Raw genomic sequence first — 123,058 nt, forward strand, 5'->3', positions numbered from 1 at the left:
GCACCTAATATAACAGATCCATGCTGTAGCACCTAATATAACAGATCCATGCTGTAGCACCTAATATAACCGATCCATGCTGTAGCACCTAATATAAAAGATCCATGCTGTAGCACCTAATATAACAGATCCATGCTGTAGCACCTAATATAACAGATCCATGCTGTAGCCCCTAATATAACAGATCCATGCTGTAGCACCTAATATAACAGATCCATGCTGTAGCCCCTAATATAACAGATCCATGCTGTAGCACCTAATATAACAGATCCATGCTGTAGCACCTAATATAACAGATCCATGCTGTAGCCCCTAATATAACAGATCCATGCTGTAGCACCTAATATAACAGATCCATGCTGTAGCCCCTAATATAACAGATCCATGCTGTAGCACCTAATATAACAGATCCATGCTGTAGCACCTAATATAACAGATCCATGCTGTAGCCCCTAATATAACAGATCCATGCTGTAGCACCTAATATAACAGATCCATGCTGTAGCACCTAATATAACAGATCCATGCTGTAGCACCTAATATAACAGATCCATGCTGCTGTAGCCCCTAATATAACAGATCCATGCTGTAGCACCTAATATAACAGATCCATGCTGTAGCACCTAATATAACAGATCCATGCTGTAGCACCTAATATAACAGATCCATGCTGTATCACCTAATATAACACATCCATGCTGTGGCCCCTATTATAACAGATCCATGCTGTAGCACCTAACATAAAAGATCCATGCTGTGGCCCCTAATATAACAGATCCATGCTGTGGCCCCTAATATAACAGATCCATGCTGTAGCACCTAATATAACAGATCCATGCTGTAGCCCCTAATATAACAGATCCATGCTGCTGTAGCCCCTAATATAACAGATCCATGCTGTGGCCCCTAATATAACAGATCCATGCTGTAGCACTTATATTATAACAGATCCATGCTGTAGCCCCTAATATAACAGATCCATGCTGCTGTAGCCCCTATTATAACAGATCCATGCTGTGGCCCCTAATATAACAGATCCATGCTGTAGCCCCTAATATAACAGATCCATGCTGTAGCCCCTAATATGACAGATCCATGCTATAGCACCTAATATAACGGATCCATGCAGTGGCCCCTAATATAACAGATCCATGCTGTAGCCCCTAATATAACAGATCCATGCTGTAGCACCTAATATAACAGATCCATGCTGTGGCCCCTAATATAACAGATCCATGATGTAGCCCCTAATATAACAGATCCATGCTGTAGCCCCTAATATAACAGATCCATGCTGTGGCCCCTAATATAACAGATCCATGCTGTAGCACCTATATTATAACAGATCCATGCTGTAGCCCCTAATATAACAGATCCATGCTGTAGCACCTCATATAACAGATCCATGCTGCTGTAGCCCCTAATATAACAGATCCCTGCTGTGGCCCCTAATATAACAGATCCATGCTGTAGCCCCTAATATAACAGATCCATGCTGTAGCCCCTAATATGACAGATCCATGCTGTAGCACCTAATATAACAGATCCATGCTGTAGCCCCTAATATAACAGATCCATGCTGTAGCACCTATTATAACAGATCCATGCTGTAGCCCCTAATATAACAGATCCATGCTGTAGCACCTAATATAACAGATCCATGCTGTAGCACCTATTATAACAGATCCATGCTGCAGCACCTAATATAACAAATCCATGCTGTAGCACCTAATATAACAGATCCATGCTGTAGCACCTATTATAACAGATCCATGCTGTAGCACCTATTATAACAGATCCATGCTGTAGCACCTAATATAACAGATCCATGCTGTAGCACCTAATATAACAAATCCATGCTGTAGCACCTAATATAACAGATCCATGCTGTAGCACCTAATATAACAAATCCATGCTGTAGCACCTAACATAACAGATCCATGCTGTAGCACCTAATATAACAGATCCATGCTGTGGCCCCTAATATAACAGATCCATGCTGCTGTAGCCCTTAATATAACAGATCCATGCTGTGGCCCCTAATATAACAGATCCATGCTATAGCACCTATATTATAACAGATCCATGCTGTGGCCCCCAATATAACAGATCCATGCTGTGGCCCCTAATATAACAGATCCATGCTGTAGCACCTATATTATAACAGATCCATGCTGTGGCCCCTAATATAACAGATCCATGCTTAGCCCCTAATATAACAGATCCATGCTGTAGCCCCTAATATAACAGATCCATGCTGTAGCACCTAATATAACCGATCCATGCTGTAGCACCTAATATAACAGATCCATGCTGTGGCCCCTAATATAACAGATCCATGCTGTAGCACCTAATATAACCGATCCATGCTGTAGCACCTAATATGGGAGTTTTTATTTATTTATAGGAGATCTTCTACTGAAAGTGTTTTTCAGACTTCCTATAAGTGATCTGTTCTTCTGGATCTACCTCTGGATCTACCTGCGTTGCACCAATGAAATTTCCCCATGTGGGACAATAAAGGAATATCTTATCTTATCTTAATATAACTGATCCATGCTGTAGCACCTAATATAAAAGATCCATGCTGTAGCACCTAATATAACAGATCCATGCTGTAGCACCTAATATAACAGATCCATGCTGTAGCACCTATTATAACAGATCCATGCTGTAGCACCTAATATAACCGATCCATGCTGTAGCACCTAATATAACAGATCCATGCTGTAGCCCCTAATATAACAGATCCATGCTGTAGCACCTAATATAACAGATCCATGCTGTAGCACCTAATATAACAGATCCATGCTGTAGCACCTAATATAACAGATTCATGCTGTAGCACCTAATATGGGAGTTTTTATTTATTTGTAGGAGATCTTCTACTGAAAGTGTTTTTCAGACTTCCTATAAGTGATCTGTTCTTCTGGATCTACCTCTGGATCTACCTGCGTTGCACCAATGAAATTTCCCCATGTGGGACAATAAAGGAATATCTTATCTTATCTTAATATAACCGATCCATGCTGTAGCACCTAATATAAAAGATCCATGCTGTAGCACCTAATATAACAGATCCATGCTGTAGCACCTAATATAACAGATCCATGCTGTAGCCCCTAATATAACAGATCCATGCTGTAGCACCTAATATAACAGATCCATGCTGTAGCACCTAATATAACAGATCCATGCTGTAGCACCTAATATAACAGATCCATGCTGTAGCACCTAATATAACAGATCCATGCTGTAGCACCTAATATAACAAATCCATGCTGTAGCACCTAATATAACAGATCCATGCTGTAGCACCTAATATAACAAATCCATGCTGTATCACCTAACATAACAGATCCATGCTGTAGCACCTAATATAACCGATCCATGCTGCTGTAGCCCCTAATATAACAGATCCATGCTGTGGCCCCTAATATAACAGATCCATGCTGTAGCACCTAATATAACAGATCCATGCTGGAGCCCCTAATATAACCGATCCATGCTGCTGTAGCACCTAATATAACAGATCCATGCTGCTGTAGCACCTAATATAACAGATCCATGCTGTAGCACCTAATATAACCGATCCATGCTGTAGCACCTAATATAACAGATCCATACTGTAGCCCCTAATATAACAGATCCATGCTGTAGCACCTAATATAACAGATCCATGCTGCTGTAGCACCTAATATAACAGATCCATGCTGTAGCACCTAATATAACAGATCCATGCTGTAGCACCTAATATAACCGATCCATGCTGTAGCACCTAATATAAAAGATCAATGCTGTAGCACCTAATATAACAGATCCATGCTGTAGCACCTAATATAACAGATCCATGCTGTAGCCCCTAATATAACAGATCCATGCTGTAGCACCTAATATAACAGATCCATGCTGTAGCCCCTAATATAACAGATCCATGCTGTAGCACCTAATATAACAGATCCATGCTGTAGCACCTAATATAACAGATCCATGCTGTAGCCCCTAATATAACAGATCCATGCTGTAGCCCCTAATATAACAGATCCATGCTGTAGCACCTAATATAACAGATCCATGCTGTAGCACCTAATATAACAGATCCATGCTGTATCACCTAATATAACACATCCATGCTGTGGCCCCTATTATAACAGATCCATGCTGTAGCACCTAACATAACAGATCCATGCTGTGGCCCCTAATATAACAGATCCATGCTGTGGCCCCTAATATAACAGATCCGTGCTGTAGCACCTAATATAACAGATCCATGCTGTAGCCCCTAATATAACAGATCCATGCTGTGGCCCCTAATATAACAGATCCATGCTGTAGCACCTATATTATAACAGATCCATGCTGTAGCCCCTAATATAACAGATCCATGCTGTAGCACCTAATATAACAGATCCATGCTGTAGCACCTAATATAACAGATCCATGCTGTAGCACCTAATATAACAGATCCATGCTGTAGCACCTAATATAACAAATCCATGCTGTAGCACCTAATATAACAGATCCATGCTGTAGCACCTAATATAACAAATCCATGCTGTATCACCTAACATAACAGATCCATGCTGTAGCACCTAATATAACCGATCCATGCTGTAGCACCTAATATAACAGATCCATGTTGGAGCCCCTAATATAACAGATCCATGCTGTAGCACCTAATATAACCGATCCATGCTGTAGCACCTAATATAACAGATCCATGCTGTAGCCCCTAATATAACAGATCCATGCTGTAGCACCTAATATAACAGATCCATGTTGGAGCCCCTAATATAACAAATCCATGCTGTAGCACCTAATATAACCGATCCATGCTGTAGCACCTAATATAACAGATCCATGCTGTAGCCCCTAATATAACAGATCCATGCTGTAGCACCTAATATAACAGATCCATGCTGTAGCACCTAATATAACAGATCCATGCTGCTGTAGCACCTAATATAACAGATCCATGCTGTAGCACCTAATATAACAGATCCATGCTGTAGCACCTAATATAACCGATCCATGCTGTAGCACCTAATATAAAAGATCCATGCTGTAGCACCTAATATAACAGATCCATGCTGTAGCACCTAATATAACAGATCCATGCTGTAGCCCCTAATATAACAGATCCATGCTGTAGCACCTAATATAACAGATCCATGCTGTAGCCCCTAATATAACAGATCCATGCTGTAGCACCTAATATAACAGATCCATGCTGTAGCACCTAATATAACAGATCCATGCTGTAGCCCCTAATATAACAGATCCATGCTGTAGCACCTAATATAACAGATCCATGCTGTAGCCCCTAATATAACAGATCCATGCTGTAGCACCTAATATAACAGATCCATGCTGTAGCACCTAATATAACAGATCCATGCTGTAGCCCCTAATATAACAGATCCATGCTCTAGCACCTAATATAACAGATCCATGCTGTAGCACCTAATATAACAGATCCATGCTGCTGTAGCCCCTAATATAACAGATCCATGCTGTAGCACCTAATATAACAGATCCATGCTGTAGCACCTAATATAACAGATCCATGCTGTAGCACCTAATATAACAGATCCATGCTGTATCACCTAATATAACACATCCATGCTGTGGCCCCTATTATAACAGATCCATGCTGTAGCACCTAAGATAAAAGATCCATGCTGTGGCCCCTAATATAACAGATCCATGCTGTGGCCCCTAATATAACAGATCCATGCTGTAGCACCTAATATAACAGATCCATGCTGTAGCCCCTAATATAACAGATCCATGCTGCTGTAGCCCCTAATATAACAGATCCATGCTGTGGCCCCTAATATAACAGATCCATGCTGTAGCACTTATATTATAACAGATCCATGCTGTAGCCCCTAATATAACAGATCCATGCTGCTGTAGCCCCTATTATAACAGATCCATGCTGTGGCCCCTAATATAACAGATCCATGCTGTAGCCCCTAATATAACAGATCCATGCTGTAGCCCCTAATATGACAGATCCATGCTATAGCACCTAATATAACGGATCCATGCAGTGGCCCCTAATATAACAGATCCATGCTGTAGCCCCTAATATAACAGATCCATGCTGTAGCACCTAATATAACAGATCCATGCTGTGGCCCCTAATATAACAGATCCATGATGTAGCCCCTAATATAACAGATCCATGCTGTAGCCCCTAATATAACAGATCCATGCTGTGGCCCCTAATATAACAGATCCATGCTGTAGCACCTATATTATAACAGATCCATGCTGTAGCCCCTAATATAACAGATCCATGCTGTAGCACCTCATATAACAGATCCATGCTGTAGCCCCTAATATAACAGATCCATGCTGTAGCCCCTAATATAACAGATCCATGCTGTAGCCCCTAATATGACAGATCCATGCTGTAGCACCTAATATAACAGATCCATGCTGTAGCCCCTAATATAACAGATCCATGCTGTAGCACCTATTATAACAGATCCATGCTGTAGCCCCTAATATAACAGATCCATGCTGTAGCACCTAATATAACAGATCCATGCTGTAGCACCTATTATAACAGATCCATGCTGCAGCACCTAATATAACAAATCCATGCTGTAGCACCTAATATAACAGATCCATGCTGTAGCACCTATTATAACAGATCCATGCTGTAGCACCTATTATAACAGATCCATGCTGTAGCACCTAATATAACAGATCCATGCTGTAGCACCTAATATAACAAATCCATGCTGTAGCACCTAATATAACAGATCCATGCTGTAGCACCTAATATAACAAATCCATGCTGTAGCACCTATTATAACAGATCCATGCTGTAGCACCTATTATAACAGATCCATGCTGTAGCACCTAATATAACAGATCCATGCTGTAGCACCTAATATAACAAATCCATGCTGTAGCACCTAACATAACAGATCCATGCTGTAGCACCTAATATAACAGATCCATGCTGTGGCCCCTAATATAACAGATCCATGCTGCTGTAGCCCTTAATATAACAGATCCATGCTGTGGCCCCTAATATAACAGATCCATGCTATAGCACCTATATTATAACAGATCCATGCTGTGGCCCCCAATATAACAGATCCATGCTGTGGCCCCTAATATAACAGATCCATGCTGTAGCACCTATATTATAACAGATCCATGCTGTGGCCCCTAATATAACAGATCCATGCTTAGCCCCTAATATAACAGATCCATGCTGTAGCCCCTAATATAACAGATCCATGCTGTAGCACCTAATATAACCGATCCATGCTGTAGCACCTAATATAACAGATCCATGCTGTGGCCCCTAATATAACAGATCCATGCTGTAGCCCCTAATATAACAGATCCATGCTGTAGCACCTAATATAACAGATCCATGCTGTAGCACCTAATATAACAGATCCATGCTGTAGCACCTAATATAACAGATTCATGCTGTAGCACCTAATATGGGAGTTTTTATTTATTTATAGGAGATCTTCTACTGAAAGTGTTTTTCAGACTTCCTATAAGTGATCTGTTCTTCTGGATCTACCTCTGGATCTACCTGCGTTGCACCAATGAAATTTCCCCATGTGGGACAATAAAGGAATATCTTATCTTATCTTAATATAACCGATCCATGCTGTAGCACCTAATATAAAAGATCCATGCTGTAGCACCTAATATAACAGATCCATGCTGTAGCACCTAATATAACAGATCCATGCTGTAGCCCCTAATATAACAGATCCATGCTGTAGCACCTAATATAACAGATCCATGCTGTAGCCCCTAATATAACAGATCCATGCTGTAGCACCTAATATAACAGATCCATGCTGTAGCACCTATTATAACAGATCCATGCTGTAGCACCTAATATAACAGATCCATGCTGTAGCACCTAATATAACAGATCCATGCTGTAGCACCTAATATAACAAATCCATGCTGTAGCACCTAATATAACAGATCCATGCTGTAGCACCTAATATAACAAATCCATGCTGTATCACCTAACATAACAGATCCATGCTGTAGCACCTAATATAACCGATCCATGCTGCTGTAGCCCCTAATATAACAGATCCATGCTGTGGCCCCTAATATAACAGATCCATGCTGTAGCACCTAATATAACAGATCCATGCTGGAGCCCCTAATATAACCGATCCATGCTGCTGTAGCACCTAATATAACAGATCCATGCTGCTGTAGCCCCTAATATAACAGATCCATGCTGTAGCACCTAATATAACAGATCCATGTTGGAGCCCCTAATATAACAGATCCATGCTGTAGCACCTAATATAACCGATCCATGCTGTAGCACCTAATATAACAGATCCATACTGTAGCCCCTAATATAACAGATCCATGCTGTAGCACCTAATATAACAGATCCATGCTGTAGCACCTAATATAACAGATCCATGCTGCTGTAGCACCTAATATAACAGATCCATGCTGTAGCACCTAATATAACAGATCCATGCTGTAGCACCTAATATAACCGATCCATGCTGTAGCACCTAATATAAAAGATCAATGCTGTAGCACCTAATATAACAGATCCATGCTGTAGCACCTAATATAACAGATCCATGCTGTAGCCCCTAATATAACAGATCCATGCTGCTGTAGCACCTAATATAACAGATCCATGCTGTAGCACCTAATATAACAGATCCATGCTGTAGCCCCTAATATAACAGATCCATGCTGTAGCACCTAATATAACAGATCCATGCTGTAGCACCTAATATAACAGATCCATGCTGCTGTAGCACCTAATATAACAGATCCATGCTGTAGCACCTAATATAACAGATCCATGCTGTAGCACCTAATATAACAGATCCATGCTGTAGCACCTAATATAACCGATCCATGCTGTAGCACCTAATATAAAAGATCCATGCTGTAGCACCTAATATAACAGATCCATGCTGTAGCACCTAATATAACAGATCCATGCTGTAGCCCCTAATATAACAGATCCATGCTGTAGCACCTAATATAACAGATCCATGCTGTAGCCCCTAATATAACAGATCCATGCTGTAGCACCTAATATAACAGATCCATGCTGTAGCACCTAATATAACAGATCGATGCTGTAGCCCCTAATATAACAGATCCATGCTGTAGCCCCTAATATAACAGATCCATGCTGTAGCACCTAATATAACAGATCCATGCTGTAGCCCCTAATATAACAGATCCATGCTGTAGCACCTAATATAACAGATCCATGCTGTAGCACCTAATATAACAGATCGATGCTGTAGCCCCTAATATAACAGATCCATGCTGTAGCCCCTAATATAACAGATCCATGCTGTAGCCCCTAATATAACAGATCTATGCTGTAGCCCCTAATATGACAGATCCATGCTATAGCACCTAATATAACAGATCCATGCAGTGGCCCCTAATATAACAGATCCATGCTGTAGCCCCTAATATAACAGATCCATGCTGTAGCACCTAATATAACAGATCCATGCTGTGGCCCCTAATATAACAGATCCATGATGTAGCCCCTAATATAACAGATCCATGCTGTAGCCCCTAATATAACAGATCCATGCTGTGGCCCCTAATATAACAGATCCATGCTGTAGCACCTATATTATAACAGATCCATGCTGTAGCCCCTAATATAACAGATCCATGCTGTAGCACCTCATATAACAGATCCATGCTGCTGTAGCACCTAATATAACAGATCCCTGCTGTGGCCCCTAATATAACAGATCCATGCTGTAGCCCCTAATATAACAGATCCATGCTGTAGCCCCTAATATGACAGATCCATGCTATAGCACCTAATATAACAGATCCATGCTGTAGCACCTATTATAACAGATCCATGCTGTAGCCCCTAATATAACAGATCCATGCTGTAGCACCTATTATAACAGATCCATGCTGTAGCCCCTAATATAACAGATCCATGCTGTAGCACCTAATATAACAGATCCATGCTGTAGCACCTATTATAACAGATCCATGCTGCAGCACCTAATATAACAAATCCATGCTGTAGCACCTAATATAACAGATCCATGCTGTAGCACCTATTATAACAGATCCATGCTGTAGCACCTATTATAACAGATCCATGCTGTAGCACCTAATATAACAGATCCATGCTGTAGCACCTAATATAACAAATCCATGCTGTAGCACCTAATATAACAGATCCATGCTGTAGCACCTAATATAACAAATCCATGCTGTAGCACCTAACATAACAGATCCATGCTGTAGCACCTAATATAACAGATCCATGCTGTGGCCCCTAATATAACAGATCCATGCTGCTGTAGCCCCTAATATAACAGATCCATGCTGTGGCCCCTAATATAACAGATCCATGCTATAGCACCTATATTATAACAGATCCATGCTGTGGCCCCTAATATAACAGATCCATGCTGTGGCCACTAATATAACAGATCCATGCTGTAGCACCTATATTATAACAGATCCATGCTGTGGCCCCTAATATAACAGATCCATGCTTAGCCCCTAATATAACAGATCCATGCTGTAGCCCCTAATATGACAGATCCATGCTATAGCACCTAATATAACAGATCCATGCTGTGGCCCCTAATATAACAGATCCATGCTGTAGCACCTAATATAACCGATCCATGCTGTAGCACCTAATATAACAGATCCATGCTGTAGCCCCTAATATAACAGATCCATGCTGTAGCACCTAATATAACAGATCCATGCTGTAGCACCTAATATAACAGATCCATGCTGTAGCACCTAATATAACAGATTCATGCTGTAGCACCTAATATGGGAGTTTTTATTTATTTATAGGAGATCTTCTACTGAAAGTGTTTTTCAGACTTCCTATAAGTGATCTGTTCTTCTGGATCTACCTCTGGATCTACCTGTGTTGCACCAATGAAATTTCCCCATGTGGGACAATAAAGGAATATCTTATCTTATCTTAATATAACCGATCCATGCTGTAGCACCTAATATAAAAGATCCATGCTGTAGCACCTAATATAACAGATCCATGCTGTAGCACCTAATATAACAGATCCATGCTGTAGCCCCTAATATAGCAGATCCATGCTGTAGCACCTAATATAACAGATCCATGCTGTAGCCCCTAATATAACAGATCCATGCTGTAGCACCTAATATAACAGATCCATGCTGTAGCACCTATTATAACAGATCCATGCTGTAGCACCTAATATAACCGATCCATGCTGTAGCACCTAATATAACAGATCCATGCTGTAGCCCCTAATATAACAGATCCATGCTGTAGCACCTAATATAACAGATCCATGCTGTAGCACCTAATATAACAGATCCATGCTGTAGCACCTAATATAACAGATTCATGCTGTAGCACCTAATATGGGAGTTTTTATTTATTTATAGGAGATCTTCTACTGAAAGTGTTTTTCAGACTTCCTATAAGTGATCTGTTCTTCTGGATCTACCTCTGGATCTACCTGCGTTGCACCAATGAAATTTCCCCATGTGGGACAATAAAGGAATATCTTATCTTATCTTAATATAACCGATCCATGCTGTAGCACCTAATATAAAAGATCCATGCTGTAGCACCTAATATAACAGATCCATGCTGTAGCACCTAATATAACAGATCCATGCTGTAGCCCCTAATATAACAGATCCATGCTGTAGCACCTAATATAACAGATCCATGCTGTAGCCCCTAATATAACAGATCCATGCTGTAGCACCTAATATAACAGATCCATGCTGTAGCACCTATTATAACAGATCCATGCTGTAGCACCTAATATAACAGATCCATGCTGTAGCACCTAATATAACAGATCCATGCTGTAGCACCTAATATAACAAATCCATGCTGTAGCACCTAATATAACAGATCCATGCTGTAGCACCTAATATAACAAATCCATGCTGTAGCACCTAACATAACAGATCCATGCTGTAGCACCTAATATAACCGATCCATGCTGCTGTAGCCCCTAATATAACAGATCCATGCTGTGGCCCCTAATATAACAGATCCATGCTGTAGCACCTAATATAACAGATCCATGCTGGAGCCCCTAATATAACCGATCCATGCTGCTGTAGCACCTAATATAACAGATCCATGCTGTGGCCCCTAATATAACAGATCCATGCTGCTGTAGCACCTAATATAACAGATCCATGCTGCTGTAGCCCCTAATATAACAGATCCATGCTGTAGCACCTATTATAACAGATCCATGCTGTAGCACCTAATATAACAGATCCATGCTGGAGCCCCTAATATAACCGATCCATGCTGCTGTAGCACCTAATATAACAGATCCATGCTGCTGTAGCCCCTAATATAACAGATCCATGCTGTAGCACCTATATTATAACAGATCCATGCTGTAGCCCCTAATATAACAGATCCATGCTGTAGCACCTAATATAACAGATCAATGCTGTGGCCCCTAATATAACAGATCCATGCTGTAGCCCCTAATATAACAGATCCATGCTGTAGCACCTAATATAACAGATCAATGCTGTGGCCCCTAATATAACAGATCCATGCTGTAGCCCCTAATATAACAGATCCATGCTGTGGCCCCTAATATAACAGATCCATGCTGTAGCACCTAATATAACCGATCCATGCTGTAGCACCTAATATAACAGATCCATGCTGCAGCACCTAATATAACAGATCCATGCTGTAGCACCTAATATAACAGATCCATGCTGTAGCCCCTAATATAACAGATCCATGCTGTAGCAACTAATATAACAGATCCATGCTGCAGCACCTAATATAACAGATCCATGCTGTAGCCCCTAATATAACAGATCCATGCTGTAGCCCCTAATATGACAGATCCATGCTATAGCACCTAATATAACAGATCCATGCTGTGGCCCCTAATATAACAGATCCATGCTGTAGCACCTAATATAACAGATCCATGTTGGAGCCCCTAATATAACAGATCCATGCTGTAGCACCTAATATAACCGATCCATGCTGTAGCACCTAATATAACAGATCCATGCTGTAGCCCCTAATATAACAGATCCATGCTGTAGCACCTAATATAACAGATCCATGCTGTAGCACCTAATATAACAGATCCATGCTGCTGTAGCACCTAATATAACATATCCATGCTGTAGTACCTAATATAACAGATCCATGCTGTAGCACCTAATATAACCGATCCATGCTGTAGCACCTAATATAAAAGATCCATGCTGTAGCACCTAATATAACAGATCCATGCTGTAGCACCTAATATAACAGATCCATGCTGTAGCCCCTAATATAACAGATCCATGCTGTAGCACCTAATATAACAGATCCATGCTGTAGCCCCTAATATAACAGATCCATGCTGTAGCACCTAATATAACAGATCCATGCTGTAGCACCTAATATAACAGATCGATGCTGTAGCCCCTAATATAACAGATCCATGCTGTAGCCCCTAATATAACAGATCCATGCTCTAGCACCTAATATAACAGATCCATGCTGTAGCACCTAATATAACAGATCCATGCTGCTGTAGCCCCTAATATAACAGATCCATGCTGTAGCACCTAATATAACAGATCCATGCTGTAGCACCTAATATAACAGATCCATGCTTTAGCACCTAATATAACAGATCCATGCTGTATCACCTAATATAACACATCCATGCTGTGGCCCCTATTATAACAGATCCATGCTGTAGCACCTAACATAACAGATCCATGCTGTGGCCCCTAATATAACAGATCCATGCTGTGGCCCCTAATATAACAGATCCATGCTGTAGCACCTAATATAACAGATCCATGCTGTAGCCCCTAATATAACAGATCCATGCTGCTGTAGCCCCTAATATAACAGATCCATGCTGTGGCCCCTAATATAACAGATCCATGCTGTAGCACCTATATTATAACAGATCCATGCTGTAGCCCCTAATATAACAGATCCATGCTGCTGTAGCCCCTATTATAACAGATCCATGCTGTGGCCCCTAATATAACAGATCCATGCTGTAGCCCCTAATATAACAGATCCATGCTGTAGCCCCTAATATGACAGATCGATGCTATAGCACCTAATATAACAGATCCATGCAGTGGCCCCTAATATAACAGATCCATGCTGTAGCACCTAATATAACAGATCCATGCTGTGGCCCCTAATATAACAGATCCATGATGTAGCCCCTAATATAACAGATCCATGCTGTAGCCCCTAATATAACAGATCCATGCTGTGGCCCCTAATATAACAGATCCATGCTGTAGCACCTATATTATAACAGATCCATGCTGTGGCCCCTAATATAACAGATCCATGCTGTAGCACCTAATATAACAGATCCATGCTGTAGCCCCTAATATAACAGATCCATGCTGCTGTAGCACCTAATATAACAGATCCATGCTGTTGCACCTAATATAACAGATCCATGCTGTAGCACCTAATATAACCGATCCATGCTGTAGCACCTAATATAACAGATCCATGCTGTAGCCCCTAATATAACAGATCCATGCTGTAGCACCTAATATAACAGATCCATGCTGTGGCCCCTAATATAACAGATCCATGATGTAGCCCCTAATATAACAGATCCATGCTGTAGCCCCTAATATAACAGATCCATGCTGTGGCCCCTAATATAACAGATCCATGCTATAGCACCTAATATAACAGATCCATGCTGTAGCACCTAATATAACAGATCCATGCTGTAGCACCTATATAACAGATCCATGCTGTAGCACCTAATATAACAGATCCATGCTGTAGCACCTAATATAACAGATCCATGCTGTAGCACCTAATATAACAGATCTATGCTGTGGCCCCTAATATAAGAGATCCATGCTGTGGCCCCTAATATAACAGATCCATGCTGCTGTAGCACCTAATATAACAGATCCATGCTGTAGCACCTAATATAACAGATCCATGCTGTAGCACCTAATATAACAGATCCATGCTGTGGCCCCTAATATAACAGATCCATGCTGTAGCAACTAATATAACAGATCCATGCTGCTGTAGCACCTAATATAACAGATCCATGCTGTAGCCCCTAATATGACAGATCCATGCTATAGCACCTAATATAACAGATCCATGCTGTAGCACCTATATAACAGATCCATGCTGTAGCACCTAATATAACAGATCCATGCTGTAGCACCTAATATAACAGATCCATGCTGTAGCACCTAATATAACAGATCTATGCTGTGGCCCCTAATATAAGAGATCCATGCTGTGGCCCCTAATATAACAGATCCATGCTGCAGCACCTATATAACAGATCCATGCTGTAGCACCTAATATAACAGATCCATGCTGTAGCACCTAATATAACAGATCCATGCTGTAGCACCTAATATAACAGATCTATTATGTGGCCCCTAATATAAGAGATCCATGCTGTGGCCCCTAATATAACAGATCCATGCTGCTGTAGCACCTAATATAACAGATCCATGCTGTAGCACCTAATATAACAGATCCATGCTGTAGCACCTAATATAACAGATCCATGCTGTAGCACCTAATATAACAGATCCATGCTGTGGCCCCTAATATAACAGATCCATGCTGTAGCACCTAATATAACAGATCCATGCTGGAGCCCCTAATATAACCGATCCATGCTGCTGTAGCCCCTAATATAACAGATCCATGCTGTGGCCCCTAATATAACAGATCCATGCTGTAGCACCTAATATAACAGATCCATGCTGGAGCCCCTAATATAACCGATCCATGCTGCTGTAGCCCCTAATATAACAGATCCCTGCTGTGGCCCCTAATATAACAGATCCCTGCTGTGGCCCCTAATATAACAGATCCATGCTGTAGCACCTAATATAACAGATCCATGCTGTAGCACCTAATATAACAGATTCATGCTGTAGCCCCTAATATAACAGATCCATGCTGTAGCACCTCATATAACAGATCCATGCTGCTGTAGCCCCTAATATAACAGATCCCTGCTGTGGCCCCTAATATAACAGATCCATGCTGTAGCCCCTAATATAACAGATCCATGCTGTAGCCCCTAATATGACAGATCCATGCTATAGCACCTAATATAACAGATCCATGCTGTAGCACCTATTATAACAGATCCATGCTGTAGCCCCTAATATAACAGATCCATGCTGTAGCACCTATTATAACAGATCCATGCTGTAGCCCCTAATATAACAGATCCATGCTGTAGCACCTAATATAACAGATCCATGCTGTAGCACCTATTATAACAGATCCATGCTGCAGCACCTAATATAACAAATCCATGCTGTAGCACCTAATATAACAGATCCATGCTGTAGCACCTATTATAACAGATCCATGCTGTAGCACCTATTATAACAGATCCATGCTGTAGCACCTAATATAACAGATCCATGCTGTAGCACCTAATATAACAAATCCATGCTGTAGCACCTAATATAACAGATCCATGCTGTAGCACCTAATATAACAAATCCATGCTGTAGCACCTAACATAACGATCCATGCTGTGGCCCCTAATATAACAGATCCATGCTGCTGTAGCCCCTAATATAACAGATCCATGCTGTGGCCCCTAATATAACAGATCCATGCTATAGCACCTATATTATAACAGATCCATGCTGTGGCCCCTAATATAACAGATCCATGCTGTGGCCCCTAATATAACAGATCCATGCTGTAGCACCTATATTATAACAGATCCATGCTGTGGCCCCTAATATAACAGATCCATGCTGTAGCACCTAATATAACAGATCCATGCTGTAGCCCCTAATATAACAGATCCATGCTGTAGCACCTAATATAACAGATCCATGCTGTAGCACCTAATATAACAGATCCATGCTGTAGCACCTAATATAACAGATTCATGCTGTAGCACCTAATATGGGAGTTTTTATTTATTTATAGGAGATCTTCTACTGAAAGTGTTTTTCAGACTTCCTATAAGTGATCTGTTCTTCTGGATCTACCTCTGGATCTACCTGCGTTGCACCAATGAAATTTCCCCATGTGGGACAATAAAGGAATATCTTATCTTATCTTAATATAACCGATCCATGCTGTAGCACCTAATATAAAAGATCCATGCTGTAGCACCTAATATAACAGATCCATGCTGTAGCACCTAATATAACAGATCCATGCTGTAGCCCCTAATATAACAGATCCATGCTGTAGCACCTAATATAACAGATCCATGCTGTAGTCCCTAATATAACAGATCCATGCTGTAGCACCTAATATAACAGATCCATGCTGTAGCACCTATTATAACAGATCCATGCTGTAGCACCTAATATAACAGATCCATGCTGTAGCCCCTAATATAACAGATCCATGCTGCTGTAGCACCTATTATAACAGATCCATGCTGTAGCACCTAATATAACAGATCCATGCTGTAGCACCTAATATAACAGATCCATGCTGTAGCACCTAATATGGGAGTTTTTATTTATTTATAGGAGATCTTCTACTGAAAGTGTTTTTCAGACTTCCTATAAGTGATCTGTTCTTCTGGATCTACCTCTGGATCTACCTGCGTTGCACCAATGAAATTTCCCCATGTGGGACAATAAAGGAATATCTTATCTTATCTTAATATAACCGATCCATGCTGTAGCACCTAATATAAAAGATCCATGCTGTAGCACCTAATATAACAGATCCATGCTGTAGCACCTAATATAACAGATCCATGCTGTAGCCCCTAATATACCAGATCCATGCTGTAGCACCTAATATAACAGATCCATGCTGTAGCCCCTAATATAACAGATCCATGCTGTAGCACCTAATATAACAGATCCATGCTGTAGCACCTATTATAACAGATCCATGCTGTAGCACCTAATATAACAGATCCATGCTGTAGCACCTAATATAACAGATCCATGCTGTAGCACCTAATATAACAAATCCATGCTGTAGCACCTAATATAACAGATCCATGCTGTAGCACCTAATATAACAAATCCATGCTGTAGCACCTAACATAACAGATCCATGCTGTAGCACCTAATATAACCGATCCATGCTGCTGTAGCCCCTAATATAACAGATCCATGCTGTGGCCCCTAATATAACAGATCCATGCTGTAGCACCTAATATAACAGATCCATGCTGGAGCCCCTAATATAACCGATCCATGCTGCTGTAGCACCTAATATAACAGATCCATGCTGCTGTAGCCCCTAATATAACAGATCCATGCTGTAGCACCTATATTATAACAGATCCATGCTGTAGCCCCTAATATAACAGATCCATGCTGTAGCACCTAATATAACAGATCCATGCTGTGGCCCCTAATATAACAGATCCATGCTGTAGCCCCTAATATAACAGATCCATGCTGTAGCCCCTAATATGACAGATCCATGCTATAGCACCTAATATAACAGATCCATGCTGTGGCCCCTAATATAACAGATCCATGCTGTAGCACCTAATATAACCGATCCATGCTGTAGCACCTAATATAACAGATCCATGCTGCAGCACCTAATATAACAGATCCATGCTGTAGCACCTAATATAACAGATCCATGCTGTAGCCCCTAATATAACAGATCCATGCTGTAGCACCTAATATAACAGATCCATGCTGCAGCACCTAATATAACAGATCCATGCTGTAGCCCCTAATATAACAGATCCATGCTGTAGCCCCTAATATGACAGATCCATGCTATAGCACCTAATATAACAGATCCATGCTGTGGCCCCTAATATAACAGATCCATGCTGTAGCACCTAATATAACAGATCCATGTTGGAGCCCCTAATATAACAGATCCATGCTGTAGCACCTAATATAACAGATCCATGCTGTAGCACCTAATATAACCGATCCATGCTGTAGCACCTAATATAACAGATCCATGCTGTAGCCCCTAATATAACAGATCCATGCTGTAGCACCTAATATAACAGATCCATGCTGTAGCACCTAATATAACAGATCCATGCTGCTGTAGCACCTAATATAACAGATCCATGCTGTAGCACCTAATATAACAGATCCATGCTGTAGCACCTAATATAACCGATCCATGCTGTAGCACCTAATATAAAAGATCCATGCTGTAGCACCTAATATAACAGATCCATGCTGTAGCACCTAATATAACAGATCCATGCTGTAGCCCCTAATATAACAGATCCATGCTGTAGCACCTAATATAACAGATCCATGCTGTAGCCCCTAATATAACAGATCCATGCTGTAGCACCTAATATAACAGATCCATGCTGTAGCACTTAATATAACAGATCGATGCTGTAGCCCCTAATATAACAGATCCATGCTGTAGCCCCTAATATAACAGATCCATGCTGTAGCACCTAATATAACAGATCCATGCTGTAGCCCCTAATATAACAGATCCATGCTCTAGCACCTAATATAACAGATCCATGCTGTAGCACCTAATATAACAGATCCATGCTGCTGTAGCCCCTAATATAACAGATCCATGCTGTAGCACCTAATATAACAGATCCATGCTGTAGCACCTAATATAACAGATCCATGCTGTATCACCTAATATAACACATCCATGCTGTGGCCCCTATTATAACAGATCCATGCTGTAGCACCTAACATAACAGATCCATGCTGTGGCCCCTAATATAACAGATCCATGCTGTGGCCCCTAATATAACAGATCCATGCTGTAGCACCTAATATAACAGATCCATGCTGTAGCCCCTAATATAACAGATCCATGCTGCTGTAGCCCCTAATATAACAGATCCATGCTGTGGCCCCTAATATAACAGATCCATGCTGCTGTAGCCCCTATTATAACAGATCCATGCTGTGGCCCCTAATATAACAGATCCATGCTGTAGCCCCTAATATGACAGATCCATGCTATAGCACCTAATATAACAGATCCATGCAGTGGCCCCTAATATAACAGATCCATGCTGTAGCCCCTAATATAACAGATCCATGCTGTAGCACCTAATATAACAGATCCATGCTGTGGCCCCTAATATAACAGATCCATGCTGTGGCCCCTAATATAACAGATCCATGCTGTAGCACCTATATTATAACAGATCCATGCTGTAGCCCCTAATATAACAGATCCATGCTGTAGCACCTCATATAACAGATCCATGCTGCTGTAGCCCCTAATATAACAGATCCCTGCTGTGGCCCCTAATATAACAGATCCATGCTGCTGTAGCACCTAATATAACAGATCCATGCTGTTGCACCTAATATAACAGATCCATGCTGTAGCACCTAATATAACCGATCCATGCTGTAGCACCTAATATAACAGATCCATGCTGTGGCCCCTAATATAACAGATCCATGCTGTAGCACCTAATATAACAGATCCATGCTGCTGTAGCACCTAATATAACAGATCCATGCTGTAGCCCCTAATATGACAGATCCATGCTATAGCACCTAATATAACAGATCCATGCTGTAGCACCTAATATAACAGATCCATGCTGTAGCACCTATATAACAGATCCATGCTGTAGCACCTAATATAACAGATCCATGCTGTAGCACCTAATATAACAGATCCATGCTGTAGCCCCTAATATAACAGATCCATGCTGTAGCACCTAATATAACAGATCTATGCTGTGGCCCCTAATATAAGAGATCCATGCTGTGGCCCCTAATATAACAGATCCATGCTGCTGTAGCACCTAATATAACAGATCCATGCTGTAGCACCTAATATAACAGATCCATGCTGTAGCACCTAATATAACAGATCCATGCTGTGGCCCCTAATATAACAGATCCATGCTGTAGCACCTAATATAACAGATCCATGCTGCTGTAGCCCCTAATATGACAGATCCATGCTATAGCACCTAATATAACAGATCCATGCTGTAGCACCTAATATAACAGATCCATGCTGTAGCACCTATATAACAGATCCATGCTGTAGCACCTAATATAACAGATCCATGCTGTAGCACCTAATATAACAGATCCATGCTGTAGCCCCTAATATAACAGATCCATGCTGTAGCACCTAATATAACAGATCTATGCTGTGGCCCCTAATATAAGAGATCCATGCTGTGGCCCCTAATATAACAGATCCATGCTGCTGTAGCACCTAATATAACAGATCCATGCTGTAGCACCTAATATAATAGATCCATGCTGTAGCACCTAATATAACAGATCCATGCTGTAGCACCTAATATAACAGATCCATGCTGTGGCCCCTAATATAACAGATCCATGCTGTAGCACCTAATATAACAGATCCATGCTGGAGCCCCTAATATAACCGATCCATGCTGCTGTAGCCCCTAATATAACAGATCCATGCTGTGGCCCCTAATATAACAGATCCATGCTGTAGCACCTAATATAACAGATCCATGCTGGAGCCCCTAATATAACCGATCCATGCTGCTGTAGCCCCTAATATAACAGATCCCTGCTGTGGCCCCTAATATAACAGATCCATGCTGTAGCACCTAATATAACAGATCCATGCTGGAGCCCCTAATATAACCGATCCATGCTGCTGTAGCCCCTAATATAACAGATCCCTGCTGTGGCCCCTAATATAACAGATCCCTGCTGTGGCCCCTAATATAACAGATCCATGCTGTAGCACCTAATATAACAGATCCATGCTGTAGCACCTAATATAACAGATTCATGCTGTAGCCCCTAATATAACAGATCCATGCTGTAGCACCTAATATAACAGATCCATGCTGTAGCACCTAATATAACAGATCCATGCTGTAGCACCTAATATAACAGATCCATGCTCTAGCACCTAATATAACAGATCCATGCTGTAGCACCTAATATAACAGATCCATGCTGTAGCACCTAATATAACAGATTCATGCTGTAGCCCCTAATATAACAGATCCATGCTGTAGCACCTAATATAACAGATCCATGCTGTAGCACCTAATATAACAGATCCATGCTGTAGCACCTAATATAACAGATCCATGCTGTAGCCCCTAATATAACAGATCCATGCTGTAGCACCTAATATAACAGATTCATTCTGTAGCCCCTAATATAACAGATCCATGCTAAAGCCAGGAAGCCAAAGTTCTGGAATAAGTTTTTGGTTTTTTGTCATCTAAAGGCAATTGTCAAGGTTGTTTGTATCTTGATACACACTGACCTCACGTGACCACTTGGGGAACTCCATGAAGGTCTTACATTTTCTTTCCATTGTTGACAGACTGTAAATATAAATTATGTGCAGTAAATTGGAGCGATTGGAAATTTAGATCTTCATTTTCTTATAATTCAGGAAACAAATACATAATGAAATATTCAAAATATACAATTTATAAATATTGCAATTCAAATCAAACATGCACCATGTTTCAATTAGAGCGCGGTTTAAGGCTGCAACAATTAAATCAGAATAACCGTGACAGCTCGATTAAAATTGTAGTCGTATTTAATATTTGCACCGACTATTTGCACAAAATATTCGCTATTCCTACAGTCAATGGTTTGACAGTCGACTAATCGAAAAGATAATCGCTGTCTATTACTCCAATAATACAATTGCAGTCGTGGAAGTATAGATCCATGGTTGCAGTTCGTTTGAGTCGTTTAATAAATCCATATTTGAGTCTGACTCGCAGCCAACCGCGCGGACTACAAAGACCAGAATGCATTGCGTTATGTCATGATCATCATGACACATCTTCAACATTGGAAAAGCTTCCCTTACGGAGGCATTTTATTTGCGTACCTCGAAAAGCTCCGTTCCTTCTCTGGATTATAAAATGAGAAGCTCTCGCACCGATTTTGACGTTTTCTGCTTCCGTTGTAGTTCGAATCGTTGTGACACAGTAGTTTGATGAAGAGCTGCTCAGGCTAGTGCTAACGCTAGCCTCAGAAGTGAGAGGCTCGGATCCGTCACATTGGACCGCACTCGGCTCACTAGAGGAGCTCATTTTGTCACGGATCCACTGCTTCGTGCATCTTTAGGTTCATGGGACGCACGTCAAGGAAAAGCACAGGTAACGACAACATGTTCTCATAATCCCGCAGTTTTAGTGAGAGTTTTGACAAGCTAATATTGACTTGACAGCTAGAGTGGAGTTGACCTCAGCGCGGTTACTGCTAAATGATGCATGGACTGTAAAGTTGTAGTTTATTACAGTTTTCATGTATTTAGTGGGTCAAGTGTCCTCTGGCTGGTTTCATGTGATGCTGAGCTTATGTGTGAAACTCTATCACGTGTGCTTCTGCTACAGGAAACACGAGTATGAAACAATAACATGGAATAATGTTACAAAATGAATCTATGATGAATGTGGACGATCCAAACAAGCGCCACATTATCTGTACAATAAGTTAATAAGTTATCGATGGAAATGTTTTCATAATTTGTTCAACCATCTATCAATATATTATTATTAACATTGCAGTGCCTTATAGGAGTTCTAAGGTTATATCAATATTGCAACTATTGTTTTGGAGATAGGCCTATACTAAAATATACTAGTGGATATAGTGTTACTCAATCATATTAAGTTAAATTAAATCAAACTATTAGAATGGCCTTGATAAGACAACAAAGTGTCTAGTATCAAACAAAGGTTTAAGGTGATATTTCTGGCCTTTGTGATTCATTTTATGATCCGTTCATGTTTTATGCAGTACTTGAATCTCAACCAAGACATTTTAGCACATTTCTGATACATAGTGAAAATATTGTTTGAATATCATGATCGAGCTACTGCATAGACTCATCCAGATATTTATTTTTCTCAATTTTGCCCACTAATAGTTACTTGTATAGAATATTACTAAATTAATACAATAATTCCTATCATATCATCGTAATATCAGTATTTCTAAATGGGATTTCATAATCGAATAATCTGGCCTTGCATTGTTTTAAATTTAAAGTAACAAACTGGTAAATAGAGCATTGATCTTCACATTGATTACGTCACAACCCAAGCATTTCATTATGGCTGGTACTTCCTTTGGGGTTTGATCATTGTGCCATTCATCTGTGTGATTCTGCATTGTGCTCACTGTTCTTCTGTATTCACAGTGGGACTGTGAAGCTGAAACCCATGTAACTGGAATTACAGAAGACCACCACCATGACCTTTATAAGGTTTCAGTGCAGAGTCTCCTAGAGCAGTAGTTTGTGAAACCGTGAAGACCGAGATCAGCCATGAATCTTCATCAGGTCCTCACTGGTGCCGTCAACCCTGGAGACAACTGCTTCTCCGTGGGCAGTGTCAACAATTTCCCCTTCACGGTAGGACTCAGAATAGAAGCCATTCAATCAATCAAGCACAGTATTGAATTGCCACAATAATAATAATGATAATAATAATGATGATAAAAATAATAATAATGTTTGTGTTCCATTGTGGCTTGCTAACTTTAGACTGCTTCAGGTTTTGAAATGCATGCAATTTTCCAAACGGTGAACAATTTCAGTCTTCTCTTAAGCATTTCTCACCATGAAAATGTGTCAAATAACATTTATTTGACACAAGGTGTGCGTTGTGAACTGAATCGAGATTTGAACTCATGACTAGACAGAAAATTCTTCATTTTGAATATTTTACAAAATGCAATCGCAACTTATTTTCTTTGCGCTGCTCTTTGTAATGTTAAGCTAGAACACACGGAGGCATAGTTGTTTTCTTCAAACAGGGCAGATGGCACTAAATTATACTAAATGTGATGCCTCTTAATTATTGCATTACCCTGCTGGAATAGATTTTGTACACGGCCTACTCCAAACTATTTACACCCACTTTCTCCTTGGAAACAGCACTGCTGAAAACGCATTGCCATCTTAAAACATCTACGCCCTTTGTTCATTAAAGATGATTAAGTCCTATACAAATTCTGCTGCGATTTGGAATGTTCGTGGTAGATGATGATTGTTGTATATAAAACTTTAAAAAAAAAGGATAGTAAATAAGTGATTTATGGTGATTACAACACAGGTTCGCTATGAAAACTCCATCATCCATGTTCTACCGCTTGGTCCCTTTCGGGGTCGCGGGTGACTGGAGCCTATCCCAGTGACTTCGGGCCTTAGGCGGGGTACACCCTGGACAGTGGCCAACTTGTCGCAGGGCCAACACAGAGACATAGACATTACTTTTTTTTTTTTTTTTTTTTTTTTTTTCATTAATTTCTACAGAAAATATCACAATAAACACTACCGGTAATATTTGTATAAGTTATCTGTATTTTTATTATTATACTTCTGTGCCTAATCTGTTTCTGTACCTAATTTGTGTTGCAACATTATAATTTCCCCATTGTGGGACAAATAAAGGTTAACTTATCTTAATATTGAAACAATGCATAATAATCCAAAAGCAAGATAATCGCCCTTTCCTACACTTACAAAATTAACATACATCCTATTTTGTAATTCCAAAAGTAAGCTAAATGTAGAACAGTAAATTACACAGACGATCTTGCACCAACAAATCCTATTTTTGTTAACTTATACATCACTACAGCTGTGCTCATATTGACAAGATCAAAGGACTTTATTATGTCTAAGTATATAATCACTCGCTCCCTCCCTGTTTACAGCCGTTATTTGAACACAGAGAGAGTCAATACAACCTTAGAACAGGTATGTTCAAACAAATTAAAACGAGAAATATAAAAAAGTAACTGTATTTCTGTCAAAGGGGTTAGTTTATGGAACAAGCTGACAACTAAAATGTCCTTTACAATAGATGCCTTCAAAAGGAAGTATAAAACACTATAGAACTCGGGAATGATCTATGTATATTGTCTGTATAGCGTGTATTGTGTTCTGTTGAGGATTATTCTTCTCACCATAATCATAACATCCCCGATCTGTTCGTTTTGTCATTATTGATCACTTTTTTAGATTTAGATTTATTTTAATTTAGCCACAAAAACATATAAAGCAAAAGTATTAAAGGTACAGTGGTAGACACTAAATGACTGCTGCTCCTCTTGTGTTTTGAAGACCTACGCGTCCGGATGTGACGTGGTGATTCTGGGCAGTGACTTTGAGCGGCTCCAGATCATCCCAGGGGCCAAACATGGGAACATCCAGGTGGGCTGTGTGGACTGCTCTCTGCGGGGGGGCCAGGTAAGAGCCGCTACCAACACATACGTTTGACCACACGCTGTAGTGTAAAGTGTTTATTAGCAAGATGATTACCAAAGTTTAGAACTGAAAAGCTTAATTCATGTATTATGTTCTACGGGTTTCAAAAAATCACTCACTACTTTTAACTTTAACTTTTAACGATTAAAACTAGTATTGAAACTAGACACTCATTTCAACAAGTGTCACTGAAGTGTAAAACTAAATTAAAATAGTTTGTACTTTTAACACCTACAACACAAGTTATGTGGTTCTGTTATGTTTGTTTTGCTTTAACTTGAATTGACTGGTTTTATTGTTTTAGGACCAGTAAGATAAAATGGAGCATTTATTATACCTTTTGTTGTCTTTTATAGTTTTGTGTCTGCAGAACTTTGAAATGTGTTTTGTTTATAAAATGTGCTATGCAAAAAAGTGGATTTGGATTTAAAATTGGACTCTTAATCTACATCAGAACTAGTATAAAACCACATGTAAATATTCAAGAAACCTCTATTTATTGTATTGATTTGATTTAATTACTCTATTGTAGACAAAGAGAATGTTTTTGTACAAAGAATTTGGTATTGGTTATTGAGCCTTTTTCTTAATATATTATTTATATATATATATATATATATATATATATATATATATATATATATATATATATATATATATATATATATATATATATATATATATATATATATATATATATATATATATATATATATATATATATATATATATATGCCAAGTTAAGTCCACCATAATCCCCACTGTTAAATAAAGCTGTTGTAGTAATGATGAATGTGAGCATGACCTCAAAAATGGGCGTTCAGTTTCTCACTGCTCAAATCATGTGACGTTTAATCCAATTGACCAGAGCAGAACAAAACTCACATGCCTGCTCCCTCAGTCAAAGGGCTGTTTAAGAGTGCGCCTCACTTTTACCTTTTTAAAACTGCTCGAGTTCATGCTGTGGCTGTTGTCTTTGTATGGCTGCTCTACAATCCAAACACCTTTTTAAACTTGAGTTTGTGAGATATGCAGAACAATCTTTCTCTTACCTTTTTTTGAGAGAAATCTGAAGAAAGAGAAAATGTGACCATATATTTTTTATTTCACTGATGCATATTATGACATGACCAATTGTCTGCTGCCTTGGAGCTGGCTTGTGTTTGTGTGCATGTGATTTGTTTCCATTCCTACTCCGCGGACATGAGCACATGTGTCGTGTGTGACTCACTTCACTCTGACATGTTCCCATGCGTTTGACCTGGATACAAACACCCCATGTGCATCTGCCTCTGGATTTCATCCCCTCTAGTCGACCTGAGCTGGTGTTAAGTGTCCAGTCTGAAGTCCACTCCTGTGAATAATGTGTCACAGAGAAGCTGCATCTTAAGCATTTTCACTGTGTTTACTCTGCTGCAACTGACCTCTGTTACCGTTAGAAACAAGGAAATGAGGAAATGTTAGTATTACTATGAACTATACTTGGCTGTTGGCATAATACAAACCATATGAATACAAAATGTGTCCATGGAAACTCCTTACTTAAAGGTGCATTTTGTAACTTTTCTGGTGGAGGTTCCACCAATTTGTCTCCATGGAGCTATTGTTTTCCCCTGAATGCTTGTATGAATGTATGGTATTAACCAGCTCTCTCTCCATGGAAACAAGCAGGTAATGCTACCAGGCCTAGATACAAGTCAGATCTGTGGAGAGGCGAACCTACTCACAATAAGAATCCATATTTTTCTATGTGCTTTTTAGCAGTAAAACATCTGTGATTGAATAAAGGCAAAAAGAGATTAATTTAATTCCATACTGTGGAGCATTTCAGGCAAAGCCATAACATCTCCATGGAGACGAGCAGGTGGCGGACCCTCGACCACAAAAGTTACATGATATATACTTGAATTATTCTCAACATTTATGTACATTGGTCATTGTGTCTTTCTCAGATTGCAGCTTCCTATGGAAGTATTGTCTGCATCTTTGAGCCAGTTTATCAGCCCGAGCACAAAGACACTCTGCTGACTGTGAGTACAATCTTGATTGTTTAATTTTTTTGCTTCATGATATTCTAATACAATTGTATGTGTTTTTCTACACAGAAGCTAAATTGCCAGTGGCACAAGAAGGGTCAATTTGTTTTAGATTCCATTGTACGCAACTTGGCCTGGCACCCCACAGGTACATGCAGGCAAATAGTTATTGTAATAGTATTATTATAATGACTTATTATTTGTTTAACTTGCCTTTCTGTTTGTTCAGGTGCCAGTCTCTTAACAGGCTCGAGCTGTCTTCAGTTGTGGTCTAATTATAAAGGATCCAGTGAAGAAAGTGAAAAAGTAACTTTGAAGGAGTCTGGATGGAGGTGCATTTGGCAGAACAGGTACAGTTTATTTAACACTGTAACCAAGGTGTAGTTTTACAGAGTTCTTCATAATGTCTGTTTTTGCTTTTGTAGAACTGCTTCACCGGTCTATTTAATGAAGTTCTCCCCTGATGGAATCTTTTTTGCTACTGCTGGGCAGGTGAGAAGCACAAGTATTTATTTTACCCGTATTGCACAAAAATGGAAGGCTGCATTTATATCCCCATGATATTCAGTTTATTATTCCTTTGGCAACCTTTGAAATGTCTCCTACAAAGATGAACTCCACACTCTTCCTTTTGTTTGCTTGCACATTCAGGACGACTGCCTGGTAAAGGTTTGGTACAGCACCAGTAAGTGGAAGTTTGGAGTGTCTTGTTTCTTCACACCTCCAGATCCGGACCTCAGTTTGGAGGGAGAGCTGGCCTTTTCCTTCATCTACCTGGCCCATCCCCGCTCAGTCACAGGCTTCTCGTGGAGGAAAACCAGCAAATATATGCCACGGTATGAACTATATAAACTGCAATCCCATATTTTTGGGCGACACTTGGCACTGGGCTCATAGAAAAAACTCTGAAACATGTTTATCAGGGTTATTGAAATCAGTTACTTTTATTTATGTAGCATCGTAACCAGTAAAGGCAATATAAATATAATTACATTTATTTGAAGTGCACTGCGTAACCCAGTCACTGTAAGAATGCATGTTTTTCAAGGCATTTCTCAAGCTCTAAAAACCCTGTAATTGAAGAAAGGTTTGATGCCATACTGTGAAACTTTGTAGGTAACAACATATTTATAAAGACAAGCATGTAGCAAACCCTCCCCCAGATATGTTAGTACAGAACATAAGACATTGTAATAATGTTTTATGATTCATGTTTAAAGCCCCTGTGGAGTGGCTTTGGAAATGTACTCAACGAATAAAATGCAATTAAATGAACCAGCTTTACTTGACCTGAGACTGCACTTTATTTAGGAAGCCTCAGGCGCAGTCGGTATCTGTGGTCCCTTTTATGGTTATTTGATTTTACATAGGTCTCAACAGCAAATACCCTCCATACAGACTACAAAATTGGTTTCTAGTTGGGAAATACTGACAAACATGTACCGGTATATCTATTTATTTATTATCTCAATGATATTCAGACAACAACAATGGTGTTATCCAACCTCTAAAATTACTTTATATAATAATATTTTTTGCGGCAAGACCTTTCTCTTAGATTTCCGTTGGAATTAATTGAATTCCAGCTAAATCGAAATTTTGACAATGTAATTGAACAAAACTGTGGGTCAACCGCCGTAAAAGTGGGCGGGGCAGAATACAGTGAATAAAGAATGCGGGCTGGGCAGGTCATGGTAAAACAACCTACATTCATTTTCTTACTTTCAATGCTTACTATACCAGACAAACAGGTCTGGTAAACGAGTCAACACTCTTTACATGTTAAAGCTTATTAACCTCCTTTAATTGAAAACTGTTTAGAATAGGCTGTCATCAAATGCCATTATTTTGCTTGTAGATTCTCAGATTTTTATAGCACGAGTTTTATACAATGGTGCAACGGTTAACCAATCGCATTGAAACAAAGCTTAAAGTCATCTTCAGAAAATCCACACTTTTTAGAATTCAAACCTATGGATATTTATTCAAACATCTGAAAAGAAAACAAACTAGATACAGAACTAGACGAAAAAAACAGACCAGACTTATAAATAATGCAGGACCTCTCTCTTTGATCGAATTGCTGTTTAGAGTCAAACTTGTGTGTGAGCATATATTTTAGTTAAATTAGTTTACTACATAAAGGAAAACTGTTATTTTTATATTTTTTTTTAATCACAGTTTCTAATAGAACTCGTATTGTCAAACTCAAACTAATTCCCAGTTAGCCTGATTGTAAGCCAAGATGCTACTGAAGTTAACACTCACAAAGGTTTAATCTGAGCTATAGTGTGTATGTTATCACCTTTCCCCTATCCCCGCCCACAGCCCGCTACTTACTTTTCCATAGACCGTATGTATCAGTGGACAAAGTGTCCACATACCCTTTGGGCATCAGACCACGCCTCTGGTTTCCCATGTCAATGAAACCTGTTTCTCTCATAAGCTGCGCTGGACCGTTTGAAAAGGCGGCACCTGATTCAATTATTATTGTTCATATCTTGAGTTACAAAGACGATAGTGACACCCAGGATCAGGTAGAGAACATTTTAAGACCAGAATGACGAGCCTCAGCAGCAGCAGTTACAGAGAAAGGGGCAGATTCTATTCCGTTTCAATAGACAGTGAATGGCAGCCAGACATGGAGCTGAATCGGCACCGCACCCGCAGTCCACTCCTACATACTGTCTCTGGGTCATACAAGCAGAGTTAAAAAATGTTGCTTAATTTAGAAACTAAAAATCTGCTGCTTGCGATGGTGCAATGCCACAGTGAGTGGGTGAGGCCTGCAGTTTTGAACAGGAAGTTCAAGATCAATATTGTAGTTACTTTAAGTATGAGGAAAAAGTCTAATGATTCTTTTTAATGGGGTTGGTCAATGAGTTATTATATAGACTGTTCTGTTATGTCTGTTTATATTGACACTTGCTTCTTTGTTGTTCCGACAGTGGTTCTGTCTGTAATGTCTTGCTGACTTGCTGTAAGGACAGTGTATGTCGACAATGGGCTGAGACACTGTTACCAGGCGACACTCTTCCGTCTGATCCCTATAACAACCACAAAGGCGCCCAACACAGGGACACGCCGAGTTCTCGGAAAAACGATGGCAATGGGACGGCACAAGGAAGATCAGCACAGGAAGTAAGTGTGCTAAATGCGTCACACTGCAAGATTCAAATATCCTCCAAGCTTTGTTTTATATGCTGATTATCCCCTAACTACTAAGCATGTAAATCCGTTTACTATAGTAGTATAGCCCCAATTATATGTTCTTATTTTGTATACAATCCTTAAGCTGCTTCCATTACCTGTTCATTCATTCTTCAAAAACAATAACTACTTCATGAAGACCAGCAGGTGGCGGAACTTCCACCAGTAAAGTTACATAGTGCGCCTTTAAGTAACATATGTAATTACTGCGATAGTGACACGTTTATTACAGAGACTGAGGCACATTAAACTACAAAAAAGCTTGATATGCTCTTTTTCCCTGGTGGCCTCCGAGAGCTGCAGTCTGTGTGATACACTTGGAATTATTCATAAGAAATCACAGCCACTGTTGTGTTTATTTCCCCTCTAAAACTGGATGAATGACACAGAGTAAGTCTTGGTTCTGCCTTGCTTGTCATCAAATGGAATCAATGTAGGTTGTATGTTCTGTGGTTAGCACCCGCACCACAAAGCAAGAAGGTCCCGGGTTCAATTCTCAAACTTTCTACTTTAAAGGATAGGTCAAATGCAGAGGAATCATTTCCCTACAGGGACATTTAAGCATACATTATGACTGCACTATAAATTGTGATAAATAATTGTATTGTAATTGTATTAGTTACTTCTACTATTAGTTTGCTCTGCAGGGCTCCCAACTGTGGATTGCCCGTTCAATTCCAGTTCCGGACAGCACTTGCATGTCTCAACTCAGATTTAATGTGTTATATTATGGATCAATCCTGTTTATATTCCTTAATTCTCTGCTGATAGTTTGAAATAAACTAGTTGTACGACCTTAGGGGTTTTCGTGTTGTCGGAATTTTTTTAGTAAATGCTCAAAACTGCCTTTTGTAGGGAAAAATGTTGCTACTTTTTCTTTATATGCACCCAAACAAACGTACAAAAAAATACATTGATCACATGTTGATATATGTTAACAGCCAAATCTCCAGGAGTCTTTGCATTCAAGTGTTTACCGGGATGTGATCCACCCTTCCATAACTGGCTGCCTGCCCCACGACCAGAACCGGCACTGCAACCACCGCAAGGGCAAAAACGGGACGCCCCACGCCAACGCACTGTGCCACTTTCACATCGCCGCCAGCATCAACCCTGCCACAGGTTTGTACACTTATTTACAGATAATCATGTAATACCAACAAACCACACCAACAAAATATAATATCCTGATATTGTTTTACATCGATTACACAGCATGTTTCTGTTCTGTTTGTTCGTGTCAGATCTTTATGCAGCTTTTTTCATAGACAATGTAGATTCTCTATCTGTGGGAGATGCATTAACATTGAGCTGCATATTTCCAAAGCAGCATTTTATCATTTCGAGCAACAAGAAGTGAGAGGAGCGAACGCACGTCGCTACTGGGGCTCGCTCCTCTCACTTTGGCCCTGTGCTCAGAGAGGACAGAAATAGTCCAGAGTGTGATGTTCTGAGTCAGTGCAAAACCACGGCTGGGGAACTTTATATTCAAACCTCAAATCTACTTCTATAAGAGCAATACAATCTTTCTATCAATTTTAAAACCATCATTATAAGATACAACTATTATAATACGTTTTATGATAATAATAATGATTGGACTTGTGAAAGTTCATTTGTGACCCCTGCTCCACAGTGATAGAGATTCTTCCTTTGTCCATTTCTGACCATTCCAGAAATCAAGCCTTCTTAATTCACATTGGGAAATATTTTTTGTGAAGCTGTAACCGATGCATTTAATTGTAGTTCAAGCGAAACCCTTTTGACACACACATTGGATATTGGATATTTTACATATTTACTAATGCTTAGTGCAGGGAGTGTATATTTATTTTGTTTCAAGTTTAGTTGAGACAGCGCAAATATTTGATTCTCTGAGCCTGGAGGCTGAAGCTGACATAATGCATTTAAAGAAGTGTCTACAACCACAAAGTCAAAATCAAATAATCAGGACAAAAAGATGCTTGGTGCCAGCTTGGAACACAAATGGAACAAAAAAAAAATCCTTTCTGTAATTCCTGGATCTTATACAGCTCAGTCACTAAATAGGAACTTTTTCTTCTGGGATTTAGCATTAAACTATAACATCCATCACTATTGTGTATTTCACGTTTAACATGATATACTTATGTTTCGTAGACATTCCCTTGCTTCCGTCAATCTCGTCCTTATCCTCTGATGATGAGGAACCTGGAGGTCCTTTTACCGTCCACTGGTTAAACAACAAAGAGCTTCAATTCACTTTAGCAATGGAAGTCTTCCTTCAGCAGCACCGGGGCAGCCTGGAGCAACAGCAAGAGTTGTCCAATGAAGGTACTTGATATATAGGTACTTAATATATTTATATAACCACATTTCAAATGGTCCAAATCCGGTTTCAGTTTCATTATTTATGATGAATAAAGAATCAAAATATGAAATCCAGACCTTTTTTAGTAAGAATTGTTCAAAGAAATGGATAGGTCCTAATGCTCATGCTCTTATCTAGGTAATACTGTATATGCCAATTAATCCACATGCATTAATATTTGTTTGGCTAGAGTTTAGCTTTTCCACAGGGTTTTCCAAATATAAAATGCTATGTCAATAAATTTGTTGCAGATCCTGAAGATGAGGAAAATTTTGAAGAAAGTGGAGGGAAATCTTGTGATCCAGAGCCAGAGTCCACAGAGCTGCCTTTAGCGTCAGTGGAGCATCAGGTGGAGGTGCTGTTGGAGGAGTGGAACAAAGCAGCTGACATGTTGTATAGCATCCACCCCATGGATGGCTCTCTGTTGGTCTGGCATGTGGACTGGTTAGATGAATACCAGCCAGGCATGTTCAGGCAAGCTCAGGTACCACCTCCCACTGTGTTCATACTGAGAAGCCATTCAGCTGAGACTCCATCTAAGCATCACTGTGGTTATTTTGTGTTTCAGGTGTCTTTTGTATCTCGTATTCCAGTAGCATTCCCTGCAGGTGATGCCATCTCATTGAGCCATAGCATGGTCATGTATGCCTCCAATAAAAATGTGGACTTAGCTCTCCAGCACGATAGGCAACGCCCTCCTGGCAGCTCTCTGCCTCAGGCCAAATCTGCTCTCATTAGTTATGCAGGACAAAGTAAAGCTGCCCCCAGCAGCAGCCTCCGCTTCAGCATATTCACCCCCAACGTCCTGATGATCTCCAAACATGACGATGGCTCCTTGAACCAGTGGGCAGTGAGCTTTGCAGAGGACTCTGCCTTTTCCACTGTCCTCAGTGTGTCCCATAAATCACGGTACTGTGGCCACCGCTTCCATCTCAATGACCTGGCCTGTCACTCAGTGCTGCCTCTGCTCCTCACCACCTCACACCACAACGCCTTGAGAACTCCAGATGTGGATAGCATTCTGGCCCCTCCAGAACGCGGCCTGCGACCAAACCGCCTATCACTGGGAGCCATTTCCCAGGATCCTAATGCCATCTACAGTGAGCTCATCTTATGGAGAGTGGACCCTGTAGGCCCTCTGTCTCTGTCGGGCGGGGTCTCTGAGCTGGCTCGCATCAATTCTCTGCATTCTTCAGCATTCTCACATCTAGCATGGCTGCCCACACTGATCCCAAGCACCTGTTTAGGTGAGATGAGCTCTTATTTTATTTCAGATGAGTCCCTTGACCATTTTAGCAATATACATGTTGATTTATCAACATGTCTCTTGACCTTCTCTTTCAACAGGAGTGTACTGCAACTCTCCCAGTGCCTGTTTTGTGGCAAGTGATGGTCATTCACTTCGACTGTATCAGGCTGTCATTGAAGCCAAGAAACTTTTGAGCGAGCTTTCCAACTCAGAGATATCAGTCAGTACTTTATTTCGACAGTTCTTTATTTAGCAGAAGCTAAAAATTAACAAGAATTTATGTTTTTCATATTAGAAATATGTTGGTGAGGTCTTCAACATCATTAGCCAGCAGTCAACAGCAAAACCAGGGTGCATCATTGAACTGGATGCTATCACGGACTTTGTAAGTATCTAGAAGACAATCGATTGGTAAAACTTATTTCCATATTTTCTGTATTGCTTTAAGGCTACTCATCTGAATCTAAATGCATCTGATGTGCTTGTTAGCTATAGGCACAGATGGTGATGCACATATTACTACAGTTAATAACACACAGTCTTTACATGTTTGCGCAGCAGGGTAAAGAGACTCAACTCCTGCATGTCTTTGAGGAAGACCTGATTCTGGGCTATGGACGGACTGAGACAAATGAGGAATCAGATTCCTCTCAGACAGGTTAGTCTCTTTTTTTGAATTTACATTACATTTGTCATTGGAATATCGGAACAGGCTTTTTGTGTTATTTCTCTACAGGCTCTAGTCGTCCACTCTTCTCTGCTCGGTTCTTCTTGGTGGTGATAGAATTAACAGGGGCGGGGCGATCATTGTTGCATATGTGGCATCTCTGTCTCAATGCTCTATCCGTCAGTACGGGTGAGTACATTTCCCAGTTTGTCGGTTTGTCAACATTGCACAGTTTTGTTACATAATTTTTTTGGTTGTGTCTTTACAGAGGAGACAGTTTCAGAGAAAGGCCTTTCTACAGCCTCCTCTACCAGCAACTCCCAGTTAAATTTTAATTTTGATTCAATGAGTCCTTCGCTGACTGTGAAGGGTAAACCAGCCACCTCTAACCTGCAGAGTGCATGTCGCCTCAGCCTCAGCTCCCAGCGAGTTTACAGCCAAGAGCTGGATCTGCCTGAGGGAGTGGAGGTCGTCAGTGTCCGACCGGCAGCAGGTATGTTGTAACCGTAAATTATAAAGTGTTTGGTTCTTGGGTGTTAAAGATTATAATGTTTATTTTTTGTGTTTGTTTTTGATATATTTTCAAAAGAAACATGCAAAACACAAAACATAGAACATGACTAGAGAGCAAAAGATAAAACAAAAAGACATAAGTGGCACAGAACTGCTACAGAAACAAAATCGCTCCTCAGTAAAAATCAAATATTGGTCCCACCTGGTCCAAAGTTGTGATGTTTTTTTTATATAGCTCATTACCAACTCAGCTCATTAACTTGTTTTAATCGTAAAATTGGAAATAAAAAGTGAGGTTAAATCTTTCTCCCTGATTGGATAATCTGCTGAGAAACAAACAACTTCAAATGTAAACATTAACAACTTTCACAACTATAAATATATTTATTTTTGTTGAATCCATGATTGATGATTTCCTATCGGAGGATATGGCTTGTTAATGTTTATGAAATATTAAAATGTATTATTTCCCCAGGCCACCTCAGTGCATCTTGTTCACTGCCAGCGGGGCGTGTTCCTTACCTCCTCGCCACTTCCTGCTCAGATGGGAAAGTGCGTTTCTGGAGCTGTAACGCTGTGGCCTCTGAGACCTTGAGCGCAGAGGAGCAGCAGTACCAGTGGAAGGAGTGGCCTCTCCAAGTAGAAGACGAACTTTCTAATAACAGCGCGATCACTTTACCAGGTTCTCCCATCGAGGTCAGCTGCTGTCACACAGGGCGGATAGCTGTGGCTTACAAACAAAAGACAAATTCTCCTCTGATTTCAACACCTCATCACGGTTTAAACACACTTTTCACCCCCCCTTCTCTGATGTCCTCTCCCCATCCTCACTATAATAGTACTCACTCGGTTCCAAACCTTTCCATCAAGCACAACCTCAACGCCCTTCTCAGCCCCAGCGCACCCAACTGCACAATGTCCAGTGTCCATATCGGGATCTTCCAGTGTGAGTCCACTGGTGGAGCTCAGTGGAACCTAGAACAGACTATCGTGCTGGACAATGTGGAGCCCATAACTGCTAGTGGCATTGGCCACATCACATCTGAAAACATAACTATTCCAAATGGCAACATGGAATTGTCCATTCCTGCTGAAAATTGTAATGGCTGGACTGGTAAAAGCCTGGTTCATTTGGACTGGGTTTCACAGGAGAATGGCTCACATGTTCTTACTGTTGGTATAGGGACAAAGATCTTCATGTATGGAAGTTTATCGAGTAAACCTCCAGAGCTGGGCCTCTCATCTTATGGCAGCAAGGACCAAGGCTTATCTCAACTGGTACTGCTTCGAACTGTGAATCTGGTGTCCTCTGTTGAGGGAACGCTGCCTGTTCCTGTGTCACTGTCCTGGGTACGAGATGGGATCCTGGTCTTGGGCATGGACTGTGAAATGCATGTGTACTCACAGTGGCAGCCCCCTAGACCAGTGCAGCCCTGTACTTTCACTGTCCCAGACACAGACATCAGCAGCAGTGTGTCCTCCATCACCTCTGCTGTCCGACTGTGTCCTGAGGAGCCTACTACAACATCTTTTACTCCATCTTTGACCCTTCCCAAAAGGACCTTTTCAAGGTCAATGATGAGCTTGGCCCAGAAACTCAGTGGGAAGAAAACGGCTTACGATTTACCTGTAGAAATGGAAGACTCGGGACTGTTTGAAGCTGCTCACAACCTCTTCCCCACTCTGCCCCAGTACCACCCATTTCAATTACTAGAACTTATGGATTTAGGGAAGGTGAGTAATCGCAGCAATTCTTTTGTATGACTATTACTTTGTATTCAATGTTTTTTTTGTTTTTAGGTTCACCGTGCCAAAGCCATTCTCTCGCACCTGGTAAAATGCATTGCAGGAGAGGTTGTGTCTCTGAAAGACCGGGACACAAACCCAGAGAAACGTGTTCGCTCTAGAACGATCAGCGCTGGAGGGAGCACAGCCAGAGACATGAAGATCTTCAGGCAAAGTGAGAAGTCCTCTCCAGACTACACAGAGATCAGCTCTGTGCCTCCTCTGCCTCTGTATGCTCTTCTGGCAGCTGATGAGGACACAGCCCAGAAACCTGGTGAGTACATGGATCCCCTTTAGATTGATATCTATTGTAATTTACTTGTAGATAATTAAATTATTTTTTAAGTTTAACAATGGCAGAACAAAACAAAAATAACAAACAGTAACGGAATTAACATACCAAATATACGAATAGAAATGTCCCTGCTCGATCCTTTAATTTGCTCTACCCTTTTATTGGAACTTGATACAAATCTGAACCCAGAACCTTCTTGTTCTTTCATTGCGATTAATTATCATCCCCTACCCAACCCCACAAGTGGTGCCAAAATGATATGTGTTTAGATAATCTGTGCAGGAGAACATGTGCAAAATTTAGACATCATACATAATGTGCATCAATACTTGTTATAGAAACTACTAAAAAGAGTCTCTTTCAAGCATCTTTGATCATATGAAGCTTGGAGTTTTTACCAATTGTTTATGTAGTTATGTGTAAATAATATGCAAGACTTTTCATCTCTTTTGCTTTTTGCTTTCTCCTGTAGATAATGTGGGCAGTGTGAGTGGAGACAGCGGTCACGGGTCCAGCCACACAGACGCGTACGACGAGTTGTTTCACACTCCCAACTTAGGGGACCTGGACCCTCTGGAGAGTAGCCAAGAGGAAACCGGGAACAAGGTCTGTGTTTACTTCTCCCTTATTCAGTGTTTAATCTGTGTCAAGGTTTATTTTGAATATATTTGTGATTTAAAATAAAAGAACAGAACTGGAGTCCTCTTTTGCACCTATTTTTTTTTTTTTTTTTTTTTAATGAAAGTGTTTTTGTGTAGTTTTTCCTTTCTGTGGGGGCCAAGATAATGAATTACATTTTAGAAAGATACGATAAAAAAGCAATGGTATAAATAAACCAGTATACATGTACAGTATCTATACAAAATTATGAATTGGTGGGGGGAAAAAACAAAATCTAAAATGTTTTAAATTCTGCTCCAGGTGATAGACCTATCCCAGTACAGTCCAACCTACTTTGGGCCAGAGCATGCTCAGATTTTATCCAGCCACCTCCTTCACTCCAGTTTGCCAGGACTTACTCGAATGGAGCAGATGTCCCTCATGGCATTGGCCGACACCATCGCTACCACAAGTACAGACCTCAAACACTGTCAGGGCAAGAACAAAGGTACCAAAGTGACATGGATACAAGCATGTGACTACTTGTAATTTAAAACGAAAGAAATGAGCAAAGTCTTATGTGTCCAGGAGGAGAGACGTTGGATGAGTGTGGACTGAAGTTCTTACTGGCTGTCAGACTCCATACATTCCTCTCGACCTCCCTCCCACCCGCGTACAGACTGCAGCTGCGACGCCAAGGTACACAACAAAGCAACTACTGTATTTTAGCCCATGACATGTATGGAACATGTGTAGAACTTTGCAGCATCTGGACTCCCCGGGAGCCTATGCCAGGATCCTGTTTGTGGACTTCAGCTCGGCATTCAACACCATCCTCCCTGCTCTGCTCCAGGACAAGCTCTCCCAGCTCAATGTGCCTGACTTCACCTGCAGGTGGATCACTGACTTCCTGACGGATCAGAGGCAGTGCGTGCGGCTGGGGAAGAATGTCTCAGACACAACTATCCGCACAGGAGCTCCACAGGGCTGTGTACTTTCTCCCCTGCTCTTCTCTCTGTACACGAACTGCTGCACCTCCAGCCACGACTCTGTAAAACAAATTAAGTTTGCGGATGATGCCACCCTCATCGGGCTCATCTGGGACGGGGATGAGTCTGTCTACAGGAGGAGGTGGTCCGGCTGGTGTCCTGGTGCAGCGGTAACAACCTGGAGCTCAACACCCAGAAGACAGTGGAGATGATCGTGGACTTCAGGAAATTCCCAGCCCCCCTCACCATCTCGGACTCCCCCATCTCCACTGTGGACTCCCTCCGCTTTCTTTTTATCATCATCACCCGGGACCTCAGGTGGGAGCTCACCATCAGCTCCCTCATCAAGAAGGCCCAGCAGAGGATGTATTTCCTGCGGCAGCTGAAGAAAGCAAAGCTGACAGCGGAGATGATGATGCAGTTCTACACGACCATCATTGAGTCCATCCTCACCTCCTCCATCATCGTGTGGTACACTGGAGCCACAGCCAGGGACAAACGGAGACTACAGCGCATTGTGCGCTCTGCTGAGAAGGTTCACCGTGCCAAAGGTCCTGCTGAGGACTTCCATCTCAGCAGGACCTGTACGTCTCCAGGGCTCTGGCACGTGCAGGTCGGATCACAGGCCCTTCTCACTCTGGACACGGACTATTTGAGCCACTCCCGTCAGGCAGGAAGCCACTCCCCTCAGGCAGGAGGCCACTCCCCTCAGGCAGGAGGCCACTCCCCTCAGGCAGGAGGCCACTCCCCTCAGGCAGGAGGCTACGGTCCATCTGGACCAGAACCTCCCGTCACAAGTTTCTTTCCGTTTCTTTCCTTCTGCTGTTGGACTCATGAACACTGCCTAAGCACCTTGCACTCACCGCACTGTTCACTTCTTATTGCACAATTATTTTTTTTATGTACATATCATGCCTATTTCTAACCTTATTTTACCCACTCATTTGTTTTGATATATCTGGTAGCTATTCATTGTTTTGTCTTCATTGTTCAATGTTTTTTTGTTGCATCAAATCACCAGGACAAGTTCCTATGTTTGTGAATTTTGTTCATTGACAATAAACCTTATTCTGATTCTGACATTTGAGGCGTTTGATGAAGACAGAAATCTAAATGTGTGTGTCTGTCTGTGTGTCTGTCTGTCTGTGTGTCTGTGTGTCTGTGTGTCTGTGTGTCTGTGTGTCTGTGTGTCTGTGTGTCTGTGTGTCTGTGTCTGTGTCTGTGTCTTTTTTTTTAAAAGAAGAACAAATGCAACAACCACGAGGGAACAGAAAGCCAAAAAGTAGCTTTTATGGATCTAGAAAATGCCTGGCGTATTTGTTCCACTTGAACCAGTGATTGGCAAATTTTATAAATGTCAAATAGTCTGTGTAATCCCTCATTCATTCAGGAGTGTTCCATTGTAATGTCAATCGTTGTGATAGCCTTTTATATTATGTACTCTTCACACCAGTTTTGGTAGATCTAAACGTTTTCAGGGTAGACCTCTTAATCACAGACATATTAAATATTGTTTATTATTTTTCCCTCTCAGGCCTGTCCACCTGCCATTACGCGTGGGCCTTTCACTCTGACGCCGAGGAAGAGCTGCTGAACATGCTGCCCGCTCTGCAGAAGAATGAACCCACGTGGCCCGAGCTGCGATCCATGGGAGTGGGCTGGTGGCTGCGCAGCACCAACAAGCTGCGCAGATGCATCGAGAAGGTCCGTATTTCTGGTCAAGACTATTAATGAATATACTAACTAGATATGAGACGCACTGACGGATAAAAAAACGGAGCATTTTAATCTTGCACAATGATACGAGGACAATCAATCAAACTATCAATAATATAGTAACTTAAATGTTGTTTTGAAGATATACGACTTTTGACAATTGGATATCAAAATGCGGCAAAAAAGAGCTGATGTTAAAATCATTCAACAAAGTATAAAGTAAAATTCCTGCACTTTTTAGACACCATTTAGCTTTTACTTTTCTTTTGAATTGCCAAAATGTCTCCTGATTATCGGGAAAAGCGAAATCATCATCCACACCTGTACACTATGCTTCCTCAAATTGTAAAACACAGAACATCCAATTGCAAAAGATTGCAGGTAATTTTGTGAAAATCTAACATTTCTCAGTATTTTTTCAGGTTGCCAAAGCTACGTTTCAGAAAAACAATGATCCACTGGATGCAGCCATTTTCTACCTCGCTATGAAAAAGAAGGCAGTCGTTTGGGGCTTATACAGGTACCAAAAACTTGAATATTGACTTCAGTTTTGCAGTAATATGTCTCTCACTCACAAAATGTTTCCTGTCAGGCTACTGCAAACTGAACACCTATTTAATTTTCCTTCAGATCTCAGAGGAATCCCAAAATGACAGAATTTTTCAGCCACAATTTCACAGAAGACCGATGGAGAAAAGCTGCTCTAAAGAATGCCTTTTCGTTATTGGGGAAGCAGCGGTTCCAACACTCTGCCGCCTTCTTCCTTCTCGCTGGATCCCTCAAAGACGCAGTGGAGGCAAGTATGAGGAAAGAAAATAAGTCCCTTTTTGGGTGGGCAAATTATTCTCAAAGTAAGATACACCTCGACCAAAAAACTTAAAGGTTTGTAGTTGTTAAAAGTGATAAAAGGGAAAAAAATAGAAAGTATGGCAAGTAGTAATTCATATCTTACCCACACCCGTTACAATATTATTTGTTTTGTATACTCAGCAGAATGTATATTAATATCACGTCTATGATTGAATTACAATGACGCTGTTCTTTCCTTTTTTAGGGACAAATAAAGTATTAATTGCAGTGGTTGTGAATTGCCAGATCTATTTAAAATTAGGGATGCCACTTTTTTAATTGAAAAAACTGATTATTCGGTTCATGATTCAATTATAAGATCTAAAAAGTTACAATTTGTGCGAATTAAAGAAGCAAAGATAAGCCATTTTGACTTCATCCTAAAATATAAATGACTTCTTCTTTTAATCTGCCTGTGATTTCATAAAGCATGTCAGTGTTGATCTATTTAGACAATGTGGAGGAAACTGAATGAAGTGCTTTTTTTCCAGGCTGTCAATAATTGTGAAATTGTGATGTTTCTTCTCATTGTTCTCTCTAGAGATTTTATAAATGCATTTCCAAGTGTCTATTATGATGCTCTTTATGTTTTTTGAGAGTTTGCATATTGCTGTATTGGCCTTTTTGAAGTTGGTTGCACATTACAACATTGCCCTTTCAAGGACATAACGAGGCTATCCTTTTTATTTAACCTTTTAATGCACAAAGCTTCTATCTGTGCTTATAGCCTTTGGGGCAGTAACTTCTATTATTTGATACATGTGAGTAACTGGACCTTCCTCTAGGCCTTTTATGGAAATCAGCTTCACCAATGACTTTGTTTCCCTGTGGCTCGACTCTAGCTTCATTCGCATTCATCTCGCATTGTAACGCCTGGAAAGAACCACCGACTCACCGCATTATTGAATGTGATTTGCACTGGAATCCCTTTTCTGCTCAAAAGGAGAAATAGTAAAACATTTTTTTTCTTTTAGGTCTGTGTGGAAAAACTGGAAGACTTACAACTGGCGCTGGTGATCTCCAGACTGTATGAATCCGAGTTTGAGACGGCGTCCACCTACAAGAAAATCCTCCAGAGACGCGTGGTAGGGCAAGACAAACAGGTGCGCTCAATTTTGAACGACTTAAGTTTGAACAGAAACATAATTCTACACAAACGTAGTACATCTGGCTGATGTAACACGCTTAAAAGTTACTTGCGCAATTTTTTATGTAATTTTTTTTTTTCAATTTTAGCATCAAATTAGCTTAATTTTAATACCTTTTCACCCATGCAGCTTTTATTTCTGTTATCAACTTCATTCAAACGGGGAAAATATATTTGTTTTATTTAGTTGGTAAATGCAAAGCACTAAGAGGCCCTCAAAAGTGTAAAAATGTATTTAAATTGTGAATATTACTGACTTTATTACACTAAAACAACAACATATTACTTAACACTTCAGATTGGAGGCCTCCTGGATCCGTTTTTGAGGAGCATGGCTTACTGGGTGCTGGAGGACTACAGCCGAGCTTTGGACACTCTGATCGAGCAGCCTTCCAGCACAAATACAGGTGCGTTTACGTGGTCATCTTTTCTTTTTTCTGACTTTAACAACCTGCTTTTGATCACAATGCCGGAGCTGACGTGTAACTCTCGGGATGTGAATCGCATTGTCATTTTAGACCCAACCATTTAATTAAGACATCCTCTGCATGGTTACGTTTAAGAATGGATGAGAAATGAAACTTCATTCTGACCAGAGATGGGCTTCAACAAAGATTAATGTCCCTCCGCTGCACATCTCCCGTAATTGATATTTCAAGAGTAACTTATAATGTGTTCGCACTACTTGATTCAAACTCGTCACCTCTTGGCCTTTTACAATGTTCAGTTCTTGTGTTTTAGATGAAACTTTTTGCAGTTTTTCACTTTGTACCACTTTGGCTGGTGTGGTCAATTGAATAATAAAGTATTTAACCCAAAACCTGAAGATTACTATTTAAATTTGACTATATATATGTTACTATATAAAATAGATATTTATTATACATGTGCTGTTTCACATTTTCTTCATCTAATCCTTCCATAGCTCAGTCAAAAATGTATTAACATAAACTCTGCAGTACCTGATCCCTTGGTTGAACGTTACACTAATATAGGGCTGCAAGACGGATTGAAAACAAATCAAAAGCGCAATGTTGTCACAATAAGCAAATTGCAAAGACTGCAATTATTTAAGTCCTTTGCAATCTACTACTTACCCTACTACTTACCCTACTACCACTGCCCCTGCCACTGCCCCTGCCACTGCCCCTGCCCCTGCCACTGCCCCTGCCCCTGCCACTGCCCCTGCCACTGCCACTGCCACTGCCCCTGCCACTGCCACTGCCACTGCCACCCCTACCCCTGTAGAACAAACATAAATGCTCCTGGAGAAGTTTAAAATGTGCACTTTGAACAATATCGAACTATTAAAACCCAGTAGCAGTTTTTGTAAGAAAAACACAATCTGTTATTTTTAATCTCTCAGCCCTACTTTAAACGGTATTAGCATATTTCACATTTCTCCATCTTGTTTTGTTGTGTTTACAGAAAGTCCCCAGACCGTCTCCTCATGTAACCCAGACGTCTTCAACTTCTACACTTACCTCCGTACGCACCCTCTGCTCCTCCGACGACATTTCGGCTCCTCGGACAAAGCCAAAGTGGGTCTGACTGCAGAGGGCCGTCGGGCGGACTCTATTAGCCTTGACGAGCGAAGACTGTTTTTCACCGCTGCGTACGCTCACCTTCAAACCGGCTGCCCAATGCTGGCCCTGGAAGTCCTCTCCAAGATGCCCAAAGTGCATAAACGATCTGACAAGCAAGGGCAAAGTTCGGGGAGTAAGGAAGCGTCGGAGGACTGGTCTCAAGCCGCTGTGAATGGATATGAGTCGGACAGCTGCTCCAACAGCCATTCAGATTCACTGTTAAGCTTTGATTGGAGCCAGCCTTCGCTCACACTGCCTGATGATCCCCTGGACCTCAAATGGGACAGCGATAAAGAAGAGGATGAAGAAGAGGAAGAAAGTCAAAACAACAACAACAGTGTGCTGCAGGAGGTGAGTGAAGCGGACACGTATTGGATTTAAAGGTGCAAAGCAACAATTGTTTTTAAGCGCTAAAATACCTTGATAAACACAGATTTGTACAATGAGACTTAGCTGATAGACATACTCAAAGTGTGAATAACACTAATCTTTAATAATAACCACAACAAACAGCTACCGTATTTTCCGCAAATTGCACCAGCCAAAATGCATATTAACCTACTTCATTTTGGGGAAATGTTTTTGATAAAATCCAAGACCAGGAACAGGCATTTCATCTTAAAATGTAATTTAAAATATAACAGATTAGAGAACATGGTGAATAGGTGTACGTATGCTAACGCTAACACCTTCAGCTACATGACGCACAGACAGAACTGTGGTAAGTGTCTGGTATGTTAACGTAACATATGAACAGTTATTCAGATAACTATAGCATAAAGAACATGCTAACAAGTTTACCAAAGCATCAGTTTTACCACAAATCACTAAATCCACTGAATTCTTCTTCCTCGGTGTCACTTCTAAACAACTCTACAAACTCCAGAGGAAGAGGAAGTGCAGATTCTTCTTCTGCGTCGCTTAGAGCCTAGAGCGCCCTCTTGTGAAATGTGGTTGCCAGTGTGAAAATAATGAATGATATCACATATAAATTGTTCCGCAGTATAAGTCGCACCCCGGCCAAAACTATGTAAAAAAGTGCTACTTTTAACCGATTTTCCGGATTATAAGGATGGCATGATAAAGCTGCTTTTGAGAGTGACGTGTAACAGATTATTTATTCCCTCCCTCTGTCTACAGGACACACAGGATGCTGGCTCGTCTTTGTTGGAGTCGGTGCCCGGGGAGGAGTCCGAGGACGGCAGTAACTTCATCCTACCGTCTGATGACATACTCGCGGCGCAGCTGAAGTTTACCGCCTGTTTGAAGATCATGACCAATGAGCTCAGGACGCTTTCAACAGGTTATGAGCTGGACGGAGGGAAGCTGCGGTATCAGCTGTACCAGTGGTTAGAACGAGAGGCAAGTACACACGGCATACACCTTTTAGAGCTGGGATTCCGATTTTAACACGATACATGCAGTTGGTATGTTTTTTTAATCCTCTTTTAAGGGAAATTTAAAGGAGTGGGTGGGGCAATTTGTCTGTGTTTAAAGGAGAAGTACTGAATCTATATGAAGAGCTCACCAATAAAGCAGATTATTAGATTAGGTCACCATTGAAAAAATAAACAGACATATCGCTATTATGTCTGGGCTCTGTTAAATGTTTTATCATGCCCCTCTATTAACGGAGAGAGAATGATCTATTTTGCAATTTCAAAAGTTAGTATATTGTTGTTTTAATATTCACATTTAATTTTTTTCACATCTGACTTTTTGGATGTTTGGCTTTGAATCTGCATTTGTTTTTCTCTCAATGTGTCACGAGCTGGCCTCTTCCCAACTTCTGCTTTTTGGGTTAAAACCACCTCTTACAAATTAGACACTGAAAAATCCAGCATTTGTGAATAAGTCTTTCTTTCTGTATTTATAAATCACACAAACTACAGTACGTCACTCAATTCTAACGTGACATAGGTTAAGATGTAAGTAATGATTATCCTTGACGTGGTTTCTTTTGTATTTCCTTTTCCTCAGGTGGTGGCTCTCCAACAGTGCTGCAGCTACAGACCCTGCCTCCCAGAGCAGAGTGTCCAGGCGCAGGGCCTCAGCTCTGGGCATGCGGAGGAGGAACAGGTGGGTCGTCTTTTTCTTTCATATAAATCACGCAGCAAAGCAAACAAATTTAATCACAACCTGGTGGCAGCTAATGCATACAAACTGTGAAAATGTAGAAGTATTGAAATCCAAATGTAAGATGGGCTCAGAATTAGAACGATGTCCATTTTTCAGCTCGGAAGCCCTGGTTGTGACACTCAGAGGAGCAGAAGGCACTGGCTGCTGAGTAACCAGCCCTTACTGCGGATGTTCCTGAGTTACTGTAGTCTGCACGGCTCCCACGGCGGAGGACTGGCCTCTGTGCGGATGGAGCTCATACTACTGCTTCAGGAGTCTCACCAGGTAATTTCATACATATAATAATACAACTGCAAGAGCGCCACACTGTTCACCAATCTATGTATGAAGTTCTCAGGGCCTTTAGTGCAAAGTAACAGCCTCAGTTCCTCAGTCTTCGAGTGTTGTCTCAATGCTAAAATTTCAAACTCAATTTTGATACTAAGGAATAGGCTCAATACTTATTGCCAATTTCCATACCACGTTGATAATTTTAAAAACAGTTTTTTGGACGATAAACTGTGACAAAAGGAGAATACTGTCTTTAACTTTATGTAACCATTTTGATCTTTGCTTTATGAGAACTAGCATAAATGTAGAAAGGTAAATTTTTCTCCTGTTGATGTGATTTATTTGTTTTTTCAGTATTGATTACTTGCTTAAATGAGTATCTAGTTGTAATCAATTAGTATCTGGTGTGACCACCCTACAAGTCTGGCTGTGGCTACAAAATTGTATGTGCAAAATTAGATGGAGTGATTGAATGTTTATTTTTTATATCTTTTATTTTGAAATATGTACCATCAAAAGAGAGAAGCCACCCCACATTTACAAATGTGTATGGCAAACACTTACTCACTACAAAAAAACATGTTTTTTTCTTTACTTGAAAACAATGTCCAAAATGTCCCTTCTTTGCTATATACCTCAAAACATATTCATCTATGCTTTTTAGAATGGCTGAATGCTACTACAGTAGGTGATGTTCAAACTATTCCATAACTTGACACCACTGATTGACACATTAATTGTTGTATATGGATTTCTATGTGATGTTTACCAAGCTTGAAAAGCAAATGTTTGTTCTCGGTGGCGTAAGAGAGTTCCTGTAATGAACATTATATATGTATTTGTTTTGCCTTGCAGAATGAGACGGTGACCACTCCATGCTCCCAGCCTCAGTTCGCCTCCATCCCTCTTCTTGTGGCCTGCACGTCCAACGTTAAAACGGTGGTGGCTAATCCTTTTGTGTATCTCACCAACCTTAGTCATGACATTTTACAAACCATCAACGCTCTGGACTCCCCGCCTCATCCGGATGTCGTCAATAACCAGGTGAGCGCTTTGCTGTAGTATGGATGACATACACCTTCAGAGCAACAAGTTAGTGAGTCATGTTTTTTTTAAATCTATTTTCAGATTTATGTGCTGCACACTCTGGCTGCCTCTCTGTCCGCCTGCATCTATCAGTGTTTATGTGACGGACAAACCTACAGGTGTGTACCTCAACATTTCAGCGGGTTTTCCTACGTAAACATGATTCCCTGTGCCCTCAAACTTACTCAGAGTTCTCTGCTTGTGCTGGTATAAATGCGTTTTTTCATGTGGTCTGTCTTCTTTTCTTTCTGTCGAGTCTCGTTAAAATTATATTTGTGGCTCTCTCAAAATTGCTTTGATTGACTGACTTCACAATCTGGGCAATTAGACTTTAATTATTTTGTCCCGTCTGTTGTGCTCATTCAACCCATTTTATCATCCGTTATTTACTAAAACTCTTTATTCAAGACCACCTGCTGTATTCTAAGTAGCACAGGTCCATTCAGGTCAAATTAATTTCAGTGCATATCTCTATAGAAAGTACTTTATTTAGTATACGTCCATGCAACACGTGTGATTTAATATAAAGCCAAACAAGTGAGGAAATGTGATTATTTGCTTGAGGATCCGCTGGGTTTTATATATTGCGTAACTTTGGAGTTATGTGCTAAGTGAGCGCTTTCTCACTCAGAGCTTGCATAACTTAATTAGTGCAGCAGTTTCTAAATTAGCGTTGTCTTTGTGATGCTAATTAGAATATAAACGGTCTTGGAGTGCTGAGGTTTGATGAAATTGAGCCCCTGTTTTCTCCTTTATAGGATTTTCTGCCTTTTACAGCTGGGACTTGCCAAGTTGGAGTGTCATCGCATTTTTCTGCATGTTGTGCTTTGATATTTGATGCAGTAGCTTTGCACTAAATAGCTTTGAGAATTGGGCCTCATGTTGCGTTTTGAATTGCGTTCACTGTGGCTTTTAACATCCTAATTAAGAGGTGCTTAAACGTGATGGTTCCTCTTTGCTGGTGTTATGTTTCATTTGAGTGTAGGGGGGCGACAAATGAATTCTCGTCTTTTTTGATTCACTCAATGTTGAACTTCTCCAGATTTATTTAGAATCCATCAGAAATGTATCGCACAAACTGTGAATGGGGCTATAAAATTCAACACAAAATGGAAAAATGTTGCTTTTTTCCCCCTTTCTGTTCTGTTTCTGTCCCTTTCAGTCAAGTCAAGTGAATATACTCCATATTCTTTGTCAATCTTACCTCGGACAGTATTCACCACCTGTAATTTTGTGCTTTTGTTTTTTTACAGCCATGTTGACCCCTTCACTGGGATTGTGTATGAGAGCGTGTTGTTGTCCCAGAAGCTGACCCTTCGAACAGTCAGCGTGGAGGAGTCTGTTCAACCCAACACCTGTCCTGCTCAGTGGCCAGGTAACAAAGTGAACGGGAATACAGTTTATCCACAGCTTGTTACTTTTAACCAGAGCAAATTACTACTTCTGTGCTGCTGGTAGTGGCTTTTGGATAATGAAAACACATCTATTTTACCTCAATCACAAAAAAAATTGCAACCGGTATTATTGTTAAGTGAATAAAATATTAATTGCATTCTTATACTCAAATGGCAAACACACCTTCTTCCTTCTCTTATTCCTTAACTTTTGTGAGCCAAATCATGAGGGAAACAGTAAGGACCAAGGAGCAAAGAACAAAAGGGGCTATTGCTGGTTTGGGTTGGTTTGAATCCTCTTTACAACTGCTGTTCAGTAAAAACACGCAAAAAAGGACCACAATAAGTGCGTGCATCCATGTTGCGCAGATTTTTGTGAGAATCTCAACCTTTCACATCTTACAGCATTTCATCCAGCGGTGCATAAATGACTCGAGTGACTATACCCTTCATGAGTGAAATTGCTGCTGTTGTGAGCGCTGCGCTAAACCTGCTCAGACTGAAAACGGGAAACGCTTCCAACGCAATACAAGCACATGCCCAGAGCAGGCCTTCATAAGTATTCTCCAGTTTCATCATCAGCTGCACAGCTCCTGACGCAGAAAGAACAAATGTTATCCTTTAGTCTCTCTTAGTGGCCGCATCAGCAGCTCCAGGAGCACGCGGACGAGGCATATCGTCCAGTTCTGTCTTAGTTTGGCAGAGACGCAGTGGTGGAGCTGAGACGACTTCTGTGTTTAGAAAAGAAGCATCTTTCCGAGGGACGTTTGTGTTATTTCTTGCGTCTGTGCTTTTTTTCTCTCCTCTACTCTCCAACCACTTTTGCACCTGAGCAAACGCTGAGTAAATCTGGCCTTTGTGTAATGAAAAGGAAGTACTTTGATCTTTATTCATGCAATAGCTCCTGACTCATAAAACATGTAAAGAATGATTCACAGTACAGTATTTGATGTTTCTTTAAAGGCTTTATAGTTTTATTGGCTTTTTGAACCAGTCTTTGTAGTACACACTGTGATGTCTCATGTTTCAACCACCTCAAAAATTACATTATTCTTCACTGGTCTATTTAAAATTAAGCGAATATCCAGCAAAGCATACAGTGAGTGCAGTTCAGTTGTCCTTATAAACTTAAAACGTTTATAGATAAATAAATAAATGAAAGCAAGGGGAAGAGAGCCTCCTGATTGGTTGTAGCTTCTTGGTGGAGTGAAGAGGATGAGTAAGTGGAGGAAAGAACGACACATTTTCAGCTCCCAGAAAGATGACTGCAGAGAACAAAAGATTACAGGCTTAGCTGAAACAAAACACAACTTTGGGTACATTTGAATAAACTATATGGAAGAAGAAAATAATGATTTTTGACAAATATAGAATTTTCTGACTTGTGTTGCATTAACATCAAATTTGCAATGTATGTTTTGCTAGAAGTATTAATATTTGAGAGACTGAAATATGCATGCAACATAATACAATAATCACATTTCTGAAGTTGTTTGAGGAGGTCTAACTACATGTAGGTCCAACTATATATAAAATGGGATTGTGATTAATTAGGGCCCTAGTAGAAAGCTCAAAAAAGTCAAGTTTGTCCTTCTGTTTTTCTAAATCTCTCCCGTCCGTCCTCCCCTGTGATCTCGTCCCCTCAGGAATCGCCTCTTTAATCCGCTTGTTGACCTCGGCGGGAGAGGAGAGCCAGCCCGGCCTCTCCGTGCTGCTCTGCGAGATCCTCACAGCCGTGTATCTGAGTCTGTTTGTTCACGGCATGTCCACTCACTCCAGCAACGAGCTCTACCACATCATGACCCACCCGCTCAACAGCCAGCTCTGGGTCACCGTGTTCGGAGGAGGAGCGCGGACCCCGGTGCGAGACAAAACCAGCAGCCCCGCCAGGACCCCCCCGACTGGTTAGTACACTGTAAAAAAGGAAGATCTGCACGAGCTAAATGAATGAATTCAGAAAGGCAATCTTGATTTGAGCAGGTTTGACTTATTCACACTTTATCAACGTGTGCAGGAAATTACAGTGTGGAGTGAATCAATAATGATTACAGTGAAAGGCATTTAAGAGGTGTGGTATGGAAGTTATTTTTTCAGGTAGTTGATCTAGAAATAAAAATGTTCACACCTAAAACCAGTATCTATCAGTGCAGTAATAGCACCTAAGTTCACAAAGTAAGGCTAGGTTTGGTTAGTTTAAATGCTCTAGTTGCTCTGACTTTGCAGTTAAGTGCCTCCCGGTGTTGGGCGCTTTTAAAGGTGACCCAGGAGCTAAATGAATCAGGTTTGCTAAATTAATTGGCCTCTCCTCGGGGTCATTGAGAAATCCATCAGCCGATTCGTGGGATCGCTGTTTCTCACACGGCACCTTCTCAGTCTAACTCTGCTGAGAATATGACTCTTTTGTGACTCTTTTGTGCATTTTACACCGAAAAAAGAAAGCTTTATTTAGGTTGTCAAAACACATGACTGTAGACTAACCCAGGGCACCATACAAACAGGTCTCATACTCCAACATGTTTACTGATGAAAGTATGATGTAGAGGAAGCCTTAGATGCACATCCATAGCTCTTGATTTGTTGATGTAGCTGCCATATCTAATAACTAACAAAATAGTTTATCTTTTCGAAAGTCCTCAAAGCGGTCCACGTAACCAGAAGTTGAAACTCATGAATTGTGTCCATCTCAAAATAAAAACATAAGAATCTGTGTGGCAGAACATTTAAAATGGCATGCGTCTTTGTTTCGTAGCTTCTCCAGGTATCGACGGCTCCGAGCGGAAGTCCAGGCGCTTTAGATTCCTGTCGTCATCACGCAGCGGTTCAAAAGAAGAGTCTTCAATGGAGAGAGAAGGACCTCCCAGCCCCATGTTCGTGCCTGTGGTGGAGAGGGAAGCAGCATCTATCTTTAAGGAGCAGTTTGTCCCGCCAGAGCTCAGCATTTGGGATTATTTCATTGCCAAGGTAACTGTAAATAGTTATTTTTGCACTGTTTACTGCTACATTTGAAATGGTCTGCGTTCACAATATATATTAGATTAATTAAGTCGGGAAGTAAAAGTTAAAATTTGATCAAATATAGGCTCATGAACACAAATACTTGCTTGTCAAAATTAAATTAAACCCCTTAAAAAGTATTAAAACATCTTCATCACAACTGTATGGATAATTGTTAGAAGATGTATTTTAGTCTAACATTGAACTATTTTGCATCATGCACGGCACGCACATAAATATCACCTCTAAAAAGTAGATGGTGGTCGTTCTTGTACAGTGCAGTTTTCCCTGTGGCAGCGTCTGAACCATGTGGATTACAATAACATTGTCTGGAAATGTAGGGAGAGAAGTTATTCATGTTGTGTCACGGTGCTGTAAAAACTTGGCTTTTCTTTTCACTAGCATTCAACATGTGATAACGAGCACATTATCACATTTGAGGTTTTAGTAGACTTTAAAAGGCAGTGTGCTGTCATTTGTCTTTATATGTCCCATTATAAACAGGGGAATGACCCTTTTGTGCATAATAATTAGGCTGCAGATTAGCACATTGGGTTGTTGTCATTTGCTTTGGTGTAATAAAAAAAAGCTTAAGTGAAGAGACAAACCAGACCTCAGCTTGACAGAGGAGATGTTTTGCTCTTGGCTAAACGTTTCAACTCGTTAATGACGTGAAATAAAGCAGATTAATCAATCAAAAGCCTAATTAGTGGTCAAAACAGCAGCTTGCAGACATTTAGGTTTTACTGTCTACAATAGGCAGGAATGAGACCTAGGCTACATTGACCAGAACTTTAGTGCTATTATTAGAATGAGGAGTGTAAAGAACAGCCCAACATCTTATATTTAAAATGTGTCTTTGGTGGAGGTTCTTGACCCCTCGCCAAGAATGTTTAATAGTATGGCATATCACCATAAAAACACCTGTCATTGACAAAAGTGTGATAGCCAACATTCCAGGCAAAGCAATAACAATAAAATTCAATTGGATTGAACAGGATTTGTCCTTTCTATATTCTGCTCCAGGCTCCACAGAAGTCTGCACAGCTCTGCAGTGTTTTCACCGAAATATAGAACTATTTTACAAAAGAGTACATTAGGTGCATGGCATGAGAATAATAGGTTTAGTTCAAAATGTACTAAAAGCTACCAAAAGCCATGATGTTATCCTTAAACTTTGTAAAAATGACTCATTAAACGGGAAATGTGACCTGTTTTTTACAACAACAAATGTGTGGACTACTAGCTTTAGGGGCGTTTAATCGTTTTATGGTGTTCAGGTTGATTATTACTTAAAGTTCCGATAAAGTCTTCATTTTTAAAAAAGGTCTTAAAAAGCCTTAAAAATGTATTACATTTTTCTTCAGGCTCCCTGCATATACCCTGATGAATGTGATGTTTTATTGAGTTTTGGTCAGAGGGGCCGATGGGGCAGATGAACAGCCTGGCCTCTGTCACTCTGCCCCAGGGCAGGTGTGGCTACAAATGTAACTTACACCCCTGAATGCGTCAAGTGCTTTTGGTGTCTTGAAAGGTGCTATAAATCTAATTATTGATTATAGATATTATCATAGATGCTAGAATTGTTAAAATATTGCTAATCTCTTATTGACTCCTTATCTCTTATCCTTGTCTTTTCACTATGAAAAATGCCATCGCCTTTAGATAATATAATGACAAATATATCACCTCTAGTTTGTGTTGGCAGAGATGTTGAACAGTTTCAGATGACTGGTGTCAAAGATGTTGAGATGAGCTCAGCCTGTTTTATAACGGTGGATAATCATTGTTCTGTCTGTATTCTTTCTTAGCCGTTGTTGCCAACATACGAAAACCGAATCGAATATGACTCTGAGGCGAGTGAAGGAAGTGAGGATGACGACGAAGATGAAGACTACAAAGATGTGTTTGACCCAAACTCGCCACAAAGGGAGCACTCCAACAATAATTCATACAGGTAATAATCAGACATGCACTTACAACCATCATCATAACTTATGTGCAAGTCTGTCCCTGACTGTAAAATACGATGCATTTTTAATTCCTTTTTGTCTTTTCAGTTGGTGTCTGATGCGTCTTGCCATGGTTCAGTTGGTGCTGGTTAACCTCAAGTCCTTTTATCCCATTGCCGGATATGATTTACTAGGTGACATTTCTATACGCACAGCCTGATTAGCCAGAACAATACATCTAATATCGTAGTGTTGCCATGATGATTTATGTTTTATAACAACAACAACAAAAACAACAACAACAACAACAGCATTTCAGAAGATGGAAACGTGAAATGCTAGAATAAAACAAGAAATTGTATGGGCTTCAGAACACGTTTGTAGATGTGTAAACTACAGGTTAGCAGGTTTTATATACAATATTTTTATTTGCAGAAGACATTATGTTATCTTAAATATTTGCTGTGCCATTTGAAAATTGTGATATCAACATGATTCATTTTCTTAGTTTCCCATTCCACTGTATTTTCCGTCTGTTGAGAGAATCATAAGTCTTTCCTGTCTGTTCCATTCTTCCAGACCTCCCTGTGGCGTCCCCTCTGTGCCACGCTGTGCTGAAGATGCTGCAGCGCTGGGAGCAGGTACTGCAGAAGAGGCTGGAGCTCTTTGGTGGGCCCCCTTCCAAATACATCTCCACTCACCTCCTGGATGAAACGCCTGGCCCAGCACTTCTCAGGCACAAAGCCCTGTTTGAACCCACCAACACACCATTCAGGTATTACACCGAGTAAATGGAATCCTCCTCCTTGAACCGACACCTTAACGTGGCTACAAGCCCCTCGTAGGGTCTCCTAAGGCAAACGGTCCTAGGTGACGGGTCAGACCAGGCGCGGTTCTGGGTAGAGGGAAGCCTGGGAGTCTCTGCTTAGACTGCTGCCCCCGCTACCTGGCCCCGGATAAGTGGAAGAAGAAGATGGATAATGTAATCAGACAGATTAAACATCAAACGATGCACAGATTCTAATATTTCATAAGAAGTGTAACAAACTCAAATTATCAAATCATTTAACCATGTCAGCTTTTGTCACTCATATTGGGAAAATCAACCAAAAGCTTTTACTCAAGTAAAGATATTCGTTGTCACTTCATTCACTATCCACTGCACTGGTCTGACTATGAGCTGGCTCTGAATCTTTCCCAGCCCAAATGCACCAAGGCTAACATGGTTTAAGGAACAAAATTCAGAGCTGGCCACGCCCGGCAAAATAGCATGTTATAATCGATAAACAGTAATTGATTTGAATATGTTTATTTCATATCTGAGGACATGGGTAGTAATGTGAATGAAACATTGACATATTTAAGATAATTCTCCACTAGAAAAGCTGCACAGTGCACCTTTTAAATGTGTCAGCAATTGTCAAATACAATTTCATCTAGGAATGTTTTTAATTTATTTATTGTTCTTTTTCAGATCGAGTCGTCATTCGACACTGCCAGTAAAACGTTTGTGGCAGTTTTTAGTGAAACAAGAAGAAGTGCAAGAGACTTTTATTCGCAACATCTTCACCAAAAAGCGTGACCCAAATGAGGTAAGCCATGAATGTGATTGTGTTTGCGTATCCAAAGAGTACAGTAGCTCCCTGAGTGATTCCCACTTAATTACATATTAACTAGTGTGCGTTCCCCTGCACACCCCTGTAATTACTGCCTGTTAAATTGCATCCATATTGTCACCACATTCCCCTTAATGCATTTGTCAACTGTTAGCATGGCCTGATTACTGCTTTTAACGATATCATAATGCTCTGATCCATGTAAAATGATGCAGCTTATTTGATTAACAGCACATCCATTTTTGTGTGTTTGACTGCATGGTTCACCACTGTCGTCGTTGTTGTTTGTGTTGTTGTTGTTGCTGAATGTTTTGTGTGTCTCCCTCTGCCTTGTGTCGTTTCCCCAATCATTAGTCAATTGAGGACCAAACTGACTTAGTGAAATATTCAGGAATGGACGAAAACGGGACAAATCAGGTAATGTTAATTCAGATTTACAGTTGTTTCTTTGATGTGAAAATTGTGCCGTAGTTTTCAATCTGTGTCTAAATTAGTTTGTTAATCTTTGGTAATTCACAACAAAAATACTCTTGGAGTCTTGTTGCTCCTCAGTTTTACTTGAGTGTTGACACTGAACTGTAACAGTGGATTTAAGAAGTTATGAGCCCTCCAAGTTCTTGATTTTGTTTGATATTAATCTTACATGGAACTGGCTAAATATTGATGAGAACTTGAAGCTAAATGGCCCTTTACATGTTTGCTTGGTGGAGTTTTCTAATCTTCTGACTCTGTGTGAGCTGCCACATTGTAGCGCCTCTATTTGGCTCAGTGTTAATTAAGCCAGTCTCTCGGAGGACTTGCTATGAAGCTGAATAGCTTCTGATTAATGGCCCCAGTACTGTCGCAGTGAATCTGCGCTCTACAGGGATTATGAGCTCGGCAAATAGCAAACCACCATATTTAGACTTGTGCAAGTCAAATTTTATTTTATTCCATCTGACAGAAAAAGACATGGTCTTTTCCTCTTGAATAAATGCAATGAAGACTTTAATTTGATCTCAAAGGATGTCTGTCTCGTTTAAAGAGGCTTTGGTGCCTAAATGTAACATATATACACTGTGCATCGCTCTGCCACGTCTCCCAGAGGAGCAGTGTGCTACTGTCTGTGCCCATGGCTTAGGCTCTGCTCAGAACTAATGGCACTAACCCAGTTATCCAATCCATGCACTCAGCATCACTAAGGAGTATCGGTATGTACATTCACATAGGATAAATCTTTGTAGAGTCAGGATTACTTGAGGCCATTTAGTTCTATTCTCCCTGGAAGAAGAAAAGCTGAATATATTCATTCCATTATATTTGTGCTTCAGGCGGAGTCAGACAGGGCCTTCCCTGGTGGAAAAGCACGAATCATCCACAAGGAATCTGACATCATCACAGCATTTGCCATTAATAAGGTAAACTTATGACTTATTCTAATATCACTTTAAATGGCACACTTTTGTGTATGACACATCTTCATATACTGCAGTTATCACCCTTGCAAATGTCTTTGCAGTTTTTAGAATAGATTTTGAAGCTTCGTTCCACTGCACAGGACAGAGCTTTTGCTCCATATCCTGCCTCTTTGATGTTTGCAGACCCTCGTAGTCTTTGTTATAGACTCCACACTGTCACTTGAAAAGTCATGTTCACTTCAACAGCCATCAAAAGACTGTACACTTTAAGTTGAGCTTGTCGCATCTTCCCACTTCAGTCGTAATCTATTGTTTGTGAACAGTATCCTACGCCGAGGATAGAGGTGGGAGATAAGTCTGTAGGTTTGCTAAATTAGAATATCAAGTATAATCTGTGATTTAAAAAGGTCTGCAAAAGGAGCTGATTAAAAATAAACAAACTTGCTGTACAATCATTATGATTACTTTTATTTAGTTTTTATTTGGTTTTAGTCAGCAAAAATATGACATTGACAAAAACTATGACGAAATATTTTGGTGACGAAATGAACAGTGACTGATATTTGATATTTTTGTCAGTCACATTTTTGCACTTTGAAAATAATACATTTTTGCTTTATAATGACTTTCATTTTTCTCACAGGCAAACCGCAACTGTTTAGTCATGGCCTCCACCCATGACATTCAAGAGCTCGATGTGTCATCCATCTTGGCTACACAGATCATGACGTGGATCGATGATGATGATGCTGAAGCCAAAGGGTGAGCGACTGAGCATACACGTTTGTATACTATATATATACTGTCAAAAAGCTGCAAAAAGAGTTGTTTAGTAAATAAAGATGTAAAGTTATATTTCTGCACTGTTGTGCAAACTGGACCCTCAACCAATACAACAGACATGTTTTAGCAGATTTCAGATGGATTGCCTGTCATCTGAATATTGTCATCAGGATGTTGAGAAAAATATTGATGTATTGTTTTCTGCCAATATTGCCTCCCTCCATCTGTACTTTCCGTTAGCTCAGTAAAGTTCATCCAGGGTACCATCTACCTGACCTTTTCACCCTTTCCACCAGTGCGGCTAAATTGAGTGTGGGTGTGAAACATGCAATTGGTGCTCGGCTGGTTGTGTAGGTGGCATATACTCAGAGTTGTTCAGCTTTTTCTCTTGTTGAGCTGCATAACAATCAGAGGCTGGTTAGAGAAGACAAAAATCATACTCAAGTACCAACACTGCAGAATAATATCACTCATATAAGGGTAAACATATTTGGCACAAAGGCCACCTAAATTTCCAAACGTTCTATGTACTATGTAACTTAAATTTGATATAAATATTGCAATTACATTGGATGAACCAGATGCATTGTGTCACCACCCTTTGCTTGGTCGGGACCACCTTTGCTGGAGGATTTTTACCTATTGTGCTTGTTTTGGGTTTGAAATGTTGTTTGTTTTTAGTGTCAGTGGAGATGAGTTCCTGGTGGTCCATGCACGTGATGACTTTGCGGCGCTTCATGGGACCACTCCGTACACCCACAGTAGCCCTGGAACACCCATAAACATGCCCTGGTTAGGAGGTGTGCAGACAGGACGAGGAGCTGCTGTGGTGAGTGCTCTTGAGAAGAAAGCAGATTTTACAAAATAAATTGAATTATAATAATTTAATTTTTGCACTTTACAGTACGGTAATGCCATTTGATCACATTTTAATCAAGATTGAGATCCAGTCATTTCTTGTTCTCAGATTGTTATGATCAGCTTGGATCTTTTTAATCGAGAGAATCGTGCATGTGTGTATGAGTCTTGTACAGACTCTTTATAATCGTTTATCATTCTAATTGTCCAGTATAAATCGCACCAGCCAGACAATCCATATATAAGTCGCACTGGAGTACAAGCATTTTTGGGGGGAAATGTATTTGATGCAATCTCAGACCAAGAACAGACATTTCATCTTGAAATGCAATTTAAAATAATAACAGATGAGAGAACATGATGAATATGTGTACGTATGCTAACGCTAACACCTTCAGCTACATGACGCACAGACAGAACTGTGGTAAGTGTCTGGTATGTTAACGTAACATATTAACAGTTATTCAGATAACTATAGCATAAAGAACATGCTAACAAGTTTACCAAAGCATCAGTTTTACCCCAAATCACTAAATCCACTGAATTCTTCTTCCTCAGTGTCACTTCTAAACAACTCCACAAACTCCGGAGGTAGAGGAAGTGCAGATTCTTCTGCATCGCTTTGAGCCTAGAGCGCCCTCTTGTGGTTGTCAGTGTAAAAATAATCAACATGTGAAATGCGGGTGCCAGTGCGAAAATAACAAATAATGTCACATATAAGTTGCTCTGGACTATAAATCACACCCCGGCCAAAACTATGAAAAAAGGTGCGATTTATAGTCCGGAATATACGCGGTAATAACCATCCTTTTAGTTGCCATGCTTTTAGTATGTTTTCTCCAGCCGATTATCATACCATCATTGTGCTGTAAAGTGCTGCGATTTAATTATTAAGTCGGTAACATGAATTAACTTCTACTTGAATGAATATTTGAGAACAAGATTACATTTGCATACCATGTCTTGGCTCTGTCTCGGGGTAATGGTTGCTTTTCAAAAATGTAACAATCTAGTTTCCCATAGTGCCGTTTTCATCTAGCAAATATTTGTATAATTCTATACTTAGTTCTATGGGATTAGTTTATGTTGTCGCTTAACATTTGCTCTCATTTACTCTCGGGGCCAAGACCTCAAAGCAGTTTAAATAGCTTTAATTAATTATTCATTTTTATCTTTAGGTTTGCCAAGAGCGTTATGACTGCTCATTCGGCGAGCTCTTTATTTATTATTTTACACTTTATTTTCTGCAAATAGAGACTTGCATATTAAACACTATGTAACTTTTCTGGTGGAGTGTCTGCCTTCTGCTCAGCTCCATGGAGACGTTGTTACTTATCCATCTTGCATTTTAAAACTAGACCTGATTTTTGGTGCTGCCCGTTGGTCGAGTGGTTAAGGCACAGCACGTGTATGTCAGTGTCGTGAGTACGAATCCTGACCCCGACAATTTACTGCATGCCCTCCCTTCTCTCTCATCGCCCATTTACACTGTCCTTTTCCGCTCTAATAAAGCCTACGGGCTAGGAAATCTCTTGTTTTTATTGCTTCCTAGTGTGAGATTTTTTTTAGAATTTACTTTTGGGAGGTTATTTTCGATACCAATATTTGATACTAGGAGGTATTTTACATAAATATATGTACAAAGGTTTTCAAATAGAATCTAAATGACAAACGGAAAACCTGGCTGACATAGATGGACTGTCCAAAATCCTGCTTTTTTGAGACAAAACAATGAAGAAATTGCCCTAAGTGCTGCATGATGAAATGTAAAATAATTGATGCGATGTAATGATAAAAAATTATATTACCGGTATACAAAGAATTCCCAATCATCCTGGGGCCATTTTCAGAGAATGTAACCATGACATGATGCAGTTGTTGATTGTCATATTATTGTTGGCCAACATTACCATCGCAGTATCTTTGTTATCCATTCTGTAATGTTGTCGTTTTGAAACAACAGTGAAATGTAATTCTTCTCAGGTTACATTCATATTGTTTTAACTGCTGAGTTGAGATAAGCTTATGAAACACTGTAGCTTTGTGCTTCTTTATATATATCATATTTTGAAATAACAACAAATATCTGCTCTTCTGCCTCCAGATGATCAAGAGAAACATCAACAATGTGAGAAGAATGACCTCTCATCCCACGCTGCCCTACTGTAAGTCTCATTCAGTCTAAACAAGGTCTGTCTCTTAAAAGTGTAGATTCTAATATTTACATAGTGCATAGGCAATAGTGCACGATTACATAAAGTGTGATTATGTTTTTGGTGATATAATATTATGTTAATCATAGTTTTACACCATGCACCTGCATTTATGAAGTAGCAAGTTCTAATAGTTGTGGGGAAAGAAGTACTTTGTTGCTCAAGTAAAATATAGCTACAGGGGCAAAAAATACTGACGTAAAAGTATCCGAAATCATAAAAGTAATAAAGTGCATATTTGAAAATGTACTTTAGGAGTCAAAGGGATAGTCACATAGATTTTGATAATTATTAAAGCGCCAAACTGTAATCGTGATAAAGAATTGTGCTGCTTATTGGGCATCAGAAGGAGTTTTCCTGTTCATTTATATAACCTATTTTTGTTTGCTCAAACCCGGGAAAAATTAAGGTGAGATGTCACCATAAACATGGTCAAAATTGCCCTCCGTGAATTCATGTAAAAGTGAGGTTTTCTATGTCTACGTGTGACGAGCTGGCCCCTAAGGCTCAAAGTCGCTGGGATAGGCTCCAGTCACCCGCGACCCCCAACGGGAACAAGCGGTTAAAGATGAATGAGCTGTCTAAAATGTCATATCAGATGCACTTAAAATTCTGGGGATTTTGTTGTTATTCCCTCTTTCTGATGTTGATGTTTTAAGGCAAGGCTGAGCGCACACAATCTTGTACCCCTGTGTTTCGGAGTGTGGGGAGGGAGCCGAGAGCTACTTGGGTGGAAAAAGGGCCCAGTGGGTTATAATAAGAGGGCTGCCGAAGCCTGTGTGAAATAAACCATGTCCTCAATCAATTATACAGCAGTTGGATTTTGGAGCAGAGAAAAGCCAAAACCTCGTGTTGGGAGTTGGGACCAGGCTGCAATCTGTTCAGAGAGACTTGTGTGTAAAGTGATTTTTCTTTTTCTGCTTTTCCCTCTCAGATTTGACTGGTGCACAAGACGGCAGCGTGAGGATGTTTGAGTGGGGTCATTCTCAACAGATTATCTGCTTTCGGAGTCCAGGAAACTCAAGAGTCACTCGCATACGATTCAGCCACCAGGGAAACAAGGTTGGTATCCAGGCCAGCAAGTTTGCATTGATTGCAGTCTTTATTTTATTTATAACTAATGAAACGTTACATTATATGTTATAGTTATATTACGATTAGAGAAAACAGCAACAAAAGTAGTTGAAGAGCAGTACCCAGCGTCAGTTATCTTAAATAATATAGGAATTGCGACATTCACAAATCTCACGTTAGCAAACGGCAGATTTATAACAAAAATAAAAAATAATATGGATTCGTGATGCTGCTGATTCCACGTGGATCACCAATTAAGAAATAAACAGTGCACAGTTTGTGTTTCGGTGAATAAAGGAATTATCAGAGCAATGGCGTCTTAAATGAAGGAGAATAACAATGACATGCATGAATCACTCTAAATACAACCTCAAGAGACTCCACTCCAAGATGGCGCCGCTGAAGGCTGCCTCGGCGTTTTGTCTGTTTTTGTTAGTTAATTGTGTGTCTGCGTGCTCTTACACCTGTGAAGAGCTCCTATCCATCAGGACCACAAATCCTACGAATACAGTTCATTTTTTTTAGCATCGGCTGCAGAAATGGCTATTATTTTGGCTAAAATCGTGAGATGCTGCAAAAGAGGAAGGCGCGCTAGTGCGCTCGTGCGGCTGAGGAAGCGAGGCACACTTACGCCCTTACCTGGGATTTTCCTCTCCAACCTGAACTCACTACCCAACAAAGTGGACGAACTGGCGTTGCTGATGAGACGAAACCAAGACCTTTCTTCTTCCCGTATTGTGTTTTACGGAGAGACGTGGCTCAGCGAATCCGTCCCGGACTGCGCCATGGAGCTGGAGGGATTCCAAATTCTCCGAGCTGAGAGCTCTCACCGGAAAACAACGTTGCGGCGGGGTCTGTTTCTACATTAACAACGCCCGGTCTTCAGATGTGACAGTGATCTCCAAATACTGCTCTTCTGATCTGGAATATCTCTTCATCAACTGCAAACCATTCCACTCGCTACGTGAGTTTGCCTCATTCATCCTGGCTGCTGTTTACAACTCGCCGAGCGCGCAGGAGGCAGAGCGCGTGCTCGCGGACCAGGTTCTGAGCGTGGAGCGGACTTCCCCAGACTCCTTGTTTATTATCTTGGGCGATTTTAACAAGGGGAATCTCAGCCACGAACTACCAAAATAAAGACAGTTTATTAAAGTCCCGACTAGAGAGCAGAACACGCTGGATCACTGCTACGCAACAGTCAGCAACGCCTTCCACGCCGTGGCCCGGGCCACGCTGGGCTCGTCGGACCACGCCATGGTTCACCTGATCCCCACATACAGATACCCTGCAGCATCTGGACTCCCTGGGAACCTATGCCAGGATCCTGTTTGTGGACTTCAGCTCTGCATTCAACACCATCCTCCCTGCTCTGCTCCAGGACAAGCTCTCCCAGCTCAATGTGCCTGACTTCACCTGCAGGTGGATCACTGACTTCCTGACGGATCAGAGGCAGTGCGTGCGGCTGGGGAAGAATGTCTCAGACACGACTATCAGCACAGGAGCTCCACAGGGCTGTGTACTTTCTCCCCTGCTCTTCTCTTTGCACAAAACTGCTGCACCTTCAGCCACGACTCTGTAAAACTAATTAAGTTTGCGGATGACACCACCCTCATCGGGCTCATCCCGGACGGGGATGAGTCTGTCTACAGGAGGAGGTGGTCCGGCTGGTGTCCTGGTGCAGCGGTAACAACTTGGAGCTCAACACCCAGAAAACAGTGGAGATGATCGTGGACTTCAGGAAAGTCAAAGCCCCCCCTCACCATCTCAGACTCCCCCATCTCCACTGTGGACTCCCTCCGCTTTCTCTGTATCATCATCACCCGGGATCTCAGGTGGGAGCTCACCATCAGCTCCCTCATCAAGAAGGCCCAGCAGAGGATGTATTTCCTGCTGCAGCTGAGTAAAGCCAATCTGACAGCGGAGATGATGGTGCAGTTCTACACGACCATCATTGAGTCCATCCTCACCTCCTCCATCACCATGTGGTACACTGGAGGGACAAACAGAGACTACAGCGCATTGTGCGCTCTGCTGAGAAGGTGATCGGCCGCGGACTTCCATCTCTGCAGGACCTGTACGTCTCCAGGGCTCTGGCACGTGCAGGTCGGATCACAGGCCCTTCTCACTCTGGACACGGACTATTTGAGCCACTCTCCTCAGGCAGGAGGCCACTCCCCTCAGGCAGGAGGCCACTCCCCTCAGGCAGGAGGCCACTCCCCTCAGGCAGGAGACTACGGTCCATCCGGACCAGAACCTCCCGTCACAAGAACTGTTTCTTTCCTTCTGCCGTTGGACTCAGGAACACTGCCTAAGCACCTTGCACTCACTGCACTGTTCACTTCTTAATGCACTGCATATTTTATTTATGTACATGTAATGTCTATTTCTAACCTTATTTTAACTATACTTATTTTGTATATATCTGGTAGCTGTTCATTGTTCATTGTTTTGTTTGTTTCACAAACAAGTTCCTATGTTTGTGAATTTTGTTCATTGACAAATGGCAATAAACCTTATTCTGACTCTGATTCTGATTCTGAAGTGGGTACATGAGAAGGGAAGACAAAAATTAGATTTGGCTTAATATGTCCCCTTTAAATTGAGTGTTACGTCATGTAACTACAGTTCTATGAGTCCTGGACAACTGCCAGAAGGCAGTCAGAAGGGATGAAATAGAACTCACATTGCATATGAAGAGCAGCAGTTGAAGTTGAAGGAGCATATTTGCAGAGGGAGAGTTTCTGAACATCCTGTACTAAAAAGTTGAGTTGACTAAAGAGTTGACTCACCACCAGGCAATGTTATGTAAAGCCCTCCACAACACACTATATGCTTTTAAAGACTGACTAGGCCGTCTCTGTGGGGGGTATTTTTTAATTTTGGCTCTTCCATACTCGCTCAGTGGGGCACGCTGGTAATTGTTTATTCCAAGGTTCCCCTGCCATATTTCATGAAACAGGTTCAATGTGTAGTCCCTTAATACTAGATGCTGAGGTTATTTCACTTGGCTACGAAAAGCACTCTCAGAAATAGTCTCATAAGAACTTGAAGAACTTTTACTTTTATTGAAAGCTTTTTGCTCCTCTCTCTTACAGTTTGGTATTGTGGACGCAGATGGGGCTTTGAGCCTGTGGCAAACGAACACCAGTGGAGTGGCACCCAAACCGTATCTGGTGAACAAATACACTTTTGTACAATATGTTTTGACTAAACCGCTCTTTTGTTTTCCCTGCATCCTTTCTCTCTGCACTTGTCTGTCATTTCCATTGTGTCACTGCTACTTAAAGGCAATAGCTGTAATACACAAGTGAGTTAGCGCTCTTACTTAGGACGCATCATGTCATAGAGAGCTCCTTTGGGTTTTATTGCAAACTAGTTTTAGTCATAGGATCTGGCAACCAAAAGAGAGGAGCTCCTTCTGCTTTCCAATTCAATTATTGGAACAACAACAAAACACAAAATACAAACATAACCCTCTTGTATGCCACGTTAACAGTTTTTCAATTACAAGTGTTATCAATTAGATAGATTAGATGTCTGATTTGAACACGCACTCTCCATATCTGAGAACGCACATATGCAATGAAAGCAAATTAATTGAACAAAAGCCTGCCTGAATAAAATGTTTGTGTCTCCGATCCAGACGCAGCAGTGCCACAACAAAACGGCCAACGACTTTGTCTTCGTGGGCTCCTCGTCGCTCATCGCTACGGCTGGACTTTCCACAGACAACAGGTACACGCCTCTTCTGCCTGAGGATGTGAGACAATCATGCTATTCCGATATGTCTAAATACATTTTATTCAAATATTTAGTTTGTAACGAGCATAGATATGTTTATCATCGGCTCGACAAACGACAGCAACCAGCAAAACTCGGCGCATAAAATACTAAAAATACTTTACTTGGCCTGCGATGAAGTGTCGCAAGGTTTTAGCACAAACTGACTGAAATTATAATGTTGGCTCTACTTCACGTCTAAAGAGAGGCAGCGTTTTCTTTTTCCAGATGTATCTCAGTAGTAGTTTTGCAAAATGTAAAGTGTAGGGAAATCGGACACGGCTAGAATGATCTTTCCCTCATGTTTATTCTTGATTGGACTGTGCACTTCTCCTGCTGTAAAGAACCTCTTGCTGTTTGGCTGTAAAATAAGCAACAGTTGGAAATGTTTCAGCTTTTCAACTCTATTGTTCTAATTTATTATTATTTTTTTTTATTATTATTTATTTATTATGTTTTTTTATTATTATTATTATTTTTTTGATCCGATTCCGATACGAGTCCAGATCGGATACTTTCGTAACACATTAAAAAAAATACCCAAATGCAACATAAACAGGTTGTCCCCAGTTTTATTTTATTTCTTAACACTTTAACAGTGCACCTTTTTTTTGAGCTAGCTTGAATAATAAATCATTGTGCAAAATTTGAATTAGATAAAAATAGCAGCTCAACTAATACCCAGCAGGCATGAAAACAAATAAGCAAAGTACGTATTAAATGAAAGTGCAACAGTGTCATAAAGTAAGGCCAGTAATTTGCTTTTCAGAACTGCACTCTTAATTCTCTTCTGGCTTAAATAATAAAATGTATGTTTTTCTTGATGAAATCCGTCTGAATGTCGAGTCGAGAGTAAGCCAGGGGCGAGTGTTTGAAGTGACCAATAATCTTCTTCGCGGTAGCCACGGTGTATGCGCGACACAGCCCACACTCCGCCCCCCTGTCTCATCCATAGCTTTCTTCATATTAGCAGCGTTATTGTGCAAAATTCGACCTGTTGCTTGTCGATGCCCCGGTTATTGAGCATTTTTTCCTTAATCTGTTAGATGCGCTCTGCTGTGTGGGATCCGCGGATCGCACGGCGCAAAACAAAACTAAAGTTTACCGTGTGGGCTTTACGGAATTAAAATGTCATGATCCATTCATCCGTTATTCGGAGGTGAGAGACTTCTACTGCGGTATTCATGTCTAATAATAAGCTTGAAATGTATAGCGCTGATCTAACTTATAAGAGTAACATTTATATCCGATCACTGATCGGGATGCAACATCCGATTTTGATCGAGTCTGAAACTACGTTATCGGGCCCGATTTCCGATCACGTGATCGGATTGGGACATCCCTAATTTTTATTATTATTAATGTTCATTCAGTTCATATTCAGAGGCAGTACGCTACTTCAGCCACAGCTGGCCTGACAGAAGAGAAGCTTCCATAGGGATTCTGAACGTTATAATGTAAAGCGAACCCTCGTCCTCGTGTTCTCTCCTCCCCCGACACACGCCGCTGCTAATTGGACAAGACTCCGCTCCACTGAACTGCAGCCGCCACCCGCAGGTGAACGTGTCGTGGGGATTTCATGTGTTAATCCAATCTCTATTGTCTCTGCAGGAACGTGTGTCTGTGGGACACTCTGGTCACACCTGCCAACAGCCTCGTCCACGGTAAGGCTCCATTACTGCCATTTCCTCACAGGAACACATTGTGTGGTTGGAGGATTTTGAATGAGCAATGTTTTTGGAGGGGAATTTTGTCTGCAAACTCGAATCCAAGAAGATGTTGACTTGTGTGCCAGTTCTTGTTTCATCATTCATCATTGATTAGTCAGAATTTAACCAGATCAATCATAAAATGACAATCAAATCAGGGTCAAAACAATTGCAGTAAAAAAACACATAAAGTCCTAAGATGTTCTCCTACAGCCCGTCTCCTCTGTCTGTGCTCTTGTAGCTTTCTGCTGCCACGACTCCGGGGCCACGGTGCTGTGTGTGGCCCCCCGGCAGGAACTGCTCATCACCGGGGGGAGAAGGGGCTGGGTCAGTGTCCTGGAGCTATCGCACAGGCACCAGAGGCAGAGCTTCCTGGCCCACGACTCGCCGGTCAAAGCCCTCGCCCTGGACCCCACCGAGGACTGCTTCATCAGCGGATCCTCCGAGGGCAACATCAAGGTATGATCGGGCCAATCAACTGTCGCTCTGTTCAATTACTGAAATGCTATAGTTAGAGGTGGGAGATGTGTCAAAAAAACCTGATAATATTGCATATGTTGTATTGGAAATATTGAGGCTGTCCTTTGTAATTAAATCGGTTTAAAACGACAGAAACGTAAAGTATAATCTTCCAAACCAGGTGAAAGTTCTGCACTTTTGTGGTTAATTTTATGGTCCATTCACATTTTGCACAACACTTGAACCTCAGACATTTTACAGGCACATTTTAACACATTCTCGATGCTAAACATGTCTGTATCGTTACTGAGATAATGCGCACACACACTGAATTCTCGTCTTTTAATCAAAAATACACGTAATTAGCTTCAGGTCTGTATGATTGTTCTGCCCCTTTAAACTTCATTGTTATTTTCTTCCATACTTTACCAGGGAGATCAGTTGAGAAGCAGCACAAAGCAACACAATCATTCAACCATCAATCATGAAAACATTTGTAGGAAAAAGGTGTTAAAAACCTGGAGCGAAGCCACTTTTCTAATCTGCAATATTTGTAATAAATGAAATTAGGTCTCTACAGGTAAATGTTGACACTATGGAAGTCATCTTTATTTCATTTGAGATCCAAATAATCCACAGCCCTCGTCTCATTGTGCTAAATCAAGACTAATTTAAAGCTTTTAGTGTCATGTCATTTCCTAACACACTGAGTGCTGGCTGCATATTAAAGAGCAGAAAACACTTCTACTTTTGAAAGCATGTTTACGTTTCCCCTCGTCACTAACTTTGACGTTTGAGTCGTCTGTTTTGACCTGCGTTCGAGGTTTTTTCACCACTCTGAGCTGCAGCTTAACTTGGTCCGGCAACACGGCACCAAGACTTTTCTGTTACTGTATTTTCCGGATTATAAATTGCACCGGAAAGTACGATAACGAACGTGTCATAGCATATTCAAGATTAAAAAGCAGCAAGTCGATACTCTTTCCACTCCTTTACTAGACTCATTCCAAACCATACTTTTCTTTAAATATAGATTTTGTTTTAAGATAATTTAACCTGTTACATAATTTAACCTGTGCAGTTTAATCTGCTTCTCCTTCCATGTTTTCTCTGCTCGATGCTAATGATTTAAACCTTCTCGAATACATTGATGTTGCACACTTCAAATATGAGGCTCAAAGTGTATTTTCATTGTTATTTATTTCTACCTGTAACAAAGACAAACATTTGTCAATGTCCATGTCATGCTCTCTGTTGTTACAGGAAGCAGTTTTACTTTTACAATGTACAATAGCTCAAAATAATCATAAAATAACAAAATATAATATACATAAACAAATTTGTGACAGACATGTGTGTTTGTTCTCTTAGAACGTTTTTAGATTAAGCAAAAGTGTCATTCTTAACTCTCCTGGTGATCCCCTTTGTTTCGATTAGCATTTTAGCATACTTATGTTAGCATAGCACAAAGTTACAATAAAACAACCAGGCTTCAACTTCATAATCTTACAGACAATTTCGGCCTAAACTGTCCCTCTATTGCCTTATTCATGTTCACAGTTCCCATATAAACATTTGTTTTACCACTTTACCTGTAACAAAGACAAACATTTGTCAATGTCCATGTCATGCTCTCTGTTGTTACAGGAAACAGTTTTACTTTGAGCAGACGCCCCAGATACGGAGATAATAGAGCTCCCCTTGTGGTGTGGCATAGGAACTACACTAATGCAAATCAAAGCGAATTGAACACAGTCTGTCTTTCTAAAACAAAAATGATATTAAATCAATTATAACATGAAATAAAATACATTTCGGGGGGTGCCCTATTTGCTATGAGATGAGAAGCCACTCACTGCATCAAGGATTAAATACCGTGTAACAGCTGAAAGATCATCACCCATGCAGCAGTTCTCCAGTAGATAAGATAAGATAAGATATTCCTTTATTGTCCCACATGGGGAAATTTCATTGGTGCAACGCAGGAGGCTCAGACCTACTGTATTTACTTCAAAATTAATCCAAATTGCGACTTTTTCTCGGTCAGAGAGTGTAGGATTTGCAGTGTTTTAGCGACTGACTAAGCATAGATTCTCTCCTTCACAATCGAAGTAGTATTAGGTTGATTTTTGACAAAACATCTTCATACCTGGCTCCACCTTCATGTCACTGTAGTGTAGAATATGTCCTTTCCAGAGCACCCAAGTGTCACTCTGTCCCCGTCACGTCTCTGAGCTGACTTTGTTTATTTTCAACACTCACTTTCTCCAGGAAAAACAATGAGGTTTCTCCAGAAGTGATGACCGCAGATTGAATTATGCGACCGAGGCGGGGGTTTATAATTTAGAGAAAGGATTAAAGTGAACAGCTCGTGTAGACCATATATATCTTCTCCTGCTTGAGTGTAATGGGTCAGGTGCAAATAGCGGCTGCAGTGGTTGGCAAAACAAAGCTCTAGTGCTGCTAGTTTGTTTGCAATCAAATTCAAGTAGCACGAGTCGCAAATGGCATATTTATATATTTCTGTACTGTAGGCTTTGATGTCCTCTACAGATAAGTTAATGTCCTCGTCTCCGTGGGATCTGCTTCTGTGGTTTAGACATCTACAAACATGCGATTCCTGTATTAGTTTAGCTCTCTGTATTTCAGCTCTGTCTACCCATGAATGGCATTTACTGGAAGTATTCTGGTTGAGAGAAACTGTACACTCATGTAATTATCCATACTGAAAGCAAAGCAATGTAGTTTATTCTATCCAATGCAGTGAAGAAAGTTGTAAAGAGCGTTACATAGGAGAGACTAAACAGCCACTGCACAAGAGGCTCTATCAGCACAGAAGAAATACAAGTTCAGGTGCATCTTCATCTTGAAGCCTCTAATCACTCGTTTGAAGACAGAGAGGTGAAGATTTTAAGCAGGGAGAAAAGATGGTTTGAAAGAGGAGTTAAGGAGGCTATTTTTGTTTAAAAAAGAAAAGAAAAAAATGGACCTTCTTTAAACAGAAATGGAGGGTTAAGATCCAATCTTCCTGTAATCTATAATGGAATATTGCAACCCTGGAGAGGTAGAGGTCCAGGAAATTTAGATGCTAATCAGGTCCTCGGGGTGAGTGAGCCAGGGTCTCACAAAGACAAAGGGGAGACTAATAACCCATTAAAGGGCTGATGAAACAAAGAGGGTAAGTTTCTGTTAAAACAAAACAAAAATTCTACGGTAGGAAGGCTCCGCCCGATGGGCTGGACTTACCACAGAATAGAATAAATATCCGAGTTCCCGGCCTAAATTTGCTTATTGACCATGACTCTTGGATGAGAGTCGAAACTTCTTGCTTTTTCTAAACTGAGTCCAGATGAAACAACTGAAGCTTTTTCTACAATGGAACACTCCTGGACAAATGAGGGATTACACATACACACATACTATCCATACTGAAGGAAATCAAATAATAAGACTGTTCTTTTGATTCATTTTAGATCATCTTATCTATTAAACTGGTCTGTGCATGTTTTATGTGGAGGGTCTTGTGGTTTTGCCTGGTTTGTTCCACAAAATGGAACATTTAGCACTCTCCATTGAGACAAGCGGGTACGGCTGGGCAGATTGTTTTCTTGTTAAATGGTCTGTTTAAAAAGTTTGTCTTGTTTATGTTCCTGAAATCAACGTTGAGAGCCCTTTTTTATTTAGTTTTTGAAACTGTCTTCCACACTGAAGCAGTGGGTCCCCCGTGCCCCACACCCACTTTGAATGTGTTAAAAAGGACGTAGGGTTTTGATATCTGTAATACAACTACAAATTGTTTCTTTGTTTATGCATTTTATTGTAAATGTTGGATAAATCACAATTCTAAGTGAGCTCTGGAGGCCCTCAACCAAAAAGCATTTCATTTCATTTCTAGTGCATTTTAGATGTGAGATTATTAATAACACACTACTCCGTTTATTATGCCCCCCACAGTCCCTAAATGTCCCTGCTCCGTCCCTGCTCCGTCCCTGCTCCGTCCCTGCTCCGCCCCTGCTCCGCCCCTGCTCTACCCCTGCTCCGCCCCTGCTCTACCCCTGCTCCGTCCCTGCTCTGCCCCTGCTCCGCCCCTGCTCCGCCCCTGCTCTACCCCTGCTCCGTCCCTGCTCTGCCCCTGCTCCGTCCCTGCTCTGCCCCTGCTCTGCCCCTGCTCCGTCCCTGCTCTCCCCCTGCTCTGCCCCTGCTCTGCCCCTGCTCCGTCCCTGCTCTGCCCCTGCTCTGCCCCTGCTCTGCCCCTGCTCCGCCTCTGCTCCGCCCCTGCTCTGCCTCTGCTCCGCCCCTGCTCTGCCTCTGCTCCGTCCCTGCTCTGCCCCTGCTCTGCCCCTGCTCTGCCCCTGCTCCGCCCCTACATTTGTAAGACGTTGAACCACTTTGGCTTTGCTCCGCAGTATCAGCTCGAAGCATCACTTGTTTCATTCGCTCTTTTTCGTGGTTTATAGTTGAATATGAGACCAATTTTTTATCATTTTAAGACCGTTTTAATCCATATATGCATTTTACAAACCACCAAAGGAGCCAAACTGTTCCCAAGCTTTGCCCCTGATCTCTCTGCGTCTGTTCAAACTGTGGCTTGTAGCTGCTGCTCTTGCGCATCTCAAACTTAGTGAGCCGTCAGTAGGCCAACTCTCTCTCTCTCTCTCTCTGTTTAATTACAAAAGGAACACAAACACACAAAAGCTGCAAAAATAGCCTCTTCTGTCAGGTTTGTGCCCCTTGGAGCACCTGATGCCCTCCGCCAGGGCTATTGAACTTTATTATCCAGAGGGACAGATTATCTCCTACACTGTTTCAATAAATTTAGTTAATACAATAAAATCACTACTTGTAGATTAGAGTTTTGCGAGGAATAGCATTTAAAAATGCTTTAGCAACATTGCTTTGCATAACTAGACCAGAATAGGACCAACCAGGTCTGACCAGGACTAACCCAGAATCAAAATGGGTCTAAAGCTGATTTAACAGGGATTAAACCAAGACCAAACCAGGTCTAAACTGGTTCTAACGCACAATTAAACCAGTAAACGAATAGTTGTGGGGTTGTGAGCCAGATTCATTCTCTTGGAGGCCTGATTTGGCCCCCAGGCCTTATGTTGAATAGCCCTGCCATTTGAAATATTTAAATAATGATGCGCTGCAGCCGTTTTCTGGTTTCACAGTCGGACGTCAGGACTCGACACCAGAGCCTGTGTCGAGGGGATTGACCGTTACAGAAACGGAAAACGAGGCAGATTTCAAACATGTCCAGTTCAGTCCAGTTTCTCTTTTAAGACTTGAGACTGTGGAACCCTTTTCGCTCTGACCTAAAACCAGACTAAACTCCACATGTTTGAAATGTTTTCTGTTTTATGTAACGGTCGACTTTTGTGGAGATTATTAAACCTGGCAATTTGGACTAAACCAAGCCCCCTGTGTCAATATAATATAACAATTCTCATTATTTAGTATTTTCTGAATACTCTGCTTTGCTACGTTTTTGAAGTAGGCACTTTTGCAGCAAAGATTCAAGTCAATAATTGTCTGACAGAAATCCCAAACACAGGTCCCGAGCCCATTTGAGAGCTTTCAAAGTAGAGTGTGGAAGTGAGAGATTAGCTTCAGTGTTCAGAAAAAGGGTTTATCAAATAATAATGTGTGTGGCTGGGACTGTGAATCAAACAATGAGCTCAAAGCGCGCCGGTCTCGCTGCACAAGTCTGTAAATTTTCCTGTTTGTCTGCCTCAAAATGAATTCAGAACTTAGTGAATAAAAGAAACCGTGATGTTATTCTGTTTCATTTCTGTCTAAATATTTGCTTTAAAGACGACTTAGTCTGCTTTTTGGGTGGATTTAATATAACCTATAATATACGAAGATCATTATTGTACATTTTGTGCATTCTAAATGGCATTATTGATCTAAAAGGGCTTGATAATGGAAACGGATAAATCAACTTCCTGTTCAAAAAGTGCCATTTCATTGTAACAAGCATCAGATTTTCATTTGCTTGTTTTTACTGTTGAAACGTGTGACTTATTGTGACCAGTCGACAAAACAAATGATGAATTAAGTCATATTTTGATAGTAGTCGTTGTTATATGGACTGTACTGACACTAAAATACATACGAGAGATTTTTACAACAAAAAACGGCAACATTATTAAATCAAAATGTCCAAAAAATATAATTATCAATAATACACTTTATTCTTAATTATTCTCCATCTAGAGGCCTCAATGTACATTATGGATAATCATTGGGCTGGTCAAGTACACGAACAATACAAATACATTAAGTTTAAAAGTGCATTTAGCATAATATGGCCTCTTTTAAATAAGATAAAATAACCTTTATTTGTCCCACAACACAGATGAGGCACAGAAGTAAATAATAAAAAAAACTGATAACTTATAGAAAAACTCTTATAGTCTTAATAGTAGAAAAAGCTTCAGTTGTAGTCATCTGGACTCAGTTTGAAAAAATAGACGTTTCGACTCTCATCCAAGAGTCATTGTCAATAACAGAATTTAGATCGAGAACTCCGATATTAATACTGTTCTGTGGTAAGACCCGCCCATTGGGCGGAGCCTTCCTGAAGTAGAAAGAGTTGTTTGTTTCAACAGAAACTCCACCCTTGTATCTACCGAGCTAGCCTATTCAGAATCTTAATGGGCTATTAGAAACCTCTTTGTCTTTGTGAGACCCTGGCTCAACCACCCTGAGTACCTGATTAGCATCTGAATGTCCTCTACCTTTCCAGGGGTTCAGTATCCCATTATAAATAACAGGAAGATAGAATCTGAGCCCTCCATTTCTGTTTAAAGAAGGTCTTTCTTTTTTAACAAAAATAGCTTCCTTGACTCCTCTCTCAAACCATCTTTTCTCCCTGCTTAAAACCTTCACCTCACCGTCTTCTTATAGTCTTAATACAAATAATAATAACACTTTTATTTACAGCTGTTTTATGGACAGAGCGCTTCAATGTGACTTTGCTAAAATGAAGCTAATTTTGTCAGTGTTTTATTGATGCCGGTGTTGTCAAAATGATCAATCCCCAATATCATCGTTTATAGCTTCTGTTTGTCCCACGTCATATATCGCTGTAGTTTCCATGACGTTTCCATGACGTTCTTATGCGTGTGTCCCGTGTGTCCCCAGGTGTGGAGTCTGAGCGCGCAGACGCTGCTCTACGCCTTCCCGCACGAACACGCCCGCCAGTCGCTCTTCCGTAACCTGGGCACAGGCGTCATGCAGATCGAGGTGGGGCCGGCCAACCACGTCTTCTCCTGCGGCGCCGACGGGACCATGAAGCTCCGGCTGCTCCCGAACCGCTTCGACTCGGCCCGCGACAACCACGGCGACCTCAAGAGCGACGTCAAGTTCTTCATCTGAAGCCACGCCCGTGCGCATTTTCATCGGCGCGACAACGACGACGGACGCGCTGCAGAAAGGAATGTCTACATAGAACACATGACACCGAAATTACTTGAAAACGCAATGTTAATCTAAAAAAATTGGAATAGTTTTGACTAGGTTAGATAGAATTAAGTTTTTTTTGTAAACTTTGACCAAGAGTATTAGATTTCTTGCAATACAATACATATAGTCTAATGCTAATGCTAATGCTAATGCTAATGCTAATGCTAATGCTACTGCTACTGCTAATGTTTCAGACTCGATCCAGGAAATGCCACAATGAGATTTATTTTATTGTTTTTCCCTCTGCGCTGATATAGAAGATAATTTCACCTGCTCACGTCATCTAGTTTAGGATCGATTAAGTGTCTTCTTTTTTTTTTAAACACATTTTCAATGCAGTATGAAATATATATCTCCCACTAGACACATTATAAAATCGCTTTAGGGTTTTTTGGTGCGTTAGTCATTCACTCTGCACAACCGGGCGAACTGAAAATACCCAATTTGTCAGATTTATTTTCTTATTTCAAGCCGTATTCTCCACTTTGAATACGCGTCATTTCGTCTCGCGCTAGAGATTCCTTTTTCACAGAGTTCACGGTCACCTTTCCGACTCGGCTGCGAACACAAACTAAAGCTTTCGTTTGGTACGCACGTTTTCGACCGTCACAGGGTACTAGAGCACAGAGAAGTGTGGAAGAAGATGGCCGCCTTCTTGCACACGCAGTAGAAAAACAGAGAAAAAGCATAAAAACATTCAAAAACGAGCTTTGTCTTCAGTGCAATTACAGCTTTCCTCCCTTTTGCAGCGTTGAAAAAAATGAACAAACATTTACATCACGTTCACGACACATCCCAACATCGTCATGATCCGATAGTTCTAGTAATAGCAGCGTTTTATAGTACAATTTGTCCTTTTATTGTGAAAATGCAGATGACGACCTGGTTCATGGTATGTTTACGTGTTCATAATCGTATTTGTTGTCGAGACTATATATATATAATATATATATATATATATATATATACACATTTAACAGTTTAGAAGCTTTCAGACACCATATTTAAGCTTTCCCTTGGTTGATTTAGTCTTTATAAAGTCTTGATGTACAATACAAACGGTGCATAATCAATTGCGGGCACAAAGTTCATCATCTTCATCAAAGTGAGCAACATTTTTTCACTCGAGTATTAAAAAACGTGGCAGTTATTCTCCTCTAAGTTCTGTGAACACCAATCCCCGACTAAAGCGCTTGAACCCAACGTAAATCCTGTAATGAGTTCGACGCGCGTCATATCAACTCGTAGCGTCCGACTCGTGGCGCGGTTTGATGACGTCACCGTTTTACCGCCACTTTTTGTAACGATCAAAACGATGACCACAGAGCCATTTTCTATCGTAGCTTTTAGGCTATTAGATACATACATTTTTACATCTTCAAATACCACATCGAGTTTTGCTGACTCCACTCGTCAATGGACAATACAGATGCGCCATTTCTCTATATTTGCACATAGAATTAAGATGTAGTACAGAAAGTAGTCTTTGGTATTCAGATATATATATATAGATATATATATATATATATATATATATATATATATATATATATATATATATATATATATATATATATATATATATATATATATATATATATATATATATATATATATATATATATATATATATATATATATATATATATATATATATATATATATATATATACACACATACATACATATATATATATATACACACATACATACATATATATATATATACACACATACATACATATATATATATATACACACATACATACATATATATATATATATACATACATACGTACGTACATATATATATATATATACATACATACGTACGTACATATATATATATATATACATACATACGTACGTACATATATATATATATATACATACATACGTACGTACATATATATATATATATACATACATACGTACGTACATACATACATACATACGTACGTACGTACGTATACGTATAAATAAAGATGTGTTATTTCTGACGATATGATGATACCCGTAAATATGATAAGTGTCCTTAGTCCTTAAAATTACTTCTATTACAGCACAGTATCGTGGTTGTATAAGGTTGACACAGCGTACATTTTCATTTAAATCAAAACTAATAGCTTGAATTGTGTGCTTACGTAGCTTTGGACATTGGCTTTTTTTTTTTGTTAACAACGTGGGACTTTTATCTGCTTCGACTCAAGGCGGGCCATCTTTTTTTTTAATTTTTTTTTTTAACTGCCTTAAACTGTTATTCGCATTGTTATGCACGGCAGATGGCGTGATGACAGTGAAGATAAGTTGGTGAAGTTTGCTTTTTTGCGACGCTAACTGCCCATTTAATCTGCTGCTGTAGCGAGAGAGTTACGGCTGTTTTATGAAGCTGAGAAACTGCAGTTATGTGTTTGATCGATCCATAAACTATTCACTCAAGCTGCTTTATTATTATTATTATTCAAAGTGTAAATGTTTGGGTCGCACTTTATTCCACGCTACCCCAGAAAACGTCGTATTTACCGCGTTAAGTACGATGTAATGCACTGTGATGACCTCGTGCTTCAGGGCGGGTTTAAAGGAGACACTGTTGGTTATTACTCATTAATGGTGCGTTACATTATACTGAGTGAGGTCATTACCATGTACCGAGGGTAGTGTAAAAAATGGCTGCCACCAAATGTCGTGATTCATTGTGTTTATGACGAATCTCACGTTGTACAGATGTATTTATGAAGTATATTATGGACGTAGGAGAATCATTGTTCACAAAGCGTTTTCCAGCTTCTCCTGACTTTCTCCTGGAGGTTTTGTTTTTATCACACCTGCAGCGACTGGACAACTGCATATTATAACTCCAAAGGAGACACGATCAGAGACATTTTATGAACCTTTCTCCAAATGCTTTTAGTGTGTAGCTTTATGGATGAGTTCTTCAGACTTGCTCAAATTAATCACGGAACAAAATTCATGAGATTTTTCTTGCAAATGTGAAATCTAATTTTATAATTAAAATCTTGTGTAAATCACTTTATTGTATAAAGTTAATGTACAAATGCAATAAACTTAACTGATAAAAACCTACCTGAAGTTCTTGTACATTTATGATTACATGCACAAAAGTGAAATGACAAACAGATGTGAAAACAGATTTCTCTCATTTCTCACATCTGTGCGTGTGTTATCGAGGGGAAATGCAAAAAGGAAACTAATGTGACACAGACGAGGTTTAATACAAAATATAAAAAGTATAAATATATGAAGTCACTACTATAAACATTACTACTATATGTGTTGCACCCAAAATATGTCACCACATTGTTTTTAGTTATATTATTATTTGGTAATTTGGTATTTTACAGTAATTAAATATTTATGTTATTTTGGTAGGTTAATACTAAGACATTAACTTAGACATAGTATGTGTCATAATTAAGTGCTTTCCTGATTTTTGTAAGTTGGATTAGTGGGGCGGAACCTTTGTGCAGAAGGTGTTGCACCAGATTGGGTTTTGACGGCGGAACTTCCTGTTTACGTCAAACGTGATCCGGACATGAAAAGCAGCACCTTGGTTCATCCTTTCTTTTACGGACTACGACAGTCTGAGGACTACGAAAAGTCTGAGGAATAAAGTCTGGCGGTAATGCAACAATTGGATGCCAACCGCCATAAAACAACAACAACAACAACAACATCAACAACAACTATTCTAGTCACAAAGACATATCATGACCTCATGGGCTTTGTAACACCAAAGCAATGGAAGGAGCACTTTTACGGACTACGACAGAGTTTGAGGACTACGAAAAGTCTGAGGAATAAAGTCTGGCGGCAATGCAACAATTGGATGCCAACCGCCATAAAACAACAACAACAACAACAACAACAACAACTACGAAAAGTCTGAGGAATAAAGTCTGGCGGTAATGCAACACTCGGATGCCAACCGCCATAAAACAACAACAACAACAACGACAACTATTCTGGTCGCAAAGACATATCATGGCCTCATGGGCTTTGTAACACCGGAGCAGTGGAAGGAGCACTTTTACGGACTACGACAGTCAGAGGACTGCGAGGGGTCTGGGGAGTGGGGTCTGGCGGCGATGCGGCAATTGGATGCCAACCGCCATAAAACAACAACAACAACAACAACAACTACGAAAAGTCTGAGGAATAAAGTCTGGCGGTAATGCAACACTCGGATGCCAACCGCCATAAAACAACAACAACAACATCCTTTCTTTTGCTTTTCTACAATATTTTCAGGTCAGTACACGGTGCAAACCACCAACACATAGCACTATAAGGTCATTACTTAAGGTTTCATCAGTAGTTTGTACTGTTTTGATGTTGCCTGGTACATTTCGGCTTGTATTTGCAAGTTAACTTTCAAATAAGCAGTAAAGTAACATGCGGCCGAAATCCCGCGAGATTTCAAAGCCGAAACATCGCGAGATTTCGGGAAGTCCGGTTTTATGGTTTTGATTCAGCTTTATAAGCATTTATATGTAAAGTATTTTATTTTTGTAACTTAGACAAAGAGTTTAGGCATTTGTACAGGAGTTTATAAGACACACTTTACATTTGAGATGCTTTATATTTGTAGTAATGTAAATTAACCTTTGACAGTTTGAGAGAGTACATTTTTTTGTGTTTAATGTCCACGTTGTAAGCCAGTTAATATTATTGTACCAGAACAGTGGTATTTGTGTTTTATCTAAAATGTGAATTAAAAGAAAATGTGTCACTTAAAGCAGGGAAAGTATATGCGTGACATAATGTGACAATGTATTGTACAACTGCACAATAATTGTACATCGTATTATTATTTTTGTTTAAGAACAATTAAAAAACGTGATCTGGACATGAAAAGCAGCACCTCGGTTCATCCTTTCTTTTGCTTTTCTACAATATTTTCAGGTTACAATTCCTGCTACGGCAGTCCCACCTTGGGGCCCGTAACATATACAACACTACTATGAATTGGCACATGTGCGACTTTGAGACGTCTGAGGTTCATGTAATCAGATTATAACGCCTCATCAAATGTCATTAATGACCCTAAATACAGACCTGGGTTAGATCTTGTGTTACTCAGAAATCCTAAATTTGAGAACCACTGGATTATCTGATTGATCCAGTTATTATATTGTTCTGGCCATGTAAATGTAACTTTATTATTCCTGTATTCTGCCTTTGACCCATCGATCTGAAGCTTTCCTAGTTCTATTACATGAACAAAACAGACACATTTAAAATCATTAGGTTTATTTGTAGAGAAAACATTATTTAAAACATCTTGAGAATAGAAAATATGAGAAAATACTCCAGAAAGTATAACATTAATATATTATTTTTCCTCATTATGACTTGAATTCTTGACATATCACAAACTGTAGTTCTCAAGCATCTCGACTTAAACATTCAAAACAGACATTCATATTAGTTATTTGTCTTTGATTCAAAATATGTAGTTTTTAATTGTTAACTGCTATGGCAACGGTCCTAATTTCTCATCATTCTGAATCCCACAGCGTTGCTCTGAGCCAACTCCACGCATTACACATTACACATTACAATAATATACTGACATTTTATGAAAGCAGGGCAGCAGAAAACATACCTCAGACTTGTAAAAAAAACATGCATTCAGTGGGGAACAATTAGACTGTTTTATCCAATCGGGAACGTTTAGAATGAGAATCACGTAGGAAACAACTGCCTGTGACTGTTGCAGGCGCTTGTTTCTCAGTCACGGTTCGACATTAAAGCGATGTTAAAACGGTTAAGTTCAGAATCATTGAAAAGTCATACGATATCGCCAGTTTATTACAGTATTAAATTGCTTAGTTAAATGACATTTTTTCCTATTTAGCGTTGATCTCGTCCAAACTCTGGGGAAGCGCTTCTCGCTCAGGGTCTCGCTCGGGCCGGTGGAGACTTTGGAGACTCAGAGCTTGGCGTGGTCCTTCAAGATGACTTCCAGCTTCTGACTGAGCATGATGTTTCCGGCGATCTTCAGTTTGCCCGAGAAGAACGCCTGGAACACACGGACACGCCTGAGTTTGGAGCAAGCTTGTGTATCATCACAATTCTTTATCAAAATCACCACATTTAACTCCAACATCCTCAAAATCTGCGTGAAATACGTCTTTTTACTCTCAAAATCCATGTTAATCTGCTACTTTTCTGTTCTCGTGTATCAGTACTTTTACTTCAGTGACAAAATACAGTAGATCTTCTTCCACCGATGCTTAAATGTGCTCGAAAAGAAGCTGCAACTTGCGTTAATCCAAAAACAAAGGTGCAAAGAGCAATAAAAGAAAAGATCTAAAGGCCTACAATAATACAGAAGAACACTGCAGCGCCTCCTGGAGCGTAGTTTATCACAGTAACAATAACCACCACGGGATCAGAACAAAAACGACAGCGTGAAAAGGTTTTTTACAACAAACATTACATTTTGTTCACCGTTTTATTCTCCTCTTAATGTTTTTATTATTATTTTAGTGCAAATGTCGAATTGTTTTTATGTCCTCATGGGGTTCCTTGCATACGTAAATTAATAAATACAATAAAGATACATGCACTTTCAATATTGAATGAGCAACATTCTACAAAATGGACTTATTTGCACTTTGAACAGTGTTTGTTATTATGGTGTATTCAGTAAATCCTTATCTATTATGTATTAAGGAAAGACTGAAAGGAACTGGTTAGAGTCTCTTAGTCTTTTGGTTCGTTAAAGGACCTTTCACCTTCAACTTTGGGGAAAAAACAAACCCACTTGTGAATTTATTATTTATTTAACATGATAGAGACGAGTTAATTCAGCCGGAATGAATCAGGTCGGAACTAATAACTGTTCAAGTGAGAAATAACCGCTCTCTCGATGTCCTGGAGGGTAATTATTCAACCTTCAACAGCTCAAACATTAACTATGAAACGGGGAAACAACTGCCACATCAAAAGTAACATGCAATAAATAGACAGGCCTTCAAACTAACTGCTATTGTTTGTAACTTAATACAAAACGCATCATAATTCCGAGTAGATCTACACAATATACAAACCCTGAAATCAGACCTTTAAAGGTGTCGCTTTGGGGCTGAGGAGTCCGACACCCGCTCGTCGCGACAAAAATGTCAGTGTTTTAAAACGTTCCTTTTGCCCTGGATGAACTCTGAAACCAGCTGAATATTACACTGGCTGTTCTCTTGTATCTTCTGGCTGCAGTTTCCGTGCTCTTGCCCCACGTGACCCGGAGAAGCAGCTCCAGACACAACCAGCACGGCCCTTTGCTCAGGCGCCTTTTGAACCAGCTTTTTTATGCATCCGACACGTTGTAAAAGGAGGTCAAATAATTGTAGACTATTTCTATCGTCGTTATTTGATATCTAGACTCTTTAATCGGGCCGTAACACATGCCATTTGTGATTAAAAACCCGTTCACTGGCAAAAACAGGACTTTAATTCAATCTAAATGACACGGCTGCCACTGAAAATGATTTGTTTGGACATTATTTGTTTCCTTTGGCCCGCAGACTCTGCCAGTGTGAAGTGTTCCCCAATCAGCCTCCACGGCACGTACGATGAGATTTAAGAGATATAATAGAGTCAAACTAAAATAGAAGCATTTTTAACCGAATATTGATAAGTATTTATTCTTTTTGACATTTTAAACTTAAGAAATACAATCGTCTTTGTTATAAAACATCTTCTGACATGTGTTTTGTGTTTTTCATTCTGATGAATCACTGCAGCCCTACAAAATGAGACAGGAAGTATATATTTAGTGAATTTCCAAGGTATTTTTGTCACGTGGGCTTTATTTGACAGGACAGTCCAGGGCGAAATGGGGATGAGACCGAGAGTGACATGCAGTAAGTTGTCGTGAGGTTAATTGTCCAGACTAAGTAAATTTGTCCTGTGCTTTTGACTGGATTTGAACTCACGACCTGCTGTATGTGCTCTCCACTCTCCAGGGACCACTCGACTGTGTGACAAGTCGACTCATTGAATTGACTCGTTTTTATCAAGGAACTTTAATTCTAGATTCTACATCAACAGAAGACAAGATGGCTCACAGATTCAAACGCCTCACCACAACTTTAAACTAACAAAAACTCCACTTATTTTGACTAAATCTGTCAACAAAGTCTGCAGTGCTTCTGTATTTTGTCTTTGCACACAGGAGTGAGTCTGTGTGTTACCATGGAGATAGTATTGTTCCACAGCACGGCATTAAACAGAACGGAATCAAACTTTTCCGGAAACAAGCAATTGAAGGTTACAAATTACAGGTCAGATCTGCGGAGCGGATGTTTTTCAGTAAATAAAATCACTCTTTTTACTGCAATTACATTTTACAAACACTAGAGGAAGGAAAAAACATACAAGCAACTTTTCCAAATGTTATTTGAGAGATCAATGGTCTGAAAGGGAGAACAAAAGGGTTTCTTTTTCCCCATCTACATCCATAATTTACTATGACATTCTGGCTAAATGAATGAATGAATCGATATTTGTCAATTACCTGCTGCGGGTTGAGTTTGCCCTGCACCACCTGCATGAAGTCCTCGTCGGACACGGTGAAGGTTACATCCGCCTTTCCGCTGTAGGGCCCTTTGTGCACGGAGCCACTGCCGCTCTTCAGATCAATGGCTGGAGACAGAAGCGGAATAAATCATGAGCACTTTACAAAACGTGGAGCTGCTGTGGGGCTGAGTGTAAAGTCAACACGGCGTCGTCCGTCTGGAGCCACGCTGTATCGTTAAGACATGCTGTAGGTACTGTTTCCTGCATTTGGGTGTTTTTGGAAGAGGTTTACTGCGATCACATCCATAAAAGAAAAGGCTGGAGACATTTCACCGATTTTCCATGCGTTTTCCTTCTTTTCCAAGTTTCCCAGGATTTGCAGGGCGAGTGGGACATGTTCATGTTGTGTCCTTTCAGTTACATCAGTTACATCCACTAGAGATTATGAAAGATCCAGACAGTTCCTCCAACTCTTACAAGTTAAGTAGTTGTTTTCTCAAATACTCTTGATCAATTCTAATAGATCGTATTTTATTAGTTAGATTATCACTTAAGATTATTGATTTATACATCCATCCATCCATCCATCTTCTGCCGCTTTATCCGGGGCCGGGTCGCGGGGGCAGCAGTCTGAGCAGGGACTCCCAGACTTCCTTCTCCCCAGACACTTCCTCTAACTCCTCCGGGGGGATCCCGAGGCGTTCCCAGGCCAGCCGAGAGACATAGTCTCTCCAGCGTGTCCTGGGTCTTCCCCGGGGCCTCTTCCCGGTGGGACATGCCTGAAACACCTCCCGAGGGAGGCGCCCAGGAGGCATCCGAAACAGATGCCCGAGCCACCTCAGCTGGCTCCTCTCGACGTGGAGGAGCAGCGGCTCTACTCCGAGCTCCCCCCGTGTGGCCGAGCTCCTCACCTTATCTCTAAGGGAGCGCCCAGCCACACGGCGGAGGAAACTCATTTCGACCGCTTGTATCCGCGATCTTGTTCTTTCGGTCACTACCCAAAGCTCATGACCATAGGTGAGGTCAGGAACGTAGACCGACCGGTAAATAGAGAGCTTTGCTTTTCGGTTCAGCTCCCTCTTTACCACAACGGTCCGATGCAGCGACTGCATCACTGCAGCAGCTGCACCGATCCGCCTGTCGATCTCACGCTCCATCCTTCCCTGACTCGTGAACAAGACCCCGAGATACTTGAACTCCTCCACTTGGGGCAAGGACACCCCACCCACCTGGAGAGGGCAAGCCACCTTTTTCCGGTCGAGAACCATGGCCTCGGATTTGGAGGTGCTGATTCTCATCCCAGCCGCTTCACACTCGGCTGCAAACCGTCCCAGTGCATGTTGCAGGTCCGGGTTTGATGGAGCCATCAGGACAACATCGTCTGCAAACAGCAGAGATGAGATCCTGTGGTCCCCAAACCGGACACCCTCCGACCCCTGACTGCGCCTAGAAATTCTGTCCAGAAAAATTATGAACAGAACCGGTGACAAAGGGCAGCCCTGGCGGAGTCCAACATGCACTGGGAACAGGTCTGACTTACTGCCGGCAATGCGAACACAGCTCCTGCTCCGGTCATACAGGGACCGGACAGCCCTGAGCAAAGGGCCCCGGACCCCGTACTCCCGGAGCACCCCCCAAAGGACACCCCGAGGGACACGGTCGAAAGCCTTCTCCAGATCCACAAAGCACATGTGGACTGGTTGGGCAAACTCCCATGAGCCCTCGAGCACCCGATGGATGGTATAGAGCTGGTCCAGTGTTCCACGACCGGGACGAAAACCACTCTGCTCCTCCTGAATCCGAGGTTCGACTATCGGTCGGATTCTCCTCTCCAGTACCTTGGAATAGACCTTACCCGGGAGGCTGAGGAGTGTGATCCCTCTGTAGTTGGAACACACCCTCCGGTCCCCCTTCTTGAACAGTGGAACCACCACCCCGGTCTGCCAGTCCAGAGGCACGGTCCCCAACCGCCACGCGATGTTGCAGAGACGTGTCAACCAAGACAGTCCTACAACATCCAGATACTTTAGGTACTCAGGGCGGATCTCATCCACCCCCGGAGCCCTGCCACCGAGGAGTTTGCGAACAACCTCAGTGACTTCAGCTTGGGTGATGGATGAGCCAGCCTCCGAGTCCCCGGTCTCTACTTCCTCTTCGGAAGACGTGACTGAGGGATTAAGGAGATCCTCAAAGTATTCCTTCCACCGTCCGACGACATCCCCAGTCGAGGTCAGCAGGCCTCCACCCGCACCGTAAACGGTGTTGGTGAGACACTGCTTCCCCCTCCTGAGGCGCCGGACGGTTTGCCAGAATTTCTTTGGTGCCGACCGATAATCCTCCTCCATGGCCTCCCCGAACTCCTCCCAGGCCCGGGTTTTTGCCTCTGCGACAGCACGAGCCGCGACTCGCTTGGCCTGCCGATACCCGTCGATGACCTCCGGAGACCTACAAGCCAGAGTGGCCTGATAGGTCTCCTTCTTCAGTCTGACGGCATCCCTTACTTCCGGTGTCCACCACCGGGTTCGGGGGTTGCCGCCACGACAGGCACCGGAGACCTTGCGACCACAACTCCGAGCAGCCGCATCAACAATGGAGGCGGAGAACATGGTCCACTCGGACTCAATGTCCCCAACCTCCCCCGGGACATGGGAGAAGCTCTCCCGGAGGTGCGAGTTGAATACCCTACTGACAGAGGGCTCCACAAGACGTTCCCAACAGACCCTCACAATGCGTTTGGGTCTGCCAAGTCTGTCCGGCTTCCTCCTCCGCCAGCGGATCCAACTCACCACCAGGTGGTGATCGGTTGACAACTCTGCCCCTCTCTTCACCCGAGTGTCCAAGACACGCGGCCGGAGGTCTGATGACACGACAACAAAGTCGATCATTGACCTCCGGCCTAGGGTGTCCTGGTGCCATGTGCACTGATGGACACCCTTGTGCTTGAACATGGTGTTCGTTATGGACAATCCGTGGCTAGCACAGAAGTCCAATAACTGAACACCGCTCGGGTTCAGATCGGGGAAGCCGTTCTTCCCGATCACCCCTCTCCAGGTGTCACTGTCATCGCCCACGTGGGCGTTGAAGTCCCCCAGTAGAACAACGGAGTCCCCGGTCGGTGCACTGTCCAGTACCCCTCCCAAGGACTCCAAGAAGGCCGGGTACTCTGCACTGCTGTTTGTCCCGTAGGCCGCCACAACAGTGAGAGACCTGTCCCCCACCCGAAGGCGGAGGGACGCGACCCTCTCGTTCACCGGGGTAAACTCCAACACGTGGCGGCTGAGCTGAGGGGCTAAAAGCAAGCCCACACCAGCCCGCCGCCTCTCCCCGCGGGCAACACCAGAGAAGTGGAGCGTCCAGCCCCTCTCGAGGAGATGGGTTCCAGAGCCCAAACTGTGCGTGGAGGTGAGGCCGACTATATCTAGTCGGTATCACTCAACCTCCCGCACAAGCTCAGGCTCTTTCCCCCCCAGCGAGGTGACATTCCATGTCCCCAGAGTTAGTCTCTGTGTCTGGAGATCTGGTCGCCGAGGCCCCTGCCGTCGACTGCCGCCCAGATCTCTCTGCACCGGCCCCTTATGGATCCTCCTGCGGGTGGTGGGCCCACGGGAGGGCGGCCCCACGTCGCTCTTTCGGGCTGTGCCCGGCCGGGCCCCGTGAGGTAAGACCCGGCCACCAGGCGCTCGCCATGGAGCACCCATCCCAGGCCTGGCTCCAGGATGGGGCCCCGGTGACGCCGATCCGGGCGACGTAAACGGCCTTGTTCGTGTCGTCGTCATAAGAGGCTTCTGAACCGATCTTTGTCTGACCCGTCACCTAGGACCTGTTTGCCTTGGGACACCCTACCAGGGCCTTGAAGCCCCCGACAATATAGCTCCCGGGATCATTCGGGCACTCAAACCCCTCCACCACGTTAAGGTGTCGGTTCAAGGAGAGGTTGATTTATACAATATAAATAAAATAAATTATTATATATTTTTTATAAAGTACCGCAGACAAAGCAAAATAGCATTAAATTAAAGGAAAAAAGCGGTATTTAGTCAAAATATAAGAGCGCGTGAAGCAATTTCTCGCCAAACTCCTGCGGAAGTCTATGACGGAGCGGCTTTGTCCCTGCGCGCGGCCCCGGGGAGAGCGCGCGGCCCCGGGGAGAGCGCGCGGCCGTCTCTGTCTGCTGCGCGCCTTTATATCGCAAATACACATTTTAAACCTGTTTACCACATTTTCTTCAGCGCGTTTTGCCGTGACTGGGTGGATGGGGGAGGGCGCACACTTAAGCATCAGTTCTGTCCGTCTAAAACTCGCTAAATCTACTGTTACAGCTCCTGTGCGCCGCGGAATCAGCTCCGGTCCATGTTAAAGAGGCCGACACAGTCTCTTCATTTAAGACCAGGCTTAAAACGTTCCTCTTTGAAATGGCTTATGTTCAGGCCAGTTAGGGAACAGAATATAAAACCTACAGTTTCACCTGCGCTGCCCTAGGAGCAACTCTGCTGGGGGAAGTATGGCAGCTGCTTCTGACTACTTTTACTACAAACAATATGTACTATTTTATTTCACCTGTGTCGGTTCACATCTTTTTCTCTTCTTCCAGTCCTCCGGGAGTGTTACTGTTTCAGACACTGCTGATGCTGATGCTCTGGAATACTCTTCATGCCCCCCCCCCCTCCTCCTCAGTGATTTTTTTTCACTGTTGCCCTTGAAACTGCTGTTGTGATTTTGTGTGATTACAAAAACACATTTAATTGAAAGTATTAAAAAAAATGCAAACTTGCCATGACATTTTTAAACTACATATCTGCACTTGAGTGTATCATGCTCCTGCTCTTCCTGAAAGAGTGAAATGTCTTTAGTATTGTCCTCTTCTCCTGCTGCTCATTCCAGTGGTGGTTGTTCAGTCGTAAATACCACTCCTCTTCTTGTGCAATTTAGCTTAGTCTTCTTAGCTAAACGCTGCTTAGTTTCACGGTCATTTGTCAACTTCACACCTACAGCTGGTGGTTCGGAATGAGCGCTTTTATGACCTGGCGAGGAGCGTGGACCACTGTAAAGAAAACGATCTGAAGTAAATAAACTCCGAGCGCAGCCAATGAGGTCATTTAAGGCTCCAGCAGACGAGCAGAGGGTTATGAGCAAACAGAACTGCACCAATCTCATCCCATCCATGTGTTTCAGAAATACCAGTAATAACAATAGAACTGTCATAGCAATTAGCAATTCAAAACTAAATATTTTGTCTTTTGAATGATATGACACAACGTTGGATCGCTTAGCAACTCTGTCTCTGCTAGTGCTGTATGGTCTGAGGCTCCCTGTATTTTTCTTATAGCCGTTAGCTTAAGCTCGCAAAAAAACGCAAGTTATAAAAAATCAAGAGGGGTTTGAGCTGGGACCGACCCGTCGACAACATGAAGGTGAAGTCAAAGCCTCGTTAAAAGTCACTGTTGAGCGTGTAAACCTTTTGGTGTTTTATTTTAAGGTGCAGAACTGTCCTCTGAGCTTAAAGCTAACGGACTACCATAAGTTGAGGTCTGAAAACGCAAGAAAAATACACCAAATGGATTCGAACAACACATTTTCAGTGGCCTGTGATCGATGCTTTTGTGGTGTATTCATGCAGCGTTCAAGTTGTTCTCGTATTCAAATCTTCTACGTGGCGTTGAGTTTGTTCGTGACGTCCTCATAGTTCCAGCAAAGACAGAGGCTGAAGGTCGCGAGAGGACGAGGAAAGCGGTCTTTGAGGTTGCAGAGAAGAGGCAAAAAGCTTCAGAGGAGAGGAACGAGACGAGGCTTTTCCTCTGGGATTTGTTTACACCATGACATGCCTTGAAATTGGATTTGTAGGAAAACTTGGCCTTACTATTTTTGTGTGTGCCGATTCCGTACATGGTTTTTAAGTGTTCAAATCTTACACGGGAAGAGACATTTGAAGCGGCTGTAAACAGATGCACGTGTAGGAGCAGCGAGGGAGGGCGGAGTCCATATTTTTGTTGATTTGAGGACCTTCTTGGGTTTTATTGTTCGCTCATAGTTTCTGCAGATTTTGACCACTTGAATGTAGAAAGTCTCGTCCTTGTGGCGTTTCACTGTAACAAGCCTAATGTTTTTATAGTTGAATAGTTGCTATGTGACATTTTGAACCTTACGTGTTCTCTGGAGCCTGCATTTTGTGAATAATTGTACAGAGGAGTGGGCGGGGATTGGAAGTAGGTGAAAACTAAAAGATTCGGAGCATTTGAGCCTCATTTTACACGATATGTCCCCTTTCAGACAACTGTATGATCACTGAACTTACTCCACTGCGCAGCGCTCTGCCCGGCCTTGGTGATCTCCCATCCAAACACCGCGTTGACCATTTTGACCAGCTCTGCGCCCGTGTCTTTGATTCGTTTGCCGATCTCTGCAAACACCAGCTCGCTCTGCAGCCCCCCCGTCTGCAACCAAATAAAAACATCACAGTTTGAATCTGCGTTTCTTTTTGCTGAAATAGCTTGTCACACCTTTTGTCAATGTAATGTTATCTTGAGACCTTTTTACCTTCATGTTTACATCAGCCACAAAAGCCAAAAAATGCATAATAGAGAAGACAAAAACATATATAAGTCGCACTGGAGTATAAGTCGCATTTTTTGGAGAAAAGTATTTGATAAAATCCAAGACCAAGAACAGACGTTTCATCTTGAAATGTAATTTAAAATAACAACAGATGAGAGAACATGATGAATAGGTGTACGTATGCTAACGCTAACACCTTCAGCTACATGACGCACAGACAGAACTGTGGTAAGTGTCTGGTATGTTAACGTAACATATTAACAGTTATTCAGATAACTATAGCATAAAGAACATGCTAACAAGTTTACCAAAGCATCAGTTTTACCCCAAATCACTAAATCCATTGAATTCTTCTTCCTCTGTGTCACTTCTAAACAACTCCACAAACTCAACACAAAGTACAGATTCTTCTTCTGCGTCGCTTAGAGCCTAGAGCGCCCTCTTGTGGTTGTCAAAATAATCAACAGATGAAATGCGGTTGCCAGAGTGAAAATAACAATATCACATTTAAGTCGCACCCGGCCAAAACTGAAAAAAGGTGCGACTTATAGTCCAGAAAATATGGTATATATTTTTGGTTCACTAAATATGTTTGTTGATTTAATCAGACATTTCATCAACTAAAACCAAACAGAGGATGAGTTGACACCTGGTTATTGAGTTTAGTCCTGATGAAGACTTGGAAATGGAAATGGAAATAGTTAAATGGGACTTACTTCGGGGAGTTTTTCCGGCGCTTGGTCTAATGCAGGGAGTAAATCCACATAGGCCCCAGACAGAACAACAGCGTCGGTCTCTTTCACCTAAAGAATAACTCAAGTGGTTTAAAACGACAGAAACTGGACTTATAAATGGGGAGTCGGATTCTTAGACACTGACTTTGCACTGGAGGTGGATTCTGTTGCCCTCCTTCCACATTTCTGTCTGCAGGGACTGTCCGGGCAGCACTGGCTTCAGGAAACGCACCTGAACAACAAAACAAGACAAATAATAAGGCAGTCGTCCTTTATGTGCAGGGCCGCTTTTGTAAAGTCACTATTTTAGGTTGTCCAGAATATAGATGGTTCAGTAGTGTGTTTAAGAGTTAATTTATAGTAGTAAAAGGCATAATACGTGGTTATTTAGTGTGTTTTTTCCTTTAATTTACTATTATTTATCCATTAACTCGCTCGACCTATAATTACAGCTCATTTGTATTATATGCAATAGATGCCACAGTACTTTAACTATTACCTTAAAAAGCACTAATAATTGTTTGCTTAATATGAATTGCTTCATAAATACTAAACTAGTTAGCAGCAATTATTGGCGTTCCTTAAACTTCCTTAAATATTGTGTTGTTATAATAATGGTTAAAACGGCGCCATCAAGTTTATTTGAGTTGTTAAGCCTCAATCAGTTTTTTTCTTTTGAACGTGAAATGAGTTGCAGGTTTCAGAAAACATCACAAGCTGCTCTGGCTCTAAAGTGAATGCAGATCATGACCAGCGATGAACTAATCCTGCTTTTTCCGTTCTGACACTGACACGGATACTTTAGGCTGCGAGTATCGCCAAATAGTAACATCTGATACAAGACTGAAAGTACTTTTTTATCACATCAAATGATTGGTCAAGCACTGAACCAAAAAAAACACTCCCATTCCGGAACATGTCATTGCGTCTCAGCGTATTCCAGATTGTTCAAGGGTCAAGACACGATTTCAACACTTGTGGACTTTTCTTTTGGACATTTCTTACTAAAAATACCATGTGATCAAAATGAAACACTGTCCAGGGTTCAGAATAAGTGGTATCGCATCGCAAAATGCGACGCAATTTCTCTCAAATGCGATGCATTCGTCATAAAAAAGTGTTTTTGTATCGCAGCTTTTGCGATACAAAAATGCGTGTTCAATTGTATAACCAAAGCGCCTAAAAGTACTGATCACTCGTCAATCGATCGTCAATAATATCAATGTAGACTGTGTTGACATGACGAGTCCCGCTGCTGCCTCAGATCGCGAGTCTGAAAGTGGGAGGAGCCACGTGCGCTAAAGTTTGCGTCAGATTCAGACTTCCGAGGTCAATAGCTCCTAAACGCAAAAGTCTTTGCAGATCATACGCAGCCAAAATATTCATATTTATACTGCCAAGTGACAAGAACCTCGTTTTTAACAATCAGATGCGTATTTTGGGCGCAGCGAATTACACGGGTCCAAATGTGCAGCCGGAGCCGGAGCCGAGACGAGTGCTTAGGGACCGTCATCAAATGTGCAGCCGGAGCCGAGACGAGTGCTTAGGGACCGTCATCAAATGTGCAGCCGGAGCCGAGACGAGTGCTTAGGGACCGTCATCAAATGTGCAGCCGGAGCCGAGACGAGTGCTTAGGGACCGTCATCAAATGTGCAGCCGGAGCCGAGACGAGTGCTTAGGGACCGTCATCAAATGTGCAGCCGGAGCCGAGACGAGAGTACTTAGGGACCGTCATCAAATAGCAAAACGAAAAATGGAATAGAACTTCAAATAGATCGGTACAATTTGAATAACACATAAAATACACCATGATGGACGCCACAGCAACCTTTATTTTTCCATCAGAAGCTTAATACATATTTTTTGTGAGCGTAATGACAATTAATATGTAAATGAGACTCCTGCAAATAGTCATCTGATTGATTGATTGATTGAGCCAATCTGACTTTGTGTTGATTAATTTGTTCAACAACTAATTTTATTTGCAAGTTTTCTGTTTAAATGTTTAAAAAGTGTTTAAAAGTTAATTAGTTAAAGAGTTTTTATTAATAGAATGTTTACAAATACATTTTAAATAAATAATCGTGTTATATCAATGGAACATATTGATTGTTTGTCACTTTCGTGTTTTACTATGCAATTATCAAATTGCTATACAAACTTGGAAAAATTAACGGATTGTTTAGCAGCGCCGCTATACAAGTGAAAATCCTTAATCTGAGCCCTGCTGTCTCTTGCGGAGCATTACATCAGATCAGAAAGCCACTAATATATTATTCAAAAAGAACAAAAAACAACATACATCTGATATTATAAAGTCCTGCATTTTACTCTTCGAAGCTCGCTCACTTTGGTAACTATTTGACCTGAAACGACTCATGTACAAACAACTTTCACACCATGCTTTGAACGCAAATAAACACTGCAGAAGGAATGTGGAATCCTCAGCTGAATTAACGCTTGCGTCACAGTCATTTTCCCTTTTGTGCAAAGTATTTCAATGTGCCGGTGACTCACCTAAGCATGTTATTCAAGCCAAAGTGTCTGGAGCGACTATTTACCTCAGGATTAGTGAAAAGACGAGCTTGGATGAATGCACGCACCTTGATGGCCTTAAACCTGGCGGCGTCGTTGTTCGCGTACTGCTTGAGGGCGTGTCTGGCCGCAAACCCGAAGGAGCACAGACCGTGGAGGATCGGCTGCTTGAAACCTGACCAAAGAGCATGTTTAAACGCCGCGCGATGAAGTATAAATGAGATAAGAGCGTTGGACCCAACATTCCCACAGAAGAAGACGTTTTTGGACGCAGTTTCTGGTGGAGCGACTCACCTCCCATCGCCGCAAAACTCGGGTCGATGTGAAGAGGGTTCCAGTCGCCACTTAGACGGTACAAGGCTGCCTGAGTTCACAGAGAGAGAAAAACATTAGATTATTCATGAAACTGACCGGCGAAACATTAAAATATTATATAGGCAGAACGGGATTATGTCTCGGATGTCTCTTAAAAGACTCTTTACAATGCAATGTTTTGTTTATGCTTGTCCCGGGAGTGTCATCTTTATGTATCGTTTCACTCTTGTCTTGACAGTGGCTACGTGGACTTGTCAAAAATGTTTGGAGTTGGCAGGTTATTGAAATGTCATGTGAAAGTCCCACATCACATTATGCTGTTATTATTCGTGTATGAGGAAAACACAACAGAGAACGAATGTAATGTGACAAATGATTGAAAATGTTACTGTTGCTCTAAAATTGCATTCATAAACTGACACAGGTCATTATGTGTATGTGAACACACACCAACAATATTGTGATAGATCATGTAAACGTGCCCAGTGTTCACAAAGCATTTACGTTTAGGATTTTAACGAATATTTTAGAAGTTAAAAAAGTCAGCAATTATTTTTTGAGGTCAGTCAACTAGTGAAGCGATTATTTCTAGATTTATAAATTCATTTTTAACAAGATTAAAGTCAATCATATGTTAACGGAAGACTTTTATACGAATAAAAATTGATTTAAATAAAACATTATTTATTTATTACATCATTATTTTTGGTCATTTTCTGTGTTTTAGAGTGTGTATAGTACAGATAATGATTGACAATTATTAAAATAGTCATGATTATTCCCATTAATGCCCTTCATGCCACATCTTTGTGCTTCAACGGGGGATTGTGTCTTGCCCTGGGACATAATGACTATTAAGCCTGAAAAAGGTCTGAATCACGTTGACCTCTAACGGGTCAACTTACGGCAAACGTCCCAAAAAATATATTTTACAACCCAAAAATGACTTTTTTGCATTTTGATTTGCATACAGGCTTTTTTAATCAATCAGCTTTTATAGAAAAATCACAAATTATTATTTAAAAGCCTTAATGATAGACAGTGTAGAGAAGTACTAGATACATGTACCAATTACAGGTAGTAATAAATATGCGTTTCTAATTTACACTTAAATATAATGCAACTCAAAGTATTCAGAATACAGTACTCGGGAGAAGTAGGGGAAATACTACTATATACTTTCAACTTACAACTTATACTGATGGAAAATAAAGATGACAAAATACATTCACATGAGGTCAGCATTTCCTTTTAGCGGGCTTTGAAATAGAAACAGAAAATAAACTCAAGGCAAACGTGGGGGCATATTAAATACTTATGAAGGTGGCACAGGAGACAGCCAAAGTCATAATGCCTTTGAAGTCACTTAAACTTGCTGCGAGAGATTATTGCCGTGTCATAGATCCAGCTTTCCAAATGAGACATACTGCTAAATATTTTATCTGCGATGTGTATTCATGCGTTTGCCATAAGCATTCAGAGCGAAACCGCCGTGTCCAGCGCATCCACCTACATATTATCAATGTGTTTTTCTGCAGCCAAACCCACACAGACACTCACTTGGTCTCTGGTGGTGGAGTCGATCATCACGGCATCTGGTGCACGTTTAGGTGGCGGCACGAGGGGCTGGAGGAGGGAGTAAATAAACACGTTCAGTAAACGCTGGTGCATACAGAAAAGGCCTCGAGGATTTAGCAAAAACTATAAATTTTGCAGATTTGTTTGAATAAAATCACCATTCAGTTCACGGCGCAGTTTATAGAACACATTTAGGAGCATTGATTTGAGAAAAGACTGAAATATGAAATGATAAACTAATCCCACTTCACATACAATCATCGATTTGAGTGGTGTAAACTACAGGTGATGTACTACAGGTTCAATTCAACCATATTCTGCTTAATGTGTTGGGCCGGTTTCACACTGCCACAAGTTAAGTCGACGTAAAAGAGCTTTTGATCTGAGAGCAGTGAACTTGGACCAGCGTGAACACTACAGCAACAGTCTGGAGCAGATTAAACGGCGGCTCAGACACAGCTTAAAGCGGGGGTCTGGGCAGGGGTCTGGGAGGGGGTCTGGGCGGGGGCTCATGTCGCACTCCAGAGCGGGCCGAGTGTGATGTGAAAGCGGACGACCTTGGGACCACCTGCTTTCACCACACAGTCCGACGTGAGAGCAAAAGCACTTGGAATTGTATTATTTATTTTTTTAACAGTTGAATCTTGTATATTTGTATAAATGGACTCGAAGCCCGCTGACATAGACAGTTCTTTGGTCAGCTGATGCCGCTCACGTGGATCGTGGTGTGGCGTTTAGGGGGAATAGGACCAACCCGAAAGTGAAGTACCGTAAATAACTAAATCTAGTGCACACTGAAACCACTCCACAAAACGCTCCAACATGTGTGAAAAAGACATGTTTGACGTTTACATTGATTGTTTACCTATTAGTTAATTCAGCTGGAACGCTCTGAAGTCAAAACTCGTAATGTTCTAGTGAGAAATGACTCCCCCAGGTCACCCTCGAAAACAACGTCTCACTCTCAATGAGCTCTTACCTGGTTAAATAAAGGTTAATCAAATAAACGGTCTATTATCTAAACCATGGCAGCCACTATGATTTGATAATTCAAATTGCAGTTTTCAATTTGATTGTGTGCATTGGTACTCCAGGCAGCAGGTTCGATTGGTCTTATTCAGGAAGTTTCCACAGGAGCAGCCATCATCATTCCGGTTGTATGATTTTGCATAAAGTTTGCATTACACCGTCAAACAAGTAAATAGAGCCGCCCAGAATAAGGGTGCATTGTTTACTTTATACACAAATCAACCCACTTTATATATGATAACTTTTATTAATTGCTCATTTAAATCGCAATTTCAATTCAGTTGCGATTAATCTTGCACTCTCTATGTTTGCAAAGACCAGACTTACTTTGACTTTGTCCGAGCTCCTCTTGCCTCCAAAGCCTCCAGCTCCGACCACAAAGAGGGAAAACTGGTTGAAGCAAATGAGCTCATCGCCATTGTACGCACTCACTGCAGAGGAGAGAAATATACAGGCCTTTACAGATCCTTATGCTTGAGGACATTCAAAACTGTTGACATTTCAGGTTAAAAATCAGGCCCTCCTTAAAAAATGTTTTGCCTTTTATTTTCCTTAAGCTATTTTTTCGACACGGGTCCAACTTAAACATTTCGAGCAAGAGAAAAGATCTGGGTCACTAATCCTCAGCATGAGTACAAAAGTGCGTTCATTTTCATTGTTTTAACTTTCAAAACACCCACGTGTAAAAAAAAAAGTAAAAGGCCAAAAAACAAAAGGACGCTCCATTTCCCATATACAGGATGCAAAGTGATTTTAGTTTGTACAGTTATTACTGGCCCACGACTGTCACAAAATTGTGCTATTAATATTTATTATACTAAAAAATACGCAACAAATCACATTCTTCCCTTTGAAGCCATTTTAGGTCCCTTTAGAACACATTTCAGGAGCTCTGGCAGCGGGAGGTCCCATGGAGCTCTCAGACATGAGGAATATGGCTTGTCAATTTTTTTCCAATGAACGTCAATGGAACATAAAATGGCTTTAAGAGGATGAATCACAAAATTGCAGCCAGAAATGTAATTATAAAATATTATATGGAAATAGTTATGTATTAGGTCCACACATTTGTCATGGTAATCTTGAGGTGTGAAGTATTTCCTATGATAACAATCGAGCCAGTGCGGTTGAATAACGCCACCATTTTTTTAAACTATGGATAAAAAGGCCTACTTTTAGGCTGATTAAACCTGATTAAAAATATAGATTAAAAGACAATTCTACCTCTGTCCCCTACTTCAATATTAAAAAGGTGTGTTATGTAACTTTGTAGGAAACAGGATTGAAAACTCACCGTCCAATAGGATCACAGCACCAGATCCTTTGTCCAACACGTCAGCTATGGTTGTGTGAATAGTCAAAGTACCTGCAAAACGAGATATTTTTTTCTCATTTAAATTATAAACATTTAGCTAGTTGTATTTTTTTCTTTTTTTTTACCTTTTTAAAACAAAAAAACATACAACATAGAACACAACACAACACGACCAGAGAGATAAAAACAAAATAAGAACACAAGTGCACTTCAACTAAACATCAACAGAAACAAATGACAGCACATTTATATTACAATAAGGGTTCCACTTTACAAAATTAAGTCTGAATGTAATTTTTCCATTTGTCTGTCTGTTATTATGTCAGTCCAGTCCTTGATCATTGGTGAGGTTTTTGTTTTCTTTGTTATAACCTTTTTTTCATGCTGCCAAAAGTACCCTCCAAAGGTATCCATTTATTGTGTCCATGGCAGGAGTTTTGAGGCCATAGTTCTAAAATTGAGTGGGATAGCAGTGTCAAAAACAGTCTGCGGTGCATTGTTCATTTCAGTCCAGTATTTTTTAACAGCAGGACAGTCCCAAAACACAAGATAGTGGTTTGCCTCCTGGTGCCACAGTTTCTCCAACAGTTGTTATGGTGTTATGAAAAAAAACGTGTCACACTTTTCCAACAGAATTCCCTTCAAACGTGTAATTTTGTGGTTCTCCACTGAGATGTACATATTTTCCCATTCTTTGTCAGTCCAATTAAAATGACCCTCTCTTTCCCATTTTGTATATAATTAGTAAAGTGGCGGCCTGAATCATCAATACATTTATAGATTTTTGATATTATTCCCCCTGAAAGCTCAGATTTCTAAGATTTAATAAATATTTCAACCAAAGGATTACTGTAGTCATTGCTTAGTTTAATTTCTTGGTTATAATAACTCCTTATTTGTAAATACCTATAAAAGTCCTGTTTTTCCAAGCCAAAGGATTCTTTCAACATATCAAAGCTTTTCATGTGATTTCCGCTTTCAATCTGGTGAAAAACTTGTCTACCTTTTGTCATCCAGACTTAAAATCTTAAATCTGTGCCGTTAGGTGCAAAACCTTGATCATAAGCCAGTTTAAGACTTTAACATCTTTGTTTAGGTTATATGTTTTGATTAGGTCTTTCCAGATCATGAGCATAGATTCTACAAAGAGGTTTCTCCACTTCTGCCAGTAAGGCCTGCACAGGAACATTACTCAATATTTTTCCATTGAGCTTCATACTCCGGATCACACCCGGACAGCAACACTCTGATTTACCTGAAATAAAGTCATTTTTCAGACAAGGCAAACCCCATCCTCCTTTTCTTTTGATAATTGTAAAGGTTTGAACCTTTCAGCCCATTAGAAATGGGCTGAAAGGCGCCTGTAAATGTCTTGGTTGTTGTTCAAGCACAAAAGGTGAATGGACAAACATTAAAAATTAAACACAAAAGTGTGAAAAAATTACCTTTTTGCAAGTTTTCTTATTAGACTACATAGTACATGAGAATATGATCTTATCATCTACCTCTACTCTGACAAAAGCCTTTAATGTGGGTCATGTGGGTATTCTCGAACTCATCCTTTGGTGTCTATTGAACATTAACTGTTATTAACAACAAATGAATTGTTGAGCGTTAAAGAGGTGAATACCTGATGTGGGCAGCGGTTTGAACAGCTCCAAGTACTGCTCCCCGTGCAACATCTGCCCAAAAAAACACATTTGTTATGGAAGAAATAAAAGTAATGACCATTAGTAATTTGTTATATTTTGACTTTAGTTATTCTTTTTATTCTTAATCCATTTATTAGTGTGATGTAATGTTTTTCCATGTTTTGTTGTTGCTTTTGATTTTTCCCCCTGTCCTCTTTACTTCGTAAACCTTGTTCTGACTACTGGAGCTACTTTTGCATTTCGGACTATAAACGTTGTTACTTTGGCCAATTAAATAAAACAACTTTATAATTTTCACAAGTATCATATTACATATTATTTTTTTTTCTATCAGGGGTAGAAAAAAAATCCCTTATATTACCAATACAGATATTTGCCCTAATATACTGTCAAAGCCTAGTCATTAAAATTCAAAATTAAAGCAAAGGAAAAATAGCCTGTCCTCATAATGCAGAAAGAGAAAACAAAACAGATTAGACCATTTCCATTTAGCATTTGGGACAACAGCTAAAACAAGTCTTTTACCTGTGTCAGGTCAATGTTGAGTCCAGGCACTGAGCCCAAGCCTCCCCCCAGGGAGTCTTGGGAAACAATAACTCCGAACGTTGGGAGGCAGCTAAACTCTGCATGGTTCTCATACAAATACCTGCACAGAAACACAGACATGTCATCTCCAATGAACTGTGTAAAAGTCAAGCTTTGATGGAACGGCCAACCAGATGAAGCCTAATAAAAATAGCGGATGCACAGATGGCTGCACAGATCTTTGCGTGTATGAGCTTGGATTGTCCCCCACTGCTTTATTCCCCTCTGCGCAGGTCAAGGCAAAACTACCGCTATTATCATCACTTACAGTTCAATTTCACACCGTTTGCCTTTGCGGAGCCCGAGGGCACGTCTTTACAGATAAATAGGTGCAAATTCCCACCTGAGCGCGTCCGGGTCCTTGGTGGACATGCCCACTCCCAGAGCGTAAAGGATGCACTGCACGTGGCTGTAGCTGAACTGTGACGGAGCCAGTTTCTGTCCCACTACTGCATCCTGGGGGAGAAGAGGGGGTTAAATATGCAAAAAGTGACTACTATATAGAGCCACAAGATGCGTCACAATTAACAATTTGACTTCTGCAATCGTCAAATCACAAACATTGCAATTATTTCGATATAAGATTCTGCAAACTAAATATTCTGCCTTCTTTTGCATAAAACCAGCAAACCCTGTACTTTGGCTATGAGCTTTGTTTTGAAACTATGTATGATTGCATTGTTCCTGTCAAACAAATAAATAAATAAAATAAAATAAAAAATAGAAAATAATAAAATAATAACTAACTCTACAAACATGCTATAGCTATATCTTATTTTAGTGTTTCTCAAATATTAATACTCCTGGAAGTGAATTTCTATTTTCATCTGGGCTCTATGTGCTATAACAACATAATTTATTTTTATTACATTTTGTAAGATGTAATGCAATTTTAACAGATCGGCTAACTTTTTTGAATGCATCTTTTTGTACTGACCTTTGTTACTGTCATTATTCAGTTAGAGAAGAGAAGCTGATCTGCATAAACAAATGATCACTGGTAGTAATAATACAAATATCTCTTATGTGTACTGTCAACGAAACGGATACATAAACAACAATTGCATTATTCACAAAGGTCAATCCAGAACAGGAGGAGGGGGAAATGTGAACTAACAACTGAAAGTCTCAGAGCGGTTTGATTTATTCAATGGAATTAAACCGCCTCTAGACTTGAAGGACTTGTGGCATTTAGAATCAGCACCAAAGTACTCTTGGGACCAAAAACTTCTAAATAAACAAAACAAATTTTAAACGAGTCTCGAAAACGGCCCCGTCATCGCCGTGGCTCCACTGCAGACACTTTGATTTACCGGTATCGATCTGAACTTAAGAACCTGGGTAAAATGTTGAATCAAACAACTATTAACAGAACTTGTAAATGACTTTTGAAGCAGCGCGCGGCACCGTTGGCAGTGCTTAACGGAGTGTAAAAGGCTAATTCAGGATGCTTTGGCAAACCTTTGGAAACTCCACAATTCATTACTTTGTTACGACAATTTACGTTATATCTTCAATATAAATGGAGTAACTGTAGAATCCACTTTGGTATTGGCCTGAAAAACTAAATTAAGTAGTTACTAAGCCTGAATCACTTCTATTTATCTATTTGGACATTATGAATTACCGGTAAGCTTATGTTCATGCATGTAGTTGTTATAATGTATTACCGTAACATATTTTAAGTTAATATCTAAACTCTAAAATGTTTCCTACAAATTGGTCCACAAATTAAATCCCTAAATTACGCGTCTGGCTTTTTAAAGTTCTATGTTCTATCTATGTCTAATATTGCCGTAAGTGTTTAAAGTGCATTGGTGCCGAAAAGAAAAAACATTGCGCCAGTTTTAGTTTCATTAGATTTAGTTTTAGACTTAGTAACCACAGAGATATTAACCATAAACCAAGATGAAACTCTTAACATCTCCATTTTAAAATAGAATACAATAGTTCTCATCTGCCTTGTTGTGATGTCACGTGAACACACCTCATTACAGACTATGAACAGCCAAATGGAAAGCAATATTTCAAACCATTAATCTGAATAGACAAGTTTCAAATGCAGCAGCGTTGTGCCGTGTTGAATGGAGAGAGAAAAATGCATCCTCAATTTAGAGAATATTTCCCCGATCTAGGAAGAGCCAATTTTTCTAAGCAGCATCCTTATTTAGTTCTATAAATAAGATGATATAATTGTCTGCTGAATGCAAAGCTCCACTGTGGCAGAGAGAAAAGCTGAGTTATAAACTTGCATCAAAAACACTGGAGCATTAACATTGGTCTTTGATGCAGATATACGGGTATAGTTACATGGGTAAATCACTAACAAATCACTAATAATCACTAAATGTTTAACTTGTTGTTTTTTTGTTCTTTTTCAAACTTCTTGCGACTGTAAATGAGGTACGATGTATAAGCTCAGAAGGTAAAAGGTGCGCTGCCTGCTTCTCCGAGGAGATGTTGTCTCCTTGCCTAGAATTTTCCACAGTTTATCATCAAACTCGGTATCTCCATGGAGACAACTCCACTAGGTCAAGTTACAGATCTGTGGAGAGGCGAGCCCACTCAATGAGAATAACTGTTCTTTCAAAGAATTTCTGAGCAATAAAAACACATGCAATTGAATAAAGATGAATTTATTTCCTTACCACAGGTAATTAAGCAATTAGCTGATAACCCTAACCCTTTCTCTCAATATTAATAGGTATACACAGATGTTTAACTTGTTAGACTAAGACTATTTAGTCTCTACTATTGAGTCTCAATCACATTGCCTACAAGCACACAATGAAATAGAAGTTTATAAATGACAATCTATTCTTGTATTTACTCATTCTTTTGCAGTGATGCTTATTTGTGTGTTATTGTTCAGGATAATATTACTGGATAATGGAGTGATCCACCTCGACCTCTCGGCTGGTGAAGAGCTCTGGAGAGGCCGGCCTCTCGAGATACACTTTAATTAAAACTGCATTTAAATTCAGTGGAAAAAAAATATGATTTCAAAGCCACACCAAAATGAAAAGAGCCAGAGACTCAGATAGTATTGTTTGTTTTCTCTAACGCAGTACAAAGAAATGGCAAACACTCAGCATAATACATAACTATATTGTCTTGTCATTTCAAAGCTTTCCGTTTGATTAGTTCACAATAAAAATGAGATATGCACATTAGTGTTCAGTATTTATATAGTGTTGGTCAGATTACTTTGTAAAACTATACTGATTATCTACTCATTTATTAGATCTGGACAAAGCTATTATTTTGCATGAACCAATTCAAGTAAACTTCTTCTAGCAAAACAGAGATATACCAGCGATAGATTATTTGCATGTTTGTGACATGTTAGCAAAGACTAAACTACTGACTACACTGAAAAGTAATCAAAAGAACATTCAAAATGCGAATTTGATTACTGTAGGTTACTTTGAGAAAAGAACAGCTCAGGAAATAAGCTTGAAATCTTCCAAGTCTAAAATAATTCAGGAAAGGTCCTTACATTTCTTTAAAACCAGGATTTTTACAGGCTGAAAACACGTCCTCAATAATGTGCACTTGTTTCTCATAAACCTGTGTTATTTTTATGTTCATTTGTATGGTGTAAACTTTGCTGCCTCTGGCCAGGACACCCTTACAAAAGAGGTTATAATCTCAATGGAACTCTCCTGGGTAAATAAAGGTTAAATCACTTTTTTTTTTCTTTAAAAGGTCACATTTGGTCCTTTATATGCGTTGATATTTTCTCAATATTTATACTAGTTTTAGTTTAAGTTCAGTTCTCCAATTGGACCGTGTAATGGAATACATGACAAAATACATTTTAATGCAGGTATTTAAGGGGCTGTTACCAATTTCGTTCCTGTCATAAAGTAAAACATATTTTGCCCCAGTATAGATACACAGTAATGTAAAAGCAGCTCTTAGGGTTAAAATGAGACCGCCATGTGCAGGAAGTGAGCAGTTAGCGTGCAAAATGTTAGCTTTATTATTATTAGGATGCTAAGATGGCAAAGGGTTTAACATGAGCTGGTTCTGTTCTTTCACGCAATTTAAAAATCAGGACACGTACAGAACTTTAAGTATTCCGTAACTAAATGCACTTTTGAAGTATTATTCCCGTCACTGATCCTACACCACAGCCTCAAAAGTAAATGCAAGTCCGTCTGAGGTGTGATCAGCGAGCGAGAGCGAGAGCTAAGGTTTTAAAGTGCACCAGAGCGCGGAGAGGGCGACTAAACGGACCACTCCACACAAACTGAGGACGCTGGATCCATGTTTGACCAGAGGGAACATTGTGATCCGCTCAAATAGTCCAGACAGAAACTCACACACTGCTTACAGTTTTGACAGGGACAGGCTGTGCCCTACTCAGAAGGATTCGATATGTTCTTTGACATTTGACCCATGACCCAGAGAAGAAGGGACAAACATGGGAATGTAGTGGACTTTAATACTTATTAAGGTGAATGAGAAGACCACACTGTCCACGCAGCACGGAGCGAGAATGGGGAGCAGCACGCAAAGATTTCAGAAAATAGAATCCAAACTATATTTTGCACAACACATTCCTGGGGCAGTTATGGATCGTTGCTATTACATGTGGTTAGTTTCACTGTGGAGTGCATATGACAGGTTTAAACTACACATTTCACCAATGATTATATTTAAGATTTGACTAAACATTTTGCCCACAGTGACAACTTTTGTAATTGTACTTCCTGGTTGGACATGGGCAGCATCTATGGCATAAGTAGAGGTAATTCCACAACTGTAACCTAGCAACCATAATATAAACAAAACCCATACAGTTCTGGTTTGGTAATACATATTACCTGATAATACATATTACCTGATAATACATATTACCTGATAACAATTTGATTTTGTTGAATGATCGTTTAGTCAGAAAATTGTGTCTTGTGTGTAAATTGTCTGTTGTGTGTAAATTGTCTGTTGTGTGTAAATGTCTGTTGTGTGTAAATTGTCTGTTGTGTGTAAATTGTCTGTTGTGTGTAAATTGTCTGTTGTGTGTAAATTGTCTGTTGTGTGTAAATGTCTGTTGTGTGTAAATTGTCTGTTGTGTGTAAATTGTCTGTTGTGTGTAAATTGTCTGTTGTGTGTAAATTGTCTGTTGTGTGTAAATTGTCTGTTGTGTGTAAATTGTCTGTTGTGTGTAAATTGTCTGTTGTGTGTAAATTGTCTGTTGTGTGTAAATTGTCTGTTGTGTGTAAATTGTCTGTTGTGTGTAAATGTCTGTTGTGTGTAAATTGTCTGTATTTTCAACAGCACGTCACATATTGAACATAATATTATCTCCATATTATGGAGACGGAGGGATTCTGTTTTAGAACTCGGCACCGATTTCTTCACAAACTGCACTTTCATGGATGTAAAAATGTATTAAATATTCACCACAGGTTCTCTCCCACCCAACTAAGTCATAATTAGAAAAACGGGAGATTCTGTCATATGGACTTTAGGTTAATATCAGAGCTTTGAGTGAACACAAAAACCTACATCTTATTTAACGTGACATTTACAGCTCAAAACATGGAATGCATCATCCACCATCTGCCACTGACATTTCCAGAGATTGAAATGTCCGGGCACATGTCGTATTCATGCTTTATTCATGTAATCTGGACAGTTTAGGAACACCATCTAATTTCAATTCTGCAAGTGAAACTATCATAAGCATGTGAGGAAAAATATTAGTACAGGAGAATTAACATTTGTGGGAAAAATTGAATATGAACTGCTAAACTATTACAAAGAATCGCATTCATTTTAGCATCTGTTTGCAGAGGTTTAAACTAAAGGTTTTTCGCTTTTACACATATAAAGACAAGTTATTAAGATTATGTTACTAAGCAATTATCATGATTTGCTACTTGCATCCAAGATAATTCACTTCATTGTTCAGTTCCGTGATTATTCCGGTCACAAAATAAGCATAAGATTTCACAAATTACACTTGGGATCATCGTAGTGCATTTTCAATTAAATCTTTACTCCAAAAAAGTAAACCTAAACGTATTATAATAAATGTATCGGGTAGTTCATTTCACATTACTTTACTTTAGAAAGTTTGGTTTCACAAAGCTGCTCGCACGCTCGATGAAAGGCAATCTCTTTGACACGTGAATGAAAGAAAGAAAATGTCGAGATGTTTCCCATTCAGTTTGTACCTTCAGTCATCTTTGTGCGGACGGTTTTACTCACATAATTGAACCCCGAGTCCAAGGCCACAGAGGACGTGGAATTGGCGCCGACCTCTTCGTGAGACTCCACTTGAGAGAGTACGCTCACCAGCGACTGCAGCGACTCTACACCGAACGGGAGGACAGAGGACAGACGAGGACGAGCCAATCAGAGCACGGACCAGATCAAGGGCCATTGCAATAGAGAGCACCCGCAGTGAGGAGTGTTTTCAGAGAGTGACGGTGGCTATCGGGGCCGCACTCGCAAAGGAAATGTATGTATGAAATATTATACACATTACCAGACTTTAAGCATAGTATAATCACCCACTGCACTGTTCACTTTCTGCACTACATCTGTAAATTCAACTGCATATTTTGTGTCTAAAAGCCCATCTTTATTTTATCCTATAGCAGATTAGATTTAAATAGTTTTTCTTTTTGACTTATATATAGGTTGTTTTATCATTGTTCATCGTTTTATGTTGCACCGAATCATCAAAGCAAGTTCCTATGTTTGTGATTTCTGTTCATTGACAATGGCAATGAACCCTGTCTGATTCTGTGTCTTCAGATAATGCCGTTTTATGCATAATAATAATTACAGTTGTTTATGTTTTGTGTTCTCAGGCCAATCATCCAATCATAAAGCAGAATGAGCTCCTCACTTTGGGTTGACATTCGCAGGACTAAAAACTCCCTTTGATATGATCTGTCCAGTGTATTACAGGTTCAGCTGAAATTCTGTTTATAAAAAAGCATGCTACAGCTATTTTTTATTTTTTATTATCTCCTCCTGAGCACAACCTATAGCAGTTGCATTTACTCCCTATTTGCATTTATATTTACTTTAAAACAAGCTACTGGAAAAAGACAAAAGTGCCCCCAATATACACCTCAACATGCTCTCCTTGTATTTAGTAAAACTGACTTTCATACACTGCAATGGAGAACTATGTAATGTATTAATGAGTATTTAATGTATTTAGGAAGCTGATCTAGGTTTTTGGAATGATTTCATGTTATTTCAGCCATGTTTGGATGTATACATTTCTCGTGTTCGAACATTTGCAGAAAGTGTGGTCCAATCTACAAAAAAAGCCTCTAGGTCAGAAAGAATAAAATGGCGTAACAAATGTTCTCAAAGTAAAACAGATTTTGCTTGAAAACTTTATAACTTTGGATCTATAATTCTGTATGTCCTGAAGCGAGATTGTTCAGTGACTGCTTTTGCAAAGGTGATACGTGTCAGTTCATTTGTGAGTTGAGTTTTAGAGTAACTGTTGCATTTGGAAGACAAAGCACAACGCATTTTAAAATAACTCTTTCAATCTCCAACATGCTTTCTTTCCTTTTTTCCCCATATTTACCATATTTATCTTTGTTACAACCTGCTCGGGTGTGAACAATCCGAAATAAATCCGATTCCTCACATCAGATGTAACGGTTTACATGTCATTTCAATAACCTGACAACTGCAGAAGGCGGGTAATGATCATATTTTGCTGCGCGTGTAAACACAGACGGCGCTTCTTGCAGTGCATTAAAGCAGCAGGGTGCACCCGCCAGTCTCCAGTGACGCTTTGCTCCGGGAATGTTCAGCGAAAGGACGCAAAACTGACAGGAAGCAATTATTCAAGGGCAATAAACTGGTATTCGCAGTCACTACGGGTCGCTAGGAGTCAACTCGGATATCGTTATTGCATTACATTAGCGCGATAAACAAGTCGTGCTGTTTTAAGACAAGTCGTCGCCGTTGGAAAAAAACAAAAGGACCATTTCTGACACGTTTTTTTTTTACATAACATACTAAAATAACAACTATAACATAATTTGTTCAATACAATCTGCACACCATTGTCTCACACCAATCTATGACTATTGATCAGTATGTTGATTACAGCCTGGTGTTCTCCAACTTCTGCAAGTTTTGAACCAAGACAATGAACTCATTTCTACTATTAAGTCGTTTTAGATCTATATAACCCATCTCTACAGATAAGACCAGATAATAAATCATAAAAGGACTTCTCTATAAATTGGAGATGTGGAAACAGTGAATCATTTCCACTTAAAAGGTGTCAGAACCAGCCTGAACCGAAACCAAAGAATACAATTAACGGAACTGTGAAAAGTGTAACGGAGGAAACCTACTGAAGTCTACTAATTACAATAACCCGAGTGATGGGTAATTACTGAAGCAGCGCGGCAAGTGCGTAATAAGCTACAAATGAGGCACAACAAAGCCATGCTAATGAGAGGGGGCCAGTGTCCTGCGAGACCACCACCCCCAGCAGCTCGCGTTCACTCATCCCAGCTCCATCTACTGGGGCACAGCAAGGAAGGATCAACAACATCTGACACACACTTGTAGGATGAGGTTAAAATAAGGACATTTTGATTCATATTAATCTGCAAATGTACAGACTTTTCTCACGGGGGAGAGAAAGACCCTGTGGCACTAGGGCTGGCAAGTCTTTAAAGTGCATCTGACAGGTTAGACGACTTAAGTCAAGTTTATTTGTAGAGAACCTTTCATGCACAACTCAAAGTGCTTCACACAGAATTCAACACATTAGTCAGAACATTAGGATAGTCAATACATTTGTACCTAGTTTATAACTGTACTTTCTGGTTGAACGTGGGCAGCAGATGTGACATATGTAGAAATAATTCCATAACTAGCAAGTTATGGAATTATGTGTTAGTTACCTAGCAACCATGATGTAAACAATAAATGTGAAATAAATGCAGAGAATGTTTTCCTTGTATTTCAATTGTCATTTTGGATGGCTTTTTGCCACTTGACAGTTTTACCACAGGGATTCAAGCTTCTGTCAGTAAAACCATGTAGAGTTCAGACATTAGAGAAATCAATTAGATTATTTTAGTGTGTAAATTGTAATGTACTGGTCATTGTTTTTAAAAATGTTGACAATTTGATAAGTGTAACTCACCTCCTATTGAAGAGATCTTGTCTGCATTTGTAAAGTCGTTGATCTTGTCCCACTGGTCTCGCACATCCTCTGGACTCATGTGGTGTGTCTTATGTCGTACAGTGGCACCCTTAGTTCTTTCCCAACGCACTGAACACACCAACATACATACGCTCAGAAATAAATCTATTTGCTGTTTTAGCTATTGTATAATTAACAATTCATTACTTACATTTACCTACCCAACCTGCCCCAACCTAATGAAAAATGAAATGGAAATTAAAGATGTACTTAAAAAAAAAAAAGAATAAATAATCAATGTTCCACTTCCATACCTCAAACAGTGAACCATTATCATGACAATCCTCATGACAGAGCCATAGCACTAATGGAGCGACATATTCTGACTTCAGATTCTCCAAAAGGTCTGGAAAACAACACAAAGTAAGAACAGGAACATATTAGCACTATTAGCTCATTAACAGTAGGAAATAAGAAAATATTTCTTTATAATGCACTAATGAAACAAACAAGAGGTGAGTAGAGGTGGCCGGTATAACCAACAACATATTTGGGTGGCATTACATACTTGTCTAAGCCCAATCTCGTCAGATCGCTAAACCTGATTATACTTGGATGGGAGACACTGGGAAAACAGGAGTCACAGCGGGACGGATGTGTGTCCTTAGGCAAGACACTCATCACCTAGTATGAATGTAGTGTGAGTGAGTGATTGGCGGGTTCTTCTGCCAGTCTGACCGAGGGCAGCAGCGGCTTCATTGGCAGCTTACCACCACCAGGTGTGGAGTGATTGAACAATGTAAAGCATATAAGAATAAATTGAAATAAAGAGCACTGCATGGGCAGTTAAATGTCCAGAAAAGAGTCATGTTCAGTGTTCTCGCTGGGCTAAGGTTGAAGGATGGCGGTGGGACAAACCGTGCCGCAGGCGGCGCTCGCGAAAAGTACTTTTTAGTAAAAAAGCACCACGACCCCCGCTCGCACGGCGATCTAGATCACCGTGCGAGCGCTTCTTGCCCACGCAGCCAGACCACGCGAGCGCAGCAGCACCCTAAGATCACCGTGCGAGCACCGCGGTGCCTTTCGTTATCTTAATACCTGCCGGTACCGCAGCATGTACCCGCCATGCCAAAACCCCTCAGCGAGAACACTGATGTTAAAACAGGTGCTCCATTGGAGAGAGCGGGTGATTCGTTGCACGAAAAAACAGCTAAATGCAATGCTACAATAAAGGCTTTTAAAATATTTTTTCGTAAATGAACAGAGTGCTTTGATTTTCCTTGTCTTTGGGAATACTCAACATGCGTGAGTATGTTGAGTATTTTTTGGTATAAATTTTGTTACAATTTATACAAAAAATAACTAGCTATTGATTGTCAATATGTTAAACCCAGGTCTATTTTTGATAGAATTACTACTTTGGAAATTGCTCAAAACAGTCCATTTTGCTAAGCTTTAATTGACCTGACCTTATGTGCATTATAATAATAATCAATAATCCAAAACTTCGGTGTCTTTAAAAAATATATGCAATATATCTAATAACTTGCATCATATACCAGTAATATAAATATTCTGTTGACGCAAACATTATGATCTGAATCCAAAAATAATCTATTCCATAATGCAACAAATAATTGATAAAGTACAGAAAGACAAGAGATGCTGCGGCTGTTTGCATGATCTATGTTTAGTAACTGCAGAAACGCCTGAGTCAGTGGAAGTCAACATACGGAGGGGAGTCATTACTAAGGTGAGCCCATCCCGGGACAGTTGGCACAGCTCAGCGTGACAGATGCCTGTGTGGTCCAGCGCGGCAGGAAAACAAAAGTGCGCCTTTAATTTCTCAGCTAATGTACCCTTCCCCAGAGCAGTCTCAAGATGTTCAGGATATACGAGCATATTATCAGCATGCAATGGGGACTGGAAGGTACTGAAGCAAGGACGGCAACAACAGACTGTAAGGAGGGACCCATGCAATATCTATGGTAGCTTTAAGGCCACAAAAAGGGCATGGGTGTGGAATTGTGCAAGAAATTGACACGTTTCGACAACATACAATCAAAAAGCATTTGATAAAAAGCCATTTTTGGACACATTGCATTCGTTTTTCACGTCCGATATTCTGTTATGGGGATTAGGGCTGCAACAATTACAACAATCTAAATAATTGTGACTAGTCAAGTATAAAAATAATTGTATTTTAATCATTGGAATAGTTTTTTGGACCATTCAAACCCTAAACACAAGGACACAAAGTGGTGAAGGACAAAGGAAGCACTGATCGAACCAGGGATGGAACAAAACCTTAAATAACAACAACGACTTGGTAAATTGATCATTATTGATAACCAATTGTGATTATTCTGGTGAAAATATAATCATAACAACTTCAAAATAATAACTAAGATCAAGTGAAGTAATACACTAAATTGAGTGCAAATTAAAGCTATGTTATCAAACTCTTGTCTTGTAAAAGAGGACATTTACTCTCCTCCGTGACGTGTATCGCAAAAGCATTCCGGTTGACAAAATCGGACCGCTGCACGTTGTCCACATCAAATTGTAAAGCGTTTTATTGATCATAAACTCTCTATGGCATTTTGTGATGAGAGCTGATTGGCTGGTGTTGGTCCACCTGTTCTAAAGCTGTTTGTGTGCCCAAAAAATGAATGCCATTGAATTCCAGTGGTGTTCTAAGGTTGCCTTTCACGATTGGAAAATTGGAAGCTTTGTTTTGTCTGTACGTACACTTTCAATAAGGATCTCATATACAGCTTTATAAATGAGAGCTCTGGCTGTGCTGAGCTCTTTCAGTTTTGCCTTTGCCGCATTAATTTGCCATTTTTGCCCATTTTTTTTATTGTGAACCATCAGAAAAAAACTCCAGATTACTCACATCCGATGTAACCGCTTACATAACATTTCAAAAATCAAAACATTCAAGAAATCAGATGATGATCATGTATCGGTGCACATGTAAACACTATTCCAACGAGACAAAGCTACCACCAAAAATAAAACAAGAAATATGATGTTCCAGCCACCCCCTCTATGCATCTGTTACATATTCATCGCGCGCTTACCTGGAGGCATCACGGTCTCTGTCAGGCGCGATCCAGCCACAGGCGCTATGGTGTTGCAGTGCACGTTGTATTTTGCTCCTTCGATGGCCAGAGTATTCGCCAGTCCTAGCATTCCCAGCTTGGCCGCGCTGTAGTTGGCCTGTCCGAAATTCCCATAGATGCCCGCGGCAGAAGTGGTCATGATGATTCTGGCCACAAACAACCCCACGGGAAACAAGTGGGAGTTAATGCATGCTGACAGTTATAGTTGTATAGTAACGGCAACCCCCAAAGACATACACACACCCTAGTTCACATTGTGGCAGTACACTCTATTCATGCATGCAAAAGTACTGCTCAGTTTGCAGCCACCTCGTCATGTAATGTTATCTGAAGCTCAAGCTCAGGAGCCGTACACAGGCACAATGCTGTAGGGCTGAGCAGGATTAGAAGACAGAACTCACTTGCATTATTTTAAACCAGAACAAAGGCAGGTCAAAAAAAGACTACCGAACATTTAGGACGATCTTCAAAAACTACCGTAATTTCCGCACTATAAGGCTCATATAAAAGCTTTAAATTTTCTCTATACAAACTATAGTGCGCCTTATAATCCAGTGCGCCTTATATATGGATTCATTCTGGTTGTGCTTACTGACCTCAAAGTATTGACCTTTTATTTCGCTTAATGCGCCTTATAGTCCGATGCGCCTTATATATGAAAAATGATCAAAAATAGACCATTCATTGACACTGCGCCTTATAGTGCGGAAAATACGGTACCTGAAAACTCACAAAATTATCTTCAAAAAGTCATCACTCATTATCTACTGTTTGTTTGTTGCTGTTTTTGTGTGTCCTGAACTGAGCCATGAAACAGGCCGGGAGCCCCAAAATAGCAACCGACTCGGGACTCGCAAGGTAAAATTAACTTTGTCATGAAAAGTGCTATACAAGTGTTGTTATTATTATTACACAGATGGAACCTAGAAGAAGAACTACTACTCCTTGGTTTCAGATGACATCAAGGGATAAACGAGGTAAATGTAATAAACAACTGGATGGATTGACTAATTGAGAGCAAAAGAGGCGATATTAGAAGGGAACGCCTGCAGGGTGGAGGGTCTGCCTGTCCGTCTCCATGAAGATTTTTTTTTAGGTTTGTCAAGAAAAGAATGGAGAGCAATGGCATGTCAAATTACAGTACAGATTATAGGGTTGTTTGTTTTTTGTTTTTGAGTAATGAAAAAACACATATAATTGAATAAATACAAGATGAGAGTTTAAATACTGTTATAGTTCTCCAGTAGGAAGCTCGGACCTACTGTATTTACTTAGTTGAATCCAGATGGTGACTTGTTGATTTGTATCTATTGTCGGTCCATGTGTTATTGTCACAAAGGTCAGTCAAATAAATGTATATGAACTACTTTCCTGGACAATTTGTTTGTGCTTTGGAAGACACGCGTGACTTCTGTGCACCTTTCACCAGTAGCGGCGGTTTTGGAAGGGAAAATCAGCCTCTACATTAAGTCAAAGATCAGCCTCATTCTTCAAGAGCTGTGAGAACCTGGTGAGCCTACATTTCCATTGGACTCCACACCCCCACAGAATATGTCTCCCCTCATGTGTATGCATTTTGGTTTTCCTCTAAAGCCGTCCTTTCGGGCTGAGGCATGTCACTTGCCTTGGATTGGAAGGAATTGACTTTGGAGGAAAGGCAAGGCAAGGTACTTAGGCTTTGGGAAACACTCAATGTCTAATGTCGGTCCAAGTGTTATTGTGGCAAAGGTGAGCCAAATTAATTCATTTTAACTACTTCACTGGATTCTGAACACCTTCAACCAGTAAGTGGCTGTTTTGGCAGAGCAAATCAGCCTCTACAGCGTCTTTCAAATACAGAAGCATACTTCAGGCTATTTACTCATTTTCACAGCCAAAGAGGTATGATAGATACAGTACAGTTACTGTATATTTAGTTTAGCTAATGACTGAATTAATTCTATCTACACTTCTCTTTTGTAAAATGTGTATGATTTATATCCATTGTATCTTTTAAACCGCTTTGTGAAGCACGTTGAACAGCTTCTAATATGAATTGTGCTTAAAGGTGCCATAACATGCTTTTTTTCACGTTTCGTAGTCTATCCTAAGTGTAAGATCGGGGGGGGGGGGGGGGGGGATAGTCTGTAATATAGCTAAACACTGCGGGAATCAATCAAAAAAACACTCTGGGCACATTTATGAAGCACAAATAGCAATGTAAGAAGGTTAAAAGCTCTGAAAAGTCGATTTTGCATGTTATGGGACCTTTAAAAATACATTTTCACTGATAAATAGATGTTTTACATCTGAAACTCGTGTATCCTAGATTTGATTCAAATTACTTTAGAGCAGGGGTGGGCAAACTGCGGCCTGCGGGCCACATGTGGCCCGTTTGTGTTTATAATCCAGCCCACCAAACATGCCAAGTAATATTTAAAATAACATTTTTAAAAAATATAATTTTTTTGCCCTTAGGCATCTGTCAGTACTTGTATCCTTAATAAATATGACGTGTAATGAATTAAATAATAGATTCAATAGCCTTTATTACAGAAAAGTGATATTTTATTTGATATTACATTTTTTTGATTTTTTTTGTTTTCACACCAATGATCACGGGCCCTCCGCTACTTGCCTGGATTTGAATATGGCCCTCGGAGGAAAATAATTGCCCACCCCTGCTTTAGAGAGTAAAATGTTTTAATATGTCTTTTGTTCTTGGCCATGGTAAATACTTGTTCATGTACTTGTTTTTAATAAGTAGGACTCCTGCCAGACCCTTGTTTACACGAACAGATGTCTTCTTTTTACAAATCTCACACGAGCAGTCGGATGCACATTAAGTATGTCCCTTTTTTTTCTCTCATTCTCCTCAATGACTTCACAGTTGAGCTTTGATATGTTTATATCCAAATTAAATAGGAAAGAAGCTGCAAACTGAGATGTATAATTGCATTTGTTTAGAGTCCACACAACATTCTAACTACTAACTGCCACTAAGCAAATAACCCTAAAAAAAAAACACATGAAAAACTTAATGCAAGAGGGATACGTTTAATGCCAAATTATTGTGCACAAGCAAGTGTCAGCCCCCCACTCGACTCAATGTTATAGGCACCCTTAAATATACTCCAGTTTACAGTATACTTGCCATAATAGTTCTATTTCCATGTCTCTGCGGTGCCTGTATAATGCGCTGTGTTCCGCCTCAGTGCAGTTTGATTACCTGTGAGACAGCTCGTTTCAAAGGTCTCCTCCAGTTATTAAGCCCTCAGCCCTTGTGTTTCACTGCTATGAACAGCTTGTGGGGGATTTACTAGTAACTCTGAATCTGCAAACATGCATCTCTTATGGGTGCTTTTGGAATAATATATGTTTTGTATTGCAATTGCGTAGTTAGAGTTAGAGAAAGGTTTTAAATACAAAACTCACTTCATGGTTCACATTTTAACACACCATTAGCATTTAAGAGAAGATGTGAACGGCTAAACAAATCACAAGCGTATCAGAACATGTGGTAGAGGTCTAAACTGCAGGATTAGCAGGTTTTAAACATAGCAAGATGCAATAGTATTTGTAGTATAGTATAGTATTTGCGATTTGTCGGGTGATTCGGTGGCAATCAATGCTGCAGCACAACTTCTCATTGAATCTGGAATCTTTGTCTCTTATCAATACAGCAATAAGTTAAACCACCAAAAAGAAGTGTTGTCACGATACTACAATTTCAAACTTGATTTTGATTTCAAAAAGCCAATAAAGCCAGACAATATACAGTATTTTACGGAGTATAAGTCGCACCAGCTAAAAAAATCAAAAAAGAGAAGAAAAAAACATATAGAAGTCGCACTGGAGTATAAGTCACATTGTTAGGGGAAATTTATTTGATAAAATCTCAGACCAAGAACAGACATTTAATCTTGAAATGCAATTTAAAATAATAACAGATTAGAGAACATGATGAATAGGTGTACGTATGCTAACGCTAACACCTTCAGCTACATGACGCACAGACAGAACTGTGGTAAGTGTCTGGTATGTTAACGTAACATATTAACAGTTATTCAGATAACTATAGCATAAAGAACATGCTAACAAGTTTACCAAAGCATCAGTTTTACCCCAAATCACTAAATCCATTGAATTCTTCTTCCTCTGTGTCACTTCTAAACAACTCCACAAACTCCAGAGGTAGAGGAAGTGCTGATTCTTCTTCTGCGTCGCTCAGAGCCTAGAGCGCCCTCTTGTGGTTGCCAGTGTGAAAATAACGAATAATATCACATAGTATTTATTTATATTATAAATCACTCCGGAGCATAAGTTGCACCCCGGCCAAAAATATGACTTATAGTCCGGAAAATATGGTAATTTAATTCAAAAACATTCTATATGGTTGTTTCTTTAATATTCAGTATCTTGTTTTGGTGATAGCTTTAGGATTGAGTCGTATCTAGGTATTGATTTGTTTTATAACCTTGAATTCACTGACCTTCACTGACCAACCTTTAGTCACAGAGAAAGGGGGTGGTAGAGAGCAAGTACCTGCCAAATTTTTGGTTCTTCATGTGAGTCCATGCAGCTCTTGTCACCAAAAAGGAGCCCCTCAAGTGAACTCTGTGGATAAGATCTGTGATGGCAAGAAGTAAACATTAATACTATTGTCAAGTCTATCGGGCAACTTATTTTTTTTAACAAAGAACTGAATGCAGTAGTAGTGGTTACACATTATATGACATACAGAAGATAATGTTTTGAATCTTGAAAATCATGTTTATGTAATCAAATTAAAGGTACACTATGCTCGTCTCCATGGACATGCCGTTGCTTTGCCTGTAATGTTCAACTGTATGGCATTAAACTTAATCCATCTCCACAGAGAGAGTTACAGGTCAGATCTCTGGAAAGGCAACCCCGCTCACAAGAATGGATATTTTCCCAAGTTGTTTGTTAGCAATAAAAAAAAACACCAGTACCTGAATAAAATGCATGATGTAAAGTTTGTGTGAAAGGTATAAAAAAAAATACAATCTTGTGTCAAAATCACTACAGAATATGTTCAAAATGAAAGATGGTCAAAACTAATGTAAAAAGAAAAAAATGTCAAAAGAAATTAAGAAAACGTTACATTTTGAATCGCTTATTGTACAGTTTCCTTTTGCTTTGGCCAAATTACAAATTTTACACTTTATTATGACAGCACGGTATAAAGACAGAGGTTTTGATCTTAATGGGTTTCAGTTGGTTAAATCAAGGTTGATAAATAAATAAAGGCATAAGAATAAGCTTGAGCCTACACATTTTACTGTATCTTTGCATGTCAGGTGTTATTGTTTCTGGAATAATGTCCAAATAAACCTGTACTGTGCCATATTCTCCATGGAGACGAGCAAGAAGCAGACCCCCCTGCACCCAAAAAGTTACATAGAGCACCGTTAATGTGTTCCGTAATGCTGGATTTTCTTACCCCAGTCCGTATCACTGGTCCTGGCAAACGAGCGGTCGCGAAGAATCCTGCGCAAAAAGGTCGCCGTTAGGGACAAATTTAACATACTTTACATGATTACTGCATCTCGTGTTTATCAAGAACTTCAATCAAAAGCACAAGCCCGCTGGCCTGGCTCTGATTGGATCTATAAAAAGTGTCATGACTTACCCCGCATTGTTGACAACCACATCTGTAAGAAAGTCCATTGTGCAGTGGTCAGTTTCAGTGCAGTTAGAAAGGGTTTTTTTGTGGGTTTTACCGACCTATTCTTCCGAAAGCATCAAGTGCTGTTTGTATCAGCTTTTCTCCATCTTCAACAGACTCTAAGCAGGAGAGAAATAACATTGCATTAATAACTTTTTTCCCTTTATATTTATTTTTACAATACATGTGTCAAAAATTAAACTGAAATAACAGCGGCATAATGTTTTGATTTCATGAATAGATTTTTAGTACCAGTGTCATTGTCTATAAAATGTCTCTCCTCCTCTCAGCTCCCTCCATCTCTCCGTCTCCCCTCTTCCCTCCTCCTCTCTGCTCCCTCCGTCTCTCCTCCTCTCTGCTCCCTCCGTCTCTCCTCCTCTCTGCTCCCTCCGTCTCTCCTCCTCTCTGCTCCCTCCATCTCTGCTCCCTCCGTCTCTCCTCCTCTCTGCTCCCTCCATCTCTGCTCCCTCCATCTCTCCTCCTCTCTGCTCCCTCCGTCTCTCCTCCTCTCTGCTCCCTCCATCTCTGCTCCCTCCATCTCTCCTCCTCTCTGCTCCCTCCGTCTCTCCTCCTCTCTGCTCCCTCCGTCTCTCCTCCTCTCTCTGCTCCCTCCGTCTCTACTCCTCTCTGCCTCTCTGCTCCCTCCGTCTCTCCTCCTCTCTCTGCTCCTCCGTCTCTCCTCCTCTCTGCCTCTCTGCTCCCTCAGTCTCTCCTTCCAATGGAATCTCAAAGTGCTACATAGTGTTTCTTAGTGTGTCATTAAATTTGGATAAAACAAATACAAAGTTGAATAAATAATGAAGTTTATGTTTTAGGCTTTGGTTGAAATGTATAATCCTTCACACAAAAGTACAAGGTGATCTTGAACACGCAATCACTTTACAAAGGTGTATTTACAGATGTAGATAATGATGTGCAAAAGTCCACACTCACCGTAGTTGGCCACTGCTTTGCCTCCTTTGGCCTTTATCTCCTCCACCACCTTATCAGCCGCTGCAGAACTCTTTCCACCTCCTTTAATATCTCCCCCGAGATCATTCACTTTAGAACAGCAAGAAGAAGACGACATGATATTCAAAAGGGTCATAATCAGGGCGAGGACACACTTCAAGGCCTTCATTTTGAATTGAATAATTTTCTTTCATAAAACAGATCGTAACAATAACATTTGGCAGACAATCACAGTCAGTGACAGGTCTTAATTAAAGGCTAGGTTTATAGTTATATTTAATTACAAGAATACATATTATGTATGATATTTAAAGACTATCATTTTGTATTTCTGTTGCATCACCCAAGTTCAATTTTAAATTGACCCCATGTAACCCCATTTCCCCACCCTCTCAAAAATGAATACTTTTAAATAGAAAAGTATAAATAGTTCCCTTTGTCATGCATAAACTTGGGGTAAAAATGGGGTGGGTGGGTAATCACAACAAAGTATGGACTATCAGAAGTTTTGATTATAGAAAATATCCACAATATTCTAATGTCGCATATCTCCAAAACAACAAATGCTCCATTTATAAATGTGTTAGTTCTTGCAAAAGTTTATTTATGAGTTAATTTGTCCATAAGATTTTTACACATTTAACCAGGCTACTGTTAATAAAAAGAGATGGCAATAACCAAGTACCTCAACTGAACCATTAATTGTTAAGAGAAATGAATATACAACAAATAAGCATGGATCTACAACAAGTATGTACCTATAACTGAGGCCCCTCTTTCAGCAAAAGCCAGAGCATATGCTTTTCCAAGACCTGCAGGAAAACAAATTAATGAGTGAACTTTCGCACACTTACAACAGCAGCAGTACAATGTGGGTCATCATTACATTATGCACTTTGATCACAATGGAGCAGCTGTGTCAATGTACTATGCACCGAGGAAACCCAAAAGCACACAGGCCGCTGGTACAAAATGCAGTCATTTAATTTTTTCCTCACACTTTTTTTTGCCTTTACTATAAAGTTAGCGTCGCTGTCAAACCTAGCAGCACTTAGCTAAACGTGCACTGAGTTTTTAATTTACCTCCTCCAGCTCCAGTGACCAGCACGACCCTTCCCTCGAAAGACAGAGACATTTTCGCACAATATTCCTTTCTGATGTTTGGTTTGAAGCGTTCAAATAACAAACAAGAGAAGAGGTGCGCAGGAGTCAGACAAACAGAAGGGCAGCGCTCACTTCCGGGTTTATGGGCGGGGATGTCACGGAGAAGACCAATCAGAAAGCACCGACTATCTCTCCTCACTTCTCTGGATCAGAATCAGAAAGAGAAGAGTTTATTGCCCTTTCAATGAACAGGATTCAAAAACTAGGAACTTGCTTTGGCTTTGAGATGCAACATACAACAATGAATAATAACAGTAGCAAAATATGTCACAAAGGGCATGCATAAAATTTTAAATAATGCATGCGAACCAGACAAAAACAGACTGTCCCCATCACACAAGGTGAATAGTTTTTAGTTACTAGCAGCTTAAATTATAATGTGTATTAGTAGAATTAGAATTTAAAGTTACCTTATGTATTAGATTAGACTATTTATTATATTATTATTATTATTATTATTTGGGGGTGTGTGTGTAAAGGATTGGGTATGAATCCTATGATCGATGGATATCTTTGGAATGTACTTTTGGCTCCAGGAAAAAAAATCATTGTGGACATGAACAAAATGGAAAACGTGACTGTAACACTGAACTTAATTATGGACCACACTGGAGCAGATGGGACCAATACATTATGCCTGCCTGACTAACATTTTACTTTCTGGATATTTCTATGGACTAATTGCTTTTTGTATATCTGTAACGCTCTGGTTTTGTTCGTTTTATCATGTTTATTTGTCCTCTTATATACAAAACATGTACAGTACCTACAGTATCTACAGTACCTGTGGTTAACAGGTACAGTACATGTACAGTACCTGTGGTTATCAGGTACAGTATATGTGCAGTACCTGTGGTTATCAGGTACAGTATATGTGCAGTACCTGTGGTTATCAGGTACAGTACATGTACAGTACCTGTGGTTATCAGGTACAGTATATGTGCAGTACCTGTGGTTATCAGGTACAGTACATGTACAGTACCTGTGGTTATCAGGTACAGTATATGTGCAGTACCTGTGGTTATCAGGTACAGTACATGTACAGTACCTGTGGTTATCAGGTACAGTACATGTACAGTACCTGTGGTTATCAGGTACAGTACATGTGGTTAACAGGTACAGTACATGTACAGTACCTGTGGTTATCAGGTACAGTACATGTACAGTACCTGTGGTTATCAGGTACAGTACATGTACAGTACCTGTGGTTATCAGGTACAGTATATGTACAGTACCTGTGGTTATCAGGGGCTGTGATCAATGTGTGAGTTGTTTTCATCCGCCTGCATATTGCTTGTTCATGTGGGTATGTGCAGACGTATCCATGCGAGAAGAGAGGGAGAGAAGAGAGAGAGAAGAGAGAGAAGAGAGAGAGAAGAGAAGAGAGAGAGAGAAGAGAGGGAGAGAGAGAAGAGAGAGAGAGAAGAGAGAGAGAGAAGAGAGGGAGAGAAGATAGAGAGAAGAGAGAGAGAGAAGAGAGGGAGAAGAGAGGGAGAGAAGAGAGAGAGAAGAGAGGGAGAGAGAGAAGAGAGAGAGAAGAGAGAGAGAAGAGAGGGAGAAGAGAGGGAGAGAAGAGAGAGAGAGAAGAGAGGGAGAGAAGAGAGAGAGAAGAGAGGGAGAGAGAAGAGAGAAGAGAGGGAGAGAGAGAAGAGAGAGAGAAGAGAGAGAAGAGAGAGCAGAAGAGAGGGAGAGAGAAGAGAGAGAGAAGAGAGAGAAGAGAGAGAGAAGCGAGGGAGAGAAGAGAGAGAGAGAAGAGAGG

The 123,058-nt window shown here is 40.5% G+C and overlaps 2 protein-coding genes across 2 annotated transcripts; one reads left to right on the plus strand and one right to left on the minus strand.

Annotated features, from left to right (window-relative positions):
• Positions 1-24,190: 24,190 nt before the first annotated feature.
• LOC140347394 (dmX-like protein 1) lies at positions 24,191-76,331 on the plus strand. Its single transcript, XM_072433827.1, has 51 exons — positions 24,191-24,343; positions 26,060-26,185; positions 28,156-28,233; positions 28,309-28,387; positions 28,469-28,589; positions 28,665-28,731; positions 28,891-29,075; positions 31,188-31,380; positions 32,391-32,571; positions 33,589-33,762; positions 34,051-34,283; positions 34,368-35,046; positions 35,147-35,268; positions 35,344-35,433; positions 35,607-35,706; positions 35,785-35,904; positions 35,984-36,208; positions 36,704-37,962; positions 38,029-38,287; positions 38,781-38,914; positions 39,230-39,416; positions 39,497-39,607; positions 41,432-41,601; positions 42,036-42,133; positions 42,244-42,409; positions 43,437-43,565; positions 43,908-44,016; positions 45,038-45,546; positions 46,336-46,557; positions 47,176-47,274; positions 47,431-47,598; positions 48,460-48,648; positions 48,733-48,809; positions 49,944-50,065; positions 51,731-51,988; positions 52,834-53,045; positions 54,890-55,035; positions 55,139-55,224; positions 55,610-55,805; positions 56,505-56,622; positions 57,001-57,063; positions 57,957-58,043; positions 58,687-58,805; positions 59,508-59,655; positions 61,789-61,849; positions 62,832-62,959; positions 66,067-66,144; positions 66,615-66,706; positions 68,363-68,415; positions 68,702-68,919; positions 76,072-76,331. Exons 1-51 carry the CDS (start codon positions 24,257-24,259, stop codon positions 76,303-76,305), a joined length of 9,165 nt encoding a protein of 3,054 aa, XP_072289928.1. The 5' UTR covers positions 24,191-24,256; the 3' UTR covers positions 76,306-76,331.
• A 5,996-nt stretch (positions 76,332-82,327) lies between these two features.
• Positions 82,328-121,370, minus strand: hsd17b4 (hydroxysteroid (17-beta) dehydrogenase 4). The gene is made up of 25 exons (XM_072432704.1): positions 121,219-121,370; positions 120,894-120,947; positions 120,118-120,225; positions 119,244-119,303; positions 119,149-119,170; positions 118,960-119,006; positions 118,038-118,122; positions 113,472-113,659; positions 110,700-110,791; positions 110,597-110,621; positions 110,386-110,514; positions 107,451-107,554; positions 101,572-101,684; positions 101,169-101,289; positions 100,622-100,673; positions 98,971-99,042; positions 98,004-98,107; positions 96,630-96,695; positions 95,049-95,118; positions 94,823-94,929; positions 92,365-92,451; positions 92,202-92,288; positions 91,226-91,364; positions 84,932-85,059; positions 82,328-82,435 (listed from the first exon to the last, which is right to left on the minus strand). The coding sequence occupies exons 1-25, from the start codon at positions 121,268-121,270 to the stop codon at positions 82,346-82,348; spliced, it is 2,202 nt and encodes a 733-aa protein (XP_072288805.1). The 5' UTR covers positions 121,271-121,370; the 3' UTR covers positions 82,328-82,345.
• Between the last annotated feature and the right edge of the window lie 1,688 nt (positions 121,371-123,058).

The sequence above is a fragment of the Eucyclogobius newberryi genome, unplaced genomic scaffold (assembly GCF_026437365.1).
Source record: "Eucyclogobius newberryi isolate DKJ021-1_F unplaced genomic scaffold, fEucNew1.0.hap1 SCAF_6, whole genome shotgun sequence".
Classification (NCBI taxonomy): Eukaryota; Metazoa; Chordata; class Actinopteri; order Gobiiformes; family Gobiidae; genus Eucyclogobius; species Eucyclogobius newberryi.

Excerpts from the sequence above, each read along its gene's own strand:
- hsd17b4 (XM_072432704.1), bottom strand. The coding sequence starts at position 121,270 with ATGTCTCTGTCTTTCGAGGGAAGGGTCGTGCTGGTCACTGGAGCTGGA. Across the intron at positions 119,171-119,243 it reads TGATGCTTTCGGAAGAATAG|ATGTGGTTGTCAACAATGCG; the intron begins GTCGGTAAAACC and ends ACTTTCTTACAG. Across the intron at positions 92,289-92,364 it reads GAATCCACCTCCAGTGCAAA|GTGAAAGAGACCGACGCTGT; the intron begins GTCAGTGTCTAA and ends GTTATTCTTTAG.
- LOC140347394 (XM_072433827.1), top strand. The coding sequence starts at position 24,257 with ATGAATCTTCATCAGGTCCTCACTGGTGCCGTCAACCCTGGAGACAAC. Across the intron at positions 24,344-26,059 it reads TCAACAATTTCCCCTTCACG|ACCTACGCGTCCGGATGTGA; the intron begins GTAGGACTCAGA and ends TGTGTTTTGAAG. Across the intron at positions 53,046-54,889 it reads GGGATTATTTCATTGCCAAG|CCGTTGTTGCCAACATACGA; the intron begins GTAACTGTAAAT and ends ATTCTTTCTTAG.